This window comes from Heterodontus francisci, chromosome 12 (assembly GCF_036365525.1).
Source record: "Heterodontus francisci isolate sHetFra1 chromosome 12, sHetFra1.hap1, whole genome shotgun sequence".
Taxonomy (NCBI): Eukaryota; Metazoa; Chordata; class Chondrichthyes; order Heterodontiformes; family Heterodontidae; genus Heterodontus; species Heterodontus francisci.
The window spans coordinates 119,541,419-119,685,597 of NC_090382.1; positions in this window are offsets into that span (position 1 = coordinate 119,541,419).

Consider the following 144,179-nt stretch of genomic DNA (forward strand, 5'->3'; position numbering starts at 1 on the left):
TTCAACTGCGTTACACTCTGGTTTGCTTTCTCTTCTTCCAATTGCAAATATTGTGCTATAACTTCAATTATGTCGGCTTTCTTAGTTCCTGTTTTTAACTCTAACCCCAATTTTGCTGCCAATGCTATTAGCTTAATTTTGGTTAAGTTCCTCAAATCATTCAGGGTTACATCCTCCGTCCCAGAAAATCGCAGCAACTATTAAAGACATTCCAGTGGTGTAAACTTTATGACACAAGAAGCCTGGTTCCTTTTATTTTTCCTTTTTCAATTATTATTATTCTGCCATTTACAATTGTACATCGTTGGCATTGTGTTTATCCCACAAAGAAGCCCCAAAGAGGTGGGAGGAGTGCACCATTTATTTTAGTTCCAATTCTCCACAGGTCATAACATCACAGAATCACAGAATAATACAGTGCAGAAGAGGCCCTTCAGCCCATCGAAGCTGCACCGATGCACGAAAACACCTGACCTGTCTACCTAATCCCATTTTCCAGCACTTGGCCCATAGCCTTGAATGTTATGACGTGCCAAGTGCTCATCCAGGTACTTTTTAAAGGATGTGAGGCAACCCGCCTCTACCACCCTCCCAGGCAGGGCATTCCAGACCGTCACCACCCTCTGGGTAAAAAAGTTCTTCCTCAAATCCCCCTTAAACCTCCCGCCCCTCACCTTAAACTTGTGACCCCTCGTAACTGACCCTTCAACTAAGGGGAACAGCTGCTCCCTATCCACCCTGTCCATGCCCCTCATAATCTTGTCCACCTCGATCAGGTCACCCCTCAGTCTTCTCTGCTGCAGTGAAAACAACCCAAGCCTATCCAATCTCTCTTCATAGCTTAAATGTTCCATCCCAGGCAACATCCTGGTGAATCGCCTCTGCACCCCCTCCAGTGCAATCACATCCTTCCTATAATGTGGCAACCAGAATTGCACACAGTACTCCAGCTGTGGCCTTACCAAAGTTCTGTAGAACTCAAACATGACCTCCCTGCTTTTGTAATCTATGCCTCGATTGATAAAGGCAAGTGTCCCATATGCCTTTTTCACCACCCTATTAACCTGCCCTTCTGTCTTCAGAGATCTATGGACAAACACGCCAAGGTCCCTTTGTTCCTCAGAACTTCCCAGTGTCAGGCCATTCATTGAATACTTCCGTGTCACATTACTACTTCCAAAGTGTATCACCTCACACTTTTCAGCGTTAAATTCCATCTGCCACTTTTCTGCCCATTTGACTATCCCGTCTATATCTTCCTGTACCCCAAGACACTCAACCTCACTGTTAACCACTCGGCCAATCTTTGTGTCATCCGCGAACTTACTGATCCTACCCCCCACATAGTCATCTATGTCATTTATATAAATGACAAACAATAGGGGACCCAGCACAGATCCCTGTGGTACGCCACTGGACACTGGCTTCCAGTCACTAAAACAGCTGTCTGTCATCACTCTCTGTCTCCTACAGCTAAGCCAATTTTGAATCCACCTTTATCAAGTTACCCTGTATCCCATGTGCATTTGCTTTCTAGATAAGTCTCCCATGTGGGACCTTGTCAAAGGCTTTGCTGAAATCCATGTAAACTACATCAACTGTACTACCCTCATCTACACACCTGCTCACATGCTCAAAAAATTCAATCAAATTTGTTAGGCATGACCTCCCTCTGACAAAGCCATGCTGACTATTCCTAATCAAAGTTTGCCTCTCCAAGTGGAGATAGATTCTCTCCTTCAGAATTTTCTCCAATAGTTTCCCTACCACTGGCGTGAGACTCACTGGTCTGTAGTTCCCTGGCTTATCTCTACAACCTTTCTTAAATAGTGGGACCACATTAGCTGTTCTCCAGTCCTCTGGCACCTCCCCCGTGGCCAGAGAGGAATTAAAAATGAGGGTCAGAGCCCCTGCAATCTCCACCCTCGCCTCCCACAGCATCCTGGGACACAAATCGTCCGGACCTGGAGATTTGTCCACTTTTAAGCCTTCCAAACCTTGTCACTCCCGATGACAATTAGCTCAAGAACCTCACAGCCTCTCTCTCTAAGTTCCATATCTACATCCTCATTCTCTTGGGTGAAGACAGATGTGAAGTATTCGTTCAACACCCTACCAATGTCCTCTGGCTCCACCCACAAATTTCCCCCTTGGTCCCGAATGGGTCCTACTCTTTCCTGGTTATCCTCTTCCCATTGATATACTTCTCGAATATCTTGGGATTTTCCCTACTTTTACCAGCCAGAGCTTTCTCATATCCCCTCTTTGCTCTCCTAATTGCTTTCTTAAGCTCCATCCTACACTTTCTGTACTCCACTAATGCTTCCATTGATTTGCTCTCCTTGTATTTGCTAAAAGCCTCTCTTTTCCTTCTCATCGTACCCTGAATGTTTCTGGTCATCCATGGTTCTCTGGGCTTGTTGCTCCTACCTATTACCCTAGAGAGAACATGTTGAGCCTGTACCCTCCCCATTTCCTTTTTGAATGCCCCCCACTGCTCTTCTGTAGATTTCCTGACAAGTAACTCTTTCCAGTCTACCTTGGCCAGATCCTGCCTTATTTTACTAAGATTCGCTCTCCCCCAATCCAAAACCTTTTTTTGCAACTTGTCTATTTCTTTCTCCATAACAAGCTTAAATTGTACCATGTTGTGGTCGCTATCACCAAAATGCACCCCCACCAACACATCAACCACCTGTCCGGCTTCATTCCCCAGAATTAGCTCCAGTACTGCACCCTCCCTAGTTGGATCCTCTATATAATGAGCTAAAAAGTTCTCCTGTATACATTTTAAGAACTCCACTCCATCTAAGCCCTTAACACAATGACTATCCCAATTAATGTTGGGAAAGTTGAAATCACCTAATATAATTACCCTATTTTAATTACATATATTTAAATTTTACCACTTACCAATATGGTTAATCATCTCCTCTATTTTTCCCAGAATAAAACACACCCCAAACAGGTTTCTTTAATAAGCAATAAAATTAACAGTTTATTGTAAAACAAGTCTTAACCAGTAATGAAGCTAAGCATAAACACACCGATTAAAGTATAACAGTTCCCTTTTTACCTTAGTCCCCTCACACACATATCACACAGACAAACACACATACATACATAGGTTAACTGGAAAAATGAAAGGGATTTTGGTTTTCGAGCTCTGTTACAAAACAAAGGACAAAAAAACACACAAGCTGAATATTTGCTCATTCTTGAAAAAAAAAGAGAAAATATGGAAAGATGTCCTTTGTTTTGGTTTGGCACCCCAATTGTGTTCAGACGGCTGTCACTGGGATCTTCCTAGAACAGTTCTTTCCAGGTGATGTTGAAGATCAGTTTGGATAGGCTTTCTGAGAAATGCAGCAACAGAGGTTTCAGTTCCCACACATTTGATGTGCAGTGTTTCTTCAAATGCAAGAGGAAAGAGGAGACTGACACACTGGACACGCAGTGTTTCTTTCCAAGGGAGAGAAAGAGATGAGCTGTGTTTCCTTGGCAGGCAAAATACTACTGTCTTCCATGTAGTTTACCCTCCAACTCATTGACCAAAGTGAAACCCAAACAATGTCACAAGAATCAAGCCTCCTGACCCCTATAAATCTTGGCCTGTCATTTCTCTATAAACATCTTCTCCAAGTCAAAATAACAAGCACTCTGCTGGTATTTTGTCTGAAAACAGGTGTCTTCCAGTGAAGGCTTGTTTACAAGCCAGGTCCAGAACCTTCTGGTGACCTCTTTTTAAACAAACCCACAAAGTTCAGCATCTCTTCAAGCTTCCAGATGAATTGATGTCCATAATTCAACTATAAGTTCTTAAAACATAGTTGACAAAAAATAGAAGCACTCTCGTAACAATTGCATGTGGGGACAAACACTATTAAAAACCCATTGTTCAGAGATGTCGTTGAATTTAGGGAAGTGCCGATGATCGATGATTGAGTTAAACTTCTGAACTGTATAAACAGCTGCCATTGTTTATGATGAGCTGCTAGGGTTAGCTGATAACTGTCAGTATGAGTGACTGTTAAAATAGACAGCTCAAACCACAAGGCTCAAAAGAGCAGAAACACAGGATGCCCAGGCAAGATGTGTTCTGAGCATTATGGAAGTGTGAAAAGTGTAGGTGCAGAGAGGCACAACAGAGCAAAAGAAAAGAAAATTGGATCTATCAGGTCAGGTGATGAAAAAATGGATATAAGGGAGGGTGGATTTCTGACAAAAGGCACCGGAAGATAACGGAACGAGTAACTTAGCTTCAGCAAATGAATGCAAATACTGGCTGAAGCCTAACACTTGCCTTGTTATTAAAACGAGGATAGGGGGCAGAAAAGAAGGGAATGTAAGGGGACGGCAGATCTACACCACCCAGTATCCTTACGAGCAATATATGATCTCGCTAACTCGCTAACACAAGACTTGATTGAGGAAAATTCATGGATAGGTAAAAGCTAGACAGACACATGAAGGAGAAAGGAATACAACAATCTATTAACAGGATGAGATAAAGGGGGGGTGGGAGGAAGCTCGTGTGGAGTTTAACCACCAGCATGGACCAGTTGAGCTGAATGGCCTGTTTCTGTGCTGTGCATTCTATATAATTCGAAGTAATTTAATCCATATGCTGACGGTGATCTAGAACTCCATGCTGCCCAAAGCACCATGGTTATGTGTTTCTAAAAAACACAATTCTAAAAGAGGATTCTAAGTAGCTTAAAATGACTCAGAAAACAAGTTATTGAGTGCGTGAAAGTTAAGTAAGGTATTGTTATCGCATTTGCTGATTTTCTTTTTGCTTTTCTGTAATCTTGCCTCTGTTATTTCCTCCCTTGGGATCTTGGGATTTATACCATCAAGTCCTAGTGATTTATCGACTTTAAATTAAAGCACCAGCTTTGCCTCAATGGTTGCACACTCATCTTTAAGTCAGAAGATTGTGGGTTTACATCCCACTCCAGATATTTGAGCACATAATCCAGGCTGACCTCCAGTACGGTACCAGGGAGTGCTGCACTGTTGGAAGTGCTGCCTTTCGGGTGAGATGTTGAACTCAGGGGCCTGTCTGCTCTTGCACATAGCATAAAGGATCCCATAGCATTGGTTTGAAGAGGAGCTCTCCTTGGCCAATATTTATCCCTCAACCAACATCATTAAAACAGATTATCTGGTCATTTATGTAATTGTTGTTTGTGAAATCTTACTGTGAGCCAATTAGATTTTGTGTTTCCCACATTACAAAGAGACTATAGGTCAATAGTAGCTCATTGACTGTTAATTGCTCTGGGACACTCTGAGGATGTAAAAGACAATATATAAATAGACATTTTTATTTCTAAATAATTTCTTTAGTTCCATTTCTCTTTCAACAGCATCATCCACAAACAGTTTAGGCACACTTCTGGTGGTTTTTCAATTCCAATATGGAACTTTTCGGTGAAAACTGAATGAAACTACTTATTTGCTGTCTTCAACATTCCTTCATTCTTCATTCTATGCTTGCCCTCTTCATCTCTTCGTGACCCTGCTACATCTTCACTATCTTCTTACTATTAATGTGCTTATAGAAATACTTTAACATTTCCAATAATTTGTGTATATGGGTTTGCATTCAACTTAAGACATTGTTGCTCACTAAACTTTAATGAAAATTCCTGGTGCTGACCAATCTCTTGCTCAAGAAATCCTTTTGCACTTGTCTGTAAACTGCGTTGGGATATCCTGAGGCTGTGAAGGGCTGTATAAGTAAACCTGGAAGCAAGTATTTCCTTCCAGGCCACTCTCTGAAATCTTACAGCTGGCTTCACCATGGAGTGATGAAGAAGGTTGTACACCCAGAATTTCCCTCCTGACTTAAATCATGCAACAGTGGTACAAATAAAGGCTGACACTTCCCCGCATTAAGAGAAAGATAAAATCCTTCCAAGACCAACACTTCTATTTTATTAGGCCTCCTTCCTGCACCAATGTTGGGATGATTCAGCCTCCTGTTGCTACTCCTTTGCTTTATTTTGCTGAACAGCAAGAATAGAAATTGGATCAGCTCAATAAAAAAAAAGACATAGATCAAGACCCAGATTCTGGGGCAACAATCAAGTGTCACAGGTGATTGTGGTCAGCAAGCAACCTAAGGCCGTTACTATGGCTACAGCTGTTTTTATAATGTAAATCTTGAGCCAAAGTGCATTCCTGCTTTCAGATTTTTTAAATTAAGAAAGAAATGGAAACTTTATTTCCCATACTTAGTCCTTTACCCACAGTTAGTTCCCATAGGGGTGGCACAGTGGTGCAGTGGTTAGCACCGCAGCCTCACAGCTCCAGGGACCTGGGTTCGATTCTGGGTACTGCTTGTGCGGAGTTTGCAAGTTCTCCCTGTGACCGTGTGGGTTTTCACCGTGTGCTCCAGTTTCCTTCCACAGCCAAAGACTTGCAGGTGATAGGCAAATTGGCCATTGTAAATTGTCCCTAGTGTAGGTAGGTGGTAGGGAATATGGGATTACTGTAGGGTTAGTATAAATGGGTGGTTGTTGGTCGGCACAGACTCGGTGGGCCGAACGGCCTGTTTCAGTGCTGCATCTCTAAATAAATAAAGAGCAATTGAGAAACATGAAGAATTTGACACTCTAATACTGGTCATGCTTGGAGTCATTTGTTGGGTCCGACTGTGATTGTCAGTGACAGATGTGAGATGCTTTCTTGAGCCCCTCCTGAATGATGTGTTTTATGAATAATTATCAATTTGTTACACAATGGCTTGTTGCCAAAAAAAAAACTTTCTTTTGAACCCTATTGATTGCTAAACCTAATCTTGTGCCAGGCTTTTCCAGCAGCTGGAAGGTTGCTCCAGTGGAATATATGATACTGTAGCTTTTATTGAACCCATTTAATTGACGTGAATTACAAAATTTGTCAGGATTATGCAGATCTTTTCATCAAATGAGAACTAGAAAGCAGGATTTAGAAAGATGAGTCCTCAAGCTTTTAAAGTGGCTTAAGAATTGTAATCTCTTTTCTCAAACCGTCTGTTCCATTTAATGGACAGGGAGAAATATGTAACAAAGCAAAACAGATAACAAAAACATATTGGCACAGATTTTGCTGCCCAAATAACGGCAAGTTTAATGGTGCTGCCGCTATTGATGGCAAGGAAGAGTTGCCCTCTATGTTGTGAATCGACACAAGTTTCTGGACGATTTCTGCCACTCCACCATTAGCCACATAAAAATGTCAGCTCACCCCCACCTACTCAGTCAGTTTCATGAAATTGCTGCTATCGAGCAATCTTTGCTAATGAAACTCGCTAAAGAAATTTAGTGCTGCTACTTAACAGGAGGTATATGTTCCTGCAAAATGACTTGACCTCTTCAGCCCAGAAAGGAAGACAAATGATAGGTGGGGACAGATGGGTGGATGATGGTAGATGGGCACAGATGGGTGGGGGAAGATGGATGAATGATGGGCGGGAAAGATGGGTGGATGGTAGATGGGGACAGATGGGTTGATAATGGGTGGGGGAAGATAGGTGAATGATAGATGGGGACAGATGGGTGGATGGTAGATGGGGACATATGGGTGAATGATGGGTGGGGGAGGATGGGTGGATTATAGATGGGGAAGATGGGTGGATGATGGGTAGGGGAGGATGGGTGGATGATGGGCATGGGAAGATGGGTGGATAATGGGTGTGGAAAGATGGGTGGATGATGGATATGGGAAGATGAGTAGATGATAGATGGGGACAGATGGGTGGATGATGGGTGTGGGAAGATGGGTGGATGATAGATGGGGACAGATGGGGAGATGATGGGTGTGGGAAGATGGGTGGATAGTGCGTAAATGAGGGCACAAATGCCCCTGTGGTTGCCAACATCAACAACCTCAACTCACACATGAAGAATGGCCATTGGCGTGAGGGACTGGAATCACTGAGTTTAGTAAGGATGAAGGGGAGAAAAGTTGCCAGAAATAAGGTGCTACGTCCCAGTTATTAACCTGCAATTGTTGCATCAGCTTGACTCAGTTTTCAGTGCAAAAAGCACAGAATAGCTAAAAAGTGATTTGATGATGGCATTGTGATACTGCCTCATGGATGCTTTGGCTGCATACAGCCCGGTACTGGTGTGAAATCTCTGTAGCATTGGCAAATTACCAACTTTACAGCCAGTTCTTTGTTCACATTGTAAAAGTTAACAGGATAAGAGTAAGCAGTGTGTCTGCTTGCAGAGCCATAAAACAATGCGCAGATGCCAGTATAACTACAAGAAATGCTGGAACCACTCAGCAGGTCTGGCAGCATCTGTGAAAAGTGAAGCAGAGTTAATGTTTCAGGTCAGTGACCCTTCTTCGGAACTGACAAATATTAGAAAAGTCACAGGTTATAAGCAAGTGAGGTGGGGATGGGGCAAGAGATAACAAAGGAGGTCTAGATTGGACCAGGCCGCATAGCTGACCAAAAGGTCACGGAGCAAAGGCAAACAATATGTTAATGGTGTGTTGAAAGACAAAGCATTAGTACAGATTAGGTGTAAATACACTGAATATTGAACAGCAGCAAGTGCAAACCTGAAAAAAAACAGTGGGTAAGCAAACTGAACAAACTAAGATGAAATGAAATAAATGCAAAAAAAAGATTGTAAAAAATGTAAAAAAGAATGTAAAAAAAAAAGGAAGAAAAAATAACTAAAAATGAAAGTAAAATGGGGGGCTGTCATGCTCTGAAATTATTGAACTCAATGTTCAGTCCGGCAGGCTGTAGTGTGCCTAATCGGTAGATGAGATGCTGTTCCTCGAGCTTGCGTTGATGTTCACTGGAACACTGCAGCAATCCCAGGACAAAGACGTGAGCATGAGAGCAGGGGGGAGTGTTGAAATGGCAAGCAACCGGAAGCTCAGGGTCCTGCTTGCGGACTGAGCGGAGATGTTCCGCAAAGCGGTCACCCAGTCTGCGCTTGGTCTCCCCAATGTAGAGGAGACCACACTGTGAGCAGCGAATACAGTATACTACATTGAAAGAAGTACAAGTAAATCGCTGCTTCACCTGAAAGGAGTGTTTGGGGCCTGGGATAGTGAGGAGAGAGGAGGTAAATGGGCAGGTATTACACCTCCTGCGATTGCAGGAGAAGGTGCCATGGGAAGGGGACGAGGTGGTGGGGGTAATGGAGGAGTGGACCAGGGTGTCGCGGAGGGAACGATCCCTTCGGAATGCTGACAGGGGAAGGGAGGGGAAGATGCGACTGGTAGTGGCATCACGCTGGAGGTGGCGGAAATGGAGGAGGATGATCCTTTGGATATGGAGGCTGATGGGGTGGAAAGTGGAAGTCTGGAACTCTCCCCCCAGCCCCCTCCCCACCCCCAAAAAAAGCTGAATAGAAAATTGAAAATTTCAAAACTGAGACCAATGCATTTTTGTTAGGTAAGGGTCTTAATCATTATGGAAACAATGCGGATAGAGTTAAAATACAAAATCATCGGGAATAGGCTGGAGGGGTTGAATTGCCTCCTCTTTTCCCGATGTTCCATGTAAAATGGTGTGAAAACACCATTTGTGTTTTACATTTGGACGTTGTGCCAGTTCTGAGGGTGGTTTGCTCTGAAGGCCCAGCATTCTCTGTGTTGCCAACCAGAGCAAGTTTCAAACTGTAACAGCAGCTCAATCTGCTGTACCAGGAAGTCCTGGACTATCATCACCTTATTTAAATTGTGTCTTCCGATTAAAGGTGATGCTACAATAATGTGTTCTTGGACACAACTGACGAGGTGAATGCATCATCCCATTGCCAACACTGTCATTTTTAACCCCCTGTGAATAAACATGGTAAAACATCTGGCAGGATGACCCATCATTAACACAACAGATATACATGTCTAAGTGGAATGCTGTGTAGACTTCAGGTACAAAGCTGGAAAGCTTTTTTATTTAGTGCAACAGTTACCTGATAAATTCTGATTTATGTACAGATGTGAGCTTCAAGCACTGAACAGTGGAAGTGTAGCACTATTTAATAATTTACCAGCAATGAGTAGTTGGTTTGTGATTACTGAGGTTTGTATTTATAAAGCTGGAGACGTAGAGAGCAGTTGTGGTTTCCAGCTTATATGGTGCCACATTTAACATTTCTCGTCACTGTAAACCATTCTGAATTATAAGCAGCATGTAAGTCAAGTTGCATGTCCAACGGGCCATGTTGACTCCATTAATCAGTTCATCCCATAAATGTGTAGTTTACAGAGTGAATTTATACTCAGCATTTGAGTGTCACTGCAAGAATTATTTTCAAACCCTACTGCCTGTTACCAAATATTTTATACTGAGCCTGATGGATGGCAAACTTCCTGGTTTGCTTTTTGACCAATTTCCAACTCTTTTTCCATCAAGCATAGGAACCTGCCTTGGTTCTATAATGATTAATACCTTTGTCGAAGAAAGATCTATCAATCTCAGTTTTGAAATTTTCAAGTGACTCCCCAATCTCAAGCTTTAAAGTATTTCATCGGCTGTAAAGCACTTTGAGACATCTGGTGGTCATGAAAAGTGCTATATAAATGCAAGTTCTTTCTTTCTTTAAACACCTCAATTAGATCACCCTGTAATTTTCTATATGCAAGAAAATAGCTTCTGACATGTCATAGCTTTAACCTTCTGTTAACCTATTCTGGTTTATCTTCCATCTAATTCTATTTTCAGGCACTGAGAGATTTTGTTTTACAAAGGTAAATGAAGGGCACCGGCCCCAGAGTACTGGACACCACCAAAGGTTGAAAAGAGTAGATGAAAGGATAAGGTCAATTTCAGCTTGGCTCTGTGGCAGCACTCTTCCCTCTGAGGTAGAAGGTCAGGAATTTAAGTTCCACTCCAGGACCAGAACAAAACCTTGGTGCAGCATTGACAGAAAATTGCATTGTTGGAACTGCCATCTTTCAGATGAGATGTTTTTTGGATGTCTTGTCTGCCTATTCAAATAGATGCAAAGGAGAGTTTGAAGAAGAGTTATCTTGCCCAACGGCAACCAACGTCAACAAAAACACATCACTTCATCTCATTACACTTCATGGGACTTTGTTGTTTGAAAATTGGTAGCAGTGTTTACATGCAAAACAGTGACTGCACCTCAAGGCTAATTCATCAGCTGTAAAGCACTTTGGGATGTCCTGAGAAAATGTTAAGTGCTATATTAACGAATTTCCTTCTTTATATGGTGGAGTACTAGCCAGGTGGTGCCACACCTGGGGTTAAAGGCTTGTGGCTTGGAAAAGGAAAAGGAGATTGAGGGAGATAAAAAATTGCACATTTTTTAATAGTTTCACACGGTAAGAATGAATGAGATATCTGATAGGTCTTGACTTTGTGCAATAATGTAAAACCAGTGATAGCCTGTTCTATATCTCTCCCGATTTTTATTACCAAGGATTTCAATGGAAATGACAATCGGAAGACAGATGTGAAGTCGGCTGCTGACTCACTATCATCCATTTTACACTAACACAAAAGGTCAAGATGTAACCCATGAAACCATGCTGGCATTACCATGGGCGGCACAGTGGTGCAGTGGTTAGCACCGCAGCCTCACAGCTCCAGCGACCCGGGTTCAATTCTGGGTACTGCCTGTGTGGAGTTTGCAAGTTCTCCCTGTGTCTGCGTGGGTTTCCTCCGGGTGCTCCGGTTTCCTGTCAAAGACTTGCAGGTTGATAGGTTAATTGGCCATTATAAATTGCCCCTAGTGTAGGTAGGTGGTAGGGAAATATAGGGACAGGTGGGGATGTGGTAGGAATGTGGAATTAGTGTAGGATTAGTATAAATGGGTGGTTGATGATTGGCACAGACTCGGTGGGCCGAAGGGCCTGTTTCAATGCTGTATCTCTAAACTAATTACCTAGTAACACGAACCATGATAGAACAGCAGTCAACTTGTCAATCATTTTTACCAATGATTGGTAGTTGGTCTTTTGAGGGAATGCTTGTTGCTGATATCTGATATACAGAATGCAACCAAATGCTGCAATCCCCATTATGAGATTCTCTTCATTCTGATGAACACAATTTTCCAAATATATATATTTTTAGGAAATCCAAGCGTTCTGTGCTAAAATTATTAATGGACATTACATTTAGCATCAATTGATAAAGAAGTTGTTGATTTGATTTTGCCAATATATCGAAATCAGTGTTTTATTAAAGGGACTTTCTGCTTAAAGGGATAATTTCATTATATTATTTCTGAGGTAAACTAACATAATATCGTTAGGCACAAGGTGATGGAATTCAATTCCAGGGTTAGTAGTTGAAACGGAAACTGCAGGGGTAAATTTTGCTTCTTGATTTCATTGGAAGAACCACTCCACTTCCGGGGCAGAAGATGTTGGTATGGTTCTTAATGAAGAATTTGCAACTGTCTTCGCAAAATAGGGGGATGATGCAGATATTGTAGTTAAAGAGGAGGAGGGTGAAGTATTAGATGTGATAGACATAGGAAGAGAGGAAGTATTAATGGGATTAGCATCATTGAAAGTTGAGAAATGATCAGGGCCGGATGAAATGTATCCGAGGCTGTTAAAAGAAGCAAGAGAGGAATTAGCAGAAGGTCTAACCATCATTTTCTTGTCCTCACTGGATACAGGGTGTGGTGTCAAAGGATTGGAGAACGCTAATATTGCGCCTCATTTTAAAAAGGGAGCAAGGGATAGACCGAAGAATTACAGGCCAGTCAGTCTAACCTCAGTAGTGGACAATTATTGGAATCTATTCTGAGAGACAGGACAAACTGTCACTTAGAAATGCTCAGGTTAATCAAGAATAGTCAACATGGATTTGTTAAGGGAAGATCTTGTTTGACCAACTTGATCGAATTTTTTGAAGCAGTAACAAGGAATAGAGATGAGCGTGGTACAGCTGATGTGGTCTACACGGAATTTAACAAGGCTTTTGACAAGGTCCCACATGGCAGACTGGTTAAAAAAATTAAATCCCATGGGATCCAGGGAAATGCAGCAATGTGGAGACAAAATTGGCTCAGTGGCAGGAAAAGAAGGGTAATTGTTGACAGGTGTTTTACCGACTGGACAGCTGCTTCCAGTGGCGTTCCGCAGGGTTCAGTACTGGGTCTCCTGCTTTTTGTGTTATATATTAATGATTTAGACATAAATGTAGGGGGCATGATCAATAAGTTCGCAGACGACACAAAGATTGGCCATGTGGTAGATAGCTGTAGGCTGCAGGAAGATATTGATGGTCTGGTCAGATGGGCAGAAAAGTGGCAAATGGAATTCAACCTGGAGAAGTGTGAGGTGATGCATTTGGGGAGGTCAAACAAGGCAAAGGAATACACGATTAATGGGAAAATACTGAGAAGTGTAGAGGAAGTGAGGGACCTTGGAGTGAAAGTCCACAGATCCCTGAAGGTAGCAGGAAAGGTCAATAAGGTGGTTAAAAAGGTATATGGAATCCTTTCCTTTATTAGCCGAGGTATAGAATACAAGAGCAGGGAGGTTTTGCTGGAACTGTATAACTCATTGGTTAGGACACAACTTGAGTACTGAGTGTAGTTCTGGTCACCTCATTACAGAAAGGATGTCATTGCACGAGAGAGGGTACAGAGGAGATTTACAAGGATGTTGCCAGGACTGGAAAAATGCAGCTATGAGGAAAGATTGGATAGGCTGGGGTTGTTCTCCTTGGAACAGAGAAGGCTGAGGGGAGATCTGATTGAAATGTACAAAATTTTGAGGGGCCTGGATAGAGTGGAGGTGAACGGTCTATTCACCTTAGCAGAGAGGTCAGTGATGAGGGGGCATAGATTTAAAGTGATTGGTAAAAAAATTAGAGGGGAGATGAGGAAAAGCTTTTTCACCCAGAGGGTGGTGGGGGTCTGGAACTCACTGTCTGAAAGGGTAGTTGAGGCAGAAACCCTCAACTCATTCAAAAGGAGTCTGGATATGCACCTCAAGTGTTGTAATCTGCAGGGCTACGGACCAAATGCTGGAAGGTGGGATTAGAATAGGTGGATCGTTTTTCGGCTGGCACAGACACGATGGGCCAAGTGGTCTCTTTCTATGCCTTAAACTTTCTATGATTCTATTCCACTGAATCTCTGGAAAAACATTGTTTCTCTGATTTCTGCAGCTTTTCCACGGAAGTCATGGAGGAAGTGTCGGAATGTTACCATCAGTTTCACCCCATGTCAATATTCAGGATTAGAGTGGTTTGGTGGATAAAGGAAAAGTGGGAAACATGCTTCTTTTCGGCTTACCATCTACTTGGAGGTTGGGACATCTATTGGGTCGGACGATATTGAAAGGACTGCGGCAGTACCTTCAAGGGGACGACTAGAAACACTGAGAGTGAAAGAAGGGAGCAGTTTAGCAGTTTCAAGCAGTAGGCAAAGTTTTTGCAGCACTTACAAAAGCAAAGATTAAATATGGACGTCTTTACGGCCTCAAATCCCACAAGTAACAGGCACAAAAAATTAATGTCGAGCATGCATCTGGCTTTCCCTGACTACAGCTGAGGATCCCTTTAACAGATGGTCAAAAAGGCCACTGTCTACATCTCATATCTGATGGAGGGGAGCAATCCTGGCAGTACCAACATGGGCAGATGCAAAAATGGCATTGGAAGCCGGAACAAAACAATCTGACCCCAATTAACAGGAAAGTTATGATGAACTTATATAAAATACTGGTTCTGCCTCAACTTGAGTACTGTGTCCAGTTCTGGGCACCACACTTTCGGAAGGATGTGAAGGCAATGAAGAGAGAGCAGAAAAGATTTATGAGGATTATTCCGGGGTGAGGGACTTCAGTTCCGAGGATGGATTGGAGAAACTGGGACTGTTCTCCTTAAAGAAGAGAGAGTTGAGATTAAATTTGATGGAGGTTTTCAAAATCGTGAGGGGTCTGTACAGAATAGGGAGGGAGAAACTGGTCCCATTGGCAAGGGGTCAAGAACCAGAGGACACTGATTTAAGGTGATTGGCATAACAACCAATGGTCACATGCAAAATAAGGAAAAATGTTTCTACACAGCAAGTGTTTAGGATCTGGAATGCACTGCCTGGGGCTGGATTTTCTTCTCCCGCCGTCCCACTGCGCATGCGGACTACGTGCCACCATCCACCGCTATCTTCCTCGCGGCAGCCCAGGATAATGAGCCAGTCAGGACCCCCCCCAATCATGTGGAGGGGGTGGGCTATCCGACACCGGCTATAGTATCAGCTGTCTGTGTGCAGGCGCTGGCGCCATTTTTAAAGGGCAGCCAACCCTGCCGAGTCATTTAACTTTTTAAAGGGCTACCACCCCGCCAATGCACCACTGATAAATCTGTCACCTTTCTCCCTCCAATAACAATTCAACATTTGCCCTTCCCACTCCCACCATCCTGAAACACTTACCTTCAACACTTGACCTTTACCACCAAACCGATCAAAGTGCAGAAGTCTCCCATTCCCACCCTCCCCTACACTAGTAATTTGCATTCGAGCCTGCTCCCACTGCCCCCCGCCTACCCCACTTCAGTAAAAATCATACATTCCCCACTTCCCTACCACGGTGGCTCCTGCACTCGGAGGATCGTGGCCCGAAGGTAAGATCGCTCTTTATATTTAAATGAATTCATTTCATTAATTTGAATAATCCGGGTCCCGTCACCCAGCAACGGGTGGGGGGTGGGGGCTGCCACGGAGACTCGCCACCGCCCGGAAGACCGGATCCATTACTCCTGTCATTGGGCTCCGTGGCGGGTTGCTGCCAGAACGATCTTCCGACCCTCTCCCCGCCGTAGAGCCCGACGTCGGGAGCTCAGTAAAATCCTGGAAAAGGGTGTGGAGTAGGACAGGCACTTGGAGAGAGCCAGCACAGACTGGATGGGCTGAATAGTCTCTTCTGTGCTGTGACCATTCTGTGATTCTGTGATTCTATATTCATGAGGCTTCCACCTATTTCCGGCAAGAACCTCAGTCACCAGGATTGAAGTTTTCCCCAAAATCAGAACAGAAAGAAACCACTGATCAGTGGATGCTTCAACCAGTCACGCAATTCAGTTTCCACTACAAATCCCCAAGGCACAAACTGGGCACTTAGGGACATGGAAATAGCCTACAAGGAGAAGAGAGATGAGAAATAAGAAACTATTTACTAAAGCGGGCTTCACTGTAATTGTGAACAAGAGCTATATTCTCTGGAGTTTAGAAGAATAAGAGGTGATCTCATTGAAAGATATAAGATTCTGAAGAGGCTTTACAGGATAGACACTGAGAGATTGTTTCCACTGGTCAGGGAATCTAAAACATGGGGGCACGGTCTCAGGATGTGGGCCAATCATTTAGGAATGAGATCAGGAGAAATTACTTCACTCAAAGAGTTGTGAATCTTTGGAATTCTCTACCCCAGAGAGTTGTGGATGCTCCATCATTGAATAGATTTAAGGCTGGGAGAGATAAATTTTTGATCTCTCATGGAATCAAAGAATATGGCGAGTGGGTGGGAAAGTGGAGTTGAAGCCATGATCATATTGAATGTCGGAGCAGGCTCAATGGGCCGTATGGTCTACACCTGCTTCTATTTCTTACTTTCTTATGTTCGTATGTTCAAAGCTCAACTATGTTTTCATTTATGCATCCAAAAGGATCACTGTTGGCTTAGCATGGAGTAACATAAGCATTGAGATTAAGGCATCCAGCTCACAAACCTGTCTTCAAGGCTGAAAGTTGTTTGAAGCTGAAAGACGTAGGCTGGAATTTACAAGCCCCTAACGAGCGGGCTGGTGGTGGGGGGAGAGTGCGTAAAATTGAGTGGGAGGCGAAGGATGGGGCTGTTTGCATCCCCGCTGTAATTTTACGCAGTGGCAAGAAATGGCCCACCCACCCCAGGCCAATCAAGGCCCTTAAGTAGCCAATTAACTGCCATTTAAGGGCCTCCTCCCACCACCGCGGGTATGTTACCTTCGGCAGCCGGATGACAAAGGCTCCAAGAACACCACCTGGTAAAACCAGGCAGTCTTCTTGTAGACTGGGGGGGAGGGGTGCCTCCTGATCGGGAACCCTGCATCCACGAGGGCCGTTCCCAAAGCCCCAACTGCCCCCCACGCACAACATTCCCCCCCCCCCTTGCCTGGCCAATTGTCCCCTGCGAGGCCCTAAACACTTACTTGAGTTCCAGTTGTTTCCGATGGCTGGCTGTCGTCCCAGCTGTTACCACCGCTCCGGGTGGCGCTGCTGAGATTAAGAGCTGCCAGCCCATTGATTGGCCAGCAGCTCCATTAGGCAGGACTTCCTGCCTCAAGGAGGTGGAAGTCCCGCCCAAGACCAATTACGGGCCCGAGGCGCAAAAAATCCCAGCCTGTCTCCCCAGGCCTGGCGGGTCGGGCTCGTCACTGACTTTTCAGCCGGAGCTCCTGCCCAGCGTAAAATTCCAATCACAGCCTTTTACCCTTGACTGGTTAAGGTAGGAAAATGAAGAGAAATATAAATAAAGTGATGGCAAAGGTCTTCATACAATAGGAATGGAGCGATCATAAAGGTCTTTGTAAATGGATATTGTAGCACCCATCGAAGAAGTTGCAGAGTATTTAATAGTGATTAATTTTTATGCAGGCTATAGAAAAATCTGTTTATTTTTCAAATATGGCTAATTAGTGGAAGCATTAGCTTTCAAAATAAGCCTGCATTACACTTTCCATTTCTATCTGTTTGACTAAAGTGTTACATCAATGACCCTATACATCTCACTGTTGCTTTGAGTGCCCCTGCCTGGCATAAACGAGGCAGTAGTAGCTTGAAAATGGTGTTGACTCATTTACCGCCCCATTCACATTAGCACCACAGGCATGGCCATCTTGAGGATGGTCCTGAGATGGCTGCAGTGCCTGACTGTTTCAAACAGGAGACCACTTGGAACAAGCAAATGATGGTGCTATGACAGATGAAAGGCCCAGATTGCAATCTTGATGTAAAGATGGGTGAAACTTTCTCCAGTAGGCGCTGCATTTGTGCCAATGTCCTTTCCTTTCAAGGAGTTACTCATCCTCTACTGTCTGCTCTCATATTGATGAGTGGAAGTGCTGAGACTCAGACTCACAGAAGTGACGGTGAATCGACGGAAGCATCTCATGTTGGCCTCTCCCCGGATGTCACACCTTCAACCAATATTCACCAAGGTGACAGCAAATTTGCTTGGCCAGGCTGCCCTGCGAGTCACCAAGCTGCAGCTGGCTCAGGGACCAAACATGAGGTAGAGTAGCCTTCTCCAAGCTTTACTGAGGCCATGAGGGAAACACCTTGTAGGAGTCATATCAGAAAACCATAGAGTTGTACAGCAGAAGGCCATTCCACCCATCACACCTGTGTCAGTTCTTTGCAAGAGAGATTCACTCCCACTCCCCTGTTCTCTCCTCATAGCCCTACAAAGTTGACTCCTTCAAGTATTTGTCCATTTCCCCTTTGTAAGTTCTTATTAAATCTACCTTCACCACCCTTTCAAGCAATGCATTGCAAATCACAACAACTCACTTCATTAAAAAAATTATCTCATCTCTATGGTTATTTCCCCAATTACCTTAAATCTGTTTCCTCTGGTTACCAACCTTCCTGTTGTGGAAACAGTATCTCCCCATTTGCTCTATTAAAATAAAGTCGTACAGCATAGAAACAGGCCCTTCGGCCCACCGCGTCCATGCCGACCAAAATGCCTATCTATACTAATCCCACCTGCCTGCATTAATTCCATATCCCTCTATGCCTTTCTCATTCAAGTACCTGTCCAGATGCCTCTTAAATGTTGCTACTGTTCCTGCCTCCACCACCTCCTCTGGCAGCTCATTCCAGAGACCCACTAGACATTGTGTGAAAAATTTACCCCTTTGATCCCCTTTAAACCTCCTCCCTCTCACCTTAAATCTCTGCCCTCTAGTTTTAGTCACCCCTACCATGGGAAACAGACTCTGGCTATCTACCCTATCTATGCCTCTCATAATTTTATATACCTCTATCATGTCCCCTCTCAGCCTCCTTCGTTCCAGGGAAAACAGACCCAGCCGATCCAATCTCTCTTTATAACTCAAGCCCTCCAAACCAGGCAATATCCTTGTGAATCTTTTCTGCACCCTCTCTAGCTTAATCACATCTTTCCTGTAGTGCGGCGACCAGAACTGCACACAGTACACCAAATGCGGCCTAACCAAGGTTATGTACAACTGGAACATGATGTCCCAACTCTTGTACTCAATGCCTCGGCCGATGAAGAGAAGCGTGCCATACGCCTTCTTCACCCTGTCTACCTGTGTTGCCACTTTCAGGGAACTCTGTACTTGCACCCCAAGGTCTCTCTGCTCAACAACACTCCCCAGGGCCCTGTATATGTCCTGCCCTGGTTTAACTTCCCAAAATGCATCACTTCATGATGTAAAGGTAACAGGGTTGTAGTGGTGGGTGATTCTAACTTCCCTATATTGACTGGGACTCACTTAGTGCTAGGGGCTTGGATGGGGCAGAATTTGTAAGGAGCATCCAGGAGGGCTTCTTGAACAATATGTAAATAGTCCAACTAGGGATGGGGCCATACTGGACCTGGTATTGGGGAATGACCCCGGCCAGGTGGTCGAAGTTTCAGTAGGGGAGCATTTCGGGAACAGTGACCATAATTCCATAAGTTTTAAGGTACTTGTGGATAAGGATAAGAGTAGTCCTCGGGTGAAGGTGCTAAATTGGGGGAAGGCTAATTATAACAATATTAGGCAGGAACTGAAGAACTTAGATTGGGGGCGGCTGTTTGAGGGTAAATCAACATCTGACATGTGGGAGTCTTTCAAACGTCAGTTGATTAGAATCCAGGACCGGCATGTTCCTGTGAGGAATAAGGATACGTTTGGCAGGTTTCGGGAACCTTGGATAACGCGGGATATTGTGAGCCTAATCAAAAAGAAAAAGGAAGCATCCGTAAGGGCTGGAAGGCTGCGAACAGATGAATCCCTTGAGGAATATAAAGACAGTAGGAAGGAACTTAAGCAAGGAGTCAGGAGGTCGAAAAGGGGTCGTGAAAAGTCATTGGCAAACAGGATTAAGGAAAATCCCAAGGCTTTTTATACGTATATAAAGAGCAAGAGGGTAACTAGGGAAAGGGTTGGCCCACACAAGGACAGAGAAGGGAATCTATGTGTGGAGCCAGAGGAAATGGGTGAGGTACTAAATGAGTACTTTGCATCAGTATTCACCAAAGAGAAGGACTTGGTGGATGATGAGTCGAGGGAAGGGAGTGCAGATAGTCTCAGTCATCTCATTATCAAAAAGGAGGAGGTGTTGGGTGTCTTGCAAAGCATTAAGGTAGATAAGTCCCCAGGGCCTGATGGGATCTACCCCAGAATACTGAGGGAGGCAAGGGAAGAGATTGCTGGGGCCTTGACAGAAATCTTTGCATCCTCATTGGCTACAGGTGAGGTCCCAGAGGACTGGAGAATAGCCAATGCTGTTCCTTTGTTTAAGAAGGGTAGCAAGGATAATCCAGGAAATTACAGGCAGGTGAGCCTTACGTCAGTGGTAGGGAAATTATTAGAGAGGATTCTTCGGGACAGGATTTACTCCCATTTGGAAACAAATGAACTTATTAGCGAGAGGCAGCATGGTTTTGTGAAGGGGAGGTCGTGTCTCACGAATTTGATTGAGTTTTTTGAGGAAGTGACAAAGATAATTGATTAAGGAAGGGCAGTGGATGTTATCTTCAGTAAAACCTTTGACAAGGTCCCTCATGGCAGACTGGTACAAAAGGTGAAGTCACACAGGATCAGAGTTGAGCTGGCAAGATGGATACAGAACTAGCTCGGTTATAGAAGACAGAGGGTAGCAGTGGAAGGGTGCTTTTCTGAATGGAGGGATGTGACGAGTGGTGTTCCGCAGGGATCAGTGCTGGGACCTTTGCTGTTTGTAGTATATATAAATGATTTGGAGGGAAATGTAGCTGATCTGATTAGTAAGTTTGCGGACGACACAAAAGTTGGTGGAGTTGCGGACAGTGATGAGGATTGTCAGAGGATACAGCAGGATATAGATCGGTTGGAGACTTGGGCAGAGAAATGGCAGATGGAGTTTAATCTGGACAAATGTGAGGTAATGCATTTTGGAAGGTCTAATGCAGGTGAGAAGTATACAGTAAATGGCAGAACCCTTAGGAGTATTGACAGGCAGAGAGATCTGGGCGTACAGGTTTACAGGTCACTGAAAGTGGCAACGCAGGTGGATAAGGTAGTCAAGAAGGCATACGGCATGCTTGCCTTCATCGGTCGGGGCATAGAGTATAAAAATTGGCAAGTCATGCTGCAGCTGTACAGAACTTTAGTTAGGCCACACTTAGAATATTACGTGCAATTCTGGTCGCCACACTACCAGAAGGACGTGGAGGCTTTGGAGAGGGTACAGAAGAGGTTTACCGGGATGTTGCCTGGTCTGGAGGGCATGAGCTATGTGGAGAGGTTGGATAAACTCGGATTATTTTCACTGGAACGACAGAGGTGGAGGGGCGACATGATAGAGGTTTACAAAGTTATGAGTGGCATGGATGGAGTGGATAGTCAGAAGCTTTTTCCCAGGGTGGAAGAGTCAGTTACTAGGGGACATAGGTTTAAGGTGCGAGGGGCAAAGTTTAGAGGGGATGTGCGAGGCAAGCTTTTTACACAGAGGGTGGTGAGTGCCTAGTACTTCCTGCCAGGGGAGGTGGTGGAAGCAGGTACGATAGCAACGTTTAAGAGGGATCTTGACAAATACATGAATAGGATGGGAATACAGGGATACGGTCCCCGGAAGTGCAGAAGGTTTTAGTTTAGACAGGCATCAAGATCGGCGCAGGCTTGGAGGGCCGAATGGCCTGTTCCTGTGCTGTACTGTTCTTTGTTCTTTGTTCACACTTGTCTGCGTTAAATTCCATTTGCCAATCCCTTGCTCACTTTCCCAGTTTATCTATATCCTGTTGTAACCTTCGACAGCCAATTTTGCATCCAATTGGCTAACTCACCCTGGATCCCATGTGTTTGAACTTTCTGGACCAGCCTACCATGCGGGACCTTGTCAAAGGCCTTGCTAAAGTCCATGTTGACAACGTCCATCGCCCTGCCCTCGTTAATCCTCTTGGTCACCTCCTCAAAAAACTCAATCAAATTCGTGAGACATGATTTCCCACGCACAAAGCCATGCTGACTATTCCTAATCAGACCATGCCTTTCCAGATGCATATAAATCCTGTCTCTCAGAATCCCTTTCAATAACTTTCCCACCACTGCTGTAAGGCTCCCCAGCCCGTAGCTCCCTGGCCTATCCCTGCTGCCCTTCTTAAATAAAGGCACAACATTATCTACCCTCCAGTTTTCCGGTACCTCACCTGTGGCTAACGATGATACAAGAATCTCTGCAAGGGCCCCAGCAATCTCCTCCCTTGCTTCCCATAGTTTACACCTGGTCAGGCCCTGGGGATTTATCCACCTTAATGCACTTCAAAACCTCCAACACCTCCTCCTTTGTAATGTTGATATGCTCCAGGATATCGCTGTTCCCTCTCTTGAACTCACTCGCTTCCATGACCTTCTCTGCAGTTAATACGGACGAGAAGTATTCATTTCAGACCTCGTCCATTTCCTGTGGCTTCACACATAGATTACCACACTGATCCTTAAGGGGAACTACTCTGTCCCTAGCTATCCTTCATAATTTTGAATACCTCCATATAATCTCACTTTAACCATTTCGAAGGAAAACAATCTCAGCTTTTCCAGTTTCCCAACATAACTGAAGTCCCTCCTTCCTGGTACCATTCTGGTAAACCTTCTGCACCCTCTCCAAGCCTTGACATCCTTCCTAAAGTGTGGTGCTCAGAATTAGGCACAAATATCCAGCTGTGTTTTAACCAGCGATTTATAAACGTCTATCTGAAGTTCACTAGGCTAGGGTTAGGAAACCTGCTATTTAGAAAAACACTGTGGGTTGATCATTTGGGTGTGAAATGAATGGAAGGCAATTAGGTTTATATGCCTTTAAATTAATCACCATTATCACATTGGTTATTTTGGTCTACAGTGTTGATTACTGGCAGCTTCTGAGTCTGTGTTGTCAGAAAGTCACTGATATGGCAGCGATCTGGAAGGTTTGAATTTTCTTTCATGCACTATGAAAGGGAGTGGTGAAAGATGTAAGAAGATTGCTCAGGCAGAGGATAGTGGATTGAACAAACCACCGAAATCGCTGAGCAATTGGCTCATCAGTGATTGCTGGAAGGCTCTGAGGTGGATTTCCTTCTCTTGCTGCTCCCTCACCTTCCCGATCTTCCTCATCGATAAGGACTGAAGCTGTTATTCTGACTCCTCCAAATGTAAACCTGTGCGAGGATGCACATTATACAGCACAGTGCAACCCTGTGTTTTTAAAACCCCCAGACCTCTGCAGACACCTGAACCCCTGCTTCAGCATCCCTATGGGGTGCTCAGTAATGCCCCTGATGTTACCCTGGCTGTGATTATACCTCTGTTGTTTATGTTTGGTGGGATTGTGGAGGAGTGTCCTGAGTCATGTCTGTGGGGGTTATCCCATGTCCCCCAATATCCATCATAGGGGGAAGGGGAGAGTGCAGTGGTTGGGACAATCTCACAAGATAAATGCCCTCTCGAAATCTCAATATAATGTGCAGCACTTTAAAGAATCCAATGAATGCACGAACTGACATCCTATGGTAACTGGCATTAAAAAGTTTTACGGTGGAGAAGGTATGATTTATTCTATGAAAGGCTGATATATCTTTTAGGCAGCAACAGAATTGCTCCCAGCATAAATATCACTGTTAAGCTGTCACGATAAACCCTATTTAAGTTTAAACTAACTTGAGGGTTAGTTAATGCTAATTAAAATGTATTTCATTTTCTTCATGCTGTTTTTCTTATATCTGGTCCAAACTTATTATTAGGGACATTTAATTCTCTGCTCTCTCCATCACATCCTGCTACATTGCTTTAAGTATATCCTAAAACTGCAGCTACAGTGAAATAAAACCCTTTTCTAATGGACTACACTTGTACAGACACTAAAATGCCTATTTTTTATCGAGTCGTAACCCTGCCATGCAGAGTTTAGATGCTTGCAAGAAAAGGCCGCAGTGCAGAAACAGAAGAACCAGTAAAGTCATTTTGCTGCGATCATTTTATTTAAAAGTAATATGCAGACAACTTCCTGAATCAGAAACAATGGAGTCATTCCCATATGCTGGTGTTCTATATGCTGGGGTCATTCCCATATGCTGGTGTCCTATATGCTGGAGTCATTCCCATATGCTGGTGTTCTATATGCTGGGGTCATTCCCATATGCTGGTGTCCTATATGCTGGAGTCATTCCCATATGCTGGTGTTCTATATGCTGGAGTCATTCCCATATGCTGGTGTTCTATATGCTGGGGTCATTCCCATATGCTGGTGTCCTATATGCTGGAGTCATTCCCATATGCTGGTGTTCTATATGCTGGAGTCATTCCCATATGCTGGTGTCCTATATGCTGGAGTCATTCCCATATGCTGGTGTTCTATATGCTGGGGTCATTCCCATATGCTGGTGTCCTATATGCTGGAGTCATTCCCATATGCTGGTGTTCTATATGCTGGAGTCATTCCCATATGCTGGTGTTCTATATGCTGGGGTCATTCCCATATGCTGGTGTCCTATATGCTGGAGTCATTCCCATATGCTGGTGTTCTATATGCTGGGGTCATTCCCATATGCTGGTGTCCTATATGCTGGAGTCATTCCCATATGCTGGTGTCCTATATGCTGGAGTCATTCCCATATGCTGGTGTCCTATATGCTGGAGTCATTCCCATATGCTGGTGTCCTATATGCTGGAGTCATTCCCGTGTGCTGGTGTCCTATATGCTGGAGTCATTCCCATATGCTGGTGTCCTATATGCTGGAGTCATTCCCATATGCTGGTGTCCTATATGCTGGAGTCATTCCCGTGTGCTGGTGTCCTATATGCTGGAGTCATTCCCATATGCTGGTGTCCTATATGCTGGAGTCATTCCCATATGCTGGTGTTCTATATGCTGGAGTCATTCCCATATGCTGGTGTCCTATATGCTGGAGTCATTCCCATATGCTGGTATCCTATATGCTGGAGTCATTCCCATATGCTGGTGTCCTATATGCTGGAGTCATTCCCATATGCTGGTGTCCTATATGCTGGAGTCATTCCCATATGCTGGTGTTCTATATGCTGGGGTCATTCCCATATGCTAGTGTCCTATATGCTGGAGTCATTCCCATATGCTGGTGTTCTATATGCTGGGGTCATTCCCATATGCTGGTGTTCTATATGCTGGGGTCATTCCCATATGCTAGTGTCCTATATGCTGGAGTCATTCCCATATGCTAGTGTCCTATATGCTGGAGTCATTCCCATATGCTGGTGTTCTATATGCTGGGGTCATTCCCATATGCTAGTGTCCTATATGCTGGTGTCATTCCCATATGCTAGTGTCCTATATGCTGGAGTCATTCCCATATGCTGGTCTTCTATATGCTGGGGTCATTCCCATATGCTGGTGTCCTATATGCTGGTGTCATTCCCATATGCTGGTGTCCTATATGCTGGGGTCATTCCCGTGTGCTAGTGTCCTATATGCTGGTGTCATTCCCATATGCTGGTGTCCTATATGCTGGGGTCATTCCCATATGCTGGTGTCCTATATGCTGGAGTCATTCCCATATGCTGGTGTCCTATATGCTGGAGTCATTCCCGTATGCTGGTGTCCTATATGCTGGAGTCATTCCCGTGTGCTGGTGTCCTATATGCTGGGGTCATTCCCATATGCTAGTGTCCTATATGCTGGAGTCATTCCCATATGCTGGTGTTCTATATGCTGGGGTCATTCCCATATGCTAGTGTCCTATATGCTGGAGTCATTCCCATATGCTGGTGTTCTATATGCTGGGGTCATTCCCATATGCTGGTGTCCTATATGCTGGAGTCATTCCCATATGCTGGTGTTCTATATGCTGGAGTCATTCCCGTGTGCTGGTGTCCTATATGCTGGAGTCATTCCCGTGTGCTGGTGTCCTATATGCTGGGTTCATTCCCATATGCTAGTGTCCTATATGCTGGAGTCATTCCCATATGCTAGTGTCCTATATGCTGGAGTCATTCCCATATGCTAGTGTCCTATATGCTGGAGTCATTCCCATATGCTGGTGTCCTATATGCTGGAGTCATTCCCATATGCTGGTGTTCTATATGCTGGAGTCATTCCCATATGCTGGTGTTCTATATGCTGGAGTCATTCCCATATGCTGGTGTTCTATATGCTGGAGTCATTCCCATATGCTAGTGTCCTATATGCTGGAGTCATTCCCATATGCTGGTGTTCTATATGTTGGAGTCATTCCCATATGCTGGTGTTCTATATGCTGGAGTCATTCCCATATGCTAGTGTCCTATATGCTGGGGTCATTCCCATATGCTGGTGTTCTATATGCTGGAGTCATTCCCATATGCTGGTGTTCTATATGCTGGAGTCATTCCCATATGCTGGTGTTCTATATGCTGGAGTCATTCCCATATGCTAGTGTCCTATATGCTGGAGTCATTCCCATATGCTGGTGTTCTATATGTTGGAGTCATTCCCATATGCTGGTGTTCTATATGCTGGAGTCATTCCCATATGCTGGTGCTCTATATGTTGGAGTCATTCCCATATGCTGGCATTCTATATGCTGGAGTCATTCCCATATGCTGGTGTCCTATATGCTGGAGTCATTCCCATATGCTGGTGTCCTATATACTGGAGTCCTTCCTGTGTGCTGTTGTCTCTGGCACACACCATGACTTGGGCAAGCCTGAGCAAAGGCCGGGATTTTACCCTGAAAGTCAGTGGCAAACCTGCTTCAGCCTGGTCTGGGGATCCTACCCACATTTTGCATGTCTCCGGCCTTTAAGTGTTGTGAGGCGGGACTTCCACCTGCATTAGTACAGAAAAGGTGTTAACGGACTGAATATTGAACAGCAGCAAGTGCAAACATGAAAAAAAAACAGTGGGTAAGCAAACTGAACAAACTAAGATGAAATGAAATAAATGCAACAAAAGGCTGTAAAAAATGTAAATGTGTCTTTCAACACACCATTAACACATTGTTTGCCTTTGCTCCATGACCTTTTGGTCAGCTACGTGGCCTTGTCCAATCTACACCTTCTCCTTTGTTATCTCTTGCCCCACCCCCACCTCACTTGCTTATAACCTGTGACATTTTTAATATTTGTCAGTTCCGAAGAAGGGTCACTGACCCGAAACGTTAACTCTGCTTCTCTTTCCACAGATGCTGCCAGATCTGCTGAGTGGTTCCAGCATTTCTTGTTTTTATTTAAGCCAGGACACTAACCGTGGCTTAATGAAGAGTGCAGGAAGGCTGCCAGGTGCAGAAGCAGGCATACCTCAAAATTATGTGTCAACCTGGTGAATCCACAACCCAGGACTACTTGCATGCCAAACTGTGGAAGCAGCATGCAATAGACAGAGCTAAGCATCCCATAACCAACGGATCAGATGTAAGCTCTGTACTCTTCCTATATCCAGTTGTAAATGGTGGTGGACAATAAAACAACTAACTGGGGGAAGCGGCTCCACAAATATCCCCATCCTCAATGTTGGGGGAGCCCATCACATCAGTGCAAAAGACAAGGCTGAAGCATTTGCATCCATCTTCTGCCAGAAGTGCCGTGTTGATGATCCATCTCAGCCTCCTCCTGAAGTCCCCGGCATCACAGATGCCAGACTTCAACCAATTTGATTCACTCTGCGTGATATTCAGAAACGACTGAAGGCACTGGATACTGCAAAGGCTATGAGCCCTGACAATATTCCGGCAATAGTACTGAAGATCTGTGCTCCAGAACTTTCCGCGACCTGAGCCAAGCTGTTCCAGTACAGCTACAACACTGGCATCTACCCGGTAATGTGGAAAATTGCCCAGGTATGTCCTGTACACAAAAAGCAGGACAAGTCCAACTCGGCCAATTACTGCCCCATCAGTCTACTCTCAATCATCAGTAAAGTGATGGAAGGTGTCATCTACAGTGCTTAGCAATAACCTGCTCAGTGACGCTCAGTTTGCCAGAGCCAGGACCACTCAGCTCCTGACCTCATTACAGCCTTTGTTCAAACATGGACAAAAGAGCTGAACTCAAGAGGTGAGGTGAGAGTGACTGCCCTTGACATCAAGACAGCATTTGACTGAGTATGACATCAAGGAGTCCAAGCAAAACTGGAGTCATTGGGGATCAGAGGGAAAACTCTGGTTAGAGTCATACCTAGCGCAAAAGAAGGTGGTTGTTGGAGGTCAATCATCTGAGCTCCAGGACATCACTGCAGGAGTTCCTCAGGGTAGTGTCCTAGGCCCAACCATCTTCAGCTGCTTCATCAATGACCTGCCTTCAATCATAAGGTCAGAAGTGGGGATGTTTGCTGATTATTGCACAATGTTCAGCACCATCTGCAACTCCTCAGATACTGAAGCTGTCTGTGTAGAAATGTATCAAGTTCTGGACAATATCCAGGTTTGGGCTGAAAAGTAGCAAGTAACATTCGTGCCACACAAGTGCCAGGCAATGACCATCTCCAACAAGAGAGAATCGAACGATTTCCCCTTGACATTCAATGGCATTACCATCGCTGAATCCCCCACTATCAACATCCTAGGGGCTACCATTGACCAGAAACTGAACTGGAGTATCTGGGGAGGCAGTTGGGCAGTGGTATTGTCACAGGACTAGTAACCCAGAGACCCAGGGTATTGCTCTGGGGACATGGGTTCAAATCCCACCACAGCAGAAGGTGGAATTTGAATTCAATTAATAAATCTGAAATTAAAAGCTAGTCTAATGATGGCCATGAAACCATTGTCGATTGTTGTAAAAACCCATCTGGTTCACTAATGTCCTTTAGGGAAGGAAATCTGCTGTCCTTACCTGGTCTGGCCGACATGTGACTCCAGACCCACAGCAATATGGTTGACTCTTACATGCTCTCTGAAATGGCCTAGCAAGCCACTCAGTTAGGGCAATTCGGGATGGGCAATAAATGCTGGCCTGGCCAGTGATGCCCACATCCCATGAATGAATAAAAAAATATATATAAATACTGTGGCTACAAGAGCAGGTCAGAAGCTCGGAATCCTGCGGCGAGTAACTCACCTCCTGACTCCCCAAAGCCTGTCCACCATCTACAAGGCACAAGTCAGGAGTGTGATGGAATACTCTCCACTTGCCTGGATGGGTGCAGCTCCAACAACACTCAAGAAGCTCGACACCATCTAGGACAAAGCAGCTCAATGGATTGGCACCCCATAGACAAACACTCACTCCCTCCACCATGGACACACAGTGGCGGCAGTGTGTACCATCTACGTATTGCACTGCAGCAACGCACCAAGGTTCCTTCGACAACACCTTCCAAAGCCATAATCTCTACTACCTGGAAGGACAAGGGCAGCAGATGCATGGGAACACCACCACCTGCAATTTACACCCAAGGTGCAGGCAGATAGATGGGTGACCGCTAGAAGGGGCAGGCAGTCAGTGCAGGAATCCCCTGTGGCTCTCCCCCTCTCTAACAAGTATACCGTTTTGGATACTGTTGGGGGGGATGGCCTATCAGCAGAAAACAGCAGCAGCCAGAGCAGTGGCACCACGGCTGGCACTGTTGTTCAGCAGGGAGGGACAAAGCGCAGAAGAGCAATAATTATAGGGGACTCTATAGTCAGGGGCACAGATAGGCGCTTCTGTGAACGTGAAAGAGACTCCAGGATGGTATGTTGCCTCCCTGGTGCCAGGGTCAAGGATGTCTCTGAATGGACAGGGGGCATTCTGAAGGGGGAGGGTGAACAGCCAGAGGACGTGGTAGACATCGGTACCAATGACATAGGCAGGAAGAGTGACGAGGTCCTGTAGGGGGAATTTAGGGAGTTAGGTAGAAAGTTAAAAGACAGGACCTCTAGGGTTGCAATCGCGGGATTACTCCCTGTGCCACGTGCCAGTGAGGCTAGAAATAGGAAGATAGTGCAGCTAAACACATGGCTGAACAGCTGGTGTAGAAGGGAGGGTTTCAGATATCTGGACCATTAGGATCTCTTCAGGGACAGATGGGACCTGTACAAGAAGGACAGGTTGCATCTAAACTGGAGTGGCACAAATATCCTGGCTGCGAGGTTTGCCAGCGTCACTCGGGAGGGTTTAAACTAGTGTGGCGGGTGGTGGGAACCAGAGCAGTAGGACAGCAAGTGAAATAAATGAGGGGGAACTAGTAAATAAGGCCAGTAAGACTAAGAATAAGAGCAGGCAGGGAGATGTTGCGGAGCACAGTGGGACTGGTGGTCTGAAGTGCATTTGTTTCAATGCGAGAAGTATAACAGGTAAGGCAGATGAACTTAGAGCTTGGATTAATACTTGGAAATATGATGTTGTTGCTATTACAGAGACTTGGTTGAGGGAAGGACAGGATTGGCAGCTAAATGTTCCAGGATTTAGAAGCTTCAGGTGGGATAGAGGGGGATGTAAAAGGGGTGGGGGAGTTGCATTACTGGTTAAGGAGAATATCACAGCTGTACTGCGGGAGGACACCTCAGAGGGGTCATGCAGCGAGGCAAGATGGGTGGAGCTCAGGAATAGGAAGGGTGCAGTCACGATGTTGAGGGTTTGCTGCAGGCCTCCCAACAGCCAGCGGGAGGTAGAGGAGCAGATATGTAGACAGATTTTGGAAAGATGTAAAGGTAACAGGGTTGTAGTGTTGGGTGATTTTAACTTCCCCTATATTGACTGGGACTCACTTAGTGCTAGGGTCTTGGATGGGGCAGAATTTGTAAGGAGCATCCAGGAGGACTTCTTGAAATAATATGTAGATAGTCCAACTAGGGATGGGGCCATACTGGACCTGGTATTGGGGAATGAGCCCGGCCAGGTGGTCGAAGTTTCAGTAGGGGAGCATTTCAGGAACAGTGACCATAATTCCATAAGTTTTAAGGTACTTGTGGATAAGGATAAGAGTAGTCCTCGGGTGAAGGTGCTAAATTGGGGGAAGGCTAATTATAACAATATTAGGCAGGAACTGAAGAACTTAGATTGGGGCCGGCTGTTTGAGGGTAAATCAACATCTGACATTTGGGAGTCTTTCAAACGTCAGTTACTTAGAATCCAGGACCAGCATGTTTCTGTGAGGAAGAAGGATAAGTATGGCAAGTTTCGGGAACCTTGGATAACGCGGGATATTGTGAGCCTAGTCAAAAAGAAAAAGGAAGCATTCGTAAGGGCTGGAAGGCTGGGAACAGATGAAGCACTTGAGGAATATAAAGACAGTAGGAAGGAACTTAAGCAAGGAGTCAGGAGGGCTAAAAGGGGTCATGAAAAGTCATTGGCAAACAGGATTAAGGAAAATCCCAAGGCTTTTTATACGTATATAAAGAGCAAGAGGGTAACCAGGGAAAGGGTTGGCCCACTCAAGGACAGAGAAGGGAATCTATGTGTGGAGCCAGAGGAAATGGGTGAGGTACTAAATGAATACTTTGCATCAGTATTCACCAAAGAGAAGGACTTGGTGGACGATGAGCCAAGGGAAGGGAGTGTAGATAGTCTCATTCATCTCATTATCGAAAAGGAGGAGGTGTTGGGTGTCTTGCAAAGCATTAAGGTAGATAAGTCCCCAGGGCCTGATGGGATCTACCCCAGAATACTGAGGGAGGCAAGGCAAGAAATTGCTGGGGCCTTGACAGAAATCTTTGTATCCCCATTTGCTACAGGTGAGGTCCCAGAGGACTGGAGAATAGTCAATGTTGTTCCTTTGTTTAAGAAGGGTAGCAAGGATAATCCAGGAAATTATAGGCCGGTGAGCCTTACGTCAGTGGTAGGGAAATTATTAGAGAGGATTCTTCGGGACAGGATTTACTCCCATTTGGAAACAAATGAACTTATTAGGGAGAGGCAGCATGGTTTTGTGAAGGGGAGGTCGTGTCTCACGAATTTGATTAAGTTTTTTGAGGAAGTGACGAAGATGATTGATGAAGGGCAGTGGATGTTATCTATATGAACTTCAGTAAAGCCTTTGACAAGGTCCCTCACGGCAGACTGGTACAAAAGGTGAAGTCACACTTGATCAGAGGTGAGGTGGCAAGATGGATACGGAACTGGCTCAGTCATAGAAGAGAGAGGGTAGCAGTGGAAGGGTGCTTTTCTGAATGGAGAGATGTGACTAGTGGTGTTCCGCAGGGATTAGTGCTCGGACCTTTGCTGTTTGTAGTATATATAATTGATTAGGAGGAAAATGTAGCTGATCTGATTAGTAGGTTTGCGGACGACACAAAGGTTGGAGGAGTTGCGGATAGTGATGAGGATTGTCAAAGGATGCAGCAGGATATAGATCGGTTGGAGACTTGGGCGGAGAAATGGCAGATGGATCTTAATCTGGACAAATGTGAGGTAATGCATTTTGGAAGGTCTAATGCAGGTGGGAAGTGTACAGTAAATGGCACAACCCTTAGGAGTATTGACAGGCAGAGAGATCTGGGCGTACAGGTTCACAGGTCACTGAAAGTGGCAACGCAGGTGGATAAGGTAGTCAAGAAGGCATACGGCATGCTTGCCTTCATCAGTCGGGGCATAGAGTATAAAAATTGGAAAGTCATGCTGCAGCTGTACAGAACTTTAGTTAGGCCACATTTCGAATATTGCTTGCAATTCTGGTCGCCACACTACCAGAAGGACGTGGAGGCTTTGTAGAGGGTACAGAAGAGGTTTACCGGGATGTTGCCTGGTCTGGAGGGCATTAGCTATGAGGAGAGGTTGGATAAACTTGGATTGTTTTCACTGGAACGACGGAGGTGGAGGGGCGACATGATGGAGGTTTACAAAGTTATGAGCGGCATGGACAGAGTGGATAGTCAGAAGCTTTTTCCCAGGGTGGAAGAGTCAGTTACTAGGGGACATAGGTTTAAGGTGCGAGGGGCAAAGTTTAGAGGGGATGTGCGAGGCAAGTTCTTTACACAGAGGGTGGTGAGTGCCTGGAACTTGCTGCCAGGGGAGGTGGTGGAAGCAGGTACGATAGAGACGTTTAAGAGGCATCTTGAAAAATACATGAATAGGATGGGAATAGAGGGATACGGTCCCCGGAAGTGCAGAAGGCTTTAGTTTAGGCAGGCATCAAGATCAGCGCAGGCTTGGAGGGCCGAATGGCCTGTTCCTGTGCTGTACTGTTCTTTGTTCTTTGTTCTTTGTTCCCCTCCAAGTCACACACCATCCTGACTTGGAACTATATTGCTGTTCCTTCACTGTCGTTGGGTCAAAATCCTGGAAATCCCTCCCTAACAGCATTGTGGATGTGCCTACACCACAGAGACTGTAGCGGTTCAAGAAGGCAGCTCACCACCACCTTCTCAAGGGTAATTCGGAATGGGCTACAGATGCTGGTCTTGCCAGCGATGCCCACATCCCATGAATGAATTTTAAAAAAGCATTGTTCGATTTTGCTGGCTCATGGCAGGTTTAGCGTCCAGTGATATGCAATTGAGTTAGAATGGAAACCTGAGGAAAGAAAACTGTGGAAAACTTGTGCTGGAATCAATGATTGTGCCCAAAGTGGAAACTCTACTCCACTCTAACCTACACTATTTTTCACGGGAACTCGAAGAACTCACCTGAAACAGACCTAAAACATTAACTCTGTTTCTCTCTCCACAGATGCTGAGAATTTCCAGCATTTTCTGTTTTTCAAATTTCCAGCATCTGCAGTATTTTGCTTTTATTATAAAAAAAACTCAAATGTGCCTTTGGAAACACCAGTAAAAATTCTACAAGGCCCTGTAATAAAAATGTATTTTCACTTCTTTTGGGCCTCCTTATCTCGAGAGACAATGGATACGCGCCTGGAGGTGGTCAGTGGTTTGTGAAGCAGCGCCTGGAGTGGCTATAAAGGCCAATTCTGGAGTGACAGGCTCTTCCACAGGTGCTGCAGAGAAATTTGTTTGTTGGGGCTGTTATGTAATAAAAATGTATTTTCACTAATTCTAAATAAACCATTGTCATGATCAACTGTAGAACCACAAGCATCCCCTGATTTGTGATGGGTTGTGGATGGTACCATTGTTTGAGTAATGTCCATATGGAGAATGTAATGAACTGAAGAGGAGATTGCACAACATTCTTACCACTGGAGGATGAATCCTTTTGTTGGAATAAATATTCTCTTGAATGGTTTATAGTTCTTATAATTTCCATAAATTTATGAAAATGCCTACTGAAGGATATATGCACATTGCAGCGATATGAATGTGAATAGTAATGTGACTGTTGGAAGATACTCCAGTCTAGTCATGCTAGGACCAGCTGCTCTTTTCTTCTTGTCGGTGTTATTTGAACAAGAAGTGTGTTATTTACAGACTCCCTTCTCCTTTCGACCACTGGAGAGAAAAATGAAGTCATACTGCAACCTGCTGGCAGGGTGTCTCACAACAGCTCTAATAAGTCCTATTTCATTCAGCCAGAAACATTTATGCTTGGGAAAGATTCTTCACAGATCGCAGGCTCTGCATTCTCACAATTAAGATCTATACCAGAAAACCGAATGATCGAGGGTCCAAGGACTGTATGGTGTTTGAGAAACTGCCAGCTAAGCTGTGCAATGTGTCTGCCCGTTCTTGGCTAGAGTTGAATTTTGAGCACCTCGCAGTCAGGAAATGCCTCCAGTTGGGGTTGGTGGGGAGGTTGTAGATGATGGATGGGTGAGGGATATTTTAAAAAAGCAGAGAAGTCATCAGGAATAGGAATGATGGAAAATGAAGAAACCATCCATGTTGGTTAGCGTATTTGCAGATTCTTCCATTTTTACAGCAACAGTAATATTTGTTGTTAAATAACTAATTTTTCTGGGGCAAAAATATAATTTTAATTCATCAGAGTCAAAGGCTGCCTTCCATTTGTCAAATGTTTTCTTTTGCTGTGTAAACACATTTACAGGATTTGATTGTAATGTTTCAACAAAACCTGACAAAATGAAAGGAAACATGTGAAACAGTAATTTACTTCAGGTCATAGCTGACAGGCATCAAATGTTCTGATTGTTTTTTTCAGTAAGTGCAAGGCAAAGATTGCTTCAAGGGACAGGGTTTGCAACTGTCCAGGATGGTACTAGTGTCTCCAGGAATTAAAGATTAATCTGCTGGACACTGTTGCACACAGGACCAGTTTCCTTTATTAGTTATAAAAACTATTGGAGATGGGAGAAGAAAGGTTGTTTGACTGGGTGGGGCAGTTGGAGGTGGGAGATCTATTCTCCAGGAATACCTCCAACCAAAGTTATCAGTACTATCTCGGGGAACAAACCCCAAACCACCTTTCAGGAACAAGAAAATGTTGTTAATATCAGGGAAAGGTTTTGGGGACATATTTAATAAAGCCTGTATTTGATGACTAGAATCTGAAGACAGACTATTCATTGTGTAGCAACTAAAGAGCCCAAATGCTTCAACTTAATATCAGTGATACACTAATGTCTGATCTGGTAACACTCATTAATTTTGATTTGAAACCTATTTTGATGTAGCTAACCTCTGAACTGATCTATCCACTCGAGAGAGGTGTGAGGGTTGAACATTCTGCTGGTTGCTTTGTGTAAATCACATTGTTAATGGGTTTGTGAAAGCTTTTTGATCACCGCTTTACACTCCTGTTATTTCACTCTGGCAGCTGTCGACAGTTCTGAGTAATACATTTGCAAGAATTATGTATGTCGAGTAGACAATCTCCCTCAGTTTGTTGTAGTTAAAAAAAAGGAATTGCAGTTATAAAGATATCACCTCATCATATTCTAAGGATCTGAACATCCAAAGGTGAGAATCAGGACAAACTGCTCCATTTCATCTGTCCTACAAATCTGATACCTGGAGCATCATAACTGGACATCTCCTATCCCCCAAACAGCCACATAAGATCCCAAAACACCTCACAGCCAATGGTTTACTTATGAAGTCTTTAGTATTGCTGAAAATAGAGACATGTCGTTGAAGCTTTTCGTCTTGCACACATCAGGACAATTTGCAATCTTGGCATTGTGTGTGCCAAAAATAGATCAACATTTCATTTAGCAGCAGAAAAATTCCATTCTCTGAGCAGAGATCTTCAGTAAACATAAACAATCAGAAATAACTTGCAGTACAGATTTGAACTTGGATTTCTAAAGTGACAATTACCTCAATTACAAATTTATCTCAATGAAACTTACAAGATTCTGAAGGGGCTTGATAGGGTAAACACTGAGACGTTGTTTCCCCTAGCTGGGGAAATCTAGAACACGGGAGTGAGGGAGTGGGGGTGGGGGGGCACAGTCTCAGGATAAGGGGCCCATCATTTAGGACTGAAATGAAGAGAAATTTGTTCACTTGTGGGGTTGTGAATCTTTGGAATTCTCTACCTCAGAGAGTAGTGGATGCTTCGTCGTTGAATATATTTAAAGTTGCAATAGACAGATTTTTGGTCTCTCAGGGAATCAAGGGATATCGAAGCAGACAGGAAAGTGGAGTTAGGAACATAGTGTGACGAAAACCCCATATACCAAATGGAAATATTAATTTCATTGTTTGGAAATTTGCCTGAGACTTTTACTGGAAATTATTACGAATAACTTTTTTAAAACAGAACAGTCAGCAGCTAAGATGGCTGCGCAAAATTTACATATGAAGAAACCAAAGGATTAGGCTGGAGACAAATTTGATTAACTCAGCCTAGCCAGAATAGTGGGGTGCTCTCTGATTCAATTATCTGGGATAGCCTTATCAATGTGGTCGTCAAAATCCATCAACACCCATTGACTTTGAAAGTGCCAAAGCCTCCACCAAGTATGTCTGAACAGCTTAAGGGGACAGCCATGAATTTCAAAGACCATTCTGGTAGATTCTGATTCAAGCACAAAGAGGTGGTCACATCACATGACTGCTTGGGCCACTCTGGAGATTTGTGAGCGGTGACTCAGGAGGCAGACAGTAACTGAGACCCAGCAAGGGAACATCTCTCTCCTCCCTCCTTCTCTCCCTTTCTCCAGTAAAGTCCCAGAGAAGTCTCAGCTGCAACTACTAAGCATCAAACCTACAGCCCAGCGCAGCCAGTAACTAGGGGACATGGATAAAGCCCTTCTGCTGCCTTCCAGAACCTGAGAAGCAAGCCCAAACCATGCACGTGGCCCAGCGAGGACCTCAAGACTACAATTTTAACTAAATACACTGAAACTACTGTGCTGTATTTAATTCCCATTTTTATTAAGGACTCTACTCAACCTCCCAACTCTGTTTTTCCTTCTGTAATCTGTTTGTGTGTGGTTGTGTGGCTCTTGTGTGAATGTGGGGTGTGGATGCATAGCGTATTTTAGTAATTATAACCAGTTTAGAGTGATAAGGATAAATAACTTACATCTTTCTTGTTTAAACTCAAAAAAACCTATCTGATTGGTTCATTCACAATTATGTATAACTGTATAACTCTATGACTCTATATTAGAGGAACAAGAGCAAGTGCTCATTGAGGTGGTAAACTAAATCGCTGTGTTAAAAGAATAAACCCTGTTGAGATCAAATCAGAGAAGGGGCGAAGGGGAGCCTGAGACCCCTTCCTCACCTGGTTGTAACAATAGGAACTGAGGAAATAGGTGCAGGAGTAGGCCATTTGGCCCCTCATGCCTGCTCTGCCATTCAACTAGATCATGGCTGATCATCTACCTCAACGTCATTTTCCCGCCCTTTCCTGATGCCCCTTGATATCTTTAATATCTAGAAATCTATCTGTCTTGAACATACTTAGTGTTTGAGCTTCCACAGCCCTTTGGGGTAGAGAATTCCAAAGATTCACCACCCTCTGAGTGAAGAAATTCCTCTTCATCTCAGCCCTAAATGGCCTGCCCCTTATTCTGAGCCTGTGTCCCCTGGTTCTAGACTCTCCAACTGGGGAAACATCCTTCTTGTCAAGCCCTGTAAGAATTTTGTAAGTTTGAATGCAATCACCTCTCATTCTTCGAAACTCTAGAGAATACAGGCCCAGTCTCCTCAATCTTTCCTCACAAGACAACCCAGCCATCCCAAGAATCAGTCTGGTGAACCTTCATTGCACTCTCTGTATGGACAATACAACCTTCCTTAGATAAGGAGGCAAAAACTGTATACAATACTCTAGGTGCGGTCTCACCAAGGCTCTATACAATTGCAGCAAGACGTCTTTACTCCTGTACTGTTGTCTACTCCTGCTCCTATTTCTTTCTTATGTTCTTAAAGTTGAAGCTTATGAAGATGGTTTTCCCCACTTCAATGTGTGTAACTAGGATTTGGATACTAGTGAGCAGAACTTCATAGAAATGGGTTTATGTGGATCTCAGCTTCCTTAAACAAAGAGCAGTCTGGAGCTGGCCATATAACTCCTGATTTGCCAGCTTCTTGTAGGTAAAATGTATTTTAAATGGATCAATGACTGTGTTTACATTGGCACACAAATGCCACTATTACAGCTTCTGCAGAGTGTACTGCAGATTGCACCAAGAACGGAGACACTGCTAAAGCATATAGAATGAACTGCATCTCACCCTGGTTTGTCGTTTTGCAGTCACTTCCTACAGTAGTTTGGGCACGATATCTGTGTATATCTTTCTCCTGCTAGCAGTCAGAAGCTGTACCAAAATGACTGCCATGAAATCATTGTCAAGAGTGCTTTATATATATGCATTGCTGTGTGGAAGAAAATGTAGTTAATGTAGGCTGCAAAGTCAGGTTTCTTTTTGTCCTGCTTCTCATTATTTCCCAGCCACAGTTTAAAACCGGCATATTCATTGGAATGTAAAGGTTGAAAGGTCGAGTGCACGATATAGTCACATTGAATTGCTATATTAACAGCTACGTGAGGACATGGTCAAGCTCAATTATTTGTTTAAGAATCCAGTTTACTTTAAGGTGCCAGGTATAGTTCAATGTAAGCCTCTCACCATGGCAGTATTTCAAACAAGAGCAGGGGAGTTCTCTCCGGTGTCCTGGCCAATGTTTATCCCTCAATCCACATCATAAAAACAGATTATCTGGTCATGATCACATTGCAGTTTGTGGGAGCTTGCTGGGCACATACTGACTGCACATTTCCTGCATAAAAACAATGACTTCACTTCAAAAAGTGCTTAGTTAGCTGCAAAACACTTTGAGACGTCCAGTGATCGTGAAAGGCTCGATATAAATAGAGTCAAAGAGTTATACAGCACAGAAACAGGCCCTTCGGCCCATCGTGTCTGTGCCAGCCATCAAGCACCTAACAATTCTAGTCCCATTTTCCAGCACTTGGCCTGTAGCCTTGTTTGCTATGGCAGTTCAAGTGCTCATCTAAATACTTCTTAAATGTTGTGATGGTTCCTGCCTCTACCACCCGTTCAGGCAGTGTGTTCCAGATTCCAGCCACCCTCTGGGTGAAAACATTTTTCCTCAAATCCCCTCTAAACCTCCTGCCCCTTACCTTAAATCTATGCCCCCTGGTTATTGACCCCTCCACTAAGGGAAAAAGTCTCTTCCTATCTAACCTATCAATGCACCTCATAATTCTGTATACCTCAATCATGTCCCCCTCATCCTTCTCTGTTTAAGGAAAACAACCTTAGCCTTTTCAGTCTCTCTTCATAGATGAAATGCTCCAGCCCAGGCAACATCCTGGTGAATCCCCTCTGCACCCTCTCCAGTGCAATCACATCCTTCCTAGAGTGTGGTGACCAGAACTGAATAGTGAGGAGAGAGGAGGTAAATGGGCAGGTATTACACCTCCTGTGATTGCAGGGGAAGGTGCCATGGGACGGGGACAAGGTGGTGTGGGTAATGGAGGAGTAGACCAGGGTGTCACGGAGGGAATGATCCCTTCGGAATGCTGACAGGGGAAGGGAGGGGAAGATGCGTTTGGTAGTAGCATCACGCTGGAGGTGGCGAAAATGGCGGAGGATGATCCTTTGGATATGGAGGCTGATGGGGTGGAAAGTGAGGACAAGGGGAATGCTGTCACGGTTCTGCCACCTCACCCCGTCCCATGGCACCTTCCCCTGCAATCGCAGGAGGTGTAATACCTGCCCATTCACCTCCTCTCTCCTCACTATCCCAGGCCCCAAACACTCCTTTCAGGTGAAGCAGTGATTTACTTGTACTTCTTTCAATGTAGTATACTGTATTTGCTGCTCATAATGTGGTCGCCTCTACATTGGGGAAACAAAACGCAGACTGGGTGACCGCTTTGTGGAACATCTCCGCTCAGTCCGCAAGCAGGACCCTGAGCTTCCGGTTGCTTGCCATTTCAATACTCCCCCCTGCTCTCATGCTCACATCTCTGTCCTGGGATTGCTGCAGTGTTCCAGTGAACATCAACGCAAGCTCGAGGAACAGCATCTCATTTACCGATTAGGCACACTATAGCCTGCCGGAATGAACATTGAGTTCAATCATTTCAGAGCATGGCGGGCCCCCCATTTTACTTTTATTTTTAGTTATTTTTCTTTTTTTCTTTTTTACATTTTTTACAACTTTTTTTTTAATGTTTATTTCATTTCATCTCAGTTTGTTCAGTTTGCTTACCCACTGTTTATTTTCATGTTTGTATTTGCTGCTGTTCAACCTTCAGTCCGTTAACACCCTATCTGTACTAATGCTTTGTCTTTCAACACACCATTAACATATTGTTTGCCTTTGCTGCGTGACCTTTTGGTCAGCTATGTGGCCTTGTCCAATCTACAGCTTCTCCTTTGTTATCTCTTGCCTCACCCCCGCCTTACTTACTTATAACCTGTGACATTTCTAATGTTTGCTAGTTCCGAAGAAGGGTCACTGACCCGAAACGTTAACTCTGCTTCTCTTTCCACAGATGCTGCCAGACCTGCTGAGTATTTCCAGCATTTCTTGTTTTTATTTCAAGTATCCCAAATGCCTTCCTAACCACCTTATCTACCTGTGCTGCTGCCTTCAGTGATCTATAGACAAGTACACCAAGGCTCCTCTGACTCTCTGTACTTCCTAGGTTCCTGCCATCCATTGTATATTCCCTTGCCTTGTTAGTCCTCCCAAAATGCATTACCTCACACTTCTCAGGATTAAATTCCATTTGCAACTGCTCCACCCATCTTACCAGCCCATCTATATCATCCTGTAATCTAAGGCTTTCCTCCTCACTATTTACGACACCACCAATTTTCATGTCACCTGCGAACTTACTTATCATACCTCCTATATTCACGTCTAAATCATTAATGTACACTACAAACAGCAAGGGTCCCGGCACCAATCCCTGTGGTACACCACTGGTCACAGGCTTCCACTCGCAAAAACAACCCTTGACCATTACCCTCTGCCTCCTGCCACTAAGCCAATTTTGGATCCAATTTGCCAAATTGCCCTGGATCCCATGTTTAAGTTTAGAGATACAGCACTGAAACAGGCCCTTCAGCCCACCAAGTCTGTACCAACCAACAACCACCCATTTATACTAATCCTACATTAATCCCAGATCCCAGATTCCCTACCACATCCCCACCATTCTCCTACCACCTACCTACACTAGGGGTAATTTACAATGGCCAACTTACCTATCAACCTGCAAGTCTTTGGCTGTGGGAGGAAACCGGAGCACACGGCGGAAACCCACACGGTCACAGGGAGAACTTGTAAACTCCGCACAGGCAGAACCCAGAACTGAACCTGGGTCGCTGAAGCTGTGAGGCTATGGTGCTAACCACTGCGCCACTGTGCCACCCATGGGCTCTTGCCTGCTTCACCAATCTCCCATGCAGGACTTTGGGGGCATCCTAAGTTTATGAAAGGTACTATTAAAAATTCACAATCTTTGTTTCATCACTGGCCTCCCCTCATTGCTATAAAGTGGGCAGAAAGCAGCTCTGTACATGTGCACCACATACCTACAAAGAACCAGGTGTTGCCTGCATGTGTCTCAGCTCTCTGCAAGAAGGGCTGATCGGATAATTAACCAGCTGAGAACCAGATCACTGTAAAACCAGAGCTTTATAGAATGACTATTAAATAAAACGCAATGAGTTGAAAAGTGGCTTTGTACTTGGGCAATCTCAATTCAGGGCCTGTTTTTGTTAGCCCACAACACCAAATGGCCCCTAGATCAAGTTGAAATAACAATTCAGGGGACAATAAAAACATTACCATGAAGTTACTCTGCATTCCCTCCCCTTGTCTCCACCTCGCTCCTATCGTTTGAGATTCTCCTTAGAACCAACCTCTTTACCCACGTTCCTGGTTGTCTATCGTAAAATCTCCATTTGTGGCTCAGCATCAAATTTTCATTAAGGACTCCTGTGAGGCAGCATCTCAGGATCTTTGTTACTTTTAAGGGGCTCTAAAACTGCAAGTTGTTGATGATGTTGCCATTAATAAAGTGGATTTCCCAGCAGGGCCACCAGCTGGTGTGAGCATGTTGCTGGCACTACATGTATTGTGGTGAGGCAGTTTATTGTGCAGCCATTCGAAAACTCCTCAATCTTTCTAGTTATTTTAAAATTTGTTTCATAGTATGTGGGCATTACTGGCTAGGCCAGCATTTACTACCCACCTCTAATTACCCTTGAGAAGGTGGTGGTGAGCTGCCTTCTTGAAACACTGCAGTCAATTTGGTGTAGGTCCACCCACAGTGCTGTTAGGAAGGGAGTTCCAGGATTTTGATCCAGTGACAGTGAAGGAACGGTGATATAGTTCCAAGTCAGGATGATGTGTGGCTTGGAGGGGAACTTGCAGGTGGTGGTGTTCCCATGCATCTGCTGCGCTTGTCCTTCTGGTTGGTAGAGGTCGCGGGTTTGGAAGGTGCTGTCTGAGGAACCGTAGTGCATTGCTGCAGTGCATCTTGTGGATGGTACACACTGCTGCCACAGTGCGTCGGTGGTGGAGGGAGTGAATGTTTGTAGATGGGGTGCCAATTAAGCGGGCTGCTTTGTCCTGGATGGTGTCATGCTTCTTGAGTGTTGTTGGAGCTGCACCCATCCAGGCAAGTAGAGAGTATTCCATCACACTCCTGACTTGTGCCTTGTAGATGGTGGACAGGCTTTGGGGAGTCAGGAGATGAGTTACTCGCCACAGGATTCCTAGCATCTGACCTGCTTTTGTAGCCATTGTATTTATACGGCTACTCCAGTTCAATTCCTGGTCAACTGTAGCCCCTAGGATGTTGATAGTGGGGGATTCAGTGATGGTAATGCCATTGAATGTCAAGGGGAAATGGTTGGATTCTGTCTTGTTGGAGATGATCATTGCCTGGCACTTGTGTGGCACGAATGTTACTTGCCAGTTGTCAGCCCAAGCCTGGATATTGTCCAGGTTTTGCTGCATTTCTACACGGACTGCTTCAGTATCTGAGGAGTCACGAATGGTGCTGAACATTGTGCAATCATCAGCGAACATCCCCACTTCTGTCCTTATGATTGAAGGAAAGTTATTGATGAAGCAGCTGAAGATGGTTGGGCCTCAGTCATTACCCTGAGGAACTCCTGCAGTGATGTCCTGGAGCTGAGAGATTGACCTCCAACAACTACAGCCATCTTGCTTTGCGCTAGGCACAACTCCAACCAGCAGAGAATTTTCCCATTGATTCCCATTGATTCCAGTTTTGCTCGGGCTCCTTGATGCCATACTCGGTCAAATGCTGCCTTGATGTTTCGGGCAGTCACTTTCAACTCACCTCTTGATCTGGTTAATGGTATTCTATAAACCCTGCTAAGAATTCATGGAGCACGTTTATTGGGAGCACTAGTATTTGTCGGTTGAGTCTTTTGGTTTGAAGAAAGAACTCATGAGTGGAGCCATTTACCCCGAGGGACATTGCCAACGCTCACTGTTCTCAAAGTGATCCTCAGGTAGTTCCAGAGTGGAGCTGAGGGAGATTCCCTTTTACAGCTTGAACACTTGTTGCATATTTACTGAATGGTAAGTCATAAAAACATAGTAATAGGGGTGAAAATTCAACTTGGCTGAGGACAGGAAACAAGCGAAGCTGTTATCCCACAGAGTCAATATTCAGTTCTATCCAAGTCAATGGGAGTCAATATCGGGCAGAGTATAACAGGCAAATAGTCGGATTTTGCGTCCGCCAACCAAATCCAATTTCACCCCTAATAAGTGTGTAGCACTTCCTATGTATGGATCCTCTGATAGTACAGCACTCCCTCAGTACTGACACTCTGACACTGGAGCACTCCCTCAGTACTGACCCTCTGACACTGTGGCACTCCCTCAGGACCGACCGTCTGACAATCCAGCACTCCCTCAGTACTGACCCTCTGACACTGCAGCACTCCCTCAGTACTGACTCTCTGACACTGGAGCACTCCCTCAGTACTGACCCTCTGACACTGTGGCACTCCCTCAGTACTGACCGTCTGACAGTCCAGCACTCCCTCAGTACTGACCCTCCGACTGTGCAGCACTCCCTCAGTACTGACCCTCCGACAATGCAGCACTCCTCAGTACTAACCCTCCGACAATGCAGCACTGCCTCAGTACAGACCCTCCAACAGCATGGCGCTCCCTCAGTACTGACCCTCTGACAATGCAGTGTTCCCTCAATACTAACCCTCCGACAATGTAGTGCTCCCTCAGTAATGACCCTACGACAGTGCAGTGCTCACGCATTACTAACCCTCAAACAGCGCAGCGCTCCCTCAGTACTGACCCTCCAACAGCGCGGCGCTCCCTCAGAAATGACCCTCCAACAGTGCAGTGCTCCCTCAGTACTGACCCTCCAAGCAGTGCAACAGTCCCTCAGTACGGACTCTCCGAGAGTGCAGTGCTTCCTCCATACTGACCGTCCGGCAGTGTGGCATTCCATCAGTATCAGTACATAGTGTAGTACGCTATCAGTACTGACCCTCTGACAGTGCGGCACTCCCTCAGTGCTGACCCTCCGACAGTGGGGCATTCCCTCATTACTGGGCCCTCCGACAGTGCAGCGCTCTCTCAGTACTGACCCACTGAGAGTGCAGCACCCCCTCCGTTCTGACCCTCCAACAGTGCAGTGCTCCCTCAATACTGACCCTCCGACAGTGCAGTGCTTCCTCAGTTCTGACCCTCCGACAGTGCAGTGCTCCCTCAATACTGACCCTCTGACAGTGCAGCACTCCCTCAATACTGACCCTCTGTCCCCAGCATCACAGATGCCAGACTTTAGCCAATTCGACTCACTCCGCCTGATATCAAGAAACGACTGAAGGCACTGGATACTGAAAAAGCTATGGGCCCTGACAATATTCCGGCAATAGTACTGATGACCTGTGCTCCAGAACTTGCCGCGCCCCTAGCCAAGCTGTTCCAGTACAGCTACAACACTGGCATCTACCCTGCAATGTGAAAAATTGCCCAGGTATGTCCTGTACACAAAATTCAGGACAAGTCCAACCCGGCCAATTACTGCCCCATCAGCCTACTCTCAATCATCAGTAAAGTGATGGAAGGTGTCATCAACAGTGCCATCAAGTGACACTTGCTTAGCAATAACCTGCTCAGTGACGCTCAGTTTGGTTTCCGCCAGGGCCACTCAGCTCCTGACCTCATTACAACCTTGGTTCAAACATGGACAAAAGAGCTGAACTCAAGAGGTGAGGTGAGAGTGACTGCCCTCGACATCAGGGCAGCATTTGACTGAGTATGGCATCAAGGAGCCCTAGCAAAACTGAGGTCAATGGGAATCAGGGAGAAAACCCTCCGCTGGCTGGAGTCATACCTAGCACAAAGGAAGATGGTTGTGATTGTTGGAGGTCAATCATCTCAGCTCCAGGACATCACTGCAGGAGTTCCTCAGGGTAGTGTCCTAGGCCCAACTTTCTTCAGCTGCTTCATCAATGACCTTCCTTCAATCATAAGGTCAGAAGTGGGGATGTTCACCGATGATTGCACAATGTTCAGCACCATTCGCGACTCCACAAATACTGAAGTAGTCTATGTAGAAATGCAGCAAGACCGGGACAATATCCAGGCTTGGGCTGATAAGTGGCAAGTAACATTCGTGCCACACAAGTGCCAGGCAATGACCATCTCCAACAAGGGAGAATCTAACCATCTCCCCTTGACATTCAATGGCATTACCATCACTGAATCCCCCACTATCAACATTCTAGGGGCTACCATTGACCAGAAACTGAACTGGAATAGCCATATAAATACCATGGCTGCAAGAGCAGGTCAGAGGCTCGGAATCCTGCGGCGAGTAACTCATCATCTGACTCCCCCAAAGCCTGTCCACCATCTACAAGGCACAAGTCAGGAGTGTGATGGAATACTCTCTACTTGCCTGGATGGGTGCAGCTCCAACAACACCCAAGAAGCTCGCCACCATCCAGGACAAAGCAGCCCGCTTGATTGGCACCCCATCTACAAATATTCACTCCTTCCATCACCTTCTCAAGGGTAATTAGGGATGGGCAATAAATGCTGGCCTGGCCAGCGATGCCCACATGCCATGAATGAATTTTTAAAAAGCGCGGTGGTCCCTCCGTACTGGCCCTCCAACAGTGGGGCACACCCTCAGTGCTGACCCTCCGACAATGCATCACTCCCTCAGTGCTGACCCTCCGACAGTGGGGCATTCCCTCCTTACGGACCCTCGGACAGTGCACTGCTTCCTCCATATTGACCCTCTGACACTATGGCACCCCCTCTGACAATTCAGCATTCCCTCAGTACTGACGCTCCGACAGTGCATCACTCCCTTAGTACTGATCCTCTGACAGTGCAGCACTCCTTCAGTGCTGGCCCTCCCACAGTGGGGCATTCCCTCAGCACTGACCCTCGGACAGTGCAGCACTGCCTCAGTACTGACCCGCCAACATTGCGGCACTCCATCTGCACTGACTCTCCAACAGTGCAGCACTCCTTCAGTCTGACCCTCCGACAGTGCAATGCTTCCTCCATATTGACCCTCTGACACTTTGGCACCCCCTCGGTAATGACCCTCCAACATTGCGTCACTCCCTCTGTACTGACCCTCTGACAATGCAGCACTCCTTCAGTTCTGGCCCTCTGACAGTGCAGCACTCCCTCAGTACTGACCCTCTGACAGTGCAGCACTGCCTCAGTACTGACCCTCCAATATTGCGGCACCCCACCTGTACTGACCCTCGGTCTGTGCAGCACTCCCTCAGTACTGACCCTCCGAGAGTGCAGAACTCCCTCAGTACTGCATTGAAGTGTCAGTCGAGACTCCTTATAACCTAAGCCCTGACATAAAGGCTGGCCATAGAATAACAGAAAGCTCCAAGATCTAGTAAGTCAGGGTCACCCAATGGGAGTGAACAGCTTGCTAGACAGGAGGGCGAAAAGTTAAACCAGGGAGATAAGCAACAGGACAGTTTTCAACCTAGTCACTCGTGTCCCAGAGTCGAAACCTTCCAGGTTCATGTCCCATCCCAGAAACATGAGCACAAAATCCATGCTGACACTGCCAGTGCTTTACTGAGGGGGTGCTGCACTGGCGGTAATGCCACTTCTTGGATGAGACATTAAACAAGACCCCATTCAGCCACCGTATATGGGTACTTGAAGCCCCATGGCACTATTTTAAAGAAGTGTAGGGGAGTTTATCCCAATGTCCTGGCCGCCTGCTCAAACCACCGTGCAGGTTTCAGCACAATACCTGTAAGATGCTATTAGCCTCTACTGTGTTAGATTTATAATACAGAGTTTTATTTTGTGCCCGAAACTGTGTTAGATTTGCACAAGAGAATTTTATTTTGTGCCCTGCACTGTGTTAGATTTGAACTACAGAGTTTTATTTTGTGTCCGACAGTGTGTGAGATTTGAACAATAGAGTTTTATTTTGTGTCCGACAGTGTGTTAGATTTGGATTATAGAGTTTTATTTTGTGCCCTCCACTGTGTTAGATTTCGACTATGGAGTTTTATTTTGTGCCCTTCACTGTGTTAGATTTCGACTATAGAGTTTTATTTTGTGAACTGCACTGTGTTAGATTTCGACTATAGAGTTTTATTTTGTGCCCTTCACTGTGTTAGATTTCGACTGTGGAGTTTTATTTTGTGCCCTTCACTGTGTTAGATTTCGACTATGGAGTTTTATTTTGTGCCCTTCACTGTGTTAGATTTCAACTATAGAGTTTTATTTTGTGCCCTTCACTGTGTTAGATTTCGACTACAGAGTTTTATTTTGTGCCCTTCACTGTGTTAGATTTCGACTATAGAGTTTTATTTTGTGCCCTTCACTGTGTTAGATTTCGACTATCGAGTTTTATTTTGTGCCCTTCACTGTGTTAGATTTGGACTATAGAGTTTTATTTTGTGCCCTGCACTGTGTTAGATTTGAACTACAGAGTTTTATTTTGTGTCCGACAGTGTGTTAGATTTGAACAATCGAGTTTTATTTTGTGTCCGACAGTGTGTTAGATTTGAACAATAGAGTTTTATTTTGTGTCCAACAGTGTGTTAGATTTGGACTGTAGAGTTTTATTTTGTGCCCGTCACTGTGTTAGATTTCGACTATAGAGTTTTATTTTGTGCCCTTCACTGTGTTAGATTTCGACTATAGAGTTTTATTTTGTGCCCTTCACTGTGTTAGATTTCGACTATAGAGTTTTATTTTGTGCCCTTCACTGTGTTAGATTTCGACTATAGAGTTTTATTTTGTGCCCTTCACTGTGTTAGATTTCGACTATAGAGTTTTATTTTGTGCCCGTCACTGTGTTAGATTTCGACTATAGAGTTTTATTTTGTGCCCTTCACTGTGTTAGATTTCGACTATAGAGTTTTATTTTGTGCCCTTCACTGTGTTAGATTTCGACTATAGAGTTTTATTTTGTGCCATTCACTGTGTTAGATTTCGACTATCGAGTTTTATTTTGTGCCCTTCACTGTGTTAGATTTGGACAATAGAGTTTTATTTTGTGACCTGCACTGTGTTAGATTTGGACTATAGAATTTTATTTTGTGCCCTTCACTGTGTTAGATTTCGACTATAGAGTTTTATTTTGTGCCCTTCACTGTGTTAGATTTGGACTATAGAGTTTTATTTTGTGACCTGCACTGTGTTAGATTTGGACTATAGAGTTTTATTTTGTGACCTGCACTGTGTTAGATTTGGACTATAGAATTTTATTTTGTGACCGTCACTGTGTTAGATTTGGACTATAGAGTTTTATTTTGTGACCTGCACTGTGTTAGATTTGGACTATAGAGTTTTATTTTGTGACCTGCACTGTGTTAGATTTGGACTATAGAATTTTATTTTGTGCCCTTCACTGTGTTAGATTTCGACGATAGAGTTTTATTTTGTGCCCTTCACTGTGTTAGATTTGGACTATAGAGTTTTATTTTGTGCCCGTCACTGTGTTAGATTTCGACTATAGAGTTTTATTTTGTGCCCGTCACTGTGTTAGATTTGGACTATAGAGTTTTATTTTGTGCCCGTCACTGTGTTAGATTTGGACTATAGAGTTTTATTTTGTGACCTGCACTGTGTTAGATTTGGACTATAGAGTTTTATTTTGTGACCTGCACTGTGTTAGATTTGGACTATAGAGTTTTATTTTGTGACCTGCACTGTGTTAGATTTGGACTATAGAATTTTATTTTGTGCCCTTCACTGTGTTAGATTTCGACGATAGAGTTTTATTTTGTGCCCTTCACTGTGTTAGATTTGGACGATAGAGTTTTATTTTGTGCCCGTCACTGTGTTAGATTTGGACTATAGAGTTTTATTTTGTGCCCGTCACTGTGTTAGATTTCGACTATAGAGTTTTATTTTGTGCCTGTCACTGTGTTAGATTTGGACTATAGAGTTTTATTTTGTGCCCTTCACTGTGTTAGATTTGGACTATAGAGTTTTATTTTGTGCCCGTCACTGTGTTAGATTTGGACTATAGAGTTTTATTTTGTGCCTGTCACTGTGTTAGATTTCGACTATAGAGTTTTATTTTGTGCCTGTCACTGTGTTAGATTTGGACTATAGAGTTTTATTTTGTGCCCTTCACTGTGTTAGATTTGGACTATAGAGTTTTATTTTGTGCCCTTCACTGTGTTAGATTTCGACTATAGAGTTTTATTTTGTGCCCGTCACTGTGTTAGATTTCGACTATAGAGTTTTATTTTGTGCCTGTCACTGTGTTAGATTTGGACTATAGAATTTTATTTTGTGCCCTTCACTGTGTTAGATTTGGACTATAGAGTTTTATTTTGTGCCCTTCACTGTGTTAGATTTGGACTATAGAGTTTTATTTTGTGCCCTTCACTGTGTTAGATTTGGACTATAGAGTTTTATTTTGTGCCCTTCACTGTGTTAGATTTGGACTATAGAGTTTTATTTTGTGACCTGCACTGTGTTAGATTTGGACTATAGAATTTTATTTTGTGACCGTCACTGTGTTAGATTTGGACTATAGAGTTTTATTTTGTGACCTGCACTGTGTTAGATTTGGACTATAGAGTTTTATTTTGTGACCTGCACTGTGTTAGATTTGGACTATAGAATTTTATTTTGTGCCCTTCACTGTGTTAGATTTCGACGATAGAGTTTTATTTTGTGCCCTTCACTGTGTTAGATTTGGACTATAGAGTTTTATTTTGTGCCCGTCACTGTGTTAGATTTCGACTATAGAGTTTTATTTTGTGCCCGTCACTGTGTTAGATTTGGACTATAGAGTTTTATTTTGTGCCCGTCACTGTGTTAGATTTGGACTATAGAGTTTTATTTTGTGACCTGCACTGTGTTAGATTTGGACTATAGAGTTTTATTTTGTGACCTGCACTGTGTTAGATTTGGACTATAGAGTTTTATTTTGTGACCTGCACTGTGTTAGATTTGGACTATAGAATTTTATTTTGTGCCCTTCACTGTGTTAGATTTCGACGATAGAGTTTTATTTTGTGCCCTTCACTGTGTTAGATTTGGACTATAGAGTTTTATTTTGTGCCCGTCACTGTGTTAGATTTGGACTATAGAGTTTTATTTTGTGCCTGTCACTGTGTTAGATTTCGACTATAGAGTTTTATTTTGTGCCTGTCACTGTGTTAGATTTGGACTATAGAGTTTTATTTTGTGCCCTTCACTGTGTTAGATTTGGACTATAGAGTTTTATTTTGTGCCCTTCACTGTGTTAGATTTCGACTATAGAGTTTTATTTTGTGCCCGTCACTGTGTTAGATTTCGACTATAGAGTTTTATTTTGTGCCTGTCACTGTGTTAGATTTGGACTATAGAATTTTATTTTGTGCCCTTCACTGTGTTAGATTTGGACTATAGAGTTTTATTTTGTGCCCTTCACTGTGTTAGATTTGGACTATAGAGTTTTATTTTGTGCCCTTCACTGTGTTAGATTTGGACTATAGAGTTTTATTTTGTGCCCTTCACTGTGTTAGATTTGGACTATAGAGTTTTATTTTGTGCCCTTCACTGTGTTAGATTTCGACTATAGAGTTTTATTTTGTGCCCTTCACTGTGTTAGATTTCGACTATAGAGTTTTATTTTGTGCCTGTCACTGTGTTAGATTTGGACTATAGAGTTTTATTTTGTGCCCGTCACTGTGTTAGATTTCGACTATAGAGTTTTATTTTGTGCCCTTCACTGTGTTAGATTTCGACTATAGAGTTTTATTTTGTGCCTGTCACTGTGTTAGATTTGGACTATAGAGTTTTATTTTGTGCCCTTCACTGTGTTAGATTTGGACTATAGAGTTTTATTTTGTGCCCTTCACTGTGTTAGATTTCGACTATAGAGTTTTATTTTGTGCCCTTCACTGTGTTAGATTTCGACTATAGAGTTTTATTTTGTGCCCTTCACTGTGTTAGATTTCGACTATAGAGTTTTATTTTGTGCCTGTCACTGTGTTAGATTTGGACTATAGAGTTTTATTTTGTGCCCTTCACTGTGTTAGATTTGGACTATAGAGTTTTATTTTGTGCCCTTCACTGTGTTAGATTTCGACTATAGAGTTTTATTTTGTGCCTGTCACTGTGTTAGATTTGGACTATAGAGTTTTATTTTGTGCCCTTCACTGTGTTAGATTTGGACTATAGAGTTTTATTTTGTGCCCGTCACTGTGTTAGATTTCGACTATAGAGTTTTATTTTGTGCCCTTCACTGTGTTAGATTTCGACTATAGAGTTTTATTTTGTGCCTGTCACTGTGTTAGATTTGGACTATAGAGTTTTATTTTGTGCCCTTCACTGTGTTAGATTTGGACTATAGAGTTTTATTTTGTGCCCTTCACTGTGTTAGATTTCGACTATAGAGTTTTATTTTGTGCCCGTCACTGTGTTAGATTTGGACTATAGAGTTTTATTTTGTGCCCTTCACTGTGTTAGATTTGGACTATAGAGTTTTATTTTGTGCCCTTCACTGTGTTAGATTTCGACTATAGAGTTTTATTTTGTGCCCGTCACTGTGTTAGATTTCGACTATAGAGTTTTATTTTGTGCCCGTCACTGTGTTAGATTTGGACTATAGAGTTTTATTTTGTGCCCGTCACTGTGTTAGATTTCGACTATAGAGTTTTATTTTGTGCCCGTCACTGTGTTAGATTTCGACTATAGAGTTTTATTTTGTGCCCGTCACTGTGTTAGATTTCGACTATAGAGTTTTATTTTGTGCCCGTCACTGTGTTAGATTTCGACTATAGAGTTTTATTTTGTGCCCTTCACTGTGTTAGATTTCGACTATAGAGTTTTATTTTGTGCCCGTCACTGTGTTAGATTTCGACTATAGAGTTTTATTTTGTGCCCGTCACTGTGTTAGATTTGGACTATAGAGTTTTATTTTGTGCCCGTCACTGTGTTAGATTTCGACTATAGAGTTTTATTTTGTGCCCGTCACTGTGTTAGATTTCGACTATAGAGTTTTATTTTGTGCCCGTCACTGTGTTAGATTTGGACTATAGAGTTTTATTTTGTGCCCGTCACTGTGTTAGATTTGGACTATAGAGTTTTATTTTGTGCCCGTCACTGTGTTAGATTTCGACTATAGAGTTTTATTTTGTGCCCGTCACTGTGTTAGATTTGGACTATAGAGTTTTATTTTGTGCCCGTCACTGTGTTAGATTTGGACTATAGAGTTTTATTTTGTGCCCGTCACTGTGTTAGATTTCGACTATAGAGTTTTATTTTGTGCCTGTCACTGTGTTAGATTTGGACTATAGAGTTTTATTTTGTGCCCTTCACTGTGTTAGATTTGGACTATAGAGTTTTATTTTGTGCCTGTCACTGTGTTAGATTTCGACTATAGAGTTTTATTTTGTGCCCGTCACTGTGTTAGATTTGGACTATAGAGTTTTATTTTGTGCCCGTCACTGTGTTAGATTTCGACTATAGAGTTTTATTTTGTGCCTGTCACTGTGTTAGATTTGGACTATAGAGTTTTATTTTGTGCCCTTCACTGTGTTAGATTTGGACTATAGAGTTTTATTTTGTGCCCTTCACTGTGTTAGATTTGGACTATAGAGTTTTATTTTGTGCCCTTCACTGTGTTAGATTTCGACTATAGAGTTTTATTTTGTGCCCGTCACTGTGTTAGATTTCGACTATAGAGTTTTATTTTGTGCCCGTCACTGTGTTAGATTTGGACTATAGAGTTTTATTTTGTGCCCGTCACTGTGTTAGATTTCGACTATAGAGTTTTATTTTGTGCCCGTCACTGTGTTAGATTTCGACTATAGAGTTTTATTTTGTGCCCGTCACTGTGTTAGATTTGGACTATAGAGTTTTATTTTGTGCCCGTCACTGTGTTAGATTTGGACTATAGAGTTTTATTTTGTGCCTGTCACTGTGTTAGATTTCGACTATAGAGTTTTATTTTGTGCCCGTCACTGTGTTAGATTTGGACTATAGAGTTTTATTTTGTGCCCTTCACTGTGTTAGATTTCGACTATAGAGTTTTATTTTGTGCCCGTCACTGTGTTAGATTTCGACTATAGAGTTTTATTTTGTGCCCTTCACTGTGTTAGATTTCGACTATAGAGTTTTATTTTGTGCCCTTCACTGTGTTAGATTTCGACTATAGAGTTTTATTTTGTGCCCGTCACTGTGTTAGATTTGGACTATAGAGTTTTATTTTGTGCCCGTCACTGTGTTAGATTTGGACTATAGAGTTTTATTTTGTGCCCTTCACTGTGTTAGATTTCGACTATAGAGTTTTATTTTGTGCCCGTCACTGTGTTAGATTTCGACTATAGAGTTTTATTTTGTGCCCGTCACTGTGTTAGATTTGGACTATAGAATTTTATTTTGTGCCCTTCACTGTGTTAGATTTCGACTATAGTGTTTTATTTTGTGCCCGTCACTGTTAGATTTCGACTATAGAGTTTTATTTTGTGCCCGTCACTGTGTTAGATTTGGACTATAGAGTTTTATTTTGTGTCCAACAGTGTGTTAGATTTGAACAATAGAGTTTTATTTTGTGCCCGTCACTGTGTTAGATTTCGACTATAGAGTTTTATTTTGTGACCTGCACTGTGTTAGATTTGGACTATAGAATTTTATTTTGTGCCCTTCACTGTGTTAGATTTCGACTATAGTGTTTTATTTTGTGCCCGTCACTGTTAGATTTCGACTATAGAGTTTTATTTTGTGCCCGTCACTGTGTTAGATTTGGACTATAGAGTTTTATTTTGTGTCCAACAGTGTGTTAGATTTGAACAATAGAGTTTTATTTTGTGCCCGTCACTGTGTTAGATTTCGACTATAGTGTTTTATTTTGTGCCCGTCACTGTTAGATTTCGACTATAGAGTTTTATTTTGTGCCCGTCACTGTGTTAGATTTCGACTATAGTGTTTTATTTTGTGCCCGTCACTGTGTTAGATTTGGACTCTAGAGTTTTATTTTGTGTCCAACAGTGTGTTAGATTTGAACAATAGAGTTTTATTTTGTGTCCAACAGTGTGTTAGATTTGAACAATAGAGTTTTATTTTGTGCCCGTCACTGTGTTAGATTTCGACTATAGTGTTTTATTTTGTGCCCGTCACTGTTAGATTTCGACTATAGAGTTTTATTTTGTGCCCGTCACTGTGTTAGATTTCGACTATAGTGTTTTATTTTGTGCCCGTCACTGTTAGATTTGGACTACAGAGTTTTATTTTGTGTCCAACAGTGTGTTAGATTTGAACAATAGAGTTTTATTTTGTGCCCGTCACTGTGTTAGATTTCGACTATAGAGTTTTATTTTGTGCCCTTCACTGTGTTAGATTTGGACTATAGAGTTTTATTTTGTGTCCAACAGTGTGTTAGATTTGAACAATAGAGTTTTATTTTGTGTCCAACAGTGTGTTAGATTTGAACAATAGAGTTTTATTTTGTGCCCGTCACTGTGTTAGATTTCGACTATAGTGTTTTATTTTGTGCCCGTCACTGTGTTAGATTTCGACTATAGTGTTTTATTTTGTGCCCGTCACTGTGTTAGATTTCGACTATAGAGTTTTATTTTGTGCCCTTCACTGTGTTAGATTTGAACAATAGAGTTTTATTTTGTGCCCGTCACTGTGTTAGATTTCGACTATAGAGTTTTATTTTGTGCCCGTCACTGTGTTAGATTTGGACTATAGAGTTTTATTTTGTGTCCAACAGTGTGTTAGATTTGAACAATAGAGTTTTATTTTGTGCCAGTCACTGTTAGATTTCGACTATAGAGTTTTATTTTGTGCCCGTCACTGTGTTAGATTTCGACTATAGAGTTTTATTTTGTGCCCGTCACTGTGTTAGATTTGGACTATAGAGTTTTATTTTGTGTCCAACAGTGTGTTAGATTTGAACAATAGAGTTTTATTTTGTGCCCGTCACTGTGTTAGATTTCGACTATAGAGTTTTATTTTGTGCCCTTCACTGTGTTAGATTTCGACTATAGAGTTTTATTTTGTGCCCTTCACTGTGTTAGATTTGGACTATAGAGTTTTATTTTGTGCCCGTCACTGTGTTAGATTTGGACTATAGAGTTTTATTTTGTGCCCGTCACTGTGTTAGATTTGGACTATAGAGTTTTATTTTGTGCCCTTCACTGTGTTAGATTTGGACTATAGAGTTTTATTTTGTGTCCAACAGTGTGTTAGATTTGAACAATAGAGTTTTATTTTGTGCCCGTCACTGTGTTAGATTTCGACTATAGAGTTTTATTTTGTGCCCTTCACTGTGTTAGATTTCGACTATAGAGTTTTATTTTGTGCCCTTCACTGTGTTAGATTTCGACTATAGAGTTTTATTTTGTGCCCTTCACTGTGTTAGATTTCGACTATAGAGTTTTATTTTGTGCCCTTCACTGTGTTAGATTTGGACTATAGAGTTTTATTTTGTGCCCGTCACTGTGTTAGATTTGGACTATAGAGTTTTATTTTGTGCCCGTCACTGTGTTAGATTTGGACTATAGAGTTTTATTTTGTGCCCTTCACTGTGTTAGATTTGGACTATAGAGTTTTATTTTGTGCCCGTCACTGTGTTAGATTTGGACTATAGAGTTTTATTTTGTGCCCGTCACTGTGTTAGATTTCGACTATAGAGTTTTATTTTGTGCCCTTCACTGTGTTAGATTTCGACTATAGAGTTTTATTTTGTGCCCTTCACTGTGTTAGATTTCGACTATAGAGTTTTATTTTGTGCCCTTCACTGTGTTAGATTTGGACTATAGAGTTTTATTTTGTGTCCAACAGTGTGTTAGATTTGGACTATAGAGTTTTATTTTGTGCCCGTCACTGTGTTAGATTTGGACTATAGAGTTTTATTTTGTGCCCGTCACTGTGTTAGATTTCGACTATAGAGTTTTATTTTGTGCCCTTCACTGTGTTAGATTTCGACTATGGAGTTTTATTTTGTGCCCTTCACTGTGTTAGATTTGGACTATAGAGTTTTATTTTGTGCCCGTCACTGTGTTAGATTTCGACTATAGAGTTTTATTTTGTGCCCTTCACTGTGTTAGATTTCGACTATAGAGTTTTATTTTGTGCCCTTCACTGTGTTAGATTTCGACTATAGAGTTTTATTTTGTGCCCTTCACTGTGTTAGATTTGGACTATAGAGTTTTATTTTGTGTCCAACAGTGTGTTAGATTTGGACTATAGAGTCTTATTTTGTGCCCGTCACTGTGTTAGATTTCGACTATAGAGTTTTATTTTGTGCCCTTCACTGTGTTAGATTTGGACTATAGAGTTTTATTTTGTGTCCAACAGTGTGTTAGATTTGGACTATAGAGTTTTATTTTGTGCCCGTCACTGTGTTAGATTTCGACTATAGAGTTTTATTTTGTGCCCTTCACTGTGTTAGATTTGGACTATAGAGTTTTATTTTGTGTCCAACAGTGTGTTAGATTTGAACAATAGAGTTTTATTTTGTGCCCGTCACTGTGTTAGATTTCGACTATAGAGTTTTATTTTGTGCCCTTCACTGTGTTAGATTTCGACTATAGAGTTTTATTTTGTGCCCTTCACTGTGTTAGATTTGGACTATAGAGTTTTATTTTGTGCCCGTCACTGTGTTAGATTTGGACTATAGAGTTTTATTTTGTGCCTGTCACTGTGTTAGATTTCGACTATAGAGTTTTATTTTGTGCCCTTCACTGTGTTAGATTTGGACTATAGAGTTTTATTTTGTGCCCTTCACTGTGTTAGATTTCGACTATAGAGTTTTATTTTGTGCCTGTCACTGTGTTAGATTTCGACTTTAGAGTTTTATTTTGTGCCCGTCACTGTGTTAGATTTCGACTATAGAGTTTTATTTTGTGCCCGTCACTGTGTTAGATTTCGACTATAGAGTTTTATTTTGTGCCGGTCACTGTGTTAGATTTCGACTATAGAGTTTTATTTTCTGCCCTTCACTGTGTTAGATTTCGACTATAGAGTTTTATTTTGTGCCCTTCACTGTGTTAGATTTGAACAATCGAGTTTTATTTTGTGCCCGTCACTGTGTTAGATTTCGAATATAGAGTTTTATTTTGTGCCCGTCACTTTGTTAGATTTCGACTATAGAGTTTTATTTTGTGAACTGCACTGTGTTAGATTTCGACTACCGAGTTTTATTTTGTGAACTGCACTGTGTTAGATTTCGATTATAGAGTTTTATTTTGTGCCCTCCACAGTGTTAGATTTCGACTATAGAGTTTTATTTTGTGCCATTCACTGTGTTAGATTTCGACTATCGAGTTTTATTTTGTGCCCGTCACTGTGTTAGATTTGAACAATAGAGTTTTATTTTGTGCCCGTCACTGTGTTAGATTTGGACTATAGAATTTTATTTTGTGCCCTTCACTGTGTTAGATTTCGACTATAGAGTTTTATTTTGTGCCCGTCACTGTTAGATTTCGACTATAGAGTTTTGTTTTGTGCCCGTCACTGTGTTAGATTTGGACTATAGAGTTTTATTTTGTGCCCGTCACTGTGTTAGATTTCGACTATAGTGTTTTATTTTGTGCCCGTCACTGTTAGATTTCGACTATAGAGTTTTGTTTTGTGCCCGTCACTGTGTTAGATTTGGACTATAGAGTTTTATTTTGTGCCCTTCATTGTGTTAGATTTGGACTATAGAGTTTTATTTTGTGCCTGTCACTTTGTTAGATTTCGACTATAGAGTTTTATTTTGTGCCCGTCACTGTGTTAGATTTCGACTATAGAGTTTTATTTTGTGCCCTTCACTGTGTTAGATTTCGACTATAGAGTATTATTTTGTGCCCTTCACTGTGTTAGATTTGAACAATCGAGTTTTATTTTGTGTCCGACAGTGTGTTAGATTTGGACTATAGAGTTTTATTTTGTGCCCGTCACTGTGTTAGATTTGGACTATAGAGTTTTATTTTGTGCCCTCCACTGTGTTAGATTTCGACTATCGAGTTTTATTTTGTGCCCTCCACTGTGTTAGATTTCGACTATAGAGTTTTACTTTGTGAACTGCACAGTGTTAGATTTCGATTATAGAGTTTTATTTTGTGCCCTCCACAGTGTTAGATTTCGACTATAGAGTTTTATTTTGTGCCATTCACTGTGTTAGATTTGGACTATAGAGTTTTATTTTGTGCCTGTCACTTTGTTAGATTTCGACTATAGAGTTTTATTTTGTGCCCGTCACTGTGTTAGATTTCGACTATAGAGTTTTATTTTGTGCCCTTCACTGTGTTAGATTTGGACTATAGAGTTTTATTTTGTGCCTGTCACTGTGTTAGATTTCGACTATAGAGTTTTATTTTGTGCCCGTCACTGTGTTAGATTTCGACTATAGAGTTTTATTTTGTGCCCGTCACTGTGTTAGATTTCGACGAGAGAGTTTTATTTTCTGCCCTTCACTGTGTTAGACTTCGACTATAGAGTTTTATTTTGTGCCCTTCACTGTGTTAGATTTGAACAATCGAGTTTTATTTTGTGTCCGACAGTGTGTTAGATTTGGACTATAGAGTTTTATTTTGTGCCCGTCACTGTGTTAGATTTCGACTATAGAGTTTTATTTTGTGCCCGTCACTGTGTTAGATTTCGACTATCGAGTTTTATTTTGTGCCCTCCACTGTGTTAGATTTCGACTATAGAGTTTTATTTTGTGCCATTCACTGTGTTAGATTTCGACTAGAGAGTTTTATTTTGTGAACTGCACTGTGTTAGATTTGGACTATAGAGTTTTATTTTGTGCCTGTCACTGTGTTAGATTTCGACTATAGAATTTTATTTTGTGCCCTTCACTGTGTTAGATTTCGACTATAGAGTTTTATTTTGTGCCTGTCACTGTGTTAGATTTCGACTATAGAGTTTTATTTTGTGCCCGTCACTGTGTTAGATTTGGACTATAGAGTTTTATTTTGTGTCCAACAGTGTGTTAGATTTGAACAATAGAGTTTTATTTTGTGCCCGTCACTGTGTTAGATTTCGACTATAGAGTTTTATTTTGTGCCCGTCACTGTTAGATTTCGACTATAGAGTTTTATTTTGTGCCCGTCACTGTTAGATTTCGACTATAGAGTTTTATTTTGTGCCCGTCACTGTGTTAGATTTGGACTATAGAGTTTTATTTTGTGCCTGTCACTGTGTTAGATTTCGACTATAGAGTTTTATTTTGTGCCCGTCACTGTTAGATTTCGACTATCGAGTTTTATTTTGTGCCCTTCACTGTGTTAGATTTCGACTATAGAGTTTTATTTTGTGCCTGTCACTGTGTTAGATTTGAACAATAGAGTTTTATTTTGTGCCCGTCACTGTGTTAGATTTCGACTATAGAGTTTTATTTTGTGCCCTTCACTGTGTTAGATTTGGACTATAGAGTTTTATTTTGTGCCCTTCACTGTGTTAGATTTCGACTACAGAGTTTTATTTTGTGCCCTTCACTGTGTTAGATTTGAACAATAGAGTTTTATTTTGTGCCTGTCACTGTGTTAGATTTGAACAATAGAGTTTTATTTTGTGCCCGTCACTGTGTTAGATTTCGACTATAGAGTTTTATTTTGTGCCCTTCACTGTGTTAGATTTGGACTATAGAGTTTTATTTTGTGCCCTTCACTGTGTTAGATTTCGACTACAGAGTTTTATTTTGTGCCCTTCACTGTGTTAGATTTCGACTATAGAGTTTTATTTTGTGCCTGTCACTGTGTTAGATTTGAACAATAGAGTTTTATTTTGTGCCCTTCACTGTGTTAGATTTGGACTATAGAGTTTTATTTTGTGCCATTCACTGTGTTAGATTTCGACTATAGAGTTTTATTTTGTGCCCGTCACTGTGTTAGATTTCGACTATAGAGTTTTATTTTGTGCCCTTCACTGTGTTAGATTTCGACTATAGAGTTTTATTTTGTGCCCGTCACTGTGTTAGATTTCGACTATAGAGTTTTATTTTGTGCCCTTCACTGTGTTAGATTTCGACTATAGAGTTTTATTTTGTGCCCGTCACTGTGTTAGATTTCGACTATAGAGTTTTATTTTGTGCCCTTCACTGTGTTAGATTTGAACAATCGAGTTTTATTTTGTGTCCGACAGTGTGTTAGATTTGGACTATAGAGTTTTATTTTGTGCCGTCACTGTGTTAGATTTGAACAATAGAGTTTTATTTTGTGCCCTTCACTGTGTTAGATTTGGACTATAGAGTTTTATTTTGTGCCCTTCACTGTGTTAGATTTCGACTATAGAGTTTTATTTTGTGCCCGTCACTGTGTTAGATTTCGACTATAGAGTTTTATTTTGTGCCCTTCACTGTGTTAGATTTGAACAATCGAGTTTTATTTTGTGTCCGACACTGTGTTAGATTTCGACTATAGAGTTTTATTTTGTGCCCTTCACTGTGTTAGATTTCGACTATAGAGTTTTATTTTGTGCCCGTCACTGTGTTAGATTTCGACTATAGAGTTTTATTTTGTGCCCTTCACTGTGTTAGATTTCGACTATAGAGTTTTATTTTGTGCCCGTCACTGTGTTAGATTTCGACTATAGAGTTTTATTTTGTGCCTGTCACTGTGTTAGATTTCGACTATAGAGTTTTATTTTGTGCCCTTCACTGTGTTAGATTTGAACAATCGAGTTTTATTTTGTGTCCGACAGTGTGTTAGATTTGGACTATAGAGTTTTATTTAGTGCCGTCACTGTGTTAGATTTGGACTATAGAGTTTTATTTTGCGCCCGTCACTGTGTTAGATTTCGAATATAGAGTTTTATTTTGTGCCCGTCACTGTGTTAGATTTCGACTATCGAGTTTTATTTTGTGCCCGTCACTGTGTTGGATTTCGAATATAGAGTTTTATTTTGTGCCCGTCACTGTGTTAGATTTCGACTATCGAGTTTTATTTTGTACCCTCCACTGTGTTAGATTTCGACTACCGAGTTTTATTTTGTGAACTGCACTGTGTTAGATTTCGATTATAGAGTTTTATTTTGTGCCCTCCACAGTGTTAGATTTCGACTATAGAGTTTTATTTTGTGCCATTCACTGTGTTAGATATCGACTATCGAGTTTTATTTTGTGCCCTTCACTGTGTTAGATTTCGACTATAGAGTTTTATTTTGTGCCATTCACTGTGTTAGATATCGACTATAGAGTTTTATTTTGTGACCTGCACTGTGTTAGATTTCGACTATAGAATTTTATTTTGTGCCCTTCACTGTGTTAGATTTCGACTATCGAGTTTTATTTTGTGCCCTTCACTGTGTTAGATTTGGACAATAGAGTTTTATTTTGTGACCTGCACTGTGTTAGATTTCGACTATAGAATTTTATTTTGTGCCCTTCACTGTGTTAAATTTCGACTATCGAGTTTTATTTTGTGCCCTTCACTGTGTTAGATTTGGACAATAGAGTTTTATTTTGTGCCCTTCACTGTGTTAGATTTGGACTATAGAGTTTTATTTTGTGCCCTTCACTGTGTTAGATTTGGACTATAGAGTTTTATTTTGTGCCCGTCACTGTGTTAGATTTGGACAATAGAGTTTTATTTTGTGACCTGCACTGTGTTAGATTTCGACTATAGAATTTTATTTTGTGCCCTTCACTGTGTTAGATTTCGACTATAGAGTTTTATTTTGTGCCCGTCACTGTGTTAGATTTCGACTATAGAGTTTTATTTTGTGCCCGTCACTGTGTTAGATTTCGATTATAGAGTTTTATTTTGTGCCCTCCACAGTGTTAGATTTCGACTATAGAGTTTTATTTTGTGCCATTCACTGTGTTAGATTTCGACTATCGAGTTTTATTTTGTGCCCTTCACTGTGTTAGATTTGGACTATAGAGTTTTATTTTGTGCCCGTCACTGTGTTAGATTTGGACTATAGAGTTTTATTTTGTGCCTGTCACTGTGTTAGATTTGGACTATAGAGTTTTATTTTGTGCCCGTCACTGTGTTAGATTTCGATTATAGAGTTTTATTTTGTGCCCGTCACTGTGTTAGATTTCGATTATAGAGTTTTATTTTGTGCCCGTCACTGTGTTAGATTTGGACTATAGAGTTTTATTTTGTGCCCGTCACTGTGTTAGATTTCGACTATAGAGTTTTATTTTGTGCCCTTCACTGTGTTAGATTTCGACTATAGAGTTTTATTTTGTGCCCTTCACTGTGTTAGATTTGAACAATCGAGTTTTATTTTGTGTCCGACAGTGTGTTAGATTTGGACTATAGAGTTTTATTTTGTGCCGTCACTGTGTTAGATTTGGACTATAGAGTTTTATTTTGCGCCCGTCACTGTGTTAGATTTCGAATATAGAGTTTTATTTTGTGCCCGTCACTGTGTTAGATTTCGAATATAGAGTTTTATTTTGTGCCCGTCACTGTGTTAGATTTCGAATATAGAGTTTTATTTTGTGCCCGTCACTGTGTTAGATTTCGACTATCGAGTTTTATTTTGTACCCTCCACTGTGTTAGATTTCGACTACCGAGTTTTATTTTGTGAACTGCACTGTGTTAGATTTCGATTATAGAGTTTTATTTTGTGCCCTCCACAGTGTTAGATTTCGACTATAGAGTTTTATTTTGTGCCATTCACTGTGTTAGATTTCGACTATCGAGTTTTATTTTGTGCCCTTCACTGTGTTAGATTTGGACTATAGAGTTTTATTTTGTGACCTGCACTGTGTTAGATTTGGACTATAGAGTTTTATTTTGTGACCTGCACTGTGTTAGATTTCGACTATAGAGTTTTATTTTGTGCCTGTCACTGTGTTAGATTTCGACTATAGAGTTTTATTTTGTGCCCGTCACTGTGTTAGATTTGGACTATAGAGTTTTATTTTGTGCCCGTCACTGTGTTAGATTTCGACTATAGAGTTTTATTTTGTGCCCGTCACTGTGTTAGATTTGGACTATAGAGTTTTATTTTGTGTCCAACAGTGTGTTAGATTTGAACAATAGAGTTTTATTTTGTGACCTGCACTGTGTTAGATTTGGACAATAGAGTTTTATTTTGTGACCTGCACTGTGTTAGATTTCGACTATAGAATTTTATTTTGTGCCCTTCACTGTGTTAGATTTCGACTATAGAGTTTTATTTTGTGCCTGTCACTGTGTTAGATTTCGACTATAGAGTTTTATTTTGTGCCCTTCACTGTGTTAGATTTGGACTATAGAGTTTTATTTTGTGCCCGTCAATGTGTTAGATTTCGACTATAGAGTTTTATTTTGTGTCCAACAGTGTGTTAGATTTGGACTAGAGAATTTTATTTTGTGCCTGTCGCTGTGTAAGATTTCGACTATAGAGTTTTATTTTGTGCCCTTCACTGTGTTAGATTTGGACTATAGAGTTTTATTTTGTGCCTGTCACTGTGTTAGATTTCGACTATAGAGTTTTATTTTGTGCCCGTCACTGTGTTAGATTTCGACTATAGAGTTTTATTTTGTGCCCGTCACTGTGTTAGATTTCGACTATAGAGTTTTATTTTGTGCCCGTCACTGTGTTAGATTTCGACTATAGAGTTTTATTTTGTGCCCTTCACTGTGTTAGATTTCGACTATAGAGTTTTATTTTGTGCCCTTCACTGTGTTAGATTTGGACTATAGAGTTTTATTTTGTGCCCGTCACTGTGTTAGATTTGGACTATAAATTTTTATTTTGTGCCCATCACTGTGTTTGATTTGGACTATAGAGTTTTATTTTGGGCCCTTCACTGTGTTAGATTTGGACTATAGAGTTTTATTTTGTGCCCGTCACTGTGTTAGAGTTGGACTATAGAGTTTTATTTTGTGCCCGTGACTGTGTTAGATTTCGACTATAGAGTTTTACATTGTGCCCTTCACTGTGTTGGATTTCGACTATAGAGTTTTATTTTGTGCCCGTCACTGTGTTAGATTTGGATTATAGAATTTTATTTTGTGCCCATCACTGTGTTAGATTTGGACTATAGAGTTTTATTTTGTTCCCGTCAATGTGTTAGATATGGACTATAGTGTTTTATTTTGCGCCCTGCACTGTGTTACATTTGGACTATGGAATTTTATTTTGTGCCCTTCACTGTGTTAGATTTCGACTATAGAGTTTTATTTTGTGCCCGTCACTGTGTTAGATTTGGACTATAGAGTTTTATTTTGTGAACTGCACTGTGTTAGATTTGGACTATAGTGTTTTATTTTGTGAACTGCAATGTGTTAGATTTCAACTATAGAATTTTATTTTGTGAACTGCACTGTGTTAGATTTGGACTATCGAGTTTTATTTTGTGCCCGTCACGGTGTTAGATTTCGACATAGAGTTTTATTTTGTGAACTGCACTGTGTTTGATTGCGATTATAGAGTTTTATTTTGTGCCCTCCACAGTGTTAGATTTCGACAATAGAGTTTTATTTTGTGAACTGCACTGTGTTAGATTTCGATTATAGAGTTTTATTTTGTGCCCTCCACTGTGTTAGATTTCGACTACAGAGTTTTATTTTGTGAACTGCACTGTGTTAGATTTCGACTATAGAGTTTTATTTTGTGAACTGCACTGTGTTAGATTTCGACTATAGAGTTTTATTTTGTGCCCGTCACTGTGTTAGATTTCGACTATAGAGTTTTATTTTGTGAACTGCACTGTGTTAGATTTCGACTATAGAGTTTTATTTTGTGAACTGCACTGTGTTAGATTTCGACTATAGAGTTTTATTTTGTGAACTGCACTGTGTTTGATTTCGACTATAGAGTTTTATTTTGTGAAGTGCACTGTGTTAGATTTCGACTATAGAGTTTTATTTTGTGCCCGTCACTGTGTTAGATTTCGACTATAGAGTTTTATTTTGTGAACTGCACTGTGTTAGATTTCGACTATAGAGTTTTATTTTGTGCCCTGCACTGTGTTAGATTTCGACTATAGAGTTTTATTTTGTGCCCTGCACTGTGTTAGATTTCGACTATAGAGTTTTATTTTGTGAACTGCACTTTGTTTGATTTCGACTATAGAGTTTTATTTTGTGAACTGCACTGTGTCAGATTTCGACTATAGAGTTTTATTTTGTGCCCGTGACTGTGTTAGATTTCGACTATAGAGTTTTACTTTGTGCCCTTCACTGTGTTGGATTTCGACTATAGAGTTTTATTTTGTGCCCGTCACTGTGTTAGATTTGGATTATAGAATTTTATTTTGTGCCCATCACTGTGTTAGATTTGGACTATAGAGTTTTATTTTGTGCCCGTCAATGTGTTAGATATGGACTATAGTGTTTTATTTTGCGCCCTGCACTGTGTTAGATTTGGACTATGGAATTTTATTTTGTGCCCTTCACTGTGTTAGGTTTGGACTATGGAGTTTTATTTTGTGCCCATGACTGTGTTAGATTTCGACTATAGAGTTTTATTTTGTGCCCTTCACTGTGTTAGATTTCGACTATAGAGTTTTATTTTGTGCCCGTCACTGTGTTAGATTTCGACTATAGAGTTTTATTTTGTGCCCGTCACTGTGTTAGATTTGAACTATAGAGTTTTATTTTGTGTCCGACAGTGTGTTAAGTTTGGACTATAGAGTTTTATTTTGTGTCCGACAGTGTGTTAGATTTGGACTATAGAGTTTTATTTTGCGCCCTGCAGATTGTTAGATTTCGACTATAGAGTTTTATTTTGCGCCCTGCACTGTGTTAGGTTTGGACCATAGAATTTTATTTTGTGCCCTTCACTGTGTTAGATTTCGACTATAGAGTTTTATTTTGTGCCCGTCACAGTGTTAGATTTGGACTATAGAATTTTAATTTGTGCCCTGCACTGTGTTAGATTTCGACTATAGAGTTTTATTTTGTGCCCTGCACTGTGTTAGATTTCGACTATAGAGTTTTATTTTGTGAACTGCACTTTGTTTGATTTCGACTATAGAGTTTTATTTTGTGAACTGCACTGTGTCAGATTTCGACTATAGAGTTTTATTTTGTGCCCGTGACTGTGTTAGATTTCGACTATAGAGTTTTACTTTGTGCCCTTCACTGTGTTGGATTTCGACTATAGAGTTTTATTTTGTGCCCGTCACTGTGTTAGATTTGGATTATAGAACTTTATTTTGTGCCCATCACTGTGTTAGATTTGGACTATAGAGTTTTATTTTGTGCCCGTCACTGTGTTAGATTTCGACTATAGAGTTTTATTTTGTGCCCTTCACTGTGTTAGATTTCGACTATAGAGTTTTATTTTGTGCCCTTCACTGTGTTAGATTTGAACAATCGAGTTTTATTTTGTGTCCGACAGTGTGTTAGATTTGGACTATAGAGTTTTATTTTGTGCCCGTCACTGTGTTAGATTTGGACTATAAATTTTTATTTTGTGCCCGTCACTGTGTTTGATTTGGACTATAGAGTTTTATTTTGGGCCCTTCACTGTATTAGATTTGGACTATAGAGTTTTATTTTGTGCCCGTCACTGTGTTAGAGTTGGACTATAGAGTTTTATTTTGTGCCCGTGACTGTGTTAGATTTCGACTATAGAGTTTTACATTGTGCCCTTCACTGTGTTGGATTTCGACTATAGAGTTTTATTTTGTGCCCGTCACTGTGTTAGATTTGGATTATAGAATTTTATTTTGTGCCCATCACTGTGTTAGATTTGGACTATAGAGTTTTATTTTGTTCCCGTCAATGTGTTAGATATGGACTATAGTGTTTTATTTTGCGCCCTGCACTGTGTTAGATTTGGACTATGGAATTTTATTTTGTGCCCTTCACTGTGTTAGATTTCGACTATAGAGTTTTATTTTGTGCCCGTCACTGTGTTAGATTTGGACTATAGAGTTTTATTTTGTGAACTGCACTGTGTTAGATTTGGACTATAGTGTTTTATTTTGTGAACTGCAATGTGTTAGATTTCAACTATAGAATTTTATTTTGTGAACTGCACTGTGTTAGATTTGGACTATCGAGTTTTATTTTGTGCCCGTCACGGTGTTAGATTTCGACATAGAGTTTTATTTTGTGAACTGCACTGTGTTTGATTGCGATTATAGAGTTTTATTTTGTGCCCTCCACAGTGTTAGATTTCGACAATAGAGTTTTATTTTGTGAACTGCACTGTGTTAGATTTCGATTATAGAGTTTTATTTTGTGCCCTCCACTGTGTTAGATTTCGACTACAGAGTTTTATTTTGTGAACTGCACTGTGTTAGATTTCGACTATAGAGTTTTATTTTGTGAACTGCACTGTGTTAGATTTCGACTATAGAGTTTTATTTTGTGCCCGTCACTGTGTTAGATTTCGACTATAGAGTTTTATTTTGTGAACTGCACTGTGTTAGATTTCGACTATAGAGTTTTATTTTGTGAAGTGCACTGTGTTAGATTTCGACTATAGAGTTTTATTTTGTGCCCGTCACTGTGTTAGATTTCGACTATAGAGTTTTATTTTGTGAACTGCACTGTGTTAGATTTCGACTATAGAGTTTTATTTTGTGCCCTGCACTGTGTTAGATTTCGACTATAGAGTTTTATTTTGTGCCCTGCACTGTGTTAGATTTCGACTATAGAGTTTTATTTTGTGAACTGCACTTTGTTTGATTTCGACTATAGAGTTTTATTTTGTGCCCTGCACTGTGTTAGATTTCGACTATAGAGTTTTATTTTGTGCCCTGCACTGTGTTAGATTTCGACTATAGAGTTTTATTTTGTGAACTGCACTTTGTTTGATTTCGACTATAGAGTTTTATTTTGTGAACTGCACTGTGTCAGATTTCGACTATAGAGTTTTATTTTGTGCCCGTGACTGTGTTAGATTTCGACTATAGAGTTTTACTTTGTGCCCTTCACTGTGTTGGATTTCGACTATAGAGTTTTATTTTGTGCCCGTCACTGTGTTAGATTTGGATTATAGAATTTTATTTTGTGCCCATCACTGTGTTAGATTTGGACTATAGAGTTTTATTTTGTGCCCGTCAATGTGTTAGATATGGACTATAGTGTTTTATTTTGCGCCCTGCACTGTGTTAGATTTGGACTATGGAATTTTATTTTGTGCCCTTCACTGTGTTAGGTTTGGACTATGGAGTTTTATTTTGTGCCCATGACTGTGTTAGATTTCGACTATAGAGTTTTATTTTGTGCCCTTCACTGTGTTAGATTTCGACTATAGAGTTTTATTTTGTGCCCGTCACTGTGTTAGATTTCGACTATAGAGTTTTATTTTGTGCCCGTCACTGTGTTAGATTTGAACTATAGAGTTTTATTTTGTGTCCGACAGTGTGTTAAGTTTGGACTATAGAGTTTTATTTTGTGTCCGACAGTGTGTTAGATTTGGACTATAGAGTTTTATTTTGCGCCCTGCAGATTGTTAGATTTCGACTATAGAGTTTTATTTTGCGCCCTGCACTGTGTTAGGTTTGGACCATAGAATTTTATTTTGTGCCCTTCACTGTGTTAGATTTCGACTATAGAGTTTTATTTTGTGCCCGTCACAGTGTTAGATTTGGACTATAGAATTTTAATTTGTGCCCTGCACTGTGTTAGATTTCGACTATAGAGTTTTATTTTGTGCCCTGCACTGTGTTAGATTTCGACTATAGAGTTTTATTTTGTGAACTGCACTTTGTTTGATTTCGACTATAGAGTTTTATTTTGTGAACTGCACTGTGTCAGATTTCGACTATAGAGTTTTATTTTGTGCCCGTGACTGTGTTAGATTTCGACTATAGAGTTTTACTTTGTGCCCTTCACTGTGTTGGATTTCGACTATAGAGTTTTATTTTGTGCCCGTCACTGTGTTAGATTTGGATTATAGAACTTTATTTTGTGCCCATCACTGTGTTAGATTTGGACTATAGAGTTTTATTTTGTGCCCGTCACTGTGTTAGATTTCGACTATAGAGTTTTATTTTGTGCCCTTCACTGTGTTAGATTTCGACTATAGAGTTTTATTTTGTGCCCTTCACTGTGTTAGATTTGAACAATCGAGTTTTATTTTGTGTCCGACAGTGTGTTAGATTTGGACTATAGAGTTTTATTTTGTGCCCGTCACTGTGTTAGATTTGGACTATAAATTTTTATTTTGTGCCCGTCACTGTGTTTGATTTGGACTATAGAGTTTTATTTTGGGCCCTTCACTGTATTAGATTTGGACTATAGAGTTTTATTTTGTGCCCGTCACTGTGTTAGAGTTGGACTATAGAGTTTTATTTTGTGCCCGTGACTGTGTTAGATTTCGACTATAGAGTTTTACATTGTGCCCTTCACTGTGTTGGATTTCGACTATAGAGTTTTATTTTGTGCCCGTCACTGTGTTAGATTTGGATTATAGAATTTTATTTTGTGCCCATCACTGTGTTAGATTTGGACTATAGAGTTTTATTTTGTTCCCGTCAATGTGTTAGATATGGACTATAGTGTTTTATTTTGCGCCCTGCACTGTGTTAGATTTGGACTATGGAATTTTATTTTGTGCCCTTCACTGTGTTAGATTTCGACTATAGAGTTTTATTTTGTGCCCGTCACTGTGTTAGATTTGGACTATAGAGTTTTATTTTGTGAACTGCACTGTGTTAGATTTGGACTATAGTGTTTTATTTTGTGAACTGCAATGTGTTAGATTTCAACTATAGAATTTTATTTTGTGAACTGCACTGTGTTAGATTTGGACTATCGAGTTTTATTTTGTGCCCGTCACGGTGTTAGATTTCGACATAGAGTTTTATTTTGTGAACTGCACTGTGTTTGATTGCGATTATAGAGTTTTATTTTGTGCCCTCCACAGTGTTAGATTTCGACAATAGAGTTTTATTTTGTGAACTGCACTGTGTTAGATTTCGATTATAGAGTTTTATTTTGTGCCCTCCACTGTGTTAGATTTCGACTACAGAGTTTTATTTTGTGAACTGCACTGTGTTAGATTTCGACTATAGAGTTTTATTTTGTGAACTGCACTGTGTTAGATTTCGACTATAGAGTTTTATTTTGTGCCCGTCACTGTGTTAGATTTCGACTATAGAGTTTTATTTTGTGAACTGCACTGTGTTAGATTTCGACTATAGAGTTTTATTTTGTGAACTGCACTGTGTTAGATTTCGACTATAGAGTTTTATTTTGTGAACTGCACTGTGTTTGATTTCGACTATAGAGTTTTATTTTGTGAAGTGCACTGTGTTAGATTTCGACTATAGAGTTTTATTTTGTGCCCGTCACTGTGTTAGATTTCGACTATAGAGTTTTATTTTGTGAACTGCACTGTGTTAGATTTCGACTATAGAGTTTTATTTTGTGCCCTGCACTGTGTTAGATTTCGACTATAGAGTTTTATTTTGTGCCCTGCACTGTGTTAGATTTCGACTATAGAGTTTTATTTTGTGAACTGCACTTTGTTTGATTTCGACTATAGAGTTTTATTTTGTGAACTGCACTGTGTCAGATTTCGACTATAGAGTTTTATTTTGTGCCCGTGACTGTGTTAGATTTCGACTATAGAGTTTTACTTTGTGCCCTTCACTGTGTTGGATTTCGACTATAGAGTTTTATTTTGTGCCCGTCACTGTGTTAGATTTGGATTATAGAATTTTATTTTGTGCCCATCACTGTGTTAGATTTGGACTATAGAGTTTTATTTTGTGCCCGTCAATGTGTTAGATATGGACTATAGTGTTTTATTTTGCGCCCTGCACTGTGTTAGATTTGGACTATGGAATTTTATTTTGTGCCCTTCACTGTGTTAGGTTTGGACTATGGAGTTTTATTTTGTGCCCGTGACTGTGTTAGATTTCGACTATAGAGTTTTATTTTGTGCCCTTCACTGTGTTAGATTTCGACTATAGAGTTTTATTTTGTGCCCGTCACTGTGTTAGATTTCGACTATAGAGTTTTATTTTGTGCCCGTCACTGTGTGAGATTTGAACTATAGAGTTTTATTTTGTGTCCGACAGTGTGTTAAGTTTGGACTATAGAGTTTTATTTTGTGTCCGACAGTGTGTTAGATTTGGACTATAGAGTTTTATTTTGCGCCCTGCAGATTGTTAGATTTCGACTATAGAGTTTTATTTTGCGCCCTGCACTGTGTTAGGTTTGGACCATAGAATTTTATTTTGTGCCCTTCACTGTGTTAGATTTCGACTATAGAGTTTTATTTTGTGCCCGTCACAGTGTTAGATTTGGACTATAGAATTTTAATTTGTGCCCTGCACTGTGTTAGATTTCGACTATAGAGTTTTATTTTGTGCCCTGCACTGTGTTAGATTTCGACTATAGAGTTTTATTTTGTGAACTGCACTTTGTTTGATTTCGACTATAGAGTTTTATTTTGTGAACTGCACTGTGTCAGATTTCGACTATAGAGTTTTATTTTGTGCCCGTGACTGTGTTAGATTTCGACTATAGAGTTTTACTTTGTGCCCTTCACTGTGTTGGATTTCGACTATAGAGTTTTATTTTGTGCCCGTCACTGTGTTAGATTTGGATTATAGAACTTTATTTTGTGCCCATCACTGTGTTAGATTTGGACTATAGAGTTTTATTTTGTGCCCGTCAATGTGTTAGATATGGACTATAGTGTTTTATTTTGCGCCCTGCACTGTGTTAGATTTGGACTATGGAATTTTATTTTGTGCCCTTCACTGTGTTAGGTTTGGACTATAGAGTTTTATTTTGTGCCCGTGACTGTGTTAGATTTCGACTATAGAGTTTTATTTTGTGCCCTTCACTGTGTTAGATTTCGACTATAGAGTTTTATTTTGTGCCCGTCACTGTGTTAGATTTCGACTATAGAGTTTTATTTTGTGCCCGTCACTGTGTTAGATTTGAACTATAGAGTTTTATTTTGTGTCCGACAGTGTGTTAAGTTTGGACTATAGAGTTTTATTTTGTGTCCGACAGTGTGTTAGATTTGGACTATAGAGTTTTATTTTGCGCCCTGCAGATTGTTAGATTTCGACTATAGAGTTTTATTTTGCGCCCTGCACTGTGTTAGGTTTGGACCATAGAATTTTATTTTGTGCCCTTCACTGTGTTAGATTTCGATTATAGAGTTTTATTTTGTGCCCGTCACAGTGTTAGATTTGGACTATAGAATTTTAATTTGTGCCCTGCACTGTGTTAGATTTCGACTATAGAGTTTTATTTTGTGCCCTGCACTGTGTTAGATTTCGACTATAGAGTTTTATTTTGTGAACTGCACTTTGTTTGATTTCGACTATAGAGTTTTATTTTGTGAACTGCACTGTGTCAGATTTCGACTATAGAGTTTTATTTTGTGCCCGTGACTGTGTTAGATTTCGACTATAGAGTTTTACTTTGTGCCCTTCACTGTGTTGGATTTGGACTAAAGAGTTTTATTTTGTGCCCTTCACTGTGTTAGATTTCGACTATAGAGTTTTATTTTGCGCCCTGCAGATTGTTAGATTTCGACTATAGAGTTTTATTTTGCGCCCTGCACTGTGTTAGGTTTGGACCATAGAATTTTATTTTGTGCCCTTCACTGTGTTAGATTTCGACTATAGAGTTTTATTTTGTGCCCGTCACAGTGTTAGATTTGGACTATAGAATTTTAATTTGTGCCCTTCACTGTGTTAGATTTGGACTATAGAGTTTTATTTTGTGCCCTTCACTGTGTTAGATTTCGACTATGGAGTTTTATTTTGTGCCCGTCACTGTGTTAGATTTGGACTATAGAGTTTTATTTTGTGCCCTTCACTGCGTTAGATTTCGACTATAGACTTTTATTTTGTGCCCGTCACTGTGTTAGATTTGGACTAAAGAGTTTTATTTTGTGCCCTTCACTGTGTTAGATTTCGACTATAGAGTTTTATTTTGTGCCCTTCACTGTGTTAGATATGGACTATAGAGTTTTATTTTGTGAACTGCACTGTGTTAGATTTGGACTACAGAGTTTTATTTTGTGAAGGGCAATGTGTTAGATTTCGACTATAGAATTTTATTTTGTGAACTGCACTGTTCGATTTCGACTTTCGAGTTTTATTTTGTGCCCTGCACTGTGTTAGATTTGAACAATAGAGTTTTATTTTGTGTCCGACAGTGTGTTAGATTTGGACTATAGAGTTTTATTTTGTGCCCTTCACTGTCTTAGATTTGAACTATAGAGTTTTATTTTGTGCCCTTCACTGTGTTAGATTTGGACTATAGAATTTTATTTTGCGCCCTGCACTGTGTTAGATTTGGACTATAGAGTTTTATTTTGTGCCCTTCACTGTGTTAGATTTGGACTATAGCGTTTTATTTTGCGCCCTGCATTTTGTTAGATTTGGACGATAGCGTTTTATTTTGCGCCCTGCATTTTGTTAGATTTGGACTATAGAGTTTTATTTTGCGCCCTGCACTTTGTTAGATTTCGACTATAGAGTTTTATTTTGTGCGCTGCACTGTGTTAGATTTCGACTATAGAGTTTTATTTTGTGCCCTGCACTTTGTTAGATTTGGACTATAGAGTTTTATTTTGTGCCCTGCACTGTGTTAGATTTCGACTATAGAGTTTTATTTTGTGAACTGCACTGTTAGATTTCGACTATAGAGTTTTATTTTGTGAACTGCACTGTGTTAGATTTCGACTATAGAGTTTTATTTTGTGCCCTGCACTGTGTTAGATTTCGACTATAGAGTTTTATTTTGTGCCCTGCACTGTGTTAGATTTCGAATAAAGAGTTTTATTTTGTGAACTGCTCTGTGTTAGATTTCGACTATAGAGTTTTATTTTGTGCCCGTCACTGTGTTAGATTTGGATTATAGAATTTTATTTTGTGCCCATCACTGTGTTAGATTTGGGCTATAGAGTTTTATTTTGTGCCCGTCAATGTGTTAGATATGGACTATACTGTTTTATTTTGCGCCCTGCACTGTGTTAGATTTGGACTATGGAATTTTATTTTGTGCCCTTCACTGTGTTAGATTTGGACTATAGAGTTTTATTTTGTGCCCGTGACTGTGTTAGATTTCGACTATAGAGTTTTATTTTGTGCCCTTCACTGTGTTAGATTTCGACTATAGAGTTTTATTTTGTGCCCGTCACTGTGTTAGATTTCGACTATAGAGTTTTATTTTGTGCCCGTCACTGTGTTAGATTTGAACTATAGAGTTTTATTTTGTGTCCGACAGTGTGTTAAGTTTGGACTATAGAGTTTTATTTTGTGTCCGACAGTGTCTTAGATTTGGACTATAGAGTTTTATTTTGCGCCCTGCAGAGTGTTAGATTTCGACTATAGAGTTTTATTTTGCGCCCTGCACTGTGTTAGGTTTGGACCATAGAATTTTATTTTGTGCCCTTCACTGTGTTAGATTTCGACTATAGAGTTTTATTTTGTGCCCGTCACAGTGTTAGATTTGGACTATAGAATTTTATTTTGTGCCCTTCACTGTGTTAGATTTCGACTATAGAGTTTTATTTTGTGCCCGTCACTGTGTTAGATTTGGACTATAGAGATTTATTTTGTGCCCTTCACTGTGTTAGATTTCGACTATGGAGTTTTATTTTGTGCCCGTCACTGTGTTAGATTTGGACTATAGAGTTTTATTTTGTGCCCTTCACTGTGTTAGATTTCGACTATAGAGTTTTATATTGTGCGCGTCACTGTGTTAGATTTGGACTATAGAGTTTTATTTTGTGCCCTTCACGGCGTTAGATTTCGACTATAGAGTTTTATTTTGTGCCCGTCACTGTGTTAGATTTGGACTATAGACTTTTATTTTGTGCCCGTCACTGTGTTAGATTTGGACTAAAGAGTTTTATTTTGTGCCCTTCACTGTGTTAGATTTCGACTATAGAGTTTTATTTTGTGCCCTTCACTGTGTTAGATATGGACTATAGAGTTTTATTTTGTGAACTGCACTGTGTTAGATTTGGACTACAGAGTTTTATTTTGTGAAGGGCAATGTGTTAGATTTCGACTATAGAATTTTATTTTGTGAACTGCACTGTGTTAGATTTGCATATAGAGTTTTATTTTGTGAATTGCACTGTTCGATTTCGACTATAGAGTTTTATTTTGTGCCCTGCACTGTGTTAGATTTGAACAATAGAGTTTTATTTTGTGTCCGACAGTGTGTTAGATTTGGACTATAGAGTTTTATTTTGTGCCCTTCACTGTGTTAGATTTGAACTATAGAGTTTTATTTTGTGCCCTTCACTGTGTTAGATTTGGACTATAGAATTTTATTTTGCGCCCTGCACTGTGTTAGATTTGGACTATAGAGTTTTATTTTGTGCCCTTCACTGTGTTAGATTTGGACTATAGCGTTTTATTTTGCGCCCTGCATTTTGTTAGATTTGGACGATAGCGTTTTATTTAGCGCCCTGCATTTTGTTAGATTTGGACTATTGAGTTTTATTTTGCGCCCTGCACTTTGTTAGATTTCGACTATAGAGTTTTATTTTGTGCCCTGCACTTTGTTAGTTTTGGACTATAGAGTTTTATTTTGTGCCCTTCACTGTGTTAGATTTCGACTATAGAGTTTTATTTTGTGCCCTGCACTTTGTTAGATTTGGACTATAGAGTTTTATTTTGTGCCCTGCACTGTGTTAGATTTCGACTATAGAGTTTTATTTTGTGAACTGCACTGTGTTAGATTTCGACTATAGAGTTTTATTTTGTGAACTGCACTGTGTTAGATTTCGACTATAGAGTTTTATTTTGTGAACTGCACTGTGTTAGATTTCGACTATAGAGTTTTATTTTGTGCCCTGCACTGTGTTAGATTTCGACTATAGAGTTTTATTTTGTGCCCTGCACTGTGTTAGATTTCGAATAAAGAGTTTTATTTTGTGAACTGCTCTGTGTTAGATTTCGACTATAGAGTTTTATTTTGTGCCCTGCACTTTGTTAGATTTGGACTATAGAGTTTTATTTTGCGCCCTTCACTGTGTTAGATTTGGACTATAGAGTTTTATTTTGTGAACTGCACTTTGTTTGATTTCGACTATAGAGTTTTATTTTGTGAACTGCACTGTGTCAGATTTCGACTGTAGAGTTTTATTTTGTGCCCGTGACTGTGTTAGATTTCGACTATAGAGTTTTACTTTGTGCCCTTCACTGTGTTGGATTTCGACTATAGAGTTTTATTTTGTGCCCGTCACTGTGTTAGATTTGGATTATAGAATTTTATTTTGTGCCCATCACTGTGTTAGGTTTGGACTATAGAGTTTTATTTTGTGCCCGTCAATGTGTTAGATATGGACCATAGTGTTTTATTTTGCGCCCTGCACTGTGTTAGATTTGGGCTATGGAATTTTATTTTGTGCCCTTCACTGTGTTATATTTGGACTATAGAGTTTTATTTTGTGCCCGTGACTGTGTTAGATTTCGACTATAGAGTTTTATTTTGTGCCCTTCACTGTGTTAGATTTCGACTATAGAGTTTTATTTTGTGCCCGTCACTGTGTTAGATTTCGACTATAGAGTTTTATTTTGTGCCCGTCACTGTGTTAGATTTGAACTATAGAGTTTTATTTTGTGTCCGACAGTGTGTTAAGTTTGGACTATAGAGTTTTCTTTTGTGTCCGACAGTGTGTTAGATTTGGACTATAGAGTTTTATTTTGCGCCCTGCAGAGTGTTAGATTTCGACTATAGAGTTTTATTTTGCGCCCTGCACTGTGTTAGGTTTGGACCATAGAATTTTATTTTGTGCCCTTCACTGTGTTAGATTTCGACTATAGAGTTTTATTTTGTGCCCGTCACAGTGTTAGATTTGGACTATAGAATTTTATTTTGTGCCCTTCACTGTGTTAGATTTCGACTATAGAGTTTTATTTTGTGCCCGTCACTGTGTTAGATTTGGACTATAGAGTTTTATTTTGTGCCCTTCACTGTGTTAGATTTCGACTATGGAGTTTTATTTTGTGCCCGTCACTGTGTTAGATTTGGACTATAGAGTTTTATTTTGTGCCCTTCACTGTGTTAGATTTCGACTATAGAGTTTTATATTGTGCGCGTCACTGTGTTAGATTTGGACTATAGAGTTTTATTTTGTGCCCTTCACTGCGTTAGATTTCGACTATAGAGTTTTATTTTGTGCCCTGCACTGTGTTAGATTTGAACAATAGAGTTTTATTTTGTGTCCGACAGTGTGTTAGATTTGGACTATAGAGTTTTATTTTGTGCCCTTCACTGTGTTAGATTTGAACTATAGAGTTTTATTTTGTGCCCTTCACTCAGTTAGATTTGGACTATAGAATTTTATTTTGCGCCCTGCACTGTGTTAGATTTGGACTATAGAGTTTTATTTTGTGCCCTTCACTGTGTTAGATTTGGACTATAGCGTTTTATTTTGCGCCCTGCATTTTGTTAGATTTGGACGATAGCGTTTTATTTTGCGCCCTGCATTTTGTTAGATTTGGACTATAGAGTTTTATTTTGCGCCCTGCACTTTGTTAGATTTCGACTATAGAGTTTTATTTTGTGCCCTTCACTGTGTTAGATTTCGACTATAGAGTTTTATTTTGTGAACTGCACTGTGTTAGATTTCGACTATAGAGTTTTATTTTGTGCCCGTCACTGTGTTAGATTTCGACTATAGAGTTTTATTTTGTGAACTGCACTGTGTTAGATTTCGAATATAGAGTTTTATTTTGTGAACTGCACTGTGTTAGATTTCGACTATAGAGTTTTATTTTGTGAACTGCACTGTGTTAGATTTCGACTATAGAGTTTTATTTTGTGAACTGCACTGTGTTAGATTTCGACTATAGAGTTTTATTTTGTGCCCGTCACTGTGTTATATTTCGACTATAGAGTTTTATTTTGTGAACTGCACTGTGTTAGATTTCGACTATAGAGTTTTATTTTGTGCCCTGCACTGTGTTAGATTTCGACTATAGAGTTTTATTTTGTGCCCTGCACTGTGTTAGATTTCGACTATAGTTTTATTTTGTGAACTGCACTTTGTTTGATTTCGACTATAGAGTTTTATTTTGTGCCCTCCACTGTGTTAGATTTCGAATAGAGTTTTATTTTGTGAACTGCTCTGTGTTAGATTTCGACTATAGAGTTTTATTTTGTGAACTGCACTGTGTTAGATTTCGATTATAGAGTTTTATTTTGTGCCCTCCACCGTGTTAGATTTCGACTACAGAGTTTTATTTTGTGCCCTGCACTGTGTTAGATTTCGACAATAGAGTTTTATTTTGTGAACTGCACTGTGTTAGATTTCGATTATAGAGTTTTATTTTGTGCCCTCCACTGTGTTAGATTTCGACTACAGAGTTTTATTTTGTGAACTGCACTGTGTTAGATTTCGACAAAAGAGTTTTATTTTGTGAACTGCACTGTGTTAGATTTCGACTATAGAGTTTTATTTTGTGAACTGCACTGTGTTAGATTTCGACTATAGAGTTTTATTTTGTGCCCGTCACTGTGTTAGATTTCGACTATAGAGTTTTATTTTGTGAACTGCACTGTGTTAGATTTCGACTATAGAGTTTTATTTTGTGAGCTGCACTGTGTTAGATTTCGACTATAGAGTTTTATTTTGTGCCCGTCACTGTGTTAGATTTCGACTATAGAGTTTTATTTTGTGAACTGCACTGTGTTCGATTTCGACTATAGAGTTTTATTTTGTGCCCTGCACTTTGTTAGATTTCGACTATAGAGTTTTATTTTGTGAACTGCACTGTGTCAGATTTCGACTATAGAGTTTTATTTTGTGAACTGCACTGTGTTAGATTTCGACTATAGAGTTTTATTTTGTGCCCTCCACTGTGTTAGATTTCGAATAAAGAGTATTATTTTGTGAACTGCTCTGTGTTAGATTTCGACTATAGAGTTTTATTTTGTGCCCTCCACAGTGTTAGATTTCGACTATAGAGTTTTATTTTGTGAACTGCACTGTGTTAGATTTCGATTATAGAGTTTTATTTTGTGCCCTCCACTGTGTTAGATTTCGACTAGAGAGTTTTATTTTGTGAACTGCACTGTGTTGGATTTCGACTATAGAGTTTTATTTTGTGAACTGCACTCTGTTAGATTTCGACTATAGAGTTTTATTTTGTGAACTGCACTGTGTTAGATTTCGACTATGGAGTTTTATTTTGTGAACTGCACTCTGTTAGATTTCGACTATAGAGTTTTATTTTGTGAACTGCACTGTGTTAGATTTCGATTATAGAGTTTTATTTTGTGCCTTCCACTGTGTTAGATTTCGACTGCAGAGTTTTATTTTGTGAACTGCACTGTGTTAGATTTCGACTATAGAGTTTTATTTTGTGAACTGCACTGTGTTAGATTTCGACTATAGAGTTTTATTTTGTGAACTGCACTGTGTTAGATTTCGACTATAGAGTTTTATTTTGTGAACTGCACTGTGTTAGATTTCGACTATAGAGTTTTATTTTGTGCCCGTCACTGAGTTAGATTTCGACTATAGAGTTTTATTTTTTGAACTGCACTGTGTTAGATTTCGACTATAGAGTTTTATTTTGTGAACTGCACTGTGTTAGATTTCGACTATAGAGTTTTATTTTGTGCCCTCCACAGTGTTAGATTTCGACTATAGAGTTTTATTTTGTGAACTGCACTGTGTTAGATTTCGATTATAGAGTTTTATTTTGTGCCCTCCACTGTGTTAGATTTCGACTATAGAGTTTTATTTTGTGAACTGCACTGTGTTAGATTTCGACTATAGAGTTTTATTTTGTGAACTGCACTGTGTTAGATTTCGACTATAGAGTTTTATTTTGTGAACTGCACTGTGTTAGATTTCGACTATAGAGTTTTATTTTGTGAACTGCACTGTGTTAGATTTCGACTATAGAGTTTTATTTTGTGAACTGCACTGTGTTAGATTTCGACTATAGAGTTTTATTTTGTGCCCTCCACTGTGTTAGATTTCGAATAGAGTTTTATTTTGTGAACTGCTCTGTGTTAGATTTCGACTATAGAGTTTTATTTTGTGAACTGCACTGTGTTAGATTTCGATTATAGAGTTTTATTTTGTGCCCTCCACCGTGTTAGATTTCGACTACAGAGTTTTATTTTGTGCCCTGCACTGTGTTAGATTTCGACAATAGAGTTTTATTTTGTGAACTGCACTGTGTTAGATTTCGATTATAGAGTTTTATTTTGTGCCCTCCACTGTGTTAGATTTCGACTACAGAGTTTTATTTTGTGAACTGCACTGTGTTAGATTTCGACAAAAGAGTTTTATTTTGTGAACTGCACTGTGTTAGATTTCGACTATAGAGTTTTATTTTGTGAACTGCACTGTGTTAGATTTCGACTATAGAGTTTTATTTTGTGCCCGTCACTGTGTTAGATTTCGACTATAGAGTTTTATTTTGTGAACTGCACTGTGTTAGATTTCGACTATCGAGTTTTATTTTGTGAGCTGCACTGTGTTAGATTTCGACTATAGAGTTTTATTTTGTGCCCGTCACTGTGTTAGATTTCGACTATAGAGTTTTATTTTGTGAACTGCACTGTGTTCGATTTCGACTATAGAGTTTTATTTTGTGCCCTGCACTTTGTTAGATTTCGACTATAGAGTTTTATTTTGTGAACTGCACTGTGTCAGATTTCGACTATAGAGTTTTATTTTGTGAACTGCACTGTGTTAGATTTCGACTATAGAGTTTTATTTTGTGCCCTCCACTGTGTTAGATTTCGAATAAAGAGTATTATTTTGTGAACTGCTCTGTGTTAGATTTCGACTATAGAGTTTTATTTTGTGCCCTCCACAGTGTTAGATTTCGACTATAGAGTTTTATTTTGTGAACTGCACTGTGTTAGATTTCGATTATAGAGTTTTATTTTGTGCCCTCCACTGTGTTAGATTTCGACTAGAGAGTTTTATTTTGTGAACTGCACTGTGTTGGATTTCGACTATAGAGTTTTATTTTGTGAACTGCACTCTGTTAGATTTCGACTATAGAGTTTTATTTTGTGAACTGCACTGTGTTAGATTTCGACTATAGAGTTTTATTTTGTGAACTGCACTCTGTTAGATTTCGACTATAGAGTTTTATTTTGTGAACTGCACTGTGTTAGATTTCGACAATAGAGTTTTATTTTGTGAACTGCACTGTGTTAGATTTCGATTATAGAGTTTTATTTTGTGCCTTCCACTGTGTTAGATTTCGACTGCAGAGTTTTATTTTGTGAACTGCACTGTGTTAGATTTCGACTATAGAGTTTTATTTTGTGAACTGCACTGTGTTAGATTTCGACTATAGAGTTTTATTTTGTGAACTGCACTGTGTTAGATTTCGACTATAGAGTTTTATTTTGTGAACTGCACTGTGTTAGATTTCGACTATAGAGTTTTATTTTGTGCCCGTCACTGAGTTAGATTTCGACTATAGAGTTTTATTTTTTGAACTGCACTGTGTTAGATTTCGACTATAGAGTTTTATTTTGTGAACTGCACTGTGTTAGATTTCGACTATAGAGTTTTATTTTGTGCCCTCCACAGTGTTAGATTTCGACTATAGAGTTTTATTTTGTGAACTGCACTGTGTTAGATTTCGATTATAGAGTTTTATTTTGTGCCCTCCACTGTGTTAGATTTCGACTATAGAGTTTTATTTTGTGAACTGCACTGTGTTAGATTTGGACTATAGAGTTTTATTCTGTGAACTGCACTGTGTTAGATTTCGACTATAGAGTTTTATTTTGTGAACTGCACTGTGTTAGATTTCGACTAGAGAGTTTTATTTTGTGCCCGTCACTGTGTTAGATTTCGACTATAGAGTTTTATTTTGTGAACTGCACTGTGTTAGATTTCGACTATAGAGTTTTATTTTGTGAACTGCACTGTGTCAGATTTCGACTATAGAGTTTTATTTTGTGAACTGCACTGTGTTAGATTTCGACTATAGAGTTTTATTTTGTGCCCTCCACTGTGTTAGATTTCGAATAAAGAGTATTATTTTGTGAACTGCTCTGTGTTAGATTTCGACTATAGAGTTTTATTTTGTGCCCTCCACAGTGTTAGATTTCGACTATAGAGTTTTATTTTGTGAACTGCACTGTGTTAGATTTCGATTATAGAGTTTTATTTTGTGCCCTCCACTGTGTTAGATTTCGACTAGAGAGTTTTATTTTGTGAACTGCACTGTGTTGGATTTCGACTATAGAGTTTTATTTTGTGAACTGCACTCTGTTAGATTTCGACTATAGAGTTTTATTTTGTGAACTGCACTGTGTTAGATTTCGACTATGGAGTTTTATTTTGTGAACTGCACTCTGTTAGATTTCGACTATAGAGTTTTATTTTGTGAACTGCACTGTGTTAGATTTCGATTATAGAGTTTTATTTTGTGCCTTCCACTGTGTTAGATTTCGACTGCAGAGTTTTATTTTGTGAACTGCACTGTGTTAGATTTCGACTATAGAGTTTTATTTTGTGAACTGCACTGTGTTAGATTTCGACTATAGAGTTTTATTTTGTGAACTGCACTGTGTTAGATTTCGACTATAGAGTTTTATTTTGTGAACTGCACTGTGTTAGATTTCGACTATAGAGTTTTATTTTGTGCCCGTCACTGAGTTAGATTTCGACTATAGAGTTTTATTTTTTGAACTGCACTGTGTTAGATTTCGACTATAGAGTTTTATTTTGTGAACTGCACTGTGTTAGATTTCGACTATAGAGTTTTATTTTGTGCCCTCCACAGTGTTAGATTTCGACTATAGAGTTTTATTTTGTGAACTGCACTGTGTTAGATTTCGATTATAGAGTTTTATTTTGTGCCCTCCACTGTGTTAGATTTCGACTATAGAGTTTTATTTTGTGAACTGCACTGTGTTAGATTTCGACTATAGAGTTTTATTTTGTGAACTGCACTGTGTTAGATTTCGACTATAGAGTTTTATTTTGTGAACTGCACTGTGTTAGATTTCGACTATAGAGTTTTATTTTGTGAACTGCACTGTGTTAGATTTCGACTATAGAGTTTTATTTTGTGAACTGCACTGTGTTAGATTTCGACTATAGAGTTTTATTTTGTGCCCTCCACTGTGTTAGATTTCGAATAGAGTTTTATTTTGTGAACTGCTCTGTGTTAGATTTCGACTATAGAGTTTTATTTTGTGAACTGCACTGTGTTAGATTTCGATTATAGAGTTTTATTTTGTGCCCTCCACCGTGTTAGATTTCGACTACAGAGTTTTATTTTGTGCCCTGCACTGTGTTAGATTTCGACAATAGAGTTTTATTTTGTGAACTGCACTGTGTTAGATTTCGATTATAGAGTTTTATTTTGTGCCCTCCACTGTGTTAGATTTCGACTACAGAGTTTTATTTTGTGAACTGCACTGTGTTAGATTTCGACAAAAGAGTTTTATTTTGTGAACTGCACTGTGTTAGATTTCGACTATAGAGTTTTATTTTGTGAACTGCACTGTGTTAGATTTCGACTATAGAGTTTTATTTTGTGCCCGTCACTGTGTTAGATTTCGACTATAGAGTTTTATTTTGTGAACTGCACTGTGTTAGATTTCGACTATCGAGTTTTATTTTGTGAGCTGCACTGTGTTAGATTTCGACTATAGAGTTTTATTTTGTGCCCGTCACTGTGTTAGATTTCGACTATAGAGTTTTATTTTGTGAACTGCACTGTGTTCGATTTCGACTATAGAGTTTTATTTTGTGCCCTGCACTTTGTTAGATTTCGACTATAGAGTTTTATTTTGTGAACTGCACTGTGTCAGATTTCGACTATAGAGTTTTATTTTGTGAACTGCACTGTGTTAGATTTCGACTATAGAGTTTTATTTTGTGCCCTCCACTGTGTTAGATTTCGAATAAAGAGTATTATTTTGTGAACTGCTCTGTGTTAGATTTCGACTATAGAGTTTTATTTTGTGCCCTCCACAGTGTTAGATTTCGACTATAGAGTTTTATTTTGTGAACTGCACTGTGTTAGATTTCGATTATAGAGTTTTATTTTGTGCCCTCCACTGTGTTAGATTTCGACTAGAGAGTTTTATTTTGTGAACTGCACTGTGTTGGATTTCGACTATAGAGTTTTATTTTGTGAACTGCACTCTGTTAGATTTCGACTATAGAGTTTTATTTTGTGAACTGCACTGTGTTAGATTTCGACTATGGAGTTTTATTTTGTGAACTGCACTCTGTTAGATTTCGACTATAGAGTTTTATTTTGTGAACTGCACTGTGTTAGATTTCGATTATAGAGTTTTATTTTGTGCCTTCCACTGTGTTAGATTTCGACTGCAGAGTTTTATTTTGTGAACTGCACTGTGTTAGATTTCGACTATAGAGTTTTATTTTGTGAACTGCACTGTGTTAGATTTCGACTATAGAGTTTTATTTTGTGAACTGCACTGTGTTAGATTTCGACTATAGAGTTTTATTTTGTGAACTGCACTGTGTTAGATTTCGACTATAGAGTTTTATTTTGTGCCCGTCACTGAGTTAGATTTCGACTATAGAGTTTTATTTTTTGAACTGCACTGTGTTAGATTTCGACTATAGAGTTTTATTTTGTGAACTGCACTGTGTTAGATTTCGACTATAGAGTTTTATTTTGTGCCCTCCACAGTGTTAGATTTCGACTATAGAGTTTTATTTTGTGAACTGCACTGTGTTAGATTTCGATTATAGAGTTTTATTTTGTGCCCTCCACTGTGTTAGATTTCGACTATAGAGTTTTATTTTGTGAACTGCACTGTGTTAGATTTCGACTATAGAGTTTTATTTTGTGAACTGCACTGTGTTAGATTTCGACTATAGAGTTTTATTTTGTGAACTGCACTGTGTTAGATTTCGACTATAGAGTTTTATTTTGTGAACTGCACTGTGTTAGATTTCGACTATAGAGTTTTATTTTGTGAACTGCACTGTGTTAGATTTCGACTATAGAGTTTTATTTTGTGCCCTCCACTGTGTTAGATTTCGAATAGAGTTTTATTTTGTGAACTGCTCTGTGTTAGATTTCGACTATAGAGTTTTATTTTGTGAACTGCACTGTGTTAGATTTCGATTATAGAGTTTTATTTTGTGCCCTCCACCGTGTTAGATTTCGACTACAGAGTTTTATTTTGTGCCCTGCACTGTGTTAGATTTCGACAATAGAGTTTTATTTTGTGAACTGCACTGTGTTAGATTTCGATTATAGAGTTTTATTTTGTGCCCTCCACTGTGTTAGATTTCGACTACAGAGTTTTATTTTGTGAACTGCACTGTGTTAGATTTCGACAAAAGAGTTTTATTTTGTGAACTGCACTGTGTTAGATTTCGACTATAGAGTTTTATTTTGTGAACTGCACTGTGTTAGATTTCGACTATAGAGTTTTATTTTGTGCCCGTCACTGTGTTAGATTTCGACTATAGAGTTTTATTTTGTGAACTGCACTGTGTTAGATTTCGACTATCGAGTTTTATTTTGTGAGCTGCACTGTGTTAGATTTCGACTATAGAGTTTTATTTTGTGCCCGTCACTGTGTTAGATTTCGACTATAGAGTTTTATTTTGTGAACTGCACTGTGTTCGATTTCGACTATAGAGTTTTATTTTGTGCCCTGCACTTTGTTAGATTTCGACTATAGAGTTTTATTTTGTGAACTGCACTGTGTCAGATTTCGACTATAGAGTTTTATTTTGTGAACTGCACTGTGTTAGATTTCGACTATAGAGTTTTATTTTGTGCCCTCCACTGTGTTAGATTTCGAATAAAGAGTATTATTTTGTGAACTGCTCTGTGTTAGATTTCGACTATAGAGTTTTATTTTGTGCCCTCCACAGTGTTAGATTTCGACTATAGAGTTTTATTTTGTGAACTGCACTGTGTTAGATTTCGATTATAGAGTTTTATTTTGTGCCCTCCACTGTGTTAGATTTCGACTAGAGAGTTTTATTTTGTGAACTGCACTGTGTTGGATTTCGACTATAGAGTTTTATTTTGTGAACTGCACTCTGTTAGATTTCGACTATAGAGTTTTATTTTGTGAACTGCACTGTGTTAGATTTCGACTATAGAGTTTTATTTTGTGAACTGCACTCTGTTAGATTTCGACTATAGAGTTTTATTTTGTGAACTGCACTGTGTTAGATTTCGACAATAGAGTTTTATTTTGTGAACTGCACTGTGTTAGATTTCGATTATAGAGTTTTATTTTGTGCCTTCCACTGTGTTAGATTTCGACTGCAGAGTTTTATTTTGTGAACTGCACTGTGTTAGATTTCGACTATAGAGTTTTATTTTGTGAACTGCACTGTGTTAGATTTCGACTATAGAGTTTTATTTTGTGAACTGCACTGTGTTAGATTTCGACTATAGAGTTTTATTTTGTGAACTGCACTGTGTTAGATTTCGACTATAGAGTTTTATTTTGTGCCCGTCACTGAGTTAGATTTCGACTATAGAGTTTTATTTTTTGAACTGCACTGTGTTAGATTTCGACTATAGAGTTTTATTTTGTGAACTGCACTGTGTTAGATTTCGACTATAGAGTTTTATTTTGTGCCCTCCACAGTGTTAGATTTCGACTATAGAGTTTTATTTTGTGAACTGCACTGTGTTAGATTTCGATTATAGAGTTTTATTTTGTGCCCTCCACTGTGTTAGATTTCGACTATAGAGTTTTATTTTGTGAACTGCACTGTGTTAGATTTGGACTATAGAGTTTTATTCTGTGAACTGCACTGTGTTAGATTTCGACTATAGAGTTTTATTTTGTGAACTGCACTGTGTTAGATTTCGACTAGAGAGTTTTATTTTGTGCCCGTCACTGTGTTAGATTTCGACTATAGAGTTTTATTTTGTGAACTGCACTGTGTTAGATTTCGACTATAGAGTTTTATTTTGTGAACTGCACTGTGTTAGATTTCGACTATAGAGTTTTATTTTGTGCCCTCCACAGTGTTAGATTTCGACTATAGAGTTTTATTTTGTGAACTGCACTGTGTTAGATTTCGATTATAGAGTTTTATTTTGTGCCCTCCACTGTGTTAGATTTCGACTATAGAGTTTTATTTTGTGAACTGCACTGTGTTAGATTTCGACTATTGAGTTTTATTTTGTGAACTGCACTGTGTTAGATTTCGACTATAGAGTTTTATTTTGTGAACTGCACTGTGTTAGATTTCGACTATAAAGTTTTATTTTGTGCCCTCCACTGTGTTAGATTTCGACTACAGAGTTTTATTTTGTGAACTGCACTGTGTTAGATTTCGACTATAGAGTTTTATTTTGTGAACTGCACTGTGTTAGATTTCGACTATAGAGTTTTATTTTGTGAACTGCACTGTGTTAGATTTCGACTACAGAGTTTTATTTTGTGAACTGCACTGTGTTAGATTTCGACTATAGAGTTTTATTTTGTGAACTGGACTGTGTTAGATTTCGACTATAGAGTTTTATTTTGTGAACTGCACTGTGTTAGATTTCGACTATAGAGTTTTATTTTGTGAACTGCACTGTGTTAGATTTCGACTATAGAGTTTTATTTTGTGAACTGCACTGTGTTAGATTTCGACTATCGAGTTTTATTTTGTGAACTGCACTGTGTTAGATTTCGACTATAGTGTTTTATTTTGTGAACTGCACTGTGTTAGATTTCGACTATAGAGTTTTATTTTGTGAACTGCACTGTGTTAGATTTCGACTATAGAGTTTTATTTTGTGAACTGCACTGTGTTAGATTTCGACTATAGAGTTTTATTTTGTGAACTGCACTGTGTTAGATTTCGACTATAGAGTTTTATTTTGTGCCCTCCACTGTGTTAGATTTCGACTACAGAGTTTTATTTTGTGAACTGCACTGTGTTAGATTTCGACTATAGAGTTTTATTTTGTGAACTGCACTGTGTTAGATTTCGACTATAGAGTTTTATTTTGTGAAGTGCACTGTGTTAGATTTCGACTGCAGAGTTTTATTTTGTGAACTGCATTGTGTTAGATTTCGACTATAGAGTTTTATTTTGTGAACTGCACTGTGTTAGATTTCGACTATAGAGTTTTATTTTGTGAACTGCACTGTGTTAGATTTCGACTATAGAGTTTTATTTTGTGAGCTGCACTGTGTTAGATTTCGACTATAGAGTTTTATTTTGTGAACTGCACTGTGTTAGATTTCGACTATAGAGTTTTATTTTGTGAACTGCACTGTGTTAGATTTCGACTATAGAGTTTTATTTTGTGAACTGCACTGTGTTAGATTTCGACTATAGAGTTTTATTTTGTGAACTGCACTGTGTTAGATTTCGACTGTCGAGTTTTATTTTGTGAACTGCACTGTGTTAGATTTCGACTATAGAGTTTTATTTTGTGAACTGCACTGTGTTAGATTTCGACTAAAGAGTTTTATTTTGTGAACTGCAATGTGTTAGATTTGAACTATAGAGTTTTATTTTGTGCCCTTCACTGTGTTAGATTTGGACTATAGAATTTTATTTTGCGCCCTGCACTGTGTTAGATTTCGACTATAGAGTTTTATTTTGTGAACTGCACTGTGTTAGATTTCGACTATAGAGTTTTATTTTGTGCCCTCCACAGTGTTAGATTTCGACTATAGAGTTTTATTTTGTGAACTGCACTGTGTTAGATTTCGATTATAGAGTTTTATTTTGTGCCCTCCACTGTGTTAGATTTCGACTATAGAGTTTTATTTTGTGAACTGCACTGTGTTAGATTTCGACTATAGAGTTTTATTTTGTGAACTGCACTGTGTTAGATTTCGACTATTGAGTTTTATTTTGTGAACTGCACTGTGTTAGATTTCGACTATAGAGTTTTATTTTGTGAACTGCACTGTGTTAAATTTCGACTATAGAGTTTTATTTTGTGAACTGCACTGTGTTAGATTTCGACGAGAGTTTTATTTTGTGAATTGCACTGTGTTAGATTTCGACTATAGAGTTTTATTTTGTGAACTGCACTGTGTTAGATTTCGATTATAGAGTTTTATTTTGTGCCCTCCACTATGTTAGATTTCGACTACAGAGTTTTATTTTGTGAACTGCACTGTGTTAGATTTCGACTATAGAGTTTTATTTTGTGAACTGCACTGTGTTAGATTTCGACTATAGAGTTTTATTTTGTGAACTGCACTGTGTTAGATTTCGACTATAGAGTTTTATTTTGTGCCCTCCACAGTGTTAGATTTCGACCATAGAGTTTTATTTTGTGAACTGCACTGTGTTAGATTTCGATTATAGAGTTTTATTTTGTGCCCTCCACTGTGTTAGATTTCGACTATAGAGTTTTATTTTGTGAACTGCACTGTGTTAGATTTCGACTATTGAGTTTTATTTTGTGAACTGCACTGTGTTAGATTTCGACTATAGAGTTTTATTTTGTGAACTGCACTGTGTTAGATTTCGACTATAAAGTTTTATTTTGTGCCCTCCACTGTGTTAGATTTCGACTACAGAGTTTTATTTTGTGAACTGCACTGTGTTAGATTTCGACTATAGAGTTTTATTTTGTGAACTGCACTGTGTTAGATTTCGACTATAGAGTTTTATTTTGTGAACTGCACTGTGTTAGATTTCGACGACAGAGTTTTATTTTGTGAACTGCACTGTGTTAGATTTCGACTATAGAGTTTTATTTTGTGAACTGCACTGTGTTAGATTTCGACTATAGAGTTTTATTTTGTGAACTGCACTGTGTTAGATTTCGACTATAGAGTTTTATTTTGTGAACTGCACTGTGTTAGATTTCGACTATAGAGTTTTATTTTGTGAACTGCACTGTGTTAGATTTCGACTATCGAGTTTTATTTTGTGAACTGCACTGTGTTAGATTTCGACTATAGAGTTTTATTTTGTGCCCGTCACTGTGTTAGATTTCGACTATAGAGTTTTATTTTGTGAACTGCACTGTGTTAGATTTCGACTATAGAGTTTTATTTTGTGAACTGCACTGTGTTAGATTTCGACTATAGAGTTTTATTTTGTGAACTGCACTGTGTTAGATTTCGACTATAGAGTTTTATTTTGTGCCCTCCACTGTGTTAGATTTCGACTACAGAGTTTTATTTTGTGAACTGCACTGTGTTAGATTTCGACTATAGAGTTTTATTTTGTGAACTGCACTGTGTTAGATTTCGACTATAGAGTTTTATTTTGTGAACTGCATTGTGTTAGATTTCGACTATAGAGTTTTATTTTGTGAACTGCACTGTGTTAGATTTCGACTATAGAGTTTTATTTTGTGAACTGCACTGTGTTAGATTTCGACTATAGAGTTTTATTTTGTGAGCTGCACTGTGTTAGATTTCGACTATAGAGTTTTATTTTGTGAACTGCACTGTGTTAGATTTCGACTATAGAGTTTTATTTTGTGAACTGCACTGTGTTAGATTTCGACTATAGAGTTTTATTTTGTGAACTGCACTGTGTTAGATTTCGACTATAGAGTTTTATTTTGTGAACTGCACTGTGTTAGATTTCGACTGTAGAGTTTTATTTTGTGAACTGCACTGTGTTAGATTTCGACTATAGAGTTTTATTTTGTGAACTGCACTGTGTTAGATTTCGACTAAAGAGTTTTATTTTGTGAACTGCAATGTGTTAGATTTGAACTATAGAGTTTTATTTTGTGCCCTTCACTGTGTTAGATTTGGACTATAGAATTTTATTTTGCGCCCTGCACTGTGTTAGATTTCGACTATAGAGTTTTATTTTGTGAACTGCACTGTGTTAGATTTCGACTATAGAGTTTTATTTTGTGCCCTCCACAGTGTTAGATTTCGACTATAGAGTTTTATTTTGTGAACTGCACTGTGTTAGATTTCGATTATAGAGTTTTATTTTGTGCCCTCCACTGTGTTAGATTTCGACTATAGAGTTTTATTTTGTGAACTGCACTGTGTTAGATTTCGACTATAGAGTTTTATTTTGTGAACTGCACTGTGTTAGATTTCGACTATTGAGTTTTATTTTGTGAACTGCACTGTGTTAGATTTCGACTATAGAGTTTTATTTTGTGAACTGCACTGTGTTAAATTTCGACTATAGAGTTTAATTTTGTGCCCTCCACTGTGTTAGATTTCGACTACAGAGTTTTATTTTGTGAACTGCACTGTGTTAGATTTCGACTATAGAGTTTTATTTTGTGAACTGCACTGTGTTAGATTTCGACTATAGAGTTTTATTTTGTGAACTGCACTGTGTTAGATTTCGACTACAGAGTTTTATTTTGTGAACTGCACTGTGTTAGATTTCGACTATAGAGTTTTATTTTGTGAACTGCACTGTGTTAGATTTCGACTATAGAGTTTTATTTTGTGAACTGCACTGTGTTAGATTTCGACTATAGAGTTTTATTTTGTGAACTGCACTGTGTTAGATTTCGACTATAGAGTTTTATTTTGTGAACTGCACTGTGTTAGATTTCGACTATAGAGTTTTATTTTGTGAACTGCACTGTGTTAGATTTCAACTATAGAGTTTTATTTTGTGAACTGCACTGTGTTAGATTTCGACTATAGAGTTTTATTTTGTGCCCTGCACTGTGTTAGATTTCGACTATAGAGTTTTATTTTGTGAACTGCACTGTGTTAGATTTCGACTATAGAGTTTTATTTTGTGAACTGCACTGTGTTAGATTTCGACTATAGAGTTTTATTTTGTGCCCTCCACTGTGTTAGATTTCGACAACAGAGTTTTATTTTGTGAACTGCACTGTGTTAGATTTCGACTATAGAGTTTTATTTTGTGAACTGCACTGTGTTAGATTTCGACTATAGAGTTTTATTTTGTGAAGTGCACTGTGTTAGATTTCGACTACAGAGTTTTATTTTGTGAACTGCATTGTGTTAGATTTCGACTATAGAGTTTTATTTTGTGCCCTCCACTGTGTTAGATTTCGACTACAGAGTTTTATTTTGTGAACTGCACTGTGTTAGATTTCGACTATAGAGTTTTATTTTGTGAACTGCACTGTGTTAGATTTCGACTATAGAGTTTTATTTTGTGAACTGCATTGTGTTAGATTTCGACTATAGAGTTTTATTTTGTGAACTGCACTGTGTTAGATTTCGACTATAGAGTTTTATTTTGTGAACTGCACTGTGTTAGATTTCGACTATAGAGTTTTATTTTGTGAGCTGCACTGTGTTAGATTTCGACTATAGAGTTTTATTTTGTGAACTGCACTGTGTTAGATTTCGACTATAGAGTTTTATTTTGTGAACTGCACTGTGTTAGATTTCGACTATAGAGTTTTATTTTGTGAACTGCACTGTGTTAGATTTCGACTATAGAGTTTTATTTTGTGAACTGCACTGTGTTAGATTTCGACTGTAGAGTTTTATTTTGTGAACTGCACTGTGTTAGATTTCGACTATAGAGTTTTATTTTGTGAACTGCACTGTGTTAGATTTCGACTATAGAGTTTTATTTTGTGAACTGCACTGTGTTAGATTTCGACTATAGAGTTTTATTTTGTGAACTGCACTGTGTTAGATTTCGACTAAAGAGTTTTATTTTGTGAACTGCAATGTGTTAGATTTGAACTATAGAGTTTTATTTTGTGCCCTTCACTGTGTTAGATTTGGACTATAGAATTTTATTTTGCGCCCTGCACTGTGTTAGATTTCGACTATAGAGTTTTATTTTGTGAACTGCACTGTGTTAGATTTCGACTATAGAGTTTTATTTTGTGCCCTCCACAGTGTTAGATTTCGACTATAGAGTTTTATTTTGTGAACTGCACTGTGTTAGATTTCGATTATAGAGTTTTATTTTGTGCCCTCCACTGTGTTAGATTTCGACTATAGAGTTTTATTTTGTGAACTGCACTGTGTTAGATTTCGACTATAGAGTTTTATTTTGTGAACTGCACTGTGTTAGATTTCGACTATTGAGTTTTATTTTGTGAACTGCACTGTGTTAGATTTCGACTATAGAGTTTTATTTTGTGAACTGCACTGTGTTAAATTTCGACTATAGAGTTTTATTTTGTGAACTGCACTGTGTTAGATTTCGACGAGAGTTTTATTTTGTGAATTGCACTGTGTTAGATTTCGACTATAGAGTTTTATTTTGTGAACTGCACTGTGTTAGATTTCGATTATAGAGTTTTATTTTGTGCCCTCCACTATGTTAGATTTCGACTACAGAGTTTTATTTTGTGAACTGCACTGTGTTAGATTTCGACTATAGAGTTTTATTTTGTGAACTGCACTGTGTTAGATTTCGACTATAGAGTTTTATTTTGTGAACTGCACTGTGTTAGATTTCGACTATAGAGTTTTATTTTGTGCCCTCCACAGTGTTAGATTTCGACCATAGAGTTTTATTTTGTGAACTGCACTGTGTTAGATTTCGATTATAGAGTTTTATTTTGTGCCCTCCACTGTGTTAGATTTCGACTATAGAGTTTTATTTTGTGAACTGCACTGTGTTAGATTTCGACTATTGAGTTTTATTTTGTGAACTGCACTGTGTTAGATTTCGACTATAGAGTTTTATTTTGTGAACTGCACTGTGTTAGATTTCGACTATAAAGTTTTATTTTGTGCCCTCCACTGTGTTAGATTTCGACTACAGAGTTTTATTTTGTGAACTGCACTGTGTTAGATTTCGACTATAGAGTTTTATTTTGTGAACTGCACTGTGTTAGATTTCGACTATAGAGTTTTATTTTGTGAACTGCACTGTGTTAGATTTCGACGACAGAGTTTTATTTTGTGAACTGCACTGTGTTAGATTTCGACTATAGAGTTTTATTTTGTGAACTGCACTGTGTTAGATTTCGACTATAGAGTTTTATTTTGTGAACTGCACTGTGTTAGATTTCGACTATAGAGTTTTATTTTGTGAACTGCACTGTGTTAGATTTCGACTATAGAGTTTTATTTTGTGAACTGCACTGTGTTAGATTTCGACTATCGAGTTTTATTTTGTGAACTGCACTGTGTTAGATTTCGACTATAGAGTTTTATTTTGTGCCCGTCACTGTGTTAGATTTCGACTATAGAGTTTTATTTTGTGAACTGCACTGTGTTAGATTTCGACTATAGAGTTTTATTTTGTGAACTGCACTGTGTTAGATTTCGACTATAGAGTTTTATTTTGTGAACTGCACTGTGTTAGATTTCGACTATAGAGTTTTATTTTGTGCCCTCCACTGTGTTAGATTTCGACTACAGAGTTTTATTTTGTGAACTGCACTGTGTTAGATTTCGACTATAGAGTTTTATTTTGTGAACTGCACTGTGTTAGATTTCGACTATAGAGTTTTATTTTGTGAACTGCATTGTGTTAGATTTCGACTATAGAGTTTTATTTTGTGAACTGCACTGTGTTAGATTTCGACTATAGAGTTTTATTTTGTGAACTGCACTGTGTTAGATTTCGACTATAGAGTTTTATTTTGTGAGCTGCACTGTGTTAGATTTCGACTATAGAGTTTTATTTTGTGAACTGCACTGTGTTAGATTTCGACTATAGAGTTTTATTTTGTGAACTGCACTGTGTTAGATTTCGACTATAGAGTTTTATTTTGTGAACTGCACTGTGTTAGATTTCGACTATAGAGTTTTATTTTGTGAACTGCACTGTGTTAGATTTCGACTGTAGAGTTTTATTTTGTGAACTGCACTGTGTTAGATTTCGACTATAGAGTTTTATTTTGTGAACTGCACTGTGTTAGATTTCGACTAAAGAGTTTTATTTTGTGAACTGCAATGTGTTAGATTTGAACTATAGAGTTTTATTTTGTGCCCTTCACTGTGTTAGATTTGGACTATAGAATTTTATTTTGCGCCCTGCACTGTGTTAGATTTCGACTATAGAGTTTTATTTTGTGAACTGCACTGTGTTAGATTTCGACTATAGAGTTTTATTTTGTGCCCTCCACAGTGTTAGATTTCGACTATAGAGTTTTATTTTGTGAACTGCACTGTGTTAGATTTCGATTATAGAGTTTTATTTTGTGCCCTCCACTGTGTTAGATTTCGACTATAGAGTTTTATTTTGTGAACTGCACTGTGTTAGATTTCGACTATAGAGTTTTATTTTGTGAACTGCACTGTGTTAGATTTCGACTATTGAGTTTTATTTTGTGAACTGCACTGTGTTAGATTTCGACTATAGAGTTTTATTTTGTGAACTGCACTGTGTTAAATTTCGACTATAGAGTTTAATTTTGTGCCCTCCACTATGTTAGATTTCGACTACAGAGTTTTATTTTGTGAACTGCACTGTGTTAGATTTCGACTATAGAGTTTTATTTTGTGAACTGCACTGTGTTAGATTTCGACTATAGAGTTTTATTTTGTGAACTGCACTGTGTTAGATTTCGACTACAGAGTTTTATTTTGTGAACTGCACTGTGTTAGATTTCGACTATAGAGTTTTATTTTGTGAACTGCACTGTGTTAGATTTCGACTATAGAGTTTTATTTTGTGAACTGCACTGTGTTAGATTTCGACTATAGAGTTTTATTTTGTGAACTGCACTGTGTTAGATTTCGACTATAGAGTTTTATTTTGTGAACTGCACTGTGTTAGATTTCGACTATAGAGTTTTATTTTGTGAACTGCACTGTGTTAGATTTCAACTATAGAGTTTTATTTTGTGAACTGCACTGTGTTAGATTTCGACTATAGAGTTTTATTTTGTGAACTGCACTGTGTTAGATTTCGACTATAGAGTTTTATTTTGTGAACTGCACTGTGTTAGATTTCGACTATAGAGTTTTATTTTGTGAACTGCACTGTGTTAGATTTCGACTATAGAGTTTTATTTTGTGCCCTCCACTGTGTTAGATTTCGACAACAGAGTTTTATTTTGTGAACTGCACTGTGTTAGATTTCGACTATAGAGTTTTATTTTGTGAACTGCACTGTGTTAGATTTCGACTATAGAGTTTTATTTTGTGAAGTGCACTGTGTTAGATTTCGACTACAGAGTTTTATTTTGTGAACTGCATTGTGTTAGATTTCGACTATAGAGTTTTATTTTGTGAACTGCACTGTGTTAGATTTAAGACTATAGAGTTTTATTTTGTGAACTGCACTGTGTTAGATTTCGACTATAGAGTTTTATTTTGTGAGCTGCACTGTGTTAGATTTCGACTATAGAGTTTTATTTTGTGAACTGCACTGTGTTAGATTTCGACTATAGAGTTTTATTTTGTGAACTGCACTGTGTTAGATTTCGACTATAGAGTTTTATTTTGTGAACTGCACTGTGTTAGATTTCGACTATAGAGTTTTATTTTGTGATCTGCACTGTGTTAGATTTCGACTGTAGAGTTTTATTTTGTGAACTGCACTGTGTTAGATTTCGACTATAGAGTTTTATTTTGTGAACTGCACTGTGTTAGATTTCGACTAAAGAGTTTTATTTTGTGAACTGCAATGTGTTAGATTTGAACTATAGAGTTTTATTTTGTGCCCTTCACTGTGTTAGATTTGGACTATAGAATTTTATTTTGCGCCCTGCACTGTGTTAGATTTCGACTATAGAGTTTTATTTTGTGCCCTGCACTGTGTTAGATTTCGACTATAGAGTTTTATTTTGTGCCCTGCACTGTGTTAGATTTCGACAATAGAGTTTTATTTTGTGAACTGCACTGTGTTAGATTTCGATTATATAGTTTTATTTTGTGCCCTCCACTGTGTTAGATTTCGACTACAGAGTTTTATTTTGTGAACTGCACTGTGTTAGATTTCGACTATAGAGTTTTATTTTGTGAACTGCACTGTGTTAGATTTCGACTATAGAGTTTTATTTTGTGAACTGCACTGTGTTAGATTTCGACTATAGAGTTTTATTTTGTGAACTGCACTGTGTTAGATTTCGACTATAGAGTTTTATTTTGTGCCCTCCACTGTGTTAGATTTCGACTACAGAGTTTTATTTTGTGAACTGCACTGTGTTAGATTTCGACTGTAGAGTTTTATTTTGTGAACTGCACTGTGATAGATTTCGACTATAGAGTTTTATTTTGTGAACTGCACTGTGTTAGATTTTGACTATAGAGTTTTATTTTGTGAACTGCACTGTGTTAGATTTCGACTATAGAGTTTTATTTTGTGAACTGCACTGTGTTAGATTTCGACTACAGAGTTTTATTTTGTGAACTGCACTGTGTTAGATTTCGACTATAGAGTTTTATTTTGTGAACTGCACTGTGTTAGATTTCGACTATAGAGTTTTATTTTGTGAACTGCACTGTGTTAGATTTCGACTATAGAGTTTTATTTTGTGAACTGCACTGTGTTAGATTTCGACTATAGAGTTTTATTTTGTGAACTGCACTGTGTTAGATTTCGACTATAGAGTTTTATTTTGTGAACTGCACTGTGTTAGATTTCGACTATAGAGTTTTATTTTGTGAACTGCACTGTGTTAGATTTCGACTAAAGAGTTTTATTTTGTGAACTGCACTGTGTTAGATTTGAACTATAGAGTTTTATTTTGTGCCCTTCACTGTGTTAGATTTGGACTATAGAATTTTATTTTGCGCCCTGCAATGTGTTAGATTTCGACTATAGAGTTTTATTTTGTGCCCTGCACTGTGTTAGATTTCGACTATAGAGTTTTATTTTGTGCCCTGCACTGTGTTAGATTTCGACAATAGAGTTTTATTTTGTGAACTGCACTGTGTTAGATTTTGATTATAGAGTTTTATTTTGTGCCCTCCACTGTGTTAGATTTCGACTACAGAGTTTTATTTTGTCAACTGCACTGTGTTAGATTTCGACTATAGAGTTTTATTTTCTGAACTGCACTGTGTTAGATTTCGACTATAGAGTTTTATTTTGTGAACTGCACTGTGTTAGATTTCGACTATAGAGTTTTATTTTGTGCCCGTCACTGTGTTAGATTTCGACTATAGAGTTTTATTTTGTGAACTGCACTGTGTTAGATTTCGACTATAGAGTTTTATTTTGTGAACTGCACTGTGTTAGATTTCGACTATAGAGTTTTATTTTGTGAACTGCACTGTGTTAGATTTCGACTATAGAGTTTTATTTTGTGAACTGCACTGTGTTAGATTTCGACTATAGAGTTTTATTTTGTGAACTGCACTGTGTTAGATTTCGACTATAGAGTTTTATTTTGTGAACTGCACTGTGTTAGATTTCGACTATAGAGTTTTATTTTGTGAACTGCACTGTGTTAGATTTCGACTATAGAGTTTTATTTTGTGCCCGTCACTGTGTTAGATTTCGACTATAGAGTTTTATTTTGTGAACTGCACTGTGTTAGATTTCGACTATAGAGTTTTATTTTGTGCCCTGCACTGTGTTAGATTTCGACTATAGAGTTTTATTTTGTGCCCTGCACTGTGTTAGATTTCGACTATAGAGTTTTATTTTGTGAACTGCACTGTGTTAGATTTCGACTATAGAGTTTTATTTTGTGAACTGCACTGTGTTAGATTTTGACTATAGCGTTTTATTTTGTGAACTGCACTGTGTTAGATTTCGACTATAGAGTTTTATTTTGTGAACTGCACTGTGTTAGATTTCGACTATAGAATTTTATTTTGCGCCCTGCACTGTGTTAGATTTCGACTATAGAGTTTTATTTTGTGCCCTGCACTGTGTTAGATTTCGACTATAGAGTTTATTTTGTGCCCTGCACTGTGTTAGATTTCGACAATAGAGTTTTATTTTGTGAACTGCACTGTGTTAGATTTCGATTATAGAGTTTTATTTTGTGCCCTCCACTGTGTTAGATTTCGACTACAGAGTTTTATTTTGTGAACTGCACTGTGTTAGATTTCGACTATAGAGTTTTATTTTGTGAACTGCACTGTGTTAGATTTCGACTATAGAGTTTTATTTTGTGAACTGCACTGGGTTAGATTTCGACTATAGAGTTTTATTTTGTGAACTGCACTGTGTTAGATTTCGACTATAGAGTTTTATTTTGTGCCCTCCACTGTGTTAGATTTCGACTACAGAGTTTTATTTTGTGAACTGCACTGTGTTAGATTTCGACTATAGAGTTTTATTTTGTGAACTGCACTGTGTTAGATTTCGACTATAGAGTTTTATTTTGTGAACTGCACTGTGTTAGATTTCGACTACAGAGTTTTATTTTGTGAACTGCACTGTGTTAGATTTCGACTATAGAGTTTTATTTTGTGAACTGCACTGTGTTAGACTTCGACTATAGAGTTTTATTTTGTGAACTGCACTGTGTTAGATTTCGACTATAGAGTTTTATTTTGTGCCCTGCACTGTGTTAGATTTCGACTATAGAGTTTTATTTTGTGCCCTGCACTGTGTTAGATTTCGACAATAGAGTTTTATTTTGTGAACTGCACTGTGTTAGATTTTGATTATAGTGTTTTATTTTGTGCCCTCCACTGTGTTAGATTTCGACTACAGAGTTTTATTTTGTGAACTGCACTGTGTTAGATTTCGACTATAGAGCTTTATTATGCGAACTGCATTGTGTTAGATTTCGACTATAGAGTTTTATTTTGTGAATTGCACTGTGTTAGATTTCGACTATAGAGTTTTATTTTGTGCCCGTCACTGTGTTAGATTTCGACTATAGAGTTTTATTTTGTGAACTGCACTGTGTTAGATTTCGACTACAGAGTTTTATTTTGTGAACTGCACTGTGTTAGATTTCGACTATAGAGTTTTATTTTGTGAACTGCACTGTGTTAGATTTCGACTATAGAGTTTTATTTTGTGAACTGCACTGTGTTAGATTTCGACTATAGAGTTTTATTTTGTGAACTGCACTGTGTTAGATTTCGACTATAGAGTTTTATTTTGTGAACTGCACTGTGTTAGATTTCGACTATAGAGTTTTATTTTGTGCCCGTCACTGTGTTAGATTTCGACTATAGAGTTTTATTTTGTGAACTGCACTGTGTTAGATTTCGACTATAGAGTTTTATTTTGTGCCCTGCACTGTGTTAGATTTCGACTATAGAGTTTTATTTTGTGCCCTGCACTGCGTTAGATTTCGACTATAGAGTTTTATTTTGTGAACTGCACTTTGTTAGATTTCGACTATAGAGTTTTATTTTGTGAACTGCACTGTGTCAGATTTCGACTATAGAGTTTTATTTTGTGAACTGCACTGTGTTAGATTTCGACTATAGAGTTTTATTTTGTGCCCTCCACTGTGTTAGATTTCGAATAAAGAGTTTTATTTTGTGAACTGCTCTGTGTTAGATTTCGACTATAGAGTTTTATTTTGTGCCCTCCACAGTGTTAGATTTCGACTATAGAGTTTTATTTTGTGAACTGCACTGTGTTAGATTTCGATTATAGAGTTTTATTTTGTGCCCTCCACTGTGTTAGATTTCGACTACAGAGTTTTATTTTGTGAACTGCACTGTGTTAGATTTCGACTATAGAGTTTTATTTTGTGAACTGCACTGAGTTAGATTTCGACTATAGAGTTTTATTTTGTGAACTGCACTGTGTTAGATTTCGACTATAGAGTTTTATTTTGTGAACTGCACTGTGTTAGATTTCGACTATAGAGTTTTATTTTGTGAACTGCACTGTGTTAGATTTCGACTATAGAGTTTTATTTTGTGAACTGCACTGTGTTAGATTTCGACTATAGAGTTTTATTTTGTGAACTGCACTGTGTTAGATTTCGACTAAAGAGTTTTATTTTGTGAACTGCACTGTGTTAGATTTGAACTATAGAGTTTTATTTTGTGCCCTTCACTGTGTTAGATTTGGACTATAGAATTTTATTTTGCGCCCTGCAATGTGTTAGATTTCGACTATAGAGTTTTATTTTGTGCCCTGCACTGTGTTAGATTTCGACTATAGAGTTTTATTTTGTGCCCTGCACTGTGTTAGATTTCGACAATAGAGTTTTATTTTGTGAACTGCACTGTGTTAGATTTTGATTATAGAGTTTTATTTTGTGCCCTCCACTGTGTTAGATTTCGACTACAGAGTTTTATTTTGTCAACTGCACTGTGTTAGATTTCGACTATAGAGTTTTATTTTCTGAACTGCACTGTGTTAGATTTCGACTATAGAGTTTTATTTTGTGAACTGCACTGTGTTAGATTTCGACTATAGAGTTTTATTTTGTGCCCGTCACTGTGTTAGATTTCGACTATAGAGTTTTATTTTGTGAACTGCACTGTGTTAGATTTCGACTATAGAGTTTTATTTTGTGAACTGCACTGTGTTAGATTTCGACTATAGAGTTTTATTTTGTGAACTGCACTGTGTTAGATTTCGACTATAGAGTTTTATTTTGTGAACTGCACTGTGTTAGATTTCGACTATAGAGTTTTATTTTGTGAACTGCACTGTGTTAGATTTCGACTATAGAGTTTTATTTTGTGAACTGCACTGTGTTAGATTTCGACTATAGAGTTTTATTTTGTGAACTGCACTGTGTTAGATTTCGACTATAGAGTTTTATTTTGTGCCCGTCACTGTGTTAGATTTCGACTATAGAGTTTTATTTTGTGAACTGCACTGTGTTAGATTTCGACTATAGAGTTTTATTTTGTGCCCTGCACTGTGTTAGATTTCGACTATAGAGTTTTATTTTGTGCCCTGCACTGTGTTAGATTTCGACTATAGAGTTTTATTTTGTGAACTGCACTGTGTTAGATTTCGACTATAGAGTTTTATTTTGTGAACTGCACTGTGTTAGATTTTGACTATAGAGTTTTATTTTGTGAACTGCACTGTGTTAGATTTCGACTATAGAGTTTTATTTTGTGAACTGCACTGTGTTAGATTTCGACTATAGAATTTTATTTTGCGCCCTGCACTGTGTTAGATTTCGACTATAGAGTTTTATTTTGTGCCCTGCACTGTGTTAGATTTCGACTATAGAGTTTTATTTTGTGCCCTGCACTGTGTTAGATTTCGACAATAGAGTTTTATTTTGTGAACTGCACTGTGTTAGATTTCGATTATAGAGTTTTATTTTGTGCCCTCCACTGTGTTAGATTTCGACTACAGAGTTTTATTTTGTGAACTGCACTGTGTTAGATTTCGACTATAGAGTTTTATTTTGTGAACTGCACTGTGTTAGATTTCGACTATAGAGTTTTATTTTGTGAACTGCACTGTGTTAGATTTGAACTATAGAGTTTTATTTTGTGCCCTTCACTGTGTTAGATTTGGACTATAGAATTTTATTTTGCGCCCTGCAATGTGTTAGATTTCGACTATAGAGTTTTATTTTGTGCCCTGCACTGTGTTAGATTTCGACTATAGAGTTTTATTTTGTGCCCTGCACTGTGTTAGATTTCGACAATAGAGTTTTATTTTGTGAACTGCACTGTGTTAGATTTTGATTATAGAGTTTTATTTTGTGCCCTCCACTGTGTTAGATTTCGACTACAGAGTTTTATTTTGTCAACTGCACTGTGTTAGATTTCGACTATAGAGTTTTATTTTCTGAACTGCACTGTGTTAGATTTCGACTATAGAGTTTTATTTTGTGAACTGCACTGTGTTAGATTTCGACTATAGAGTTTTATTTTGTGCCCGTCACTGTGTTAGATTTCGACTATAGAGTTTTATTTTGTGAACTGCACTGTGTTAGATTTCGACTATAGAGTTTTATTTTGTGAACTGCACTGTGTTAGATTTCGACTATAGAGTTTTATTTTGTGAACTGCACTGTGTTAGATTTCGACTATAGAGTTTTATTTTGTGAACTGCACTGTGTTAGATTTCGACTATAGAGTTTTATTTTGTGAACTGCACTGTGTTAGATTTCGACTATAGAGTTTTATTTTGTGAACTGCACTGTGTTAGATTTCGACTATAGAGTTTTATTTTGTGAACTGCACTGTGTTAGATTTCGACTATAGAGTTTTATTTTGTGCCCGTCACTGTGTTAGATTTCGACTATAGAGTTTTATTTTGTGAACTGCACTGTGTTAGATTTCGACTATAGAGTTTTATTTTGTGCCCTGCACTGTGTTAGATTTCGACTATAGAGTTTTATTTTGTGCCCTGCACTGTGTTAGATTTCGACTATAGAGTTTTATTTTGTGAACTGCACTGTGTTAGATTTCGACTATAGAGTTTTATTTTGTGAACTGCACTGTGTTAGATTTCGACTATAGAGTTTTATTTTGTGAACTGCACTGTGTTAGATTTCGACTATAGAATTTTATTTTGCGCCCTGCACTGTGTTAGATTTCGACTATAGAGTTTTATTTTGTGCCCTGCACTGTGTTAGATTTCGACTATAGAGTTTATTTTGTGCCCTGCACTGTGTTAGATTTCGACAATAGAGTTTTATTTTGTGAACTGCACTGTGTTAGATTTCGATTATAGAGTTTTATTTTGTGCCCTCCACTGTGTTAGATTTCGACTACAGAGTTTTATTTTGTGAACTGCACTGTGTTAGATTTCGACTATAGAGTTTTATTTTGTGCCCTTCACTGTGTTAGATTTGGACTATAGAATTTTATTTTGCGCCCTGCAATGTGTTAGATTTCGACTATAGAGTTTTATTTTGTGCCCTGCACTGTGTTAGATTTCGACTATAGAGTTTTATTTTGTGCCCTGCACTGTGTTAGATTTCGACAATAGAGTTTTATTTTGTGAACTGCACTGTGTTAGATTTTGATTATAGAGTTTTATTTTGTGCCCTCCACTGTGTTAGATTTCGACTACAGAGTTTTATTTTGTCAACTGCACTGTGTTAGATTTCGACTATAGAGTTTTATTTTCTGAACTGCACTGTGTTAGATTTCGACTATAGAGTTTTATTTTGTGAACTGCACTGTGTTAGATTTCGACTATAGAGTTTTATTTTGTGCCCGTCACTGTGTTAGATTTCGACTATAGAGTTTTATTTTGTGAACTGCACTGTGTTAGATTTCGACTATAGAGTTTTATTTTGTGAACTGCACTGTGTTAGATTTCGACTATAGAGTTTTATTTTGTGAACTGCACTGTGTTAGATTTCGACTATAGAGTTTTATTTTGTGAACTGCACTGTGTTAGATTTCGACTATAGAGTTTTATTTTGTGAACTGCACTGTGTTAGATTTCGACTATAGAGTTTTATTTTGTGAACTGCACTGTGTTAGATTTCGACTATAGAGTTTTATTTTGTGAACTGCACTGTGTTAGATTTCGACTATAGAGTTTTATTTTGTGCCCGTCACTGTGTTAGATTTCGACTATAGAGTTTTATTTTGTGAACTGCACTGTGTTAGATTTCGACTATAGAGTTTTATTTTGTGCCCTGCACTGTGTTAGATTTCGACTATAGAGTTTTATTTTGTGCCCTGCACTGTGTTAGATTTCGACTATAGAGTTTTATTTTGTGAACTGCACTGTGTTAGATTTCGACTATAGAGTTTTATTTTGTGAACTGCACTGTGTTAGATTTCGACTATAGAGTTTTATTTTGTGAACTGCACTGTGTTAGATTTCGACTATAGAATTTTATTTTGCGCCCTGCACTGTGTTAGATTTCGACTATAGAGTTTTATTTTGTGCCCTGCACTGTGTTAGATTTCGACTATAGAGTTTATTTTGTGCCCTGCACTGTGTTAGATTTCGACAATAGAGTTTTATTTTGTGAACTGCACTGTGTTAGATTTCGATTATAGAGTTTTATTTTGTGCCCTCCACTGTGTTAGATTTCGACTACAGAGTTTTATTTTGTGAACTGCACTGTGTTAGATTTCGACTATAGAGTTTTATTTTGTGAACTGCACTGTGTTAGATTTCGACTATAGAGTTTTATTTTGTGAACTGCACTGGGTTAGATTTCGACTATAGAGTTTTATTTTGTGAACTGCACTGTGTTAGATTTCGACTATAGAGTTTTATTTTGTGCCCTCCACTGTGTTAGATTTCGACTACAGAGTTTTATTTTGTGAACTGCACTGTGTTAGATTTCGACTATAGAGTTTTATTTTGTGAACTGCACTGTGTTAGATTTCGACTATAGAGTTTTATTTTGTGAACTGCACTGTGTTAGATTTCGACTACAGAGTTTTATTTTGTGAACTGCACTGTGTTAGATTTCGACTATAGAGTTTTATTTTGTGAACTGCACTGTGTTAGACTTCGACTATAGAGTTTTATTTTGTGAACTGCACTGTGTTAGATTTCGACTATAGAGTTTTATTTTGTGAACTGCACTGTGTTAGATTTCGACTAAAGAGTTTTATTTTGTGAACTGCACTGTGTTAGATTTGAACTATAGAGTTTTATTTTGTGCCCTTCACTGTGTTAGATTTGGACTATAGAATTTTATTTTGCGCCCTGCAATGTGTTAGATTTCGACTATAGAGTTTTATTTTGTGCCCTGCACTGTGTTAGATTTCGACTATAGAGTTTTATTTTGTGCCCTGCACTGTGTTAGATTTCGACAATAGAGTTTTATTTTGTGAACTGCACTGTGTTAGATTTTGATTATAGTGTTTTATTTTGTGCCCTCCACTGTGTTAGATTTCGACTACAGAGTTTTATTTTGTGAACTGCACTGTGTTAGATTTCGACTATAGAGCTTTATTATGCGAACTGCATTGTGTTAGATTTCGACTATAGAGTTTTATTTTGTGAATTGCACTGTGTTAGATTTCGACTATAGAGTTTTATTTTGTGCCCGTCACTGTGTTAGATTTCGACTATAGAGTTTTATTTTGTGAACTGCACTGTGTTAGATTTCGACTACAGAGTTTTATTTTGTGAACTGCACTGTGTTAGATTTCGACTATAGAGTTTTATTTTGTGAACTGCACTGTGTTAGATTTCGACTATAGAGTTTTATTTTGTGAACTGCACTGTGTTAGATTTCGACTATAGAGTTTTATTTTGTGAACTGCACTGTGTTAGATTTCGACTATAGAGTTTTATTTTGTGAACTGCACTGTGTTAGATTTCGACTATAGAGTTTTATTTTGTGCCCGTCACTGTGTTAGATTTCGACTATAGAGTTTTATTTTGTGAACTGCACTGTGTTAGATTTCGACTATAGAGTTTTATTTTGTGCCCTGCACTGTGTTAGATTTCGACTATAGAGTTTTATTTTGTGCCCTGCACTGCGTTAGATTTCGACTATAGAGTTTTATTTTGTGAACTGCACTTTGTTAGATTTCGACTATAGAGTTTTATTTTGTGAACTGCACTGTGTCAGATTTCGACTATAGAGTTTTATTTTGTGAACTGCACTGTGTTAGATTTCGACTATAGAGTTTTATTTTGTGCCCTCCACTGTGTTAGATTTCGAATAAAGAGTTTTATTTTGTGAACTGCTCTGTGTTAGATTTCGACTATAGAGTTTTATTTTGTGCCCTCCACAGTGTTAGATTTCGACTATAGAGTTTTATTTTGTGAACTGCACTGTGTTAGATTTCGATTATAGAGTTTTATTTTGTGCCCTCCACTGTGTTAGATTTCGACTACAGAGTTTTATTTTGTGAACTGCACTGTGTTAGATTTCGACTATAGAGTTTTATTTTGTGAACTGCACTGAGTTAGATTTCGACTATAGAGTTTTATTTTGTGAACTGCACTGTGTTAGATTTCGACTATAGAGTTTTATTTTGTGAACTGCACTGTGTTAGATTTCGACTATAGAGTTTTATTTTGTGAACTGCACTGTGTTAGATTTCGACTATAGAGTTTTATTTTGTGAACTGCACTGTGTTAGATTTCGACTATAGAGTTTTATTTTGTGAACTGCACTGTGTTAGATTTCGACTAAAGAGTTTTATTTTGTGAACTGCACTGTGTTAGATTTGAACTATAGAGTTTTATTTTGTGCCCTTCACTGTGTTAGATTTGGACTATAGAATTTTATTTTGCGCCCTGCAATGTGTTAGATTTCGACTATAGAGTTTTATTTTGTGCCCTGCACTGTGTTAGATTTCGACTATAGAGTTTTATTTTGTGCCCTGCACTGTGTTAGATTTCGACAATAGAGTTTTATTTTGTGAACTGCACTGTGTTAGATTTTGATTATAGAGTTTTATTTTGTGCCCTCCACTGTGTTAGATTTCGACTACAGAGTTTTATTTTGTCAACTGCACTGTGTTAGATTTCGACTATAGAGTTTTATTTTCTGAACTGCACTGTGTTAGATTTCGACTATAGAGTTTTATTTTGTGAACTGCACTGTGTTAGATTTCGACTATAGAGTTTTATTTTGTGAACTGCACTGTGTTAGATTTCGACTATAGAGTTTTATTTTGTGAACTGCACTGTGTTAGATTTCGACTATAGAGTTTTATTTTGTGAACTGCACTGTGTTAGATTTCGACTATAGAGTTTTATTTTGTGAACTGCACTGTGTTAGATTTCGACTATAGAGTTTTATTTTGTGAACTGCACTGTGTTAGATTTCGACTATAGAGTTTTATTTTGTGAACTGCACTGTGTTAGATTTCGACTATAGAGTTTTATTTTGTGAACTGCACTGTGTTAGATTTCGACTATAGAGTTTTATTTTGTGCCCGTCACTGTGTTAGATTTCGACTATAGAGTTTTATTTTGTGAACTGCACTGTGTTAGATTTCGACTATAGAGTTTTATTTTGTGCCCTGCACTGTGTTAGATTTCGACTATAGAGTTTTATTTTGTGCCCTGCACTGTGTTAGATTTCGACTATAGAGTTTTATTTTGTGAACTGCACTGTGTTAGATTTCGACTATAGAGTTTTATTTTGTGAACTGCACTGTGTTAGATTTTGACTATAGAGTTTTATTTTGTGAACTGCACTGTGTTAGATTTCGACTATAGAGTTTTATTTTGTGAACTGCACTGTGTTAGATTTCGACTATAGAATTTTATTTTGCGCCCTGCACTGTGTTAGATTTCGACTATAGAGTTTTATTTTGTGCCCTGCACTGTGTTAGATTTCGACTATAGAGTTTTATTTTGTGCCCTGCACTGTGTTAGATTTCGACAATAGAGTTTTATTTTGTGAACTGCACTGTGTTAGATTTCGACTATAGAGTTTTATTTTGTGAACTGCACTGTGTTAGATTTCGACTATAGAGTTTTATTTTGTGAACTGCACTGTGTTAGATTTGAACTATAGAGTTTTATTTTGTGCCCTTCACTGTGTTAGATTTGGACTATAGAATTTTATTTTGTGCCCTCCACTGTGTTAGATTTCGACTACAGAATTTTATTTTGTGAACTGCACTGTGTTAGATTTCGACTATAGAGTTTTATTTTGTGAACTGCACTGTGTTAGATTTCGACTACAGAGTTTTATTTTGTGAACTGCACTGTGTTAGATTTCGACTATAGAGTTTTATTTTGTGAACTGCACTGAGTTAGATTTCGACTATAGAGTTTTATTTTGTGAACTGCACTGTGTTAGATTTCGACTATAGAGTTTTATTTTGTGAACTGCACTGTGTTAGATTTCGACTATAGAGTTTTATTTTGTGAACTGCACTGTGTTAGATTTCGACTATAGAGTTTTATTTTGTGAACTGCACTGTGTTAGATTTCGACTATAGAGTTTTATTTTGTGAACTGCACTGTGTTAGATTTCGACTATAGAGTTTTATTTTGTGAACTGCACTGTGTTAGATTTCGACTATAGAGTTTTATTTTGTGAACTGCACTGTGTTAGATTTCGACTATAGAGTTTTATTTTGTGAACTGCACTGTGTTAGATTTCGACTATAGAGTTTTATTTTGTGAACTGCACTGTGTTAGATTTCGACTATAGAGTTTTATTTTGTGAACTGCACTGTGTTAGATTTCGACTATAGAGTTTTATTTTGTGCCCGTCACTGTGTTAGATTTCGACTATAGAGTTTTATTTTGTGAACTGCACTGTGTTAGATTTCGACTATAGAGTTTTATTTTGTGCCCTGCACTGTGTTAGATTTCGACTATAGAGTTTTATTTTGTGCCCTGCACTGCGTTAGATTTCGACTATAGAGTTTTATTTTGTGAACTGCACTTTGTTAGATTTCGACTATAGAGTTTTATTTTGTGAACTGCACTGTGTCAGATTTCGACTATAGAGTTTTATTTTGTGAACTGCACTGTGTTAGATTTCGACTATAGAGTTTTATTTTTTCCCTCCACTGTGTTAGATTTCGAATAAAGAGTTTTATTTTGTGAACTGCTCTGTGTTAGATTTCGACTATAGAGTTTTATTTTGTGCCCTCCACAGTGTTAGATTTCGACTATAGAGTTTTATTTTGTGAACTGCACTGTGTTAGATTTCGATTATAGAGTTTTATTTTGTGCCCTCCACTGTGTTAGATTTCGACTACAGAGTTTTATTTTGTGAACTGCACTGTGTTAGATTTCGACTATAGAGTTTTATTTTGTGAACTGCACTGAGTTAGATTTCGACTATAGAGTTTTATTTTGTGAACTGCACTGTGTTAGATTTCGACTATAGAGTTTTATTTTGTGAACTGCACTGTGTTAGATTTCGACTATAGAGTTTTATTTTGTGAACTGCACTGTGTTAGATTTCGACTATAGAGTTTTATTTTGTGAACTGCACTGTGTTAGATTTCGACTATAGAGTTTTATTTTGTGAACTGCACTGTGTTAGATTTCGACTAAAGAGTTTTATTTTGTGAACTGCACTGTGTTAGATTTGAACTATAGAGTTTTATTTTGTGCCCTTCACTGTGTTAGATTTGGACTATAGAATTTTATTTTGCGCCCTGCAATGTGTTAGATTTCGACTATAGAGTTTTATTTTGTGCCCTGCACTGTGTTAGATTTCGACTATAGAGTTTTATTTTGTGCCCTGCACTGTGTTAGATTTCGACAATAGAGTTTTATTTTGTGAACTGCACTGTGTTAGATTTTGATTATAGAGTTTTATTTTGTGCCCTCCACTGTGTTAGATTTCGACTACAGAGTTTTATTTTGTCAACTGCACTGTGTTAGATTTCGACTATAGAGTTTTATTTTCTGAACTGCACTGTGTTAGATTTCGACTATAGAGTTTTATTTTGTGAACTGCACTGTGTTAGATTTCGACTATAGAGTTTTATTTTGTGAACTGCACTGTGTTAGATTTCGACTATAGAGTTTTATTTTGTGAACTGCACTGTGTTAGATTTCGACTATAGAGTTTTATTTTGTGAACTGCACTGTGTTAGATTTCGACTATAGAGTTTTATTTTGTGAACTGCACTGTGTTAGATTTCGACTATAGAGTTTTATTTTGTGAACTGCACTGTGTTAGTTTTCGACTATAGAGTTTTATTTTGTGAACTGCACTGTGTTAGATTTCGACTATAGAGTTTTATTTTGTGAACTGCACTGTGTTAGATTTCGACTATAGAGTTTTATTTTGTGCCCGTCACTGTGTTAGATTTCGACTATAGAGTTTTATTTTGTGAACTGCACTGTGTTAGATTTCGACTATAGAGTTTTATTTTGTGCCCTGCACTGTGTTAGATTTCGACTATAGAGTTTTATTTTGTGCCCTGCACTGTGTTAGATTTCGACTATAGAGTTTTATTTTGTGAACTGCACTGTGTTAGATTTCGACTATAGAGTTTTATTTTGTGAACTGCACTGTGTTAGATTTTGACTATAGAGTTTTATTTTGTGAACTGCACTGTGTTAGATTTCGACTATAGAGTTTTATTTTGTGAACTGCACTGTGTTAGATTTCGACTATAGAATTTTATTTTGCGCCCTGCACTGTGTTAGATTTCGACTATAGAGTTTTATTTTGTGCCCTGCACTGTGTTAGATTTCGACTATAGAGTTTTATTTTGTGCCCTGCACTGTGTTAGATTTCGACAATAGAGTTTTATTTTGTGAACTGCACTGTGTTAGATTTCGACTATAGAGTTTTATTTTGTGAACTGCACTGTGTTAGATTTCGACTATAGAGTTTTATTTTGTGAACTGCACTGTGTTAGATTTGAACTATAGAGTTTTATTTTGTGCCCTTCACTGTGTTAGATTTGGACTATAGAATTTTATTTTGTGCCCTCCACTGTGTTAGATTTCGACTACAGAATTTTATTTTGTGAACTGCACTGTGTTAGATTTCGACTATAGAGTTTTATTTTGTGAACTGCACTGTGTTAGATTTCGACTACAGAGTTTTATTTTGTGAACTGCACTGTGTTAGATTTCGACTATAGAGTTTTATTTTGTGAACTGCACTGAGTTAGATTTCGACTATAGAGTTTTATTTTGTGAACTGCACTGTGTTAGATTTCGACTATAGAGTTTTATTTTGTGAACTGCACTGTGTTAGATTTCGACTATAGAGTTTTATTTTGTGAACTGCACTGTGTTAGATTTCGACTATAGAGTTTTATTTTGTGAACTGCACTGTGTTAGATTTCGACTATAGAGTTTTATTTTGTGAACTGCACTGTGTTAGATTTCGACTATAGAGTTTTATTTTGTGAACTGCACTGTGTTAGATTTCGACTATAGAGTTTTATTTTGTGAACTGCACTGTGTTAGATTTCGACTATAGAGTTTTATTTTGTGAACTGCACTGTGTTAGATTTCGACTAAAGAGTTTTATTTTGTGAACTGCACTGTGTTAGATTTGAACTATAGAGTTTTATTTTGTGCCCTTCACTGTGTTAGATTTGGACTATAGAATTTTATTTTGCGCCCTGCAATGTGTTAGATTTCGACTATAGAGTTTTATTTTGTGCCCTGCAGTGTGTTAGATTTCGACTATAGAGTTTTATTTTGTGCCCTGCAGTGTGTTAGATTTCGACTATAGAGTTTTATTTTGTGAACTGCACTGTGTTAGATTTCGACTATAGAGTTTTATTTTGTGAACTGCACTGTGTTAGATTTCGACTATAGAGTTTTATTTTGTGAACTGCACTGTGTTAGATTTCGACTATAGAGTTTTATTTTGTGAACTGCACTGTGTTAGATTTCGACTATAGAGTTTTATTTTGTGAACTGCACTGTGTTAGATTTCGACTATAGAGTTTTATTTTGTGAACTGCACTGTGTTAGATTTCGACTAAAGAGTTTTATTTTGTGAACTGCACTGTGTTAGATTTGAACTATAGAGTTTTATTTTGTGCCCTTCACTGTGTTAGATTTGGACTATAGAATTTTATTTTGCGCCCTGCAATGTGTTAGATTTCGACTATAGAGTTTTATTTTGTGCCCTGCACTGTGTTAGATTTCGACTATAGAGTTTTATTTTGTGCCCTGCACTGTGTTAGATTTGGACTATAGAATTTTATTTTGCGCCCTGCAATGTGTTAGATTTCGACTATAGAGTTTTATTTTGTGCCCTGCACTGTGTTAGATTTCGACTATAGAGTTTTATTTTGTGAACTGCACTGTGTTAGATTTCGACTATAGAGTTTTATTTTGTGAACTGCACTGTGTTAGATTTCGACTATAGAGTTTTATTTTGTGAACTGCACTGTGTTAGATTTCGACTATAGAGTTTTATTTTGTGAACTGCACTGTGTTAGATTTCGACTATAGAGTTTTATTTTGTGAACTGCACTGTGTTAGATTTCGACTATAGAGTTTTATTTTGTGAACTGCACTGTGTTAGATTTCGACTATAGAGTTTTATTTTGTGAACTGCACTGTGTTAGATTTCGACTATAGAGTTTTATTTTGTGCCCGTCACTGTGTTAGATTTCGACTATAGAGTTTTATTTTGTGAACTGCACTGTGTTAGATTTCGACTATAGAGTTTTATTTTGTGCCCTGCACTGTGTTAGATTTCGACTATAGAGTTTTATTTTGTGCCCTGCACTGTGTTAGATTTCGACTATAGAGTTTTATTTTGTGAACTGCACTGTGTTAGATTTCGACTATAGAGTTTTATTTTGTGAACTGCACTGTGTTAGATTTTGACTATAGAGTTTTATTTTGTGAACTGCACTGTGTTAGATTTCGACTATAGAGTTTTATTTTGTGAACTGCACTGTGTTAGATTTCGACTATAGAATTTTATTTTGCGCCCTGCACTGTGTTAGATTTCGACTATAGAGTTTTATTTTGTGCCCTGCACTGTGTTAGATTTCGACTATAGAGTTTTATTTTGTGCCCTGCACTGTGTTAGATTTCGACAATAGAGTTTTATTTTGTGAACTGCACTGTGTTAGATTTCGATTATAGAGTTTTATTTTGTGCCCTCCACTGTGTTAGATTTCGACTACAGAGTTTTATTTTGTGAACTGCACTGTGTTAGATTTCGACTATAGAGTTTTATTTTGTGAACTGCACTGTGTTAGATTTCGACTATAGAGTTTTATTTTGTGAACTGCACTGGGTTAGATTTCGACTATAGAGTTTTATTTTGTGAACTGCACTGTGTTAGATTTCGACTATAGAGTTTTATTTTGTGCCCTCCACTGTGTTAGATTTCGACTACAGAATTTTATTTTGTGAACTGCACTGTGTTAGATTTCGACTATAGAGTTTTATTTTGTGAACTGCACTGTGTTAGATTTCGACTAAAGAGTTTTATTTTGTGAACTGCACTGTGTTAGATTTGAACTATAGAGTTTTATTTTGTGCCCTTCACTGTGTTAGATTTGGACTATAGAATTTTATTTTGCGCCCTGCAATGTGTTAGATTTCGACTATAGAGTTTTATTTTGTGCCCTGCACTGTGTTAGATTTCGACTATAGAGTTTTATTTTGTGCCCTGCACTGTGTTAGATTTCGACAATAGAGTTTTATTTTGTGAACTGCACTGTGTTAGATTTTGACTATAGTGTTTTATTTTGTGCCCTCCACTGTGTTAGATTTCGACTACAGAGTTTTATTTTGTGAACTGCACTGTGTTAGATTTCGACTATAGAGTTTTATTTTGTGAACTGCACTTTGTTAGATTTCGACTATAGAGTTTTATTTTGTGAATTGCACTGTTAGATTTCGACTATAGAGTTTTATTTTGTGCCCGTCACTGTGTTAGATTTCGACTATAGAGTTTTATTTTGTGCCCGTCACTGTGTTAGATTTCGACTATAGAGTTTTATTTTGTGAACTGCACTGTGTTAGATTTCGACTATAGAGTTTTATTTTGTGAACTGCACTGTGTTAGATTTCGACTATAGAGTTTTATTTTGTGAACTGCACTGTGTTAGATTTCGACTATAGAGTTTTATTTTGTGAACTGCACTGTGTTAGATTTCGACTATAGAGTTTTATTTTGTGAACTGCACTGTGTTAGATTTCGACTATAGAGTTTTATTTTGTGAACTGCACTGTGTTAGATTTCGACTATAGAGTTTTATTTTGTGCCCGTCACTGTGTTAGATTTCGACTATAGAGTTTTATTTTGTGAACTGCACTGTGTTAGATTTCGACTATAGAGTTTTATTTTGTGCCCTGCACTGTGTTAGATTTCGACTATAGAGTTTTATTTTGTGCCCTGCACTGTGTTAGATTTCGACTATAGAGTTTTATTTTGTGAACTGCACTGTGTTAGATTTCGACTATAGAGTTTTATTTTGTGAACTGCACTGTGTTAGATTTTGACTATAGAGTTTTATTTTGTGAACTGCACTGTGTTAGATTTCGACTATAGAGTTTTATTTTGTGAACTGCACTGTGTTAGATTTCGACTATAGAATTTTATTTTGCGCCCTGCACTGTGTTAGATTTCGACTATAGAGTTTTATTTTGTGCCCTGCACTGTGTTAGATTTCGACTATAGAGTTTTATTTTGTGCCCTGCACCGTGTTAGATTTCGACAATAGAGTTTTATTTTGTGAACTGCACTGTGTTAGATTTCGACTATAGAGTTTTATTTTGTGCCCTCCACTGTGTTAGATTTCGACTACAGAATTTTATTTTGTGAACTGCACTGTGTTAGATTTCGACTATAGAGTTTTATTTTGTGAACTGCACTGTGTTAGATTTCGACTAAAGAGTTTTATTTTGTGAACTGCACTGTGTTAGATTTGAACTATAGAGTTTTATTTTGTGCCCTTCACTGTGTTAGATTTGGACTATAGAATTTTATTTTGCGCCCTGCAATGTGTTAGATTTCGACTATAGAGTTTTATTTTGTGCCCTGCACTGTGTTAGATTTCGACTATAGAGTTTTATTTTGTGCCCTGCACTGTGTTAGATTTCGACAATAGAGTTTTATTTTGTGAACTGCACTGTGTTAGATTTTGACTATAGTGTTTTATTTTGTGCCCTCCACTGTGTTAGATTTCGACTACAGAGTTTTATTTTGTGAACTGCACTGTGTTAGATTTCGACTATAGAGTTTTATTTTGTGAACTGCACTGTGTTAGATTTCGACTATAGAGTTTTATTTTGTGAATTGCACTGTTAGATTTCGACTATAGAGTTTTATTTTGTGCCCGTCACTGTGTTAGATTTCGACTATAGAGTTTTATTTTGTGCCCTCCACTGTGTTAGATTTCGACTACAGAATTTTATTTTGTGAACTGCACTGTGTTAGATTTCGACTATAGAGTTTTATTTTGTGAACTGCACTGTGTTAGATTTCGACTATAGAGTTTTATTTTGTGAACTGCACTGTGTTAGATTTCGACTACAGAGTTTTATTTTGTGAACTGCACTGTGTTAGATTTCGACTATAGAGTTTTATTTTGTGAACTGCACTGTGTTAGACTTCGACTATAGAGTTTTATTTTGTGAACTGCACTGTGTTAGATTTCGACTATAGAGTTTTATTTTGTGAACTGCACTGTGTTAGATTTCGACTAAAGAGTTTTATTTTGTGAACTGCACTGTGTTAGATTTGAACTATAGAGTTTTATTTTGTGCCCTTCACTGTGTTAGATTTGGACTATAGAATTTTATTTTGCGCCCTGCAATGTGTTAGATTTCGACTATAGAGTTTTATTTTGTGCCCTGCACTGTGTTAGATTTCGACTATAGAGTTTTATTTTGTGCCCTGCACTGTGTTAGATTTCGACTATAGAGTTTTATTTTGTGAACTGCACTGTGTTAGATTTCGACTATAGAGTTTTATTTTGTGAACTGCACTGTGTTAGATTTCGACTATAGAGTTTTATTTTGTGAACTGCACTGTGTTAGATTTCGACTATAGAGTTTTATTTTGTGAACTGCACTGTGTTAGATTTCGACTATAGAGTTTTATTTTGTGAACTGCACTGTGTTAGATTTCGACTATAGAGTTTTATTTTGTGAACTGCACTGTGTTAGATTTCGACTATAGAGTTTTATTTTGTGAACTGCACTGTGTTAGATTTCGACTATAGAGTTTTATTTTGTGCCCGTCACTGTGTTAGATTTCGACTATAGAGTTTTATTTTGTGAACTGCACTGTGTTAGATTTCGACTATAGAGTTTTATTTTGTGCCCTGCACTGTGTTAGATTTCGACTATAGAGTTTTATTTTGTGCCCTGCACTGTGTTAGATTTCGACTATAGAGTTTTATTTTGTGAACTGCACTGTGTTAGATTTCGACTATAGAGTTTTATTTTGTGAACTGCACTGTGTTAGATTTTGACTATAGAGTTTTATTTTGTGAACTGCACTGTGTTAGATTTCGACTATAGAGTTTTATTTTGTGAACTGCACTGTGTTAGATTTCGACTATAGAATTTTATTTTGCGCCCTGCACTGTGTTAGATTTCGACTATAGAGTTTTATTTTGTGCCCTGCACTGTGTTAGATTTCGACTATAGAGTTTTATTTTGTGCCCTGCACTGTGTTAGATTTCGACAATAGAGTTTTATTTTGTGAACTGCACTGTGTTAGATTTCGATTATAGAGTTTTATTTTGTGCCCTCCACTGTGTTAGATTTCGACTACAGAGTTTTATTTTGTGAACTGCACTGTGTTAGATTTCGACTATAGAGTTTTATTTTGTGAACTGCACTGTGTTAGATTTCGACTATAGAGTTTTATTTTGTGAACTGCACTGGGTTAGATTTCGACTATAGAGTTTTATTTTGTGAACTGCACTGTGTTAGATTTCGACTATAGAGTTTTATTTTGTGCCCTCCACTGTGTTAGATTTCGACTACAGAATTTTATTTTGTGAATTGCACTGTGTTAGATTTCGACTTTAGAGTTTTATTTTGTGAACTGCACTGTGTTAGATTTCGACTAAAGAGTTTTATTTTGTGAACTGCACTGTGTTAGATTTGAACTATAGAGTTTTATTTTGTGCCCTTCACTGTGTTAGATTTGGACTATAGAATTTTATTTTGCGCCCTGCAATGTGTTAGATTTCGACTATAGAGTTTTATTTTGTGCCCTGCACTGTGTTAGATTTCGACTATAGAGTTTTATTTTGTGCCCTGCACTGTGTTAGATTTCGACAATAGAGTTTTATTTTGTGAACTGCACTGTGTTAGATTTTGACTATAGTGTTTTATTTTGTGCCCTCCACTGTGTTAGATTTCGACTACAGAGTTTTATTTTGTGAACTGCACTGTGTTAGATTTCGACTATAGAGTTTTATTTTGTGAACTGCACTTTGTTAGATTTCGACTATAGAGTTTTATTTTGTGAATTGCACTGTTAGATTTCGACTATAGAGTTTTATTTTGTGCCCGTCACTGTGTTAGATTTCGACTATAGAGTTTTATTTTGTGCCCTCCACTGTGTTAGATTTCGACTACAGAATTTTATTTTGTGAACTGCACTGTGTTAGATTTCGACTATAGAGTTTTATTTTGTGAACTGCACTGTGTTAGATTTCGACTATAGAGTTTTATTTTGTGAACTGCACTGTGTTAGATTTCGACTACAGAGTTTTATTTTGTGAACTGCACTGTGTTAGATTTCGACTATAGAGTTTTATTTTGTGAACTGCACTGTGTTAGACTTCGACTATAGAGTTTTATTTTGTGAACTGCACTGTGTTAGATTTCGACTATAGAGTTTTATTTTGTGAACTGCACTGTGTTAGATTTCGACTAAAGAGTTTTATTTTGTGAACTGCACTGTGTTAGATTTGAACTATAGAGTTTTATTTTGTGCCCTTCACTGTGTTAGATTTGGACTATAGAATTTTATTTTGCGCCCTGCAATGTGTTAGATTTCGACTATAGAGTTTTATTTTGTGCCCTGCACTGTGTTAGATTTCGACTATAGAGTTTTATTTTGTGCCCTGCACTGTGTTAGATTTCGACAATAGAGTTTTATTTTGTGAACTGCACTGTGTTAGATTTTGACTATAGTGTTTTATTTTGTGCCCTCCACTGTGTTAGATTTCGACTACAGAGTTTTATTTTGTGAACTGCACTGTGTTAGATTTCGACTATAGAGCTTTATTTTGCGAACTGCACTGTGTTAGATTTCGACTATAGAGTTTTATTTTGTGAATTGCACTGTGTTAGATTTCGACTATAGAGTTTTATTTTGTGCCCGTCACTGTGTTAGATTTCGACTACAGAGTTTTATTTTGTGAACTGCACTGTGTTAGATTTCGACTACAGAGTTTTATTTTGTGAACTGCACTGTGTTAGATTTCGACTATAGAGTTTTATTTTGTGAACTGCACTGTGTTAGATTTCGACTATAGAGTTTTATTTTGTGAACTGCACTGTGTTAGATTTCGACTATAGAGTTTTATTTTGTGAACTGCACTGTGTTAGATTTCGACTATAGAGTTTTATTTTGTGAACTGCACTGTGTTAGATTTCGACTATAGAGTTTTATTTTGTGCCCGTCACTGTGTTAGATTTCGACTATAGAGTTTTATTTTGTGAACTGCACTGTGTTGGATTTCGACTATAGAGTTTTATTTTGTGCCCTGCACTGTGTTAGATTTCGACTATAGAGTTTTATTTTGTGCCCTGCACTGTGTTAGATTTCGACTATAGAGTTTTATTTTGTGAACTGCACTTTGTTAGATTTCGACTATAGAGTTTTATTTTGTGAACTGCACTGTGTCAGATTTCGACTATAGAGTTTTATTTTGTGAACTGCACTGTGTTAGATTTCGACTATAGAGTTTTATTTTGTGCCCTCCACTGTGTTAGATTTCGAATAAAGAGTTTTATTTTGTGAACTGCACTGTGTTAGATTTCGACTATAGAGTTTTATTTTGTGCCCTCCACAGTGTTAGATTTCGACTATAGAGTTTTATTTTGTGAACTGCACTGTGTTAGATTTCGATTATAGAGTTTTATTTTGTGCCCTCCACTGTGTTAGATTTCGACTACAGAGTTTTATTTTGTGAACTGCACTGTGTTAGATTTCGACTATAGAGTTTTATTTTGTGAACTGCACTGAGTTAGATTTCGACTATAGAGTTTTATTTTGTGAACTGCACTGTGTTAGATTTCGACTATAGAGTTTTATTTTGTGAACTGCACTGTGTTAGATTTCGACTATAGAGTTTTATTTTGTGAACTGCACTGTGTTAGATTTCGACTATAGAGTTTTATTTTGTGAACTGCACTGAGTTAGATTTCGATTATAGAGTTTTATTTTGTGCCCTCCACTGTGTTAGATTTCGACTACAGAGTGTTATTTTGTGAACTGCACTGTGTTAGATTTCGACTATAGAGTTTTATTTTGTGAACTGCACTGTGTTAGATTTCGACTATAGAGTTTTATTTTGTGAACTGCACTGTGTTAGATTTCGACGAGAGAGTTTTATTTTGTGCCCGTCACTGTGTTAGATTTCGACTATAGAGTTTTATTTTGTGAACTGCACTGTGTTAGATTTCGACTATAGAGTTTTATTTTGTGCCCTCCACAGTGTTAGATTTCGACTATAGAGTTTTATTTTGTGAACTGCACTGTGTTAGATTTCGACTATAGAGTTTTATTTTGTGAACTGCACTGTGTTAGATTTCGACTATAGAGTTTTATTTTGTGAACTGCACTGTGTTAGATTTCGACTATAGAGTTTTATTTAGTGAACTGCACTGTGTTAGATTTCGACTATAGAGTTTTATTTTGTGAACTGCACTGTGTTAGATTTCGACTATAGAGTTTTATTTTGTGAACTGCACTGTGTTAGGTTTCGACTATAGAGTTTTATTTTGTGCCCTCCACTGTGTTAGATTTCGACTACAGAGTTTTATTTTGTGAACTGCACTGTGTTAGATTTCGACTATAGAGTTTTATTTTGTGAACTGCACTGTGTTAGATTTCGACTATAGAGTTTTATTTTGTGAACTGCACTGTGTTAGATTTCGACTATAGAGTTTTATTTTGTGAACTGCACTGTGTTAGATTTCGACTATAGAGTTTTATTTTGTGAACTGCACTGTGTTAGATTTCGACTATACAGTTTTATTTTGTGAACTGCACTGGGTTAGATTTCGACTATAGAGTTTTATTTTGTGAACTGCACTGTGTTAGATTTCGACTATAGAGTTTTATTTTGTGCCCTCCACTGTGTTAGATTTCGACTACAGAATTTTATTTTGTGAACTGCACTGTGTTAGATTTCGACTATAGAGTTTTATTTTGTGAACTGCACTGTGTTAGATTTCGACTATAGAGTTTTATTTTGTGAACTGCACTGTGTTAGATTTCGACTACAGAGTTTTATTTTGTGAACTGCACTGTGTTAGATTTCGACTATAGAGTTTTATTTTGTGAACTGCACTGTGTTAGACTTCGACTATAGAGTTTTATTTTGTGAACTGCACTGTGTTAGATTTCGACTATAGAGTTTTATTTTGTGAACTGCACTGTGTTAGATTTCGACTAAAGAGTTTTATTTTGTGAACTGCACTGTGTTAGATTTGAACTATAGAGTTTTATTTTGTGCCCTTCACTGTGTTAGATTTGGACTATAGAATTTTATTTTGCGCCCTGCAATGTGTTAGATTTCGACTATAGAGTTTTATTTTGTGCCCTGCACTGTGTTAGATTTCGACTATAGAGTTTTATTTTGTGCCCTGCACTGTGTTAGATTTCGACAATAGAGTTTTATTTTGTGAACTGCACTCTGTTAGATTTTGATTATAGTGTTTTATTTTGTGCCCTCCACTGTGTTAGATTTCGACTACAGAGTTTTATTTTGTGAACTGCACTGTGTTAGATTTCGACTATGGAGCTTTATTTTGCGAACTGCACTGTGTTAGATTTCGACTATAGAGTTTTATTTTGTGAACTGCACTGTGTTAGATTTCGACTATAGAGTTTTATTTTGTGCCCGTCACTGTGTTAGATTTCGACTATAGAGTTTTATTTTGTGAACTGCACTGTGTTAGATTTCGACTACAGAGTTTTATTTTGTGAACTGCACTGTGTTAGATTTCGACTATAGAGTTTTATTTTGTGAACTGCACTGTGTTAGATTTCGACTATAGAGTTTTATTTTGTGAACTGCACTGTGTTAGATTTCGACTATAGAGTTTTATTTTGTGAACTGCACTGTGTTAGATTTCGACTATAGAGTTTTATTTTGTGAACTGCACTGTGTTAGATTTCGACTATAGAGTTTTATTTTGTGCCCGTCACTGTGTTAGATTTCGACTATAGAGTTTTATTTTGTGAACTGCACTGTGTTAGATTTCGACTATAGAGTTTTATTTTGTGCCCTGCACTGTGTTAGATTTCGACTATAGAGTTTTATTTTGTGCCCTGCACTGTGTTAGATTTCGACTATAGAGTTTTATTTTGTGAACTGCACTTTGTTAGATTTCGACTATAGAGTTTTATTTTGTGAACTGCACTGTGTCAGATTTCGACTATAGAGTTTTATTTTGTGAACTGCACTGTGTTAGATTTCGACTATAGAGTTTTATTTTGTGCCCTCCACTGTGTTAGATTTCGAATAAAGAGTTTTATTTTGTGAACTGCTCTGTGTTAGATTTCGACTATAAAGTTTTATTTTGTGCCCTCCACAGTGTTAGATTTCGACTATAGAGTTTTATTTTGTGAACTGCACTGTGTTAGATTTCGATTATAGAGTTTTATTTTGTGCCCTCCACTGTGTTAGATTTCGACTACAGAGTTTTATTTTGTGAACTGCACTGTGTTAGATTTCGACTATAGAGTTTTATTTTGTGAACTGCACTGAGTTAGATTTCGACTATAGAGTTTTATTTTGTGAACTGCACTGTGTTAGATTTCGACTATAGAGTTTTATTTTGTGAACTGCACTGTGTTAGATTTCGAATATAGAGTTTTATTTTGTGAACTGCACTGTGTTAGATTTCGACTATAGAGTTTTATTTTGTGAACTGCACTGTGTTAGATTTCGACTATAGAGTTTTATTTTGTGAACTGCACTGAGTTAGATTTCGATTATAGAGTTTTATTTTGTGCCCTCCACTGTGTTAGATTTCGACTACAGAGTGTTATTTTGTGAACTGCACTGTGTTAGATTTCGACTATAGAGTTTTATTTTGTGAACTGCACTGTGTTAGATTTCGACTATAGAGTTTTATTTTGTGAACTGCACTGTGTTAGATTTCGACGAGAGAGTTTTATTTTGTGCCCGTCACTGTGTTAGATTTCGACTATAGAGTTTTATTTTGTGAACTGCACTGTGTTAGATTTCGACTATAGAGTTTTATTTTGTGCCCTCCACAGTGTTAGATTTCGACTATAGAGTTTTATTTTGTGAACTGCACTGTGTTAGATTTCGACTATAGAGTTTTATTTTGTGAACTGCACTGTGTTAGATTTCGACTATAGAGTTTTATTTTGTGAACTGCACTGTGTTAGATTTCGACTATAGAGTTTTATTTTGTGAACTGCACTGTGTTAGATTTCGACTATAGAGTTTTATTTTGTGAACTGCACTGTGTTAGATTTCGACTATAGAGTTTTATTTTGTGAACTGCACTGTGTTAGGTTTCGACTATAGAGTTTTATTTTGTGCCCTCCACTGTGTTAGATTTCGACTACAGAGTTTTATTTTGTGAACTGCACTGTGTTAGATTTCGACTATAGAGTTTTATTTTGTGAACTGCACTGTGTTAGATTTCGACTATAGAGTTTTATTTTGTGAACTGCACTGTGTTAGATTTCGACTATAGAGTTTTATTTTGTGAACTGCACTGTGTTAGATTTCGACTATAGAGTTTTATTTTGTGAACTGCACTGTGTTAGATTTCGACTATACAGTTTTATTTTGTGAACTGCACTGTGTTAGATTTCGACTCTGGAGTTTTATTTTGTGAACTGCACTGTGTTAGATTTCGACTATAGAGTTTTATTTTGTGAACTGCACTGTGTTAGATTCCGACTATAGAGTTTTATTTTGTGAACTGGACTGTGTTAGATTTCGACTATAGAGTTTTATTTTGCGAACTGCACTGTGTTAGATTTCGACTATAGAGTTTTATTTTGTGAACTGCACTGTGTTAGATTTCGACTATAGAGTTTTATTTTGTGAACTGCACTGTGTTAGATTTGAACTCTAGAGTTTTATTTTGTGAACTGCATGTGTTAGATTTCGACTATAGAGTTTTATTTTGCACCCTGCACTGTGTTAGATTTCGACTATAGAGTTTTATTTTGTGCCCTGCACTGTGTTAGATTTCGATTATAGAGTTTTATTTTGTGCCCTGCACTGTGTTAGATTTCGACTATAGAGTTTTATTTTGTGAACTGCACTGTGTTAGATTTCGACTATAGAGTTTTATTTTGTGAACTGCACTGTGTTAGATTTCGACTATCGAGTTTTATTTTGTGAACTGCACTGTGTTAGATTTCGACTATAGAGTTTTATTTTGTGCCCTCCACTGTGTTAGATTTCGACTATAGAGTTTTATTTTGTGAACTGCACTGTGTTAGATTTCGACTATAGAGTTTTGTTTTGTGAACTGCACTGTGTTAGATTTCGACTATTGAGTTTTATTTTGTGAACTGCACTGTGTTAGATTTCGACTATAGAGTTTTATTTTGTGCCCTCCACTGTGTTAGATTTCGACTACAGAGTTTTATTTTGTGAACTGCACTGTGTTAGATTTCGACTATAGAGTTTTATTTTGTGCCCTCCACTGTGTTAGATTTCGACTACAGAGTTTTATTTTGTGAACTGCACTGTGTTAGATTTCGACAATAGAGTTTTATTTTGTGAACTGCACTGTGTTAGATTTCGACAATAGAGTTTTATTTTGTGAACTGCACTGTGTTAGATTTCGACTACAGAGTTTTATTTTGTGAACTGCACTGTGTTCGATTTCGACTATAGAGTTTTATTTTGTTAACTGCACTGTGTTAGATTTCGACTATAGAGTTTTATTTTGTGAACTGCACTGTGTTAGATTTCGACTACAGAGTTTTATTTTGTGAACTGCACTGTGTTAGATTTGGACTATAGAGTTTTATTTTGTGAACTGCACTGTGTTAGATTTCGAATATAGAGTTTTATTTTGTGAACTGCACTGTGTTAGATTTCGACTATAGAGTTTTATTTTGTGAACTGCACTGTGTTAGATTTCGACTATAGAGTTTTATTTTGTGAACTGCACTGTGTTAGACTTCGACTATAGAGTTTTATTTTGTGAACTGCACTGTGTTAGATTTCGACTATAGAGTTTTATTTTGTGCCCTCCACTGTGTTAGATTTCGACTACAGAGTTTTATTTTGTGAACTGCACTGTGTAAGATTTCGACTATAGAGTTTTATTTTGTGAACTGCACTGTGTTAGATTTCGACTATAGAGTTTTATTTTGTGAACTGCACTGTGTTAGATTTTGACTATAGAGTTTTATTTTGTGAACTGCACTGTGTTAGATTTCGAATTTTGAGTTTTATTTTGTGAACTGCACTGTGTTAGATTTCGACTGTAGAGTTTTATTTTGTGCCCTGCACTTTGTTAGATTTGGACTATAGAGTTTTATTTTGTGCCCTTCACTGTGTTAGATTTCGACTATAGAGTTTTATTTTGTGCCCTGCACTTTGTTAGATTTGGACTATAGTGTTTTAATTTGCGCCCTTCACTTTGTTAGATTTCGACTATAGAGTTTTATTTTGTGCCCTTCACTGTGTTAGATTTCGACTATAGAGTTTTATTTTGTGCCCTGCACTTTGTTAGATTTGGACTATAGAGTTTTATTTTGTGCCCTGCACTTTGTTAGATTTGGACTATAGAGTTTTATTTTGTGCCCTGCACTTTGTTAGATTTGGACTATATAGTTTTATTTTGTGCCCTGCACTTTGTTAGATTTGGACTATAGAGTTTTATTTTGTGCCCTGCACTTTGTTAGATTTGGACTATAGAGTTTTATTTTGTGCCCTGCACTTTGTTAGATTTGGACTATAGAGTTTTATATTGTGCCCTGCACTTTGTTAGATTTGGACTATAGAGTTTTATTTTGTGCCCTGCACTATGTTAGATTTGGACTATAGAGTTTTATTTTGTGCCCTGCACTTTGTTAGATTTGGACTATAGAGTTTTATTTTGTGCCCTACACTTTGTTAGATTTGGACTATAGAGTTTTAATTTGTGCCCTTCACTGTGTTAGATTTCGACTAATGAGTTTTATTTTGTGCCCGTCACTGTGTTAGATTTGGACTATAGAGTTTTATTTTGTGAACTGCAATGTGTTAGATTTCGACTACAGAATTTTATTTTGTGAACTGCACTGTGTTAGATTTGGACTATGGAGTTTTATTTTGTGAGCTGCAATGTGTTAGATTTCGACGATAGAATTTTATTTTGTGAACTGCACTGTGTTTGATTTCGATTATAGAGTTTTATTTTGTGCCCGTCACGGTGTTAGATTTCGACATAGAGTTTTATTTTGTGAACTGCACTGTGTTTGATTTCGATTATAGAGTTTTATTTTGTGCCCTCCACAGTGTTAGATTTCGACAATAGAGTTTTATTTTGTGAACTGCACTGTGTTAGATTTCGACTATAGAGTTTTATTTTGTGAACTGCACTGTGTTAGATTTCGACTATAGAGTTTTATTTTGTGAACTGCACTGTGTTAGATTTCGACTATAGAGTTTTATTTTGTGAACTGCACTGTGTTAGATTTCGACTATAGAGTTTTATTTTGTGTACTGCACTGTGTTAGATTTCGACTACAGAGTTTTATTTTGTGAACTGCACTGTGTTAGATTTCGACTATAGAGTTTTATTTTGTGAACTGCACTGTGTTAGATTTCGACTATAGAGTTTTATTTTGTGCCCGTCACTGTGTTAGATTTCGACTATAGAGTTTTATTTTGTGAACTGCACTGTGTTAGATTTCGACTATAGAGTTTTATTTTGTGAACTGCACTGTGTTAGATTTCGACTATAGAGTTTTATTTTGTGCCCTCCACAGTGTTAGATTTCGACTATAGAGTTTTATTTTGTGAACTGCACTGTGTTAGATTTCGAATATAGAGTTTTATTTTGTGCCCTGCACTGTGTTAGATTTCGACTATAGAGTTTTATTTTGTGAACTGCACTGTGTTAGTTTTCGGCGCAAGAGTTTTATTTTGTGAACTGCACTGTGTTAGATTTCGACTATAGAGTTTTATTTTGTGCCCGTCACTGTGTTAGATTTCGACTATAGAGTTTTATTTTGTGAACTGCACTGTGTTAGATTTCGACTATAGAGTTTTATTTTGTGCCCTGCACTGTGTTAGATTTCGACTATAGAGTTTTATTTTGTGCCCGTCACTGTGTTAGATTTCGACTATAGAGTTTTATTTTGTGCCCGTCACTGTGTTAGATTTCGAATAAAGAGTATTATTTTGTGAACTGCTCTGTGTTAGATTTCGACTATAGAGTTTTATTTTGTGCCCTCCACAGTGTTAGATTTCGACTATAGAGTTTTATTTTGTGAACTGCACTGTGTTAGATTTCGACTATAGAGTTTTATTTTGTGCCCTCCACTGTGTTAGATTTCGACTACGGAGTTTTATTTTGTGAACTGCACTGTGTTAGATTTCGACTATAGAGTTTTATTTTGTGAACTGCACTGTGTTAGATTTCGACTATACAGTTTTATTTTGTGAACTGCACTGTGTTAGATTTCGACTCTCGAGTTTTATTTTGTGAACTGCACTGTGTTAGATTTCGACTATAGAGTTTTATTTTGTGAACTGCACTGTGTTAGATTTCGACTATAGAGTTTTATTTTGTGAACTGCACTGTGTTAGATTCCGACTATAGAGTTTTATTTTGTGAACTGGACTGTGTTAGATTTCGACTATAGAGTTTTATTTTGCGAACTGCACTGTGTTAGATTTCGACTATAGAGTTTTATTTTGTGAACTGCACTGTGTTAGATTTCGACTATAGAGTTTTATTTTGTGAACTGCACTGTGTTAGATTTCGACTATAGAGTTTTATTTTGTGAACTGCACTGTGTTAGATTTGAACTCTAGAGTTTTATTTTGTGAACTGCACTGTGTTAGATTTCGACTATAGAGTTTTATTTTGTGAACTGCACTTTTTTAGATTTGAACTATAGAGTTTTATTTTGTGCCCTTCACTGTGTTAGATTTGGACTATAGAATTTTATTTTGCACACTGCACTGTGTTAGATTTCGACTATAGAGTTTTATTTTGTGCCCTGCACTGTGTTAGATTTCGATTATAGAGTTTTATTTTGTGCCCTGCACTGTGTTAGATTTCGACTATAGAGTTTTATTTTGTGAACTGCACTGTGTTAGATTTCGACTATAGAGTTTTATTTTGTGAACTGCACTGTGTTAGATTTCGACTATCGAGTTTTATTTTGTGAACTGCACTGTGTTAGATTTCGACTATAGAGTTTTATTTTGTGCCCTCCACTGTGTTAGATTTCGACTATAGAGTTTTATTTTGTGAACTGCACTGTGTTAGATTTCGACTATAGAGTTTTGTTTTGTGAACTGCACTGTGTTAGATTTCGACTATAGAGTTTTATTTTGTGAACTGCACTGTGTTAGATTTCGACTATAGAGTTTTATTTTGTGCCCTCCACTGTGTTAGATTTCGACTACAGAGTTTTATTTTGTGAACTGCACTGTGTTAGATTTCGACTATAGAGTTTTATTTTGTGAACTGCACTGTGTTAGATTTCGACAATAGAGTTTTATTTTGTGAACTGCACTGTGTTAGATTTCGACTATAGAGTTTTATTTTGTGAACTGCACTGTGTTAGATTTCGACTATAGAGTTTTATTTTGTGAACTGCACTGTGTTAGATTTCGACAATAGAGTTTTATTTTGTGAACTGCACAGTGTTAGATTTCGACTACAGAGTTTTATTTTGTGAACTGCACTGTGTTAGACTTCGACTATAGAGTTTTATTTTGTGAACTGCACTGTGTTAAATTTCGACTATAGAGTTTTATTTTGTGCCCTCCACTGTGTTAGATTTCGACTACAGAGTTTTATTTTGTGAACTGCACTGTGTAAGATTTCGACTATAGAGTTTTATTTTGTGAACTGCACTGTGTTAGATTTCGACTATAGAGTTTTATTTTGTGAACTGCACTGTGTTAGATTTTGACTATAGAGTTTTATTTTGTGAACTGCACTGTGTTAGATTTCGACTTTTGAGTTTTATTTTGTGAACTGCACTGTGTTAGATTTCGACTGTAGAGTTTTATTTTGTGCCCTGCACTTTGTTAGATTTGGACTATAGAGTTTTATTTTGTGCCCTTCACTGTGTTAGATTTCGACTATAGAGTTTTATTTTGTGCCCTGCAGTTTGTTAGATTTGGACTATAGTGTTTTAATTTGCGCCCTTCACTTTGTTAGATTTCGACTATAGAGTTTTATTTTGTGCCCTTCACTGTGTTAGATTTCGACTATAGAGTTTTATTTTGTGCCCTGCACTTTGTTAGATTTGGACTATAGACTTTTATTTTGTGCCCTGCACTTTGTTAGATTTGGACTATAGAGTTTTATTTTGTGCCCTGCACTTTGTTAGATTTGGACTATATAGTTTTATTTTGTTCCCTGCACTTTGTTAGATTTGGACTATAGAGTTTTATTTTGTGCCCTGCACTTTGTTAGATTTGGACTATAGAGTTTTATTTTGTGCCCTGCACTTTGTTAGATTTGGACTATAGAGTTTTATATTGTGCCCTGCACTTTGTTAGATTTGGACTATAGAGTTTTATTTTGTGCCCTGCACTATGTTAGATTTGGACTATAGAGTTTTAATTTGTGCCCTTCACTGTGTTAGATTTCGACTAATGAGTTTTATTTTGTGCCCGTCACTGTGTTAGATTTGGACTATGGAGTTTTATTTTGTGAGCTGCAATGTGTTAGATTTCGACGATAGAATTTTATTTTGTGAACTGCACTGTGTTTGATTTCGATTATAGAGTTTTATTTTGTGCCCGTCACGGTGTTAGATTTCGACATAGAGTTTTATTTTGTGAACTGCACTGTGTTTGATTTCGATTATAGAGTTTTATTTTGTGCCCTCCACAGTGTTAGATTTCGACAATAGAGTTTTATTTTGTGAACTGCACTGTGTTAGATTTCGACTATAGAGTTTTATTTTGTGAACTGCACTGTGTTAGATTTCGACTATAGAGTTTTATTTTGTGAACTGCACTGTGTTAGATTTCGACTATAGAGTTTTATTTTGTGAACTGCACTGTGTTAGATTTCGACTATAGAGTTTTATTTTGTGTACTGCACTGTGTTAGATTTCGACTACAGAGTTTTATTTTGTGAACTGCACTGTGTTAGATTTCGACTATAGAGTTTTATTTTGTGAACTGCACTGTGTTAGATTTGGACTATAGAGTTTTATTTTGTGCCCGTCACTGTGTTAGATTTCGACTATAGAGTTTTATTTTGTGAACTGCACTGTGTTAGATTTCGACTATAGAGTTTTATTTTGTGAACTGCACTGTGTTAGATTTCGACTATAGAGTTTTATTTTGTGAACTGCACTGTGTTAGGTTTCGACTATAGAGTTTTATTTAGTGAACTGCACTGTGTTAGATTTCAACTGTAGAGTTTTATTTTGTGAACTGCACTGTGTTAGATTTCGACTTTTGAGTTTTATTTTGTGAACTGCACTGTGTTAGATTTCGACTATAGAGTTTTATTTTGTCAACTGCACTGTGTTAGATTTCGACTATAGAGTTTTATTTTGTGCCCGTCACTGTGTTAGATTTCGACTATAGAGTTTTATTTTGTGAACTGCACTGTGTTAGATTTCGACTATAGAGTTTTATTTTGTGCCCTGCACTGTGTTAGATTTAGACTATAGAGTTTTATTTTGTGAACTGCACTGTGTTAGATTTCGAATAAAGAGTTTTATTTTGTGAACTGCTCTGTGTTAGATTTCGACTATAGAGTTTTATTTTGTGCCCTCCACAGTGTTAGATTTCGACTATAGAGTTTTATTTTGTGAACTGCACTGTGTTAGATTTCGAATATAGAGTTTTATTTTGTGCCCTGCACTGTGTTAGATTTCGACTATAGAGTTTTATTTTGTGAACTGCACTTTGTTAGATTTCGACTATAGAGTTTTATTTTGTGAACTGCACTGTGTCAGATTTCGACTATAGAGTTTTATTTTGTGAACTGCACAGTGTTAGATTTCGACTATAGAGTTTTATTTTGTGAACTGCACTGTGTTAGATTTCGATTATAGAGTTTTATTTTGTGCCCTCCACTGTGTTAGATTTCGACTACAGAGTTTTATTTTGTGAACTGCACTGTGTTAGATTTCGACTATAGAGTTTTATTTTGTGAACTGCACTGTGTTAGATTTCGACTACAGAGTTTAATTTTGTGAACTGCACTGTGTTAGATTTCGACTATAGAGTTTTATTTTGTGAACTGCACTGTGTTAGATTTCGACTATAGAGTTTTATTTTGTGAACTGCACTGTGTTAGATTTCGACTATAGAGTTTTATTTTCTACCCTCCACTGTGTTAGATTTCGACTATAGAGTTTTATTTTGTGCCCTGCACTGTGTTAGATTTCGACTATAGAGTTTTATTTTGTGAACTGCACTTTGTTAGATTTCGACTATAGAGTTTTATTTTGTGAACTGCACTGTGTCAGATTTCGACTTTTGAGTTTTATTTTGTGAACTGCACTGTGTTAGATTTCGACGATAGAGTTTTATTTTGTGCCCTCCACTGTGTTAGATTTCGACTATAGAGTTTTATTTTCTGAACTGCACTGTGTTATATTTCGACTATAGAGTTTTATTTTGTGAACTGCACTGTGTTAGATTTCGACTATAGAGTTTTATTTTGTGAACTGCACTGTGTTAGATTTCGACTATGCAGTTTTATTTTGTGAACTGCACTGTGTTAGATTTCGACTACAGAGTTTTATTTTGTGAACTGCACTGTGTTAGATTTCGACTATCGAGTTTTATTTTGTGCCCTGCACTGTGTTAGATTTCGACTATAGAGTTTTATTTTGTGAACTGCACTGTGTTAGATTTCGACTAGAGAGTTTTATTTTGTGAACTGCACTGTGTTAGATTTCGACTATAGAGTTTTATTTTGTGAACTGCACTTTGTTAGATTTCGACTATGGAGTTTTATTTTGTGCCCGTCACTGTGTTAGATTTCGACTATAGAGTTTTATTTTGTGCCCTCCACTGTGTTAGATTTCGACTGTAGAGTTTTATTTTGTGGACTGCACTGTGTTAGATTTCGACTATAGAGTTTTATTTTGTGAACTGCACTGTGTTAGATTTCGACTAAAGAGTTTTATTTTGTGCCCGTCACTGTGTTAGATTTCGACTATAGAGTTTTATTTTGTGAACTGCACTGTGTTAGATTTCGACTATAGAGTTTTATTTTGTGCCTGTCACTGTGTTAGATTTCGACTATAGAGTTTTATTTTATGCCCTGCACTGTGTTAGATTTCGAATATAGAGTTTTATTTTGTGCCCTCCACTGTGTTAGATTTCGAATATAAAGTTTTATTTTGTGCCCGCCACTGTGTTAGATTTCGACTATAGAGTTTTATTTTGTGCCCTCCACTGTGTTAGATTTCGACGATAGAGTTTTATTTTGTGAACTGCACTGTGTTAGATTTGGACTACAGAGTTTTATTTTGTGCCCTGCAATGTGTTAGATTTCGACGAGAGATTTATTTTGTGAACTGCACTGTGTTAGATTTCGACTATAGAGTTTTATTTTGTGAACTGCACTGTGTTAGATTTCGACTATAGAGTTTTATTTTGTGAACTGCAATGTGTTAGATTTCGACTACAGAGTTTTATTTTGTGAACTGCACTGTGTTCGATTTCGACTATAGAGTTTTATTTTGTGAACTGCACTGTGTTAAATTTCGACTACAGAGTCTTATTTTGTGCCCTCCACTGTGTTAGATTTCGACTATAGAGTTTTATTTTGTGCCCTCCACTGTGTTAGATTTCGACTATAGAGTTTTATTTTGTGGACTGCACTGTGTTAGATTTCGGCGAAAGAGTTTTATTTTGTGCCCTCCACTGTGTTAGATTTCGACTATAGAGTTTTATTTTGTGCCCTGCACTGTGTTAGATTTCGACTATAGAGTTTTATTTTGTGAACTGCACTCTGTTAGATTTCGACTAAAGAGTTTTATTTTGTGCCCGTCACTGTGTTAGATTTCGACCATAGAGTTTTATTTTGTGCCCTCCACTGTGTTAGATTTCGCCTATAGAGTTTTATTTTGTGAACTGCACTGTGTTAGATTTCGACTATGGAGTTTTATTTTGTGCCCTCCACTGTGTTAGATTTCGACGATAGAGTTCTATTTTGTGAACTGCAATGTGTTAGATTTCGACTAAAGAGTTTTATTTTGTGCACGTCACTGTGTTAGATTTCGACTATAGAGTTTTATTTTGTGCCCTCCACTGTGTTAGATTTCGACTAAAGAGTTTCATTTTGTGCCCGTCACTGTGTTAGATTTCGACTATAGAGTTTTATTTTGTGAACTGCACTGTGTTAGATTTCGACTATAGAGTTTTATTTTGTGCCTGTCACTGTGTTAGATTTCGACTATAGAGTTTTATTTTATGCCCTGCACTGTGTTAGATTTCGACTATAGAGTTTTATTTTGTGCCCTCCACTGTGTTAGATTTCAACTATAGAGTTTTATTTTGTGAACTGCACTGTGTCAGATTTCGATTATAGAGTTTTATTTTGTGCCCTCCACTGTGTTAGATTTCGACTACAGAGTTTTATTTTGTGAACTGCACTGTGTTAGATTTCGACGAAAGAGTTTTATTTTGTGAACTGCACTGTGTTAGATTTCGACTATAGAGTTTTATTTTGTGAACTGCACTGTGTTAGATTTCGACTATCGAGTTTTATTTTGTGAACTGCACTGTGTTAGATTTCGACTATAGAGTTTTATTTTGTGAACTGCACTTTGTTAGATTTCGACTATGGAGTTTTATTTTGTGCCCTCCACTGTGTTAGATTTCGTCTATAGATTTTTATTTTGTGCCCTGCACTGTGTGGGATTTCGACTATAGAGTTTTATTTTGTGCCCTCCACTGTGTTAGATTTCGAATATCGAGTTTTATTTTGTGCCCTCCACTGTGTTAGATTTCGACTACAGAGTTTTATTTTGTGAACTGCACTGTGTTAAATTTCGACTCTGGAGTTTTATTTTGTGAACTGCACTGTGTTAGATTTCGACTATAGAGTTTTATTTTGTGAACTGCACTGTGTTAGATTTCGACTATAGAGTTTTATTTTGTGAACTGCACTGTGTTAGATTTCGACTATAGAGTTTTATTTTGTGAACTGCACTGTGTTAGATTTCGACTATAGAGTTTTATTTTGTGCCCTGCACTGTGTTAGATTTCGACTATAGAGTTTTATTTTGTGCCCTGCACTGTGTTAGATTTCGAATAAAGAGTTTTATTTTGTGAACTGCTCTGTGTTAGATTTCGACTATAGAGTTTTATTTTGTGCCCTCCACAGTGTTAGATTTCGAATATAGAGTTTTATTTTGTGAACTGCACTGTGTTAGATTTCGATTATAGAGTTTTATTTTGTGCCCTGCACTGTGTTAGATTTCGACTATAGAGTTTTATTTTGTGAACTGCACTTTGTTAGATTTCGACTATAGAGTTTTCGACTATAGAGTTTTATTTTGTGAACTGCACTGTGTTAGATTTCGACTATAGAGTTTTATTTTGTGAACTGCACTGTGTTAGATTTCGATTATAGAGTTTTACTTTGTGCCCTCCACTGTGTTAGATTTCGACTACAGAGTTTTATTTTGTGAACTGCACTGTGTTAGATTTCGACTATAGAGTTTTATTTTGTGAACTGCAATGTGTTAGATTTCGACTATCGAGTTTTATTTTGTGAACTGCACTCTGTTAGATTTCGACTATAGAGTTTTATTTTGTGAACTGCACTGTGTTAGATTTCGACTACAGAGTTTTATTTTGTGAACTGCACTGTGTTAGATTTCGACTATAGAGTTTTATTTTGTGAACTGCACTGTGTTAGATTTCGACTATAGAGTTTTATTTTGTGAACTGCACTGTGTTAGATTTCGACTAAAGAGTTTTATTTTGTGCCCGTCACTGTGTTAGATTTCGACTATAGAGTTTTATTTTGTGCCCTGCACTGTGTTAGATTTCGACTATAGAGTTTTATTTTGTGCCCTCCACTGTGTTAGATTTCGACTATAGAGTTTTATTTTGTGCCCTGCACTGTGTTAGATTTCGACTATAGAGTTTTATTTTGTGAACTGCTCTTTGTTAGATTTCGACTATAGAGTTTTATTTTGTGAACTGCACTGTGTCAGATTTCGACTATAGAGTTTTATTTTGTGATCTGCACTGTGTTAGATTTCGACTATAGAGTTTTATTTTGTGCCCTCCACTGTGTTAGATTTCGACTATAGAGTTTTATTTTCTGAACTGCACTGTGTTAGATTTCGACTATAGAGTTTTATTTTGTGAGCTGCACTGTGTTAGATTTCGACGATGGAGTTTTATTTTGTGAACTGCACTGTGTTAGATTTCGACTACAGAGTTTTATTTTGTGAACTGCACTGTGTTAGATTTCGACTATCGAGTTTTATTTTGTGCCCTGCACTGTGTTAGATTTCGACTATAGAGTTTTATTTTGTGAACTGCACTGTGTTAGATTTTGACTATAGAGTTTTATTTTGTGAACTGCACTGTGTTAGATTTCGACTATAGAGTTTTATTTTGTGAACTGCACTGTGTTAGATTTCGACTATAGAGTTTTATTTTGTGCCCTCCACTGTGTTAGATTTCGACTATAGAGTTTTATTTTGTGCCCTCCACTGTGTTAGATTTCGACTATAGAGTTTTATTTTGTGGACTGCACTGTGTTAGATTTCGGCGCAAGAGTTTTATTTTGTGCCCTCCACTGTGTTAGATTTCGAATATAAAGTTTTATTTTGTGCCCGCCACTGTGTTAGATTACGACTATAGAGTTTCATTTTGTGAACTGCACTGTGTTAGATTTCGACTATAGAGTTTTATTTTGTGATCTGCACTGTGTTAGATTTCGACTATAGAGTTTTATTTTGTGCCCTCCACTGTGTTAGATTTCGACTATAGAGTTTTATTTTCTGAACTGCACTGTGTTAGATTTCGACTCTCGAGTTTTATTTTGTGAACTGCACTGTGTTAGATTTCGACTATAGAGTTTTATTTTGTGAACTGCACTGTGTTAGATTTCGACTATGGAGTTTTATTTTGTGAACTGCACTGTGTTAGATTTCGACTACAGAGTTTTATTTTGTGAACTGCACTGTGTTAGATTTCGACTATCGAGTTTTATTTTGTGCTCTGCACTGTGTTAGATTTCGACTATAGAGTTTTATTTTGTGAACTGCACTGTGTTAGATTTTGACTACAGAGTTTTATTTTGTGAACTGCACTGTGTTAGATTTCGACTATAGAGTTTTATTTTGTGAACTGCACTTTGTTAGATTTCGACTATGGAGTTTTATTTTGTGCCCGTCACTGTGTTAGATTTCGACTATAGAGTTTTATTTTGTGCCCTCCACTGTGTTAGATTTCGACTATAGAGTTTTATTTTCTGAACTGCACTGTGTTAGATTTCGACTATAGAGTTTTATTTTGTGAACTGCACTGTGTTAGATTTCGACTATGGAGTTTTATTTTGTGAACTGCACTGTGTTAGATTTCGACTACAGAGTTTTATTTTGTGAACTGCACTGTGTTAGATTTCGACTATCGAGTTTTATTTTGTGCCCTGCACTGTGTTAGATTTCGACTATAGAGTTTTATTTTGTGAACTGCACTGTGTTAGATTTTGACTATAGAGTTTTATTTTGTGAACTGCACTGTGTTAGATTTCGACTATAGAGTTTTATTTTGTGAACTGCACTTTGTTAGATTTCGACGATGGAGTTTTATTTTGTGCCCTCCACTGTGTTAGATTTCGACTATAGAGTTTTATTTTGTGCCCTCCACTGTGTTAGGTTTCGACTATAGAGTTTTATTTTGTGCCCTCCACTGTGTTAGATTTCGACTATAGAATTTTATTTTGTGGACTGCACTGTGTTAGATTTCTGCGCAAGAGTTTTATTTTGTGCCCTCCACTGTGTTAGATTTCGAATATAAAGTTTTATTTTGTGCCCGCCACTGTGTTAGATTTCGACTATAGAGTTTTATTTTGTGAACTGCACTGTGTTAGATTTCGACTATAGAGTTTTATTTTGTGCCTGTCACTGTGTTAGATTTCGACTATAGAGTTTTATTTTATGCCCTGCACTGTGTTAGATTTCGACTATAGAGTTTTATTTTGTGCCCTCCACTGTGTTAGATTTCGAATATAAAGTTTTATTTTGTGCCCGCCACTGTGTTAGATTTCGACTATAGAGTTTTATTTTGTGCCCTCCACTGTGTTAGATTTCGACTATAGAGTTTTATTTTGTGAACTGCACTGTGTTAGATTTCGACTATAGAGTTTTATTTTGTGATCTGCACTGTGTTAGATTTCGACTATAGAGTTTTATTTTGTGCCCTCCACTGTGTTAGATTTCGACTATAGAGTTTTATTTTGTGAACTGCACTGTGTTAGATTTCGACTATAGAGTTTTATTTTGTGAACTGCACTGTGTTAGATTTCGACTATAGAGTTTTATTTTGTGAACTGCACTGTGTTAGATTTCGACTATAGAGTTTTATTTTGTGAACTGCACTGTGTTAGATTTCGACTATAGAGTTTTATTTTGTGAACTGCACTGTGTTAGATTTCGACTATAGAGTTTTATTTTGTGAACTGCACTGTGTTAGATTTCGACTATAGAGTTTTATTTTGTGAACTGCACTGTGTTAGATTTCGACTATAGAGTTTTATTTTGTGAACTGCACTGTGTTAGATTTCGACTACAGAGTTTTATTTTGTGAACTGCACTGTGTTAGATTTCGACTATAGAGTTTTATTTTGTGAACTGCACTGTGTTAGATTTCGACTGTAGAGTTTTATTTTGTGCCCTGCACTGTGTTAGATTTCGACTATAGAGTTTTATTTTGTGCCCTGCACTGTGTTAGATTTCGAATAAAGAGTTTTATTTTGTGAACTGCTCTGTGTTAGATTTCGACTATAGAGTTTTATTTTGTGCCCTCCACAGTGTTAGATTTCGACTATAGAGTTTTATTTTGTGAACTGCACTGTGTTAGATTTCGATTATAGAGTTTTATTTTGTGCCCTGCACTGTGTTAGATTTCGACTATAGAGTTTTATTTTGTGAACTGCACTTTGTTAGATTTCGACTATAGAGTTTTATTTTGTGAACTGCACTGTGTCAGATTTCGACTATAGAGTTTTATTTTGTGAACTGCACTGTGTTAGATTTCGACTATAGAGTTTTATTTTGTGAACTGCACTGTGTTAGATTTCGATTATAGAGTTTTATTTTGTGCCCTCCACTGTGTTAGATTTCGACTACAGAGTTTTATTTTGTGAACTGCACTGTGTTAGATTTCGACTATAGAGTTTTATTTTGTGAACTGCAATGTGTTAGATTTCGACTATCGAGTTTTATTTTGTGAACTGCACTCTGTTAGATTTCGACTATAGAGTTTTATTTTGTGAACTGCACTGTGTTAGATTTCGACTACAGAGTTTTATTTTGTGAACTGCACTGTGTTAGATTTCGACTATAGAGTTTTATTTTGTGAACTGCACTGTGTTAGATTTCGACTATAGAGTTTTATTTTGTGAACTGCACTGTGTTAGATTTCGACTAAAGAGTTTTATTTTGTGCCCGTCACTGTGTTAGATTTCGACTATAGAGTTTTATTTTGTGCCCTGCACTGTGTTAGATTTCGACTATAGAGTTTTATTTTGTGCCCTCCACTGTGTTAGATTTCGACTATAGAGTTTTATTTTGTGCCCTGCACTGTGTTAGATTTCGACTATAGAGTTTTATTTTGTGAACTGCTCTTTGTTAGATTTCGACTATAGAGTTTTATTTTGTGAACTGCACTGTGTCAGATTTCGACTATAGAGTTTTATTTTGTGATCTGCACTGTGTTAGATTTCGACTATAGAGTTTTATTTTGTGCCCTCCACTGTGTTAGATTTCGACTATAGAGTTTTATTTTCTGAACTGCACTGTGTTAGATTTCGACTATAGAGTTTTATTTTGTGAGCTGCACTGTGTTAGATTTCGACTATGGAGTTTTATTTTGTGAACTGCACTGTGTTAGATTTCGACTACAGAGTTTTATTTTGTGATCTGCACTGTGTTAGATTTCGACTATCGAGTTTTATTTTGTGCCCTGCACTGTGTTAGATTTCGACTATAGAGTTTTATTTTGTGAACTGCACTGTGTTAGATTTTGACTATAGAGTTTTATTTTGTGAACTGCACTGTGTTAGATTTCGACTATAGAGTTTTATTTTGTGAACTGCACTTTGTTAGATTTCGACTATGGAGTTTTATTTTGTGCCCGTCACTGTGTTAGATTTCGACTATAGAGTTTTATTTTGTGCCCTCCACTGTGTTAGATTTCGACTATAGAGTTTTATTTTGTGCCCTCCACTGTGTTAGATTTCGACTATAGAGTTTTATTTTGTGGACTGCACTGTGTTAGATTTCGGCGCAAGAGTTTTATTTTGTGCCCTCCACTGTGTTAGATTTCGAATATAAAGTTTTATTTTGTGCCCGCCACTGTGTTAGATTTCGACTATAGAGTTTTATTTTGTGAACTGCACTGTGTTAGATTTCGACTATAGAGTTTTATTTTGTGCCTGTCACTTTGTTAGATTTCGACTATAGAGTTTCATTTTGTGAACTGCACTGTGTTAGATTTCGACTATAGAGTTTTATTTTGTGCCCGTCACTGTGTTAGATTTCGACTATAGAGTTTTATTTTGTGCCCTCCACTGTGTTAGATTTCGACTATAGAGTTTTATTTTCTGAACTGCACTGTGTTAGATTTCGACTATAGAGTTTTATTTTGTGAACTGCACTGTGTTAGATTTCGACTATGGAGTTTTATTTTGTGAACTGCACTGTGTTAGATTTCGACTACAGAGTTTTATTTTGTGAACTGCACTGTGTTAGATTTCGACTATCGAGTTTTATTTTGTGCCCTGCAAAGTGTTAGATTTCGACTATAGAGTTTTATTTTGTGAACTGCACTGTGTTAGATTTTGACTATAGAGTTTTATTTTGTGAACTGCACTGTGTTAGATTTCGACTATAGAGTTTTATTTTGTGAACTGCACTTTGTTAGATTTCGACTATGGAGTTTTATTTTGTGCCCGTCACGGTGTTAGATTTCGACTATAGAGTTTTATTTTGTGCCCTCCACTGTGTTAGATTTCGACTATAGAGTTTTATTTTGTGCCCTCCACTGTGTTAGATTTGGACTATAGAATTTTATTTTGTGGACTGCACTGTGTTAGATTTCGGCGCAAGAGTTTTATTTTGTGCCCTCCACTGTGTTAGATTTCGAATATAAAGTTTTATTTTGTGCCCGCCACTGTGTTAGATTTCGACTATAGAGTTTTATTTTGTGAACTGCACTGTGTTAGATTTCGACTATAGAGTTTTATTTTGTGCCTGTCACTGTGTTAGATTTCGACTATAGAGTTTTATTTTATGCCCTGCACTGTGTTAGATTTCGACTATAGAGTTTTATTTTGTGCCCTCCACTGTGTTAGATTTCGAATATAAAGTTTTATTTTGTGCCCGCCACTGTGTTAGATTTCGACTATAGAGTTTTATTTTGTGCCCTCCACTGTGTTAGATTTCGACTATAGAGTTTTATTTTGTGAACTGCACTGTGTTAGATTTCGACTATAGAGTTTTATTTTGTGATCTGCACTGTGTTAGATTTCGACTATAGAGTTTTATTTTGTGCCCTCCACTGTGTTAGATTTCGACTATAGAGTTTTATTTTCTGAACTGCACTGTGTTAGATTTCGACTCTCGAGTTTTATTTTGTGAACTGCACTGTGTTAGATTTCGACTATAGAGTTTTATTTTGTGAACTGCACTGTGTTAGATTTCGACTATGGAGTTTTATTTTGTGAACTGCACTGTGTTAGATTTCGACTACAGAGTTTTATTTTGTGAATTGCACTGTGTTAGATTTCGACTATCGAGTTTTATTTTGTGCCCTGCACTGTGTTAGATTTCGACTATAGAGTTTTATTTTGTGAACTGCACTGTGTTAGATTTTGACTATAGAGTTTTATTTTGTGAACTGCACTGTGTTAGATTTCGACTATAGAGTTTTATTTTGTGAACTGCACTTTGTTAGATTTCGACTATGGAGTTTTATTTTGTGCCCGTCACTGTGTTAGATTTCGACTATAGAGTTTTATTTTGTGCCCTCCACTTTGTTAGATTTCGACTATAGAGTTTTATTTTGTGCCCTCCACTGTGTTAGATTTCGACTATAGACTTTTATTTTGCGGACTGCACTGTGTTAGATTTCGGCGCAAGACTTTTATTTTCTGCCCTCCACTGTGTTAGATTTCGAATATAAAGTTTTATTTTGTGCCCGCCACTGTGTTAGATTTCGACTATAGAGTTTTATTTTGTGAACTGCACTGTGTTAGATTTCGACTATAGAGTTTTATTTTGTGCCTGTCACTGTGTTAGATTTCGACTATAGAGTTTTATTTTGTGCCCTCCACTGTGTTAGATTTCGACGATAGAGTTTTATTTTGTGAACTGCACTGTGTTAGATTTCGACTACAGAGTTTTATTTTGTGCCCTCCACTGTGTTAGATTTCGACTATAGAGTTTTATTTTGTGCCCTCCACTGTGTTAGATTTCGACTATAGGGTTTCATTTTGTGAACTGCACTGTGTTAGATTTCGACTATAGAGTTTTATTTTGTGAACTGCACTGTGTTAGATTTCGACTATAGAGTTTTATTTTGTGAACTGCAGTGTTAGATTTCGACTACAGAGTTTTATTTTGTGAACTGCACTGTCTTAGATTTCGACTATAGAGTTTTATTTTGTGAACTGCACTGTGTTAGATTTCGACTATAAAGTTTTATTTTGTGCCCTGCAATGTGTTAGATTTCGACTATAGCGTTTTATTTTGTGAACTGCACTGTGTTAGATTTCGACTATAGAGTTTTATTTTGTGAACTGCACTGTGTTAGATTTCGACTACAGAGTTTTATTTGGTGAACTGCAATGTGTTAGATTTCGACTACAGAGTTTTATTTTGTGAACTGCACTGTGTTAGATTTCGACTGCAGAGTCTTATTTTGTGCCCTCCACTGTGTTAGATTTCGACTATAGAGTTTTATTTTGTGCCCTCCACTGTGTTAGATTTCGACTATAGATTTTTATTTTGTGGACTGCACTGTGTTAGATTTCGGCGAAAGAGTTTTATTTTGTGCCCTCCACTGTGTTAGATTTCGACTATAGAGTTTTATTTTGTGCCCTGCACTGTGTTAGATTTCGACTATAGAGTTTTATTTTGTGAACTGCACTGTGTTAGATTTCGACTAAAGAGTTTTATTTTGTGGACTGCACTGTGTTAGATTTCGGCGCAAGAGTTTTATTTTGTGCCCTCCACTGTGTTAGATTTCGACTATAGAGTTTTATTTTGTGAACTGCACTGTTTTAGATTTCGACTAAAGAGTTTTATTTTGTGCCCGTCACTGTGTTAGATTTCGACTATAGAGTTTTATTTTGTGAACTGCACTGTGTTAGATTTCGACTATAGAGTTTTATTTTGTGCCTGTCACTGTGTTAGATTTCGACTATAGAGTATTATTTTATACCCTGCACTGTGTTAGATTTCGACTATAGAGTTTTATTTTGTGCCCTCCACTGTGTTAGATTTCGACTATAGAGTTTTATTTTGTGAACTGCACTGTGTCAGATTTCGATTATAGAGTTTTATTTTGTGCCCTCCACTGTGTTAGATTTCGACTACAGAGTTTTATTTTGTGAACTGCACTGTGTTAGATTTCGTCTATAGAGTTTTATTTTGTGAACTGCACTGTGTTAGATTTCGACTATAGAGTTTTATTTTGTGAACTGCACTGTGTTAGATTTCGACTATCGAGTTTTATTTTGTGAACTGCACTGTGTTAGATTTCGACTATAGAGTTTTATTTTGTGAACTGCACTTTGTTAGATTTCGACTATGGAGTTTTATTTTGTGCCCTCCACTGTGTTAGATTTCGACTATAGAGTTTTATTTTGTGCTCTCCGCTGTGTTAGATTTCGACGATAGATTATTATATTGTGGACTGCACTGTGTTAGATTTCGGCGCAAGAGTTTTATTTTGTGCCCTCCACTGTGTTAGATTTCGACTAGCGAGTTTTATTTTGTGCCCTCCACTGTGTTAGATTTCGACTATAGAGTTTTATTTAGTGAACTGCACTGTGTTAGATTTCGACTAAAGAGTTTTATTTTGTGCCCGTCACTGTGTTAGATTTCGACTATAGAGTTTTATTTTGTGAACTGCACTGTGTTAGATTTCGACTATAGAGTTTTATTTTGTGCCCTGCACTGTGTTAGATTTCGTCTATAGAGTTTTATTTTGTGCCCTGCACTGTGTGGGATTTCGACTATAGAGTTTTATTTTGTGCCCTCCACTGTGTTAGATTTCGAATATAGAGTATTATTTTGTGCCCTCCACTGTGTTAGATTTCGACTATGGAGTTTTATTTTGTGCCCTCCACTGTGTTAGATTTCGACGATAGAGTTTTATTTTGTGAACTGCACTGTGTTAGATTTCGACTATAGAGTTTTATTTTGTGCCCTCCACTGTGTTAGATTTCGACTATAGAGTTTTATTTTGTGAACTGCACTGTGTTAGATTTCGACTATAGAGTTTTATTTTGTGAACTGCACTGTGTTAGATTTCGACTATAGAGTTTTATTTTGTGAACTGCACTGTGTTAGATTTCGACTATAGAGTTTTATTTTGAGAACTGCACTGTGTTAGATTTCGACGATAGAGTTTTATTTTGTGAACTGCACTGTGTTAGATTTCGACTATAGAATTTTATTTTGTGTCCCGCAATGTGTTAGATTTCGACTATAGAGTTTTATTTTGTGAACTGCACTGTGTTAGATTTCGACTATAGAGTTTTATTTTGAGAGCTGCACTGTGTTAGATTTCGACTATCGAGTTTTATTTTGTGAACTGCAATGTGTTAGATTTCGACTATAGAGTTTTATTTTGTGCCCTCCACTGTGTTAGATTTCGACTACAGAGTTTTATTTTGTGCCCTCCACTGTGTTAGATTTCGACTATAGAGTTTTATTTTGTGGACTGCACTGTGT